Source organism: Petromyzon marinus, chromosome 31 (genome assembly GCF_048934315.1).
Source record: "Petromyzon marinus isolate PM22_M1 ecotype Great Lakes invasive population chromosome 31, UKy_Petmar_22M1.pri1.0, whole genome shotgun sequence".
NCBI lineage: Eukaryota > Metazoa > Chordata > Hyperoartia > Petromyzontiformes > Petromyzontidae > Petromyzon > Petromyzon marinus.
Window position 1 is genome coordinate 13,045,209 of NC_133697.1, and position 144,179 is coordinate 13,189,387.

Sequence of the window (144,179 nt, forward strand, 5' to 3'; positions counted from 1 at the left end):
ATGTTTAAACACCGCACCAGGTAACTCCTTTAAGGCTGAGTCGACCTAGGGGTGGCCCAGGACCGGTTCAGATAATCGTCACTGGTGTTGGCCGTGAGCGGGAATCGAACTCGGGTCGCCGGTTTCGTAGGGTAGCGTAGCGCTAACCGCTGTACCACCGCTCCCCATTAATGGAGCTATACAAATCTGGACACGCGCGCAACACGAGATTATAATTCATACCCCAGCGTTTCATTTAAAATACAGGCATACAAAGTGCGCCTTATAATCCGTAGAATACGGTATTCATGAACGTGTTGTGACTGTGAGCTCATTGTGTTTATAACCGTCAAGGCTATGTTCCCAATCTGGAACAGCAGTGTGTGGATAAAATGTAATAACATCTGAATATTTAAAAAAGGTTGTTTCTCGCGATTAAAATGACTTGAAGGCAAAATCGTACGTCATTATTTCACAGCACCCGGGCTGTGTAAGTTACACACTGTAACGGTACAAAGAAATAAGCACACACATTCGTCATCATCATCGGCCCATGGTCAATCCACTGCTGGATGAAGGTTTCACTGCGGCCGTCTGGAACGCTCTTCCCTTCCGATATTAGGAAGCCGCTGGAGCTATGCGCTTTTAAGTCATCTAGATTGACAAACCCATGTCTTTAGAATGTATTTTTGGTGTGTTTAGTTTGTTGTCCTTCCGCTGCGCCTCCGATTAACGCAGTTGGATACGTACGTTGTGAAAGAAGTTAAACTTACCTCCACCGCCATCTCTCACTGCTCTTCAATGTTGCGCACATTAGAAAGTGGGGAGTATTTTATTTTGAAATATAACCTTAAAGCATCATAGGTCACGTACCTCGCTGGCCTATCTTCTATGTGTTGTGAAGCAGGGCCATTGCCTGAAACGTCGTATATTATATACCTTGTTTTTTTAAGGCAGCGTCATTGATGAATGTGAGTGCTTGCTTTTTTTTGTTGCTAAATGTGCTCATGCACCATTGCCCACGCACCAGCACCACCAAATAATTAGTTTCATGTACAGTAATTATATATGTCTTCACAGGTGATTAATTTAGTTTTGTATTACATCGCCTACACGCCTAACGAACACACACGCGCGCGGATATCATATTGCAGACATTATTGCGCGCCGATCATTAACTCAATAATAATATAAATTTATGAAGCGCCCTCAAACAATAGTTTTTCAATGCGAATTTCATCTTGGGACCTTTGAATCTATTAAAATAACATTCGCCTATTGTTCACAAGACAATAGTCACGAATAGTGCCATTGTTTTCTCGAGACACTCCTGCCAATGCTTTGGACAGTCTCTGTGCTGCATACACCCACGTGCAGGAGCAGAAAGCTCACACGAACTTAACAAGTTATATGTATTTCGACTTTAAAGTTTCGTGACTGCAGGAATTCATATTCTTGGTTCTTTCGGTAAAGTCACGGAAAGAGAAAAACATATTTTCAATGTAAAATTAGAATTTAATTATGTAATTATTTACAAATTTTATTTTTTTATGTGACTTTCCCGAAAGAACCAAGAATATAAGACTACGGGGTGGCCCGTTCTTAAAACGCATACAAAGTTCCCCCCCCCCCCACACCTCCATCTCATGTTGGAACTCGCGACCGTCCGAGCATTGGGAGTGTGGCTCGCTCTGTCTCGTGGCCGGAAGGTCACCAGCGCGTGAGGCCTCGAGCGAGTTGGCTCCCCAACAAGATCACGGATCCGCTTAAGTTTTACATTCCACCGAGGAAGCTTAGATCTGCTCGCTGCGCGTCGACTCCACATCACCATCCACAAAGACCAAACTGTGGTGGTGATGCTGCTGCTGTTGTTGTTCTAGAGGAGACATAGCTTCTCTCCCATTGTGGGATTCCCTTCCTCCTTGCTCCATTATGGAAGTGTTACACACATTTTGTTTTAAACCGCGTCTTGATACTCACCTGGTTTTTAACAAGAGGGCTTTCTCCGTAACTTGAGCATTCATGTAAAGCGCTTCTGAATTGTGCTACAGAAAACCTAGTTTATGATGATGATGGTATAGTGTAGTGTAATGCAATAATCATATTCAGTATTTACCGCTTAAAGTCACGTACGATGAGTTCCAGCACCAATTTTTTTACGAGCTCCCTTTCCTACTTGCGATGTGTTTGTTTGTTTGGACGTGGAAGTAAATCACATCACGTGACAACAAACCTCTCCACGCACGTGGTCCTACAAGAGGGAACGCCATGCCCAAATCCGCAGGTAAGCTGCTTGCCACCAATATCGATACATCTATTATAAAAGGCCGGCGTTCCGTTTGTCCGTTAAATAAATGATAAGAGCCTTTCAGAAGGCGGTCAGAATAAAAAAAAAATACAGGAAGTGGACCCCCCCCCCCCCCCAAGATGTGGGGGTAAAAAGTTGTTCCAACAGGTTTACAACAATTGTCGAACCACCCCCCCCCCCCCAAAAAAAAAGTCAAGGCTCTCCCATCGCTCCACCCCATCGGTCGTTGCGGCTTCGGTAATACGACGGGCGCACCTTGTGCCGTCGATACACAAACGCAAACGTTGGCCGAACACTCGGGTCGCATTCTTCATCCACGCTGTTTTCATACTTTAAACCATGTTCGTCTGGTGATATTACATCGTCAGTGTTGTCCGCGTTATTGATTCCACGTTGAACCCCCTGCGATATAACACGCGCATCAACACGTCGTGTGTGGGTGTTTAAAGAGTAAAACGAAACTCTTGGTATGGACAATGATGCTTTTTCTCTTGATGGGCAAGCCAACTCATGTAACTCGTACCATGTAACTCGTACCAATATTATGACGCATAATTGATACCTTTTGGGGGGGTTAGACCATGCATTCATCCGACCAATATTGTGTCGTTAAGACCCTCCATCACCCGACACAGCCAAACAAGTCAACATCGTTTAACGTGCCAATTATTATTATTGGTCGAGCTCAACGATCTTCACAACCCAATTTGGCATCGATGGGATGTACAATATCTAGACGAATCTAATTGATACTAAATACTAAACTCTTTTTTTATTTTACCAGGTAAGGCCACACTGAGCTGTATATGTATTTTTTTAGAAGAGGCCTGGCCACAAATAATAACTCAACGAAGTGACTATTCACGTGGAAATGTATCGCAGCCACATTCTGTAAACGCACGTTGATTCTAAATGCGGAGGGGGAACACCGGAGGTCCCGGAGAAAAATCGTCGCGACCACGGGGAGAGAGACACGCACGCGGCGTCAGGATCGGGATCGAACCCACGAACCTCCTGTTTACCAGGTGAGATAGTTAACATCTCGCCACCGTGGCGATACAAAATCGGTGTCGACACAAACCGAGTCAGATTATTCAGTTGAGCCAAACCCAACAATCAATGAGGACATAACTCATTGCTGGAGAAATATGGACGCAAGTGCTTTCAATATATACATTTAAACCCTTATTTTAAAAGGTATTTTTTACTGGCATACGTAGACTGCATTTTCGCACTTTGTATCGCTTTGTACTTGCTTGCTTCAGGCTCATTATTCCGCTAAGGGGTTTTTTTTTATCTCTGTAATAACCGTGGGGTACATCCGGTGTGTTTCCAAGGGACACGTGACATGATGTCCTTGCTGTACACAATACAGGCTCTTGCATGACCTTATAAAAGCCATTTAACATCGCATTGCACAAAGGGATGAATCGGTCACCTTTTTTTGTGCGCGAGTATATATATAGACCGTACGTACACCGTTGCTTCAATGGATCTTTGAGACCCGACCACTGGAACTTCGCGCAGTATTTCGGGAACCGCGTCCTCGGGGAATATTTTAGACCGCCGTGCGAGCTGCCGCTGTATTTGCCCGACCTCTCGTCGCAACGCGTGCTGCTTTCACGACGGCGGTCTCATCTGGGCAAAAAAAAAATAAACTAAAAATTACAGGGGACCTTAAGCTCGCGCGGGGCTCTCACCCGCTTTTGCATCGTAAACATTGTTGGGTTTACTCTCCAACACACCGGGGTGCTGAAGTAGTCACTCATTGGCACGTGTTGTTCACGTGACAAACCTTACTAATTGGCCGTGTCGGGCGGCTGGCGGTGGGTCAACGGCACATTTATAATCACGCGATATAACCCAAAAATAACTTTCATTGTTAATTAACTTTTTTTTTATTTAGAAGATGCAAACAAATTGCCCACTGCTACTGCCACTGACCTCGCCCGTGCTGCCTGCCCCCCTCTTCAACTGGCGAATTGCGACTCCCCGCTGGGCTGCGGCGCAAAGCTCAGAGCTCATCCTTCACACCCCCCCCCCACGCCCCTGTGACTCTGGAATTCATTACCCACCTCCGCCTTCCCTCCCCAGCACAATTTCACTCCTGATTACGATGTCGATCGCCTCCCACTCTTCGTCATTTCTGACCCTCAAACGCGTTGTGGGAGCGGCGGTGGCGCAGTGGTTCGCACGCTGCGACACCGACCAGGCAAACCTGAGTTAGATTGCTGGGCATGGCTCTGGGCATGACCTTTGCCAACCCGCACTGACCGGCGTGGCGAAGTATGGTCAAACAACCCCCAGTGATCACGGCGGAACGGGGAGGCCTTCATCCAGGGCAAAGGGCTGTGCATTATTCTAATCAGTCTGGGCCAGGATTCGAATCTAAAAACCCTCTAACATTCCTCGCGTCTTGTAGTAGCAGTCACGTGTGTGGACCACAGAAGCTCGTTGCAAGTTATAACCCACGGCTAAATTATGGACGAGGCTAGATTGGTGCGCCGAGAAAATATGAGCGTTCCCCTCCTAAGGGCAAAGTTTGCTTATCGCTTGTAATGCTTTAAGCATGGTGAAGGGGTGGGGGGGCATTAATGTTTTGGTCCAGGATTTTCAATGACGGGAATGGCACGCAATCACCGCATAACCACGTGGCTGATAACAGCTCAGTCATCTGTCGAGACAAGTCAATTGACGAATGTACAATGCATCTCCTTGTTCGCTCATTGATGAGTGTGTGTGCGTGGTGTCGCTGCGAGTTTATGACAATCTCCCAAGCTTTGCTCGTTTTCTCCAGCATAGTACATTCGGCAACGTTTTAACCTCTATTTAATTCGTTTTCTTTTTTAACAAGTTGGTACGGTGGTTGTTGTTGCGAAACCTGTCTTGCGCATTTGCTCTTCTGAATTTCTCTTTCCCTGGGCGTTACGGTCGAGAGAGCAATCATTCGGCCCACAGTCGAGAAGTCTGCGACATTTTTTTTTTATCATTTGACCAGGTAAGGCCCACTGAGCGATATAGCTCTTTGTCAGAAGTGACCTAGGTATCGCAAATGATAGCTCAACGAAGTGGCTTATATCACGTGGAAATGTATTTAAATGTGGAAGGAAAAACCGGAGGAACCGGAGAGAAATCCACGCCACCACAGGGAGAGAGAGAAAGAGACACGCGCGCAAACTCCAAATATACAGCAGCCGTCAGGGTCGGGATCGAACCCACATTAAAAGGTGAGGTAGTTTACGTCTATCCATCAGGGCACCCCTTTAACTCCTGGCCACGAGACCAACTTATCCCATCACCATTCCCATCATGTCAATATAACGAGTTGCCCTGGCGTGAAGTTAGGCAGTGCTCATTCTACGGGGAGACTTTCCCCTACCATAGGAATGTGGATTTTCCACAGCTGGCTCAATGACTTTCAACATCGCATTGACCGTTTGAGCGGAGACACGTCGTGATTTTTTTAAATGTTCCCAGACATTCCTTTAAAAAGATATAAAACATATATACACCCTAAAAACCCCAAAGGGTTATCACCTGGTTTGTATTAAAACATTTATAAATTTGTCATTATGCATTCATTGGCTAACAAAGCTGATGAGTGTTGATGTGCTGGGCACTTAACAGGATTGTGGCCTTTCATCCAGTCAGCAAGATATTTTCGCCCCCCCAAATAAAAATCACAAATACATTACGCATCAACCTATTTGCTGCAGTTCTGTTTCAGGACTACTTTGTATCTTAGGCAGGGTTGAAGTCGCGCATGCAAGACGACGTCATAATAATACACCACCTTTCCTCTCAAAACTAAGAGACCGAGAACAATTTACAGCCCGTTATCAATCCACTGCTGGATGAAGGCCCCCCCCCCCACGCGGGGGTTGTTTGACCATACTTCACCATGCTCGTTAGTGCAGGGGGCGCCAAGGTGGCCAGGTGTTATCCATCTCGCCTGGTATACAGGAGGTCGTGGGTTCGATACCGACCCTGACGCCTGCTGCTGCTGTATATTTGGAGTGTGAATGTCTCTCTCTCTCTCTCTTATCACGGTGGCGAGATGTTAACTACCTCGCCTGGTATACAGGAGGTCGTGGGTTCGATACCGACCCTGACGCCTGCTGCTGTATATTTGGAGTGTGAATGTTGTTCCCCGTGGTCGCGTGGATTTTTCTCCAGGCTTTCCGGGTTGCTCCCCTTCCACATCTAGAATCAACATCATGCGTTCAGAGTATCTGGCTGCTATAAATGTCCACGCGATAAGCCACTTCGTTGAACTATCATTGGTGGCCAGGTCGCTTCTGAAAAAAAAGAGCTATTCAACTCAGTTGGCGCTTACCTGGTAAAGTAGAAATAGTTTATAGGTTGGGCAAGAGGGTGGGGGGTTGCCATGGACCGGTTCAGACATCACTCACCACCTGATGTTGGCTGTGGCCGAGTAATCGAACTCGGGTCACCAGGTCCTTGCACGGTGTAGCAACCGCCGCGCCACCGCTCCACCCCTCTGACGTGCTGGATTATTGGCACACACCATCAAGACCAGCCCCCCCCCCCCTTCGGGAGTTATGCAGCGGATAGGAATTGAGCAGTAAGCAGTGGCTGAGCACAGCTACAGACAGCGCAGCCTGGGCAGTGTTGGTGCGGCCCCATTGGGAATCCCTAAGCATGAACTATTTGCCCCCCCCTCCCCTCTCAATTTGTAAACTCCTCGTGAGATAACTGCAGAGATATAGACTGAGCGATAGAAATGTGGTGAGATGAGAGAAAAGGCAAGTTAGGCAAGAGCGATATTAAATAGGCTTTAAATGTTAGTTTGTCATTGTATGCGAATTCGGATTTGAATTCCAGCTGATATTTTTGTTGCTTTACCCTTAGTTTTTCGGGACTCCAAGGCCCCTTGAGCTGCTTGAGTCCCTAAGCTTAGCTTAGTTTGCTTGAGCCGAGCACAACGACCGAGTTTCGTTTATGTGCAAGAGACATCACTGGAAGGATATTGGAGGGGGGAACAAATCTTTGATGTCGGTCGTCAGTCATTCCAAAGTCTCCTGTCATCGTAAAGGACTTGGCAATGAATATAATGTTGCTCCGTGTCTTGATCCAGATAACACAACTGTTGTAAATATATATAAAATCCAAGAGCAGCACTGGGCTTTGAGTCTACAAATCCACTCAGGAATCAATAAGAAAAAAAAACCAGGCAAGTCTAGCCTGATTCATACACAGACTGTACTTTGGGAGAGAGAAAAAAATAAATAAATTACAACGCCTGCATAAATATAAATTACAAAATTGGCATAGACCATAGCCGCTAGTTCAAAAATGCAACGGGTTATATTTTCTTAAGAAAAAAGGCAAATAAGCTGTTTCTTTCGCTCTCACACACACACACGCACACAGACAAGAGAGACAAGTCCTCGGTTGAACCCAAATGTACAGAATATATATTTTTTGTCAGAGCAAACGCCTTATTTTTTTTTACACCATCGCACATATATATGAACATATAAACAAACAAAGCTCCATATATTATATATGTGTTCATATATAGTATATAGGCAGGGGTTGTGTAACACGGCAGACGGGGGGAGGAAAGGGGGGATTGAGGGATTCAATGCCAGAAGTAACACAAGATACATTCCGGTCAGCGTAAAGTTTAAATGTAAACAAAGCTGCATTATTTGAAGGTTCTGCCTTTTTTCTGTCTGAATGTGTCTGCACGTGACAAATTGTCTTCCGACAAACATTTTTCTTTTAATTTTACCACTAACAGCGAAACAAACATGTGTTTTTTCTTTTAGTATTAAGCGATAAATTGCTAAACAGCACGCGATAAATAAAGTACAACTTAAAACATTTATATTCTAACTGCCCCCCTCCCTCCCTCCCTGCAACGCTAATGGAACATTCCACTGCAACAGCTATGCGGCAAATGACTAAGACTTCAAGGGCTATACGACTGTGTCATCTTGCAGCGGATAGAAAAGGACGCCGGGCCACAAGGCCAAACACGTACACACCACGTGTCTTTTCACGTGCGTCGTAACGGTCGTGGCCAAATCAACTACGCGTGTGCAAGAGGCTGGGATACTAAATCAAGACTAAAGAGGGTGGATGCATAATATCAAAGTTCATTGAATGTATTCATGGGGGTAGATTAGTATGACCCATCAGCCGATTGTCCCTGTTAAATAAACGAGGAAGGTGGTTGTGGGTAGCTTGTTTGACATCGGACCGCCCAGTAACGTGTATAACGAAACTCATCATAATTGGGCATGATCACTCCACTGCTGGATGAACCCCCCCCCAAAGCTGCTGAAATCCTTCACGAACCCCTTCTAATGCGAGAAGTGAAAAAAACAGCCCAGTTTGCCGCGACTGAACACCACTGGTCTGGAAGTCTCATTAGTTGATGACATTTTTTATTTATTTCATTTTAGTCAGCATTAAAAATAAAATAAAAACCCCTTCCCCTTTCTGTTTGTTCAGTCAAAGGCTTCATGGTCTCGTGGCCGATTCTGTTCTCGCGCCACGACCGAGGGTTAATTTGCCGAAGCGGGACTCTCATCTGTTACACGAGAACAGCACACTGGAAATGTGCAAACCATAGCACAAGGCCGTCTGCTGTCCGTCTCTCTGCCTTCCATTAAGCATCTCTCCTCTGTGCAATAATAATAATTATTTAATCGTACTCAGGAATTCATTTTTGTCAGGATGGTACCGCACTGGGATGTATGTAAAACTCACTGTCACGTGTTTTATTTGCTTATGGTGGTCTTTAACGTGTCGTTGGTGGAGTTCATAAAATTACAATAATCCCCTCCCCCCCCAACCAAAAAAAATGAACTCATCCATATTCACATTCATGTGCATCACAGAGGCACTGATGGTGCTAAATGATAGTGGGCCGTGCCACCAACTGTTTAGGGAGTTTGTGCAACAACGATTCATTATTAAATATAAGCAGCCTGTCGGCGCTTCCCGAGCGTCACATGACGAGGCGCTGCCAGCGTTTGTCCGCTTTGGAATGTTCCATCGAGCATCCGTCTCACGTGGGGGGGGGGGGGGGGGGGGGGCGGCGCGGCCACGCGACGACGCAACGCTCCCCACAAAGGGTTAAATGGTCACTGCAGTTAGAAGTTCCACGTGACAACAGCAATTGCTCAAGTACTGTAGTGATGCCTTCGTTAGTTGTACCGCTCACGCAAACCCCCCTACAGCACAAAGTGATTTTTCTCATTAAAGATAATTAGAGTTTGGAGGGTGGGGGGGGGGGGCAGAAGGCAGATTTATAAATTGTACAGATTTGCGCACAAAATCGATGCTTATTCGTTTAAGCTGATTACGCGGCATTAAGTGTCAGCGATTCTGCAAAGCCCACCGGACGAATCAACAATTCGTCTTTTGCGTTACCCGTCCATTGTTGCGCTCCACGTGTGCATGTGTCCCATCCGGGGAGGTACGCACACTCGCGGTTGACCGCGTTGAAAAGTTGCGGGCACGTGGTAAACGTAACGTTATTTCAGCTCGTTTTGTACTTTTGTCAAAATGCTGTTTGCGCGCAGCGACTGAACGTGGCAAGGACTTCGTGTCTCATCTCAAGCTGCGAATCAAAGTGTAACCTTAATAAACAACATCAACAACAACAAAAAACCCCGATACAAAATATGCTTCACTTTAATGTCATCGTAGCTTGTCTCGTGGTGTTAAAATGTTTTTGGCTGTAGCTATTCGTACGCGGTGCGTTGTGTCATTAAGGGTTCTTGGTCACCTGGATTCGAAGTCGCAGAGACAGCACGAGGGAAGAGACATTCAGACGCAAAGAGTAGTCGGCCCTTGGTGAGGACCGCAATGTTGGAATAAACATAAAACATGTCTAACTTATTTTACCAGGACTCGCTAAAGAGTCCAACAGTTTTTTTTTTTCCGGATTGATTCGTGAAGAAAACGGGCCACAAAATACGTAACCTACCGTACCTGAAAACAATGTACTTGCATGTTACTCCATAAAAAAATAAATCAAAACGACTGACCAGCGTGTCGTTTGGTAGGGGAAGCCCACGAGACACAACAGACGCCAATTTTTCCAAAAGCCACGCAAATTCGCTCACGCCTCGAAAGAGTCCACGGGGCGAGCAGAGGGCGAGATATCCCCCCCCCCCCTCTCCCCCCTCAAAGATAATAACAATCAACAACCAAACAAGCGAAGGGAATAACAACCCCAAAGATTCATTTTGCTACATCGGAAGTGGCACAAGCTGCAGAAGCCCAAAAAGCACAAACATCCCACACGTTTCCCAGGCCGGGCCGAAACGCGTGCCCAGACTTACATCTCGCGATTCATCACTCGTCACACCATTGACCCCTCCCCCCCCCCCACGCCTCCTCCGTCCCTTCAGCCTCAATGTGGCCACGTGTTCTAAGCCAAGAGGGGGCAGCCCTTTCACTGGAGGGGGGCAACTTGTAGAAGGAGCGCTCACCCGGCACCGATCGTGGACACTTTGTTCAACGCCCCTCTTATTCCACTGGCACATCCGAGCCGAGCCAGCACAGCACGGCATCGTTTTCTCTTTCCCCCCTCGCCCCCGACTGGCTATCGACCATGCGCCGAGCCGTGCGATCAAATCTTCGTGATACGCCGAGCTCAAAAACGGCATCAGATCTGGCTCAGGGGGTGGCCAAGCAGGGCCACATTGCTCAATGTGCAGGGTGGGACTTCGGTACGATGGCGTCATCTACGTGCATCTCAACACGTCGCACGCGACATACAGTTGGCACGGTTCTGCTTTCTGCAGTGTGGAAAGAGAAAACAAATCAACCCGTGCCCGGGGACGTGGCTTGGATGCGCCGGTGGGAAAGGCATTTACACGAATGGCTCCACGAGTTCACTTTTAGAATCGTGGGGGACGCAGGACTGCGTGCGGTTCGGATTTGGCGTCGCGGAGGAAAACGGGGGGGGGGCCGCAAGAGCCAAGAATGCGTCGACGGAGGCACATTGGTACGCCTCCAAGCCCACCCGCGACGACCACGCATCGAAGGGTTGCCACCTCTCCAGGTTTTCCGAAGATGGTAATTTTTGTTTGTTTGTTTAAGATAAACGTGCAAGTCCTTCCTGTGCATTGCAAGTCCCGCTTCTCGTCCGTTTTAACGAATGCTACACCGATGAAGACAACGCATCTACGTTTAGTGCTCCCCATCTTCCGTAAATGCGAGACATTCTTACTCTTCCCACGACGTCCCGTTTTTTGTTTATTTTTTTGTTGCCTTCGCACTGCAAAGGTGGCAACCCCACTAAAATCGCATCTCACGCGCTGCGCCAAGAGTAGGAGGATGACTACACCTCCCGAGGTGCCCTCTTCGCAGCACGGGTTAGTGCCCATATATCCTAAATGCCCAATGGTGAGAAAACAAGGGGGGGGGGGGCACAGGCACAGCGAGAACAGCCAGAGCAGCCCAGGCCAGGGAGGACAACAACAACAACAAACATCATGGGGACCCAACCCTCTGACCGGGCCTTGGTGTGAGCGTGTGAAAAAAAATTTCCCCGACGGAGCCGCGGCGACGTAGCCATCAGAAACTTGCGTTGCTGCGTTAGGTTCCCGAGGGGGGGGGGGGGGGGGGGCGAAGACCAGCGTCGGACACCCCCCCCTCCCCCAGATCGACTCGTGCCAAAATACGAGCACCCAATGTGCCGTCAAAGACAAAATTAGCGCCGGTCAAGGTAGCCGGACGGTTCACGGTGCTGTCCAGGTCCAGGGATTTATTTCTCACAATTTTTTTTGTTTGTCCATGTCACCGCACGAAAGCAGCCGCAGCGCGAGGCATGCTGGATGTGGTGTGCCGGGAATTCGGTTCCATTTCCCACATCGCCGACGCAGGCAGACGCAGCTGAAATGAATCCCTGGTTATGGTCCCACTATCCATTAAATGTGCAGTGCCAACTTCAACAGGTGCTCGCAAACAAACAGCGCCCGCCCTCTCACAGTCCACAGAGCAAATATGAATGTTTGTGTTCGTCATTCTTTTGAGCCGGTATCGCGAATGCCTCGTCAACCACGAGTGTGCGTTGGCTTCGGGGCAGGGGTTACGGTGGCTTTAGTTTACAATCATGCCGGCCCTCCGCCTCTGTGGATTTCGATTCAACGGGACCGACAACGCCAGTTAATTGCGTGGGTCGATACGATCACCTCATTCACCACCCCACTATACCTCATCACGCCGATGCTGCGACACAACTGGACCAAACCGAACCTTCTCACGCACGATGAAAATCATGTTTTGTTTAGGAGTCGAAAATGAACCCTCCCACGGTCCCTTCCACAGGCAGTCCTGCCGAGATTCCTGCCTAGAAGGGCTGCACCTTATCGGGGTCGATCACTAGGCCTCGAGCGGGCGGGGTTGGATAGAAGGAATGAACACATGGAGATGAGACATTTGCTTGCTATGCTTGGCCAACAACACTACACAGATGGGTTAACTTTTTTTTTTAACCCGAAACACGGATTTAGTGTCCTTATCCCCACCGCGCTCAGATTAAACGGCGTTAGGGCGAGCGCCGCTCATCATCTTGTTAAATGGAACGCCCCTAATCTGGCCAGATGTCGCCTCGTCCTCTATCGCACGGTGGTGGTGGTGGTGGTGGCCGCAGCTGTTGCTGCTGCCGAGAGACAGCGCGTCCGCCCCCGCGTTCGGCGTACGTGTGTACGAACGTCGATCTTCTTTCGCACCGTACGTGGCCGACTGTGTGCCGTCATGTACGCACGACGTCCAGCAGCGACGTTTGTCCGGCGCGATGAACGCGGTTGCGCGTGCGTGCGTGCGTGCGGATACGCGCGTCATCTTGATCCACCGCATACGTTGCCACGTTTTGAGTCGGCGTTCGAAGCGCGCGTTTAATGCAAGCCTGCGTGGACTCGTCTTACGTGGCGCGTGCACGTTCAGTATATCTGTACGGGTTTGTGTACGTTTGTGCACACGTTTGTGTTTATACGTCCACGAACGTCACGCGTCCTTGGGTGCGAGTGTGCACGTGTGATGAGAGGTGTCGACGCTGTCGGCCCACTGCAGTACGATCCTGGCAACCTTCACAGACAGCCGACCACCTGTAAACGGTCATGGCGCGCGTTCTAGATTTTAAAATATTCTGGGCCTCCCCAAGGATAGGCGGCTCAGCCAAAGATCAGTACCTGCAGCAGTGTGTTAACATCGCCACTGGGGAAACCACCCCCGCTCGTGAGCTGCCGTGGTCGGCGCTCACGATAAGGGTGACCGAGGGATCCGTGCGTTGGTATGTGTCCAGTATGTGTGTGTGGCGCTTTGCATCCGTGTGTACTTTCAAGTGAACACAACGGTTTGTCAAATTTATTTGTGTGTGTGTGTGTGATGTCTTTGGGTGTGTACACACGCACGTTTATACGCCCGTGTGTATGTGCATGTGTGTGTGTATTTAAATTATGCACGCACTTATGTATGTTTACATGTAATGTGTTTATTGTGTGCATGAACGCTTTTGTTTCGGCCGCCCACAATATTGGCCTTGAACGCCGGCCGAAGTCGGCCGACCGCTGTGTTCACAACCCGCCGGGGAGGGCCCCCCCCCCCGCCCACAGCCCCCCACGCAGCGCGAGTGGCACAACTCGATGCCAGCAGCATGGGCCCTGGGCCAGCACGGTCAACGACACGGACAGCGTGGACCCCGTAAAAATCAGAGCCACGCACCCTGCAAGCGCGCGCGCATGCACACGGCATTTAATTTCATTTGTTCGGTCCTTTCTCAATCCGCTGCTGGATAAAGGACCCCCCCCCCCCCCGCCTCCACCTACCCCCCCACGCTGCATTGCGTGTGGGGGGGGGGGGGGGTAGATGGGGGCGGTGCGAGTAGGCCAAGCGAGGCGAAGCTCAGGGGCCGGTTTCGGACCGCATCTCCGCACCACCGATGTTGGCCGTGGCCGCGAATCCGAACTCCGTGCGGCACGGACGGTGCGCCGGTCGCCGCGCCGTCACGTGGGCCTCGGGGTGGGGGGCGAATATATATATGTATATAAATCGACCCAACGAAGAACACGAAACAAAAATAGTGCAAGCGACGTGGCCCCCATTTCTCATCAACTGGTAAACGTCCCATACGGCAGCAACAGACGACGACGACGACGACGAGCGGACGGACGAGCCGGGGAAACGAGCCGTCGGCGCGGCCCGAGTCAGCGCGGCACAGGGCTGAGCGCCGGGCGGAAGGGGTTCTTGAGAAGGCGGTGGTGGCGGAAATCGTAAACGGCCCGGCTCAGGAACACGAGCTCGGGGTCGGTGTTCGGGGGCACGCGGCGGTGGAGGGGCGCCGAGCAGCCCGCCGGGTGCGGTGGAACGGTCGGCGGCGGCGGCGGCAGGAGACCGGTGCCGGAGGCCTCCGTTGTCGGGGCGCCGGCGGCGAGGCCCTCGCGACGACGCTCGATGTCCGCCCAGAATCTGGATAACCGGACGGGGAGGGAACGGACGTCAACGGCGTTGTGCCGGGGCCGGACCCCGCGGCTAACGAGCCGTCCAAACAACGAGGTCCATCCCATCCCTCCACCACACGCGCACCAGCTTGGCTGTCCCACACTGACCGGGGTGGTGAAGTATGGTCTAAACAACCCCAACAACTGACGGCGGCATAACAGGGCCTCCGTCTGGTGGGGGTGGGGTTAAAAAGTTGTGAAATATTTGAATGATTTTCATTTAAGCATGTGTATGAGCTGTGCATGACCTTAAGCACAATTCCCAACAAAGGCCTAATAATGCAACTTCCAAAACACTTTTTTTTTTATTCAGTAAAGGACGATAAAAAGATAAACTTTAAAAAAAAACCCACTAGAAATCACTGGAGAAAAGCAGGAACTAAATAGTAAAAGTAAATAAAATTTATATCAAGCAAAAATACGGAAAATAAACCTAGGGGGGGAAAAAAACAATTCTATTTGGATTTAGAAGCAAAGTCGGAAATGCTCGTGGGATATCCAGTCGGCTGAAGACCTTCACAAATAAATACATGCTCAGCTTCGCTTTGAAGGTGGACAGAGATGCACGTTCCAATGGGGTTCACTTAAGCCAACATTTAAACCTACAATAGATAAACATATTTCCCACAGATGTTCCAGTCAAAGAGAGTGGCGCGGCACTCTTGAGCCAGCAGTGGAAATTCCACATGCCAACGGCGAGGAACAGTTTCTCTATGGGGGCAAAAACTGCCCAGTTCCAACAACGCAGCAGAGAGCTGTATAATAACTCTCCCGTGTGTTGTATGTTATACCGCGTGTGGCACGGTGCCCGACATTCCGCTCCCAGCTGGCTAAAGTTGGCACGTGCAGCGAAATTTCGGACGTCACGCCAGACAACAAGCGACACACGCCCCGGAAAACACATCGGAGAGCTGTAAAACCCCAGCACGATGACGGAGACACGGACAGACCGAGTAGAACCGTGAGACCGGGAATCCAACCTTGCTACCTTCCGATTGCGAAGTCGTGCATCCCGTTGCCGTGCCATCTGGCCGGGACACGAGATGAACGTACATATACCCAAATAAATAGAAGCACCTTTATAGCCCGACGTGCGAGTTTGAACGTTCTCCCATAGGCCTGCTCTTCAGACGTTTCAGACGAGTTTCTCCTCGTACTCCAGTTTTTAACAAGGAAAATGAGTGCGCTACAAGTGGCCAAAAAAACCACACGATGTTTGAGCGGGGCAGGAGGAATCGGGGGAGGGGGGGTGGTGGTGGACCCTTTCCCTTACTCCTGAAAGTCTGTGGGACTCGGTTCAGTCGGTCTTTTTGTTACGTAAAGAAAAAAATTATTACATCCAAGAAAAATGTGCTACGTCGTTTACACGTTGTCGGCAAAGCCAAAAGAGAATCGTTTCAAGAGCTTGCTTTATAAAAGCACGTTTTTTTTATGAAGTACGACTGCAAAACAAAGGCTTTTGCCAAATTAATTCATAAAGAGATTTTTGTTTTTTATCATCCCGCTCGGCGCGTGCTACGAGAAGTCCACCTCGGTTTTACGATCCGTGAAAACACCACGCAGGTGCCTGCTGCCGTCAGTCTCGGAGGGGGACTTTTAATTTGTTTTTTTTTCTATTTGGAATGTTTATCGATGGGACGAGAATGATAAAAAGAAGAAAATGCTACGGAATGTTTTTTTTTATATATATATAGATTTAACATTTTCACCCAATAACTAACTACACAAACCCTCAATTTCAAACTTTTACCGATACACAAGTCTTAAACGGTTAGATTAGTCTTAAAATCACTAAGCGTAGAGACAGCCCTTTTGTCCATCCTCCCCCATGGTGTGCAGATCATGGGGGGTGGTGGGGGGGGGTTATCCGATCATGCTTCACCACGCTGGTCAGTGTGGGTTGTGAAGGACGAGAGAGTAAGGTGTACAACAATGGTGTTTTCTGCGCTACCCCCTGCTGACAACTTCGCCCCCACTGCAGCCTACAGCACCTGTGGAACTGCATGGCAGTCACCCATCCAAGCGCTATCCAGGCTCAAAACCTGCTTGGCTTCCGAATTGATTTAACGGCCTTAAGTGAAAGCGGTTGCAATTCACGCGCTACCAGGAGTGTGCGACGGTACCCCGTGTCACTGGGCGAACCTGAGAAAAAGAGGAGTCACAGTTCCACATTCTTATGGCAGGGGCCGATCTTTCCGGGGGGGGGGGGGGGGGGGGAGGGGGTCACTACTGTTGGCCCAGGAAGGATGATGGGCAGAGTCGGGGATTTGAACTCGCGACCTTCCGATAGCAAACAAAAATCGTCCTCACCCCAGCGCTACGACAACAATGCGTAACGTTCAATTTCATGACACTTTTTTGCTATTCCAAAATAAACCTCAGGACGGTGTCGCTTAATTAACACGGAGATAAAGAAAACACATCGGCAAATAACAATGATAAATTAAAGTACCAAATGGCACACCTGCTTGTGCAACAACAAAAAAACAGCCCATCGATTTAATTTCCACAATGAGGATGATGCGAGATGAAGCACAAGATGAAACACAGGGGGTGCAGGATATTAAGGAAGTTGCTGCAGGTGTACCGCCTAATTAAAACGCATTTAATTAATTAAATATGACTCCATTGATTAAATATGACTCCAATTGCAATCACGAATTTCACGTCCTTTGAGAGTTCCGGCAGCGGGCTGCATTAGAACTGGGGCCCCCGAAGAGGACGTCACAGAAAACTAGTGCTCGAGTGACTTTGACAGTCCTTTTCTCTGCACACCACACGGCCAACACCCTTGCACGGAAATATTCAATCCTCAGAGCTTGAGGACGCACGCAAAAAAACGGAATCTAACCGACAATTTATTTCCGTGCAGTCATTGACATGTTAATTTAAAAAAATTCCAAGAACATTTTCTATCCAATGCTGGATGAAAGCCTCCCCCCCCCATGCCCTGCAAAGTCATGGGGATTGTTTGACCATACTTCACCAGCATGGTCAGTGCAGGTTAAGGACGGGGGAGGGGGGGGTCCAGATTGCAGTTCAGATAACGCTTGCCACTGATGTTAGCCGTGGCCAGGGATCAAATTCAGGCCACTGGGTTCACAGCCCAGTGTGCCAATCACTGCACCGCCTCTCCGCCGCAGTAATTCAGAAGCATCAGAATTTGTATTTTTACTGGAGGAAACCGATGAGCTTTAAAGCGCTTTAGCACAGATGTCCAGGAGGGGTGGGTCACAATGTGACAATAACAATGCAAAAAGATGATAGGAGTGCAAAGCAGAGGAAAGGGAAGTAAATCACAAAAAATACAAAACGAAACTATTTTTATTTTACCAGGTAAAGACCACTGAGAGCTATTAGCTTATTTTTCAGACGCGACCTGGCCACAAACGGTAGCTCATCCAAGTGGCTTATCACGTGGAAATGTGCAGCAGAAAAATAATATACAAAAATCTCCAACGCTTGTTTCATTGCTGCCCGGGTTAAACCCATCACGTGGTTACACTTGAGAATACAGCTTAAATCACGGGGCTAGCTAAACTAAAAGCTGAAACCAGGACCTCGGAGGCTGTGGCTTAGTGCCGACAAGGACACAATGCGATGTTAAGGCACAACCACAACACGGCACAACCCACCCACTCGCCGACTCTCTCACTTCCCTGTTTGCGTTTGAAAACTACGCCTCCGGCGTCATCGCCACCACTGCCTCTCTGACACCTACACAAGTGGCTCAGCCGCCCACCTTGCGTTACACATATCCCCTTCAAGCTGTCCACAGCAATGTCACGCCCCTCCCCCCGCTCATGGCGTAAGAGAATCAGGGGGTGGGGGGGGGGGGAACTTCCTTCAGGAGGCTATTCAGACCCACCCCGCGTCAGCAGGTAAAAGGCGTGCCAAGTAAAATTGAGAAAAACAAATTTCACGAAGGAAAATGTATTCTCGACGATTAAAATCGAGGAAAGCATGGCGATATTGAGAAAGGCAAGATCTTGGAGCTGAAAAAAAATAATAATCCTGCAGTAGAATCTATTAAAAAAAAAACTTCTTGGGTGGCCGAAATGGCCCCGCGCTCAGGCCCGAGTACAGAAGCGAGTCCTGGGTACTGGGGTCCTATCGGGGGAGAGAGGCGGCAGGGGCTGCACCCGAGTGCCCGTCTCAAATCCTTCTCTCTGTCACTCGTGACATCTGGCAATTGCTCGTGTGGTGAATGAGAAAAGTCCCGCGGGGCCGAGACGATGACGAATTAAACAAAAAATTCCCCACCCACACGTCCCCCCACTAATAATAAGACACGAGAGCTGGGGCGTGAATAAAAGCCCGCCTCTTCGTCGGAACTGGGGCTCCGACACTCGTGACGAACGCCACCAAGTGCCCCACGCAATTTCACGGCGACAACGACGACGCGCGGAGACGCTCTGTACCTGCAGTACTCGGCGAAGGTTAGGACGTAGCACTTCTCCTCGATGCACGCCACGCTGTTCACGTCCTGATGCCTCGACGCAAAGATCTCGCTTTGCTGAAAGGCAGCCGCACAGGAGAGCGCGAGCGCGCGTGAGTCAGTGTGCACAACGGCAAGGCGATGGTGGCGACGGCGGTGACGATGGATATTGCGGGATTGCTCGGAGGTCAGGATGATAATCATGATGTAGCTCTTCAATGGCGATGAGAGAGATTATTTATCATGGTAAGACAAGTTCTGGCGGCAGTAATTTAAGCAAAATAAATGATGATGATGATGATGATGATGTCGAGTATGAGAATAGTGGCCAAACATAATGACGAAGCTCTTGACGATGATGGTGCTCGTGAGAAGGAGTTTCCGATGACGATTCAAGTCTTTCTGATGATGAGATTCATGACATTGACAAAACAACATTTATCGACTTGTAGAAAAGACATGTGTGGGGGAGAGGGTAAGTTTAAGCATAGGAGCTCATGGGTGGGGTAGTCCAATAGGGTAGGGAAGGGAGGGGGAGAGACAGGAAGAGAGTGACTGTCGGAAATAAATAATGCATCGTTTCCATGACCAGTTCCAGGCAGACCAGACTGAGTCATGTGAAGTCCGACCTGAAATGTTAGGTTAATAAAACAGTGCTACCAGGAAGGGCTGAGGACAACGATGATGATTATGTTGATGGTGGTGTTTTTTTTGTCTATTTAAACAATGTATATACATTTATAAAACACTGGGTCAAATTACAAAAATAACAAATTCCATTTAAAACACTTTAAAAACTTTCACATTTACACATTTCCCCATGACCACCGCCACCACCGGCCCAGACCTCACCGAGATTCATACCCAGTGAAGGTGGACATTCTCTGGGTTAGACGCGAGGCTGCAGCAGGGAGTGTGGAGGAGGGGTGGTGGAAGGCAACGTGAAGATGAAGGCTGCCACCTGTCCTGGATTTTACAGGATTGTCCTCTTAATGAGGTAGCTGTGCCAGGAAATCTTAAAGTCTTCCGGAAACATTACAAGCCCCGGCTTTTTGTCAGTTGCAGGAAAACACACCAGTCGCTACAATGACATTCTACACGTAGCTCTCCCCTCTTCTGGAATGGCAGGACATTTTCGTCACCTATGAAAATGTCACATTTTCGTTTCGTTCCTTTCGAGGTGGAAACCCCAGTGGGGGGACAAGAGAGGCAAAGGTGGATGGAATTGGCGTGGTACGAGCGCGGAGAAGCGAGGCCCGTTCCGACTCCGGTACAGCTCCAACTACCTCATAAATGGCCATGGACACACGACCGGCTGCGCGGTAAAAATTCAACTTGCGCGGAATTTTCAGCCCGTGTACAGGGGCCGGACCGATTACTGCATTTATCATTACGTCCCAGGATCGCGGAAAGGTGGCGACGGCTTGGGGCGAGGGCTGGGGAGGTGGGGTAGGCCGTCGTCATCCAGCAGTGGATCGAACGTGGCCGTACAACGCGACGACCGTGCCCGTGTGGTGGCGAGGTGGGCCGCTCACCTCGCAGTGCTTGTACGCAGGCCTTCCCCCTTGAGTGTGCTCTGGCCGGTAGTACCAGAAGAGGCTCATGGTCAGCTCACCTGTGAATCAACACAGGAGGACTTGTCAACACACCGTGCCAAGTGCCGTTTTTGTTGCACATTCGTGAAAACCCAAGAGACGGGGCGGGGTGGTGGGGGGGGGTGGAGCATTCGTCTCATTTTGAACGAGTGACCCAGGTTTTGCGAGAGTGGCCTGTTACTCGCAGGAAAGAGAGGCACGCGAACAGCTGCGTGGCCTGGTTAGTTGAGACAGCTTATGTACACACACACACATAAACAGTGTACATTATATATATGAAGCTCACATGTGCTATCGATCCACTGCAATGGGTAGATGCAGAGGGGGGAAAAAAACACAGATGGGACGATTAATTTATTAAGTGAGTTTATCGGTGAAATGTTGCTACCGAGTGCTTTTATTATCGTGGACTTCTTGGACACGCTTACAAATAGGCTGGACGGTTTTCGGCGAGTTATCTGATCAGTCGAGCTATCGAACTGATCATCAGCAGAGGAATCCCACCACTTGCATAAATCGCAGAGACCAATGCAGTTTTTGTTCTAGTCCAATCCAGCGGAAATCGTTTCGCTATGGGTAGAGAGATGCCCCAAACGTCGTGCGTGCCACGGTGGCTCGGAGATGTTAACTACCTCGCCTAGTATACACGAGGTCGTGGGTTGATCCCGACCCCGACACCTGCATATTTGGAGTTCGCATGTTCTCTCCGCGGCCGTGTGGATTTATCTCCGGGTCCTCCGGTTTATCCCTCCACATTTGGAACCAACATCACGGATTCGGAGTATTTGGCTCCTATACATTTCCACACGATGATAAGCCCACTTCGTTGAGCAATCATTTGAAGCGCTACTGAAAAAGAGCTACATATAGCTCAGTGAGCTATAAATGGTAAATAAAAAGGATTTGCAGTAACTAGTAATTTGGTGTCTGCAGCAGCGACGATGCCTTGTGACGACCACACCTGGTTCGCCCAGCTGCAGCATGAGCTCATAGTGAGGTGGTGGTTTGTCATCGCCAACACGCGCTTCCGATTTCAAAACACTAACATTGCAAATAAATATATTTTATTTAAATGTACGTAGAAATTCGTAATCCGATTTGCCAGTGTCATCCTGCAGCAGATTTGCCCGCAATGGGTTTTTTTATGGAAATGTCGGTATTTGCAGCACTTTTCTAGAATGCTGACATTCAAACACACCCCCCATCTACACACCCACACAATCATGCACGACGTATAAATATTATCAACAGCCATTGTGTGTTCACCATGAGGTGTGGCTAACTGCGCACCTGGCTGTCCTTGTGGCCTTCGCATGAAGCTACAAAACGCACCAGGTGCACAAAGCATGCATTTACAGCCGAGTTGACCTAGTTGAGACCCAGGCCAGGTTTATGCAAATATTACCACCAGCCTTGTGCATTGGGCTAGGGATCCGACCGAGACCGTTCAGGCTGACAGACTGCTGTGGCAAGTTCCCATCTAGCGAGCACCTCTTTGAGGACCAGCATGGCACACGAGCGGGGTGGTGCGACTAGCTCCACGTGGATGCAAACTGCACTGCTGATTATTTTACACACACACACACAAACGTCGGGTACGCTATAATTCATGCCGAGTCAACCTTGGGGAATCTGGACGGATTCAAAGAACGTGGAGAGGCCAGGGGTTGAACGCCGGTCACGGAAACCGTAACGGGGCGTTCCAACCGGCCGCGTCACCGTATACATTTCACACACACACCTACAGAAACACGCGAGCAACAACGCAACAAAGTTCATCCGAGCAGCAGCGGCGGTGGCGGCGGCATTCCAATGAGGGAAAAAAACAAGAAACCGGGCCAGGACTTGGACGACTGCCGCAAGCCCACGCTGGGCCCTCGACCGCGCTCCCACAAAGCTCGCACGCGCGCGAAACCAAACAAGGCGACAAAAACGACAACGTGCATCAGCTGTGCGGTTACTCCCCACCACACTCCCCGCCACACTCCCCGCCACACTCCCCGCCACACTCCCCGCCACACTCCCCGCCACACTCCCCGCCACACTCCCCGCCACACTCCCCGCCACACTCCCCACCACCCTCCCCACCACCCTCCCCACCACACTCCCCACCACACTCCCCGCCCGCCCGCCCGACGTGTCGCGCATCATCATTTACGCGGGGAGAGCAGCGCGTACCGCTCTCACGGACGGAAGGGAGCGTCTCGGAGCCGCCACGCTGTAACACCGTTCATCATCCCCACTTTATTTGCTTTGCGGAGAGCCGAAGGGGAAATGGTCGGGGATGGGGACGGGGTGGTGGTGTGGGCCCTGCGAGCTCGCGAAAACCATGACCTCGGTAAATAATACCTTTGATAAGACGGTCCACGACGAGGGCAGGACTTACCGATTCAGTTTGAAGAACATCGCCGTAACCTCTGTCGCAATTAACAGGGCAATTAACTTGACCCCTTGCGTGAAGTGGTGGGTGGGGGGGGAGGGTGGAAATCACTGCAGGCTACTCAAGTTAAACCATTTAATCAGCTAGCGATGAGGAAACACACGCAATTAAATCACTATTAAATGGCACGAGTGCGTGTCTGTGTGCACAACGCAGACTGGTGAACTGCGCTACGATCCCAGGTCGACCTCCGTGACCCGAGGGTTAACTTTTTTGTGCCACGCGCAAGTGGTACGCGAGCCTGGCTTGTGCCTCCCCTAGTTGAACTCGGCCTACAACAATATGCGCCTTGTGTGGCAGCGGGGGTTCATGGGCAGTGGAGTGTTTGACCATCGGTTCCTGTGCTCATTTATGTACGTGGATGCTTGCACGCACGTGGTCGTGAATGCAATTCTATAAAAAGGGAGCGGTGGCGTAGTGGTTAGGACGTTGCGATACGAACCCGGCAAACCCGAGTTATATTTCCCGCTCATGGCCAACACCAGTGACGATTATTTTCCACCGGTCCTGGGCCTCCCCGAGTTTGAATCAGCCTCGAATGAGTACCTGGTGCAGTGTGTAAACATCGCTACGAGGGAGACAAAAGCGGCCCAGGCGTGGTTGCTGGCCACCCACCTCCTCCCCGTGTACAGTTCCAGCCTTTATTAGGTGCTCGCTAACAGCACTTGCCCCAACAGTCTGTTAAGGCTATACGGAGGATCTTTGTCTATTCAAATGCATACGTGTATTAGTGTAAGAGTAAGCATGCAAGCATGTGCACGCGTGTGCTAATGTGCGTACGAAGTGATATAACGTTAAATTCCGTACGGCTCGTTTACAAGCGGCCATAAGTTTGCTCTGCCGAACGCCTTCGCCAGAGAGGAAACATCGATTCATTAAGGAGGACCCATTTATAGGCACCGCTGCGATTTGCTTACTCGTCAGCGGCATTAAAACAAAAAAAATACCCGTGTGTTCCAGCGAGCGCCACCGTACTGCCGAAATGTTTCTGACTTTTACAAGACGCCGGTGTTTGTTTTGGAGGGGTGGGGTGGGGTAGAGGGGTTAAGTGCACAACGCTCGTGGTTACGCCGTCCACAAAAAAATCCTCTGCGGCCACGGCCGACGGCTGACCAAAATCCGTCGGCGAAATTTAAAGCCCCTGTTGCGAGCGAACAGGAAGAAGAGTCTTGATGTCACGTTCACTCGAGGGAACCGAGAAGGACCGGGCTCGCCGGGGAAGGAGAACCAAATATGATGCCGTTGTACCATTCAATTACAAATTAAAATGGCAAAAAATTTAACTCAACGCTAAACAGAACCGAAGTCGGGATAAATCAACGAGGAGGAAGATACATCGGGGTCCGGTTTGCTTCGTTTATCCGGCGACTCGTGGGACGCGACTCCTTTAGTATTGTGGCCCCCCAATTAAGCCCCCCCTCTCCCCCGAGGTTACTCAGGCCACAAGACACAGAAAGATCACACACGTGCACGCCTCTCGCCACCGCGGTGTTCGCAAGGCCTTTGTTTCACGTCGCGCGCTGCGTGCGCGCGTGGTCTCTCCGCCACGTGGCGCCGGCGTTTCCCGTGCACGCACGAGTCCCGAGTTTCCCCTGCACGGTGTCCATGCCGCGACCTGCAAGGCACATCTTATGGCCCGCGGCGAATTGAGAATCGGCAGGGCAGTTCTAAATTATTTTTTTATATTCTCGTTTAAGCTACGTTTGCGTTTTGTTCTTTGGCGGCCCGTACTATTAATACAGGCCACAGTGGGCACCCGCGGTGTGTTTACACGAAGGTTTCACTGGTCACGTAAATTGTGCGTTGCCTTCACCCCACCCCAATCCCATCCTAACCCAACAAACACCCCCATCCATTCTACCGACCGCCAGCTCAATAAAGCCTCACTGTGGCTCCTCCCAGGCCACAAGCCCACCCCCCATACGCAAGCGGACGTAAAAAAAAACACCCGTTCCAAAGCAAACGACAATTAAAGAGAGAAAAAAATTGACGACACGGAGCATTCCGCCCTCCGACCGAGCTTTTACAACCTCGAGCTCGCGAGCTTAACATGTGGCAGCGATTTTCAACGTTATTTTGAAGAAAATAAACGCGGGAGAGGGGAAGCGATGAAGGCGGGGGTGGGGTAGAGGGGGGGGGGGTCCAGAAAGAGTTCTTCTGTTATTTAAAATAAAGACGTAAAAATAGAATGAATACCAAAAGAGAACCGATGTCTTCGCTATCGCCAATGGCAACCCAATCGTGCAGAGCCCGAGATGCGGTAAAGACGCGTGCCTCCTAGGTCATCAGACCATTGCACACCGTTGCAAATGAGATGTTCCACCTCGATCAATTAGCCGGGTGCAGTATTCTAATAAATGAATTAACACGTTTTTTATTTAACTACTTCCGAAGCCACTGCAAGAGGTCTCGCCCACACAACACGCTGGCTAGATGTTAACTACCTCGCTAGGTATACAGGAGGTCGTGGGTTTGATCCCGATTCTGAGGCCTGTATATTTGGATTTTGCATTTTCTCCCCATGGTTGCGTGAATTTTTCCTCCGGGTCCTCCGGTTTTTCCCTCCACATTTAGAATCAACATTAAGCGCTTGGAGTATTTGGCTGTTGCTACAAATGTCCACATGATGATGAGCTACTTCGTTGAGCCATCTGTAACGTGTGACCAAGCCTCTACTGAAAAAGAGCTGGATAAGCTCAGGTGGGCCTTACCTGGTGAAAATCAAAAATAGTTAAAATAGTAAATATCTGTTCCAGGTTCAACTCAGGTTACGAGAGCTTTCCCACCAACGGTGGGTTGAGCGATCCGACACGCTGATGAATACGTTTTGATGTCACGGGGAATTATATATATATTTTTTTCTTCTCCGGATCTCGCTCCAAAGTCGGATTACGCCGGCCACGTTTTGTGAGAGGTTGCAATTTCCATTTCCCACCACCCCCGCGCGCCACGGGATCGAATTGTCAATTAACTATTTAGCACTGTGAGAGATGAGCACACGTTATCACGGGCGGCGGCAGTCGCGAGCAACACCTAGGGGTAGCGTCTCCCACGTAGCCGCCACCAATACCAATAGCCGCCATTCGCCACTCAGTGACATCACCACGGTGCCTGTGCCAGGCCAGGTGCTATTTGAGGCCACGTGAAGTGTCGAAGGCTCGCTGACAGGAAGTCTCGGGACAGACCCTTGGTGCCATGGGTCAGTCGACTGAGATGACCGGTAGATGCACCCAGCTGTACCCCCAACTCTGCTAAACTTGCTGCGTTTTAGCCGCCCGATGCGGTGCTCGTTGTTGTGAGCGTCGCTCCTCTGCCCTCCGTTGTTGCTGGAGGGCGACTGCCTCCAACTGCCCAGTAGCGTCCTTAACGAGCCTCCTCCCATAGCTGCCACCACCGCTACCATCATCAGCAGCATTAGTAAATATTACAGCTACACTGCTGAACGTAGTGGATAGATCACAGCCGATGACGATGATGACCATTTACTGTTCCTTAATACAAATAAGAGTAAAGCAGGTAAGGACAGCCAGCCACTTTGTAACATTATTTATTTAGTAACGTTTCCAAGGGGCGTAATCGTGCCACCGAGTAGCTTTCGTGAAATCGGCATTATCATCCTGAGCAGATAAATAGCTTCTTGTCCTTTAAGAAACAAACCGAGCTAATAATTGAGAGATTAATGAGCAAGATTAGTAATCGTTTCAAGCAGATCGAATCTATAAATCGCATTACAGGACTAGTTCTTTCCTTTAGCCACCGTATGGCTCTGCAAGCATGTACATGTGCTCGTGCGTGCACGTGCATACGTGCACGCACGCGCGCGTGTGTGTGTGTGTGTGTGCGACGTACCAGACCGCGGATCCTCCCAGAGGGCGGAGATTTTGGCGACGAAGGGCAGTGATCGGCGGCGAGCTCCGGAGCGCAGGAGCACGCAGTCGCGCACGCGCACCACGAGACCCGCGCAGCGCACCGCCGAGAAGCAGCGGCGCACCGCCAGCTCCGCCTCGCCCTGAGCACACGCACGCACACGCACGCAGAGACAAAGATCCCACCGTTTAGCCTCGCACTCAGTTGGGGCAAGTGCTGTTAGCGAGCAGCACGTGTAAAGGCGGGCGCGGCACGCGAGCGGCAAACACCACGCGCCCGGCCGCCTTTGTCTCCCCAGTGGCGATGTTTACACACCGCACCAGGTACTGATTCGAGGCCGAGTCGACCTAGGGGAGGGCACAGGACCGGTTCAACTAAAAATCGGGTCGCCAGGTTCGTAGCGCAGCGTGCCAACCGCAACACTACCGCTGACCCTGTACATACGTACGCACGAACACGCCAACCTCTCGCGACATTCAGTCGCGTGAACCGTCAGGCAGTCCAACGGAGCGAGCGCCGGACGGCAACAGGCTGCCGAATAGCCGAACGCGTTCAAGCGTCGGGGGCTGAGCGTGAACGGGGAGGGGGAGGTGGGGTGGCACGGTAACCCTCGTAAAGACGATCGAATAGGAGCAAAACTTTGGTGTCAAGTTGGGCTGCTACGAGGAAACGTAACCTTGAGAAAATCGTCTACGTTGATTAAAGGATTGGTCTGCACCTTGCAGACACAAACCAGCGCAAAGAAAAGCAGGACCACTTGCAAATCTCCAAATATGCATTGTCCCGACACACAAGCCACCCATCAGCTTCCATACTGCGAATTAAAAACACTTCCCAAGACAAACGCACGTTGGAAAAGGTGTTACGGCATTGCGTGCGAACGGATGATTTCTCTTCATCTTTGTTTTAAATATCCATTGGAGAATACAACCCCCACCATCAGCAAAAAAAAAAAAACCACACCAAGGTCACGATAATCAGGTGTGGCAGGGACACGAGCGAGAGCCAGAGGCCGATTCACAGCTCGCGGTGTTAAGGGTACGCGGACGCTTGCGATACGTGGACGTCGGTAACTGTTATTTGGCTCGCGCCGCTTCCAAGTTAACTAGGCCTAGAGCGAGTAACCGGTGACATAGCGTGGGCGACAATCGGCATTGCTGGATGAAGAAGGGGATGTGAATACAATGCTCGTAACTCCGCAGCGAATCACTGAGGGCACTACGAGGTGGGGGACAGGACCAGCGGGTGGGGGACAGGACCAGCGGGTGGGTGCAGGGCAGCACCAATTTACAGCTCGCCGTGTCCTCATCCCCCCCCCCCCCCCACAGTGTCCCCCTGCTGCATCCCCCCCACGGTGTCCCCCACAGTGTCCCCCCACGGTGTCCCTCCTGCTGCATCCCCCCACGGTGTCCCCCATGGTGTCCCCACAATGTCCCCATGGTGTCCCCACGGTGTCCCCACAATGTCCCCACGGTGTCCCCCATGGTGTCCCCACAATGTCCCCCACGGTGTCCCCACAGTGTCCCCCACAGTGTCCCCCATGGTGTCCCCCATGGTGTCCCCACAGTGTCCCCCATGGTGTCCCCCATGGTGTCCCCCACGGTGTTCCCCCTGCTGCATCCCCCCCATGGTGTCCCCCACGGTGTCCCCCGCTGCGTCCTCCCCCGCTGCTTCCCCCCCCCCCCGCTGCGTCCCCCCCCCCCCGCTGCGTCCCCCCCCCTCCCCCCCCGCTGCGTCCCCACGGCATAACCCTCGACGGCTGGTGCCGTAAAAGGGACTGGGATTAAAAATAGCGGCGATAAAGTCGAGGTGAGCGTCACAGGCAGGTGACTCCCAGCGGTCACCCACTCTCTCGCGGGCGAGACAGCGGCTGAGCGAGCGAGCGAGCGAGGGAGCGAGTGAGCGAGGGAGGGAGCGAGCCCCGGTTACTCGACCGAAGCGACACTTTACATGGCGGCAATGTCACGACGACGATGGCGAGTGTGACGGTGTTGTCGGGTTACACCGAGATATCGCCGACGATGTCATCGGGCGATTTCGCTTTTGCGCGGCGGGCGGAAGCGAACGGCCCCGCCAATCCCACGCCGGCGGTGGCTGTGAAAGGTGGGATGGGTGGCGCTGCGGATTGGAGGGCCGTCCGTCGGGAGGTCGAGTCGAGCTTGAACGTCGGTTGTCCTATGGGGAAGGCTGGCTCCTGCTACCGGCTGCCTCAGGGGTTGCTCTGCAACGACCGCGAGCGGGGGTGACGCTTTTGGTCTCCCTGCTCGCTCGCGATTGCCAAACGAGACTTTGTGGGGCTGCAAACCAATTCGACTAAGCGCAAAATCTTGGTTCGTGCGGCACCGACGATGAGCGGATACGTTTTCTCGTTTGTAGATTGGGGGGGGGGGGGGGGGGAATCTAAATATTATCAGAGTTCTTGTTTACTCTGCCTCTGCAAACCTGCAGATGGCTGGCAACCTTGGATAGAGAAACCTTGGCAAGGCCCCCCCCCCACCACCCAGTATAAAAAAAAAAGTCTCGACTCCCCCGAGTCGCAGCAATGGCACCCCGCAGATCGGTGCAACTTGCGAGGGGAGGAATCCGCTCAAGGTCAGGGTGCGGGTGTTTGGGAAGAAACTAAACCATTGTCTATTTTTAAACCAAAAAAACACTTTTAAATCAAGGTAAGTTAAACAAAGCGTGCAGGCGGTGGCACAGGGGTTGGCGCACTGCGCTAGGAACACGACAACTTGAGCTCAATTCTTGGCATCGGTGCCGAGTAACCGATCTTGGGGCCCTCCTGCCGCCACCCTTCACCAACCTACACACTGAACCAGCTTGGCGAAGAATGGTCAAACCCCCGTAACCGGCACGACGCGAGAAGGACATCAATTAGCAGTGGTCTGGCAGAGGGCTGCGAAGCATTTACCGAACGACTTCAAGGTTTTATTGTTCGTCAGTCGAACCGTCGAGGGCAGATTCTGTTCGTGTAAACAGTGCATTTAAATGGAATGGTTGCCACTGTTGTGCACAAGCGTAGCACTCGAATTGCATGCGCAGAGTGTAGCGAGCGAGCGCACGTGCGTGCGTGAACGCGCCCACATGTGAACGCGCCCATGTACCGCGGCGGTTGTGCCACACAGCTCTCGTACCCCCCCCCCCTCCCCCACCGCGCGTTGTTCCGCACGACGTCCGACGTTTCGCTATAGGTGCCGGGAGCATTGAGTTACGGAAGAAGCGCAGTTCCGCATGTGCCCGATGCGCTCCATCCCAGAGATCGCTCACTTGCACAGGTGTCGGTGTTTAGTGCGCAGAAATAAACGTCGAGTCTCGCCAATTTGATTTTTTTTCTGCTGGTACAGTCGGCGCGCGTCGTTGCCATTTGAAAATTGACTCTGCCAAGGTAAAAAAATATATATATAAAACGCTTCGAGAGAATTTTCTTTGAGTTTTTTTTTTTAAGCGGCAGGGGCAATGAACACCAAGCATCCGCTCGCGCGAAAAATAAACCAGGAAATTACGGCCGGTGTTGTCTTTGGAGAACAAAAAACAGCCACGATGCCATTCCCTCTCGTTTGTTTTTAATTACCTGTTGTGACAGACTTTAACTGTAATTTCAATCCGCTCCAGGAGAGCCCCTCCAAGTGGAGGCCCTGTCCGCCGGCCGTGGCATGAGCAAGGAATTGCAGGGTTGCGCCTTTATCTTTTTACTCAGAGCCAACCATCGATGGGTGGATGATGTACCGGCACGTTCAACTTTTAGAAATAGGCAATGAAAGTGTTTTGCTGCTATAAATGTCCAAATGATAAGCCACTTTGCACACCTATCATTTGTGGCCAGGTCGCTTCTGAAAAAGTTAATACCTCAGGTGGGATATGCCTGGTAGGATGGGAATGGTTTAGTTGTATTTGTATGTGTGATTTGTTTAACTTTCTTGTACTCTGCACTACTCTCATGTCTTGTACTGTTTGTTGCTGGAACGTTCTTTCCCGCCCCTACTGGACATCTCTTAAAGAGCTTAATAGCTCATCGGAATTCCTCCAGTATAAATAAATATTCAGATTCTGAACTTGACGCCAACGTTGCTTACACAGCATGGGTAAACATGTCTTCACACTTTGTAGGGGGTTTTCAGTTTCCCCCACTGGGTGATTCTATTTACTATTGGCCATGCCTGGCCGTGGGATCTCTCACACCTCTAAAGGGGCCCCGTGACTAAAAGCGCTGCGCAATGAAATGTCCCACGAAAGCCGCATCAAATAACAATGCCGACTGCGTGCCCAACAATTGTAAAAAGGCAGTTGTGAAGCAACGGGGATTATATTCTTCTAAGAGCTTTGTGGCTCATCAGATTCCCCCAGTATAAATTCTGAGCAGCAATTTGTTTTCGGGTGGGGTATTCCAACCATGATCAAACCACTGCTGGATGTAACCCCCCCCCCCCCCAACCGCAAGCTCTGGACAATGGTTATGTTAACGAACGGAATTCTTAAAAAAAGATTAAAGGTGCAGCCATGTAACCGCTTGCTCGCCCCACTGCTAGTGAAGAGCCCTCTGGCTGAAGGAGATCCCCTGGAGGGTATGTATTCAGAGGCCTTCTCGTCCAACTGGCAGGGAGTAACCCCCACACTTTACCCCACCACTGGCGAACCCAGCCCAACGACTCAATGTGGCATGTACCCATTTTATACCGCGGGGTGGAGAAGAGGCTTGGCGGTGGGGTGGGGGGGGGGATTTAAAAAAAAATCGCTCCATTTGTTTCACAACTGCCTCGCCCGGAGATCTTGATCGAAGCGGCCAAAACGATCGCACCGGCAGCAGCAGCAGCAGCAGCAGATGCAGGCAGTCCGCAGACGCTACGTTTAAGCAAGCGCACGGCCGAGTGCCAATCGATAATTTATTACCGAGATTTCTGTCGACATCAGCACGCAAGACTGTATGATTGTGAAACAGATGACCGTGAAAAAATATGCGCTTGCGAAATTTGGATGACTCAATAACGGTATAAACGGCCATCGCTGCAGGGCCAATAACATCTCCTAAACGTACACGCATGGACACACAGGGACAAAAGCTCCTCTGTATAATCTACAGAGTGATGTGGGGCCAACTGCTGTTAGCGAGCACCCATTAAGGCTGGCACGGTACACGAGGGGTTGGTGCGGTTATCAGCACCACGCCTAGACGAACTTTCTCCCCGGTGCTGCCGTTTACACTACGCACCTTATTTAAGGCCGAGTTGACCTAGGGGAAAACCAGGAATGGCTAAGACATTCGCCACCGATGTTGGCTGCGAGTGGAAATCGAGCTTAGGTCGCCGCGTTCGTAGCGGGTGCGATAAATCCACGACGCTGGCACTCCCCGCGATGCACGCACGCCCAGACGCGCACCAACACACGGGCACATAGGTTCCCCCACTGCCTGCTTTGCCTGGATGAAGCAGCAATGCGAGCGTTGTTAGCAAGCACCTATTCGAGGCTGCCAGGACACACAAGTGCAAGGTGGGGAGGGGGCAAACGCCACTCGCGGCCAGCCGGCCTTGGCCTGCCCAGTGCCAACGGCGGTCGATGCACCGATACATTTCATGAACAACACGCGCGCTCGCATGCACCACGGACACAAGGTCCGTGTGAATCCCTGCTCGCACGGAGCGACAGCATAGACGGCGTTTATCTCCGTTAGTGGCCCTGAGCCAGTGGCGCAAATTTCACATTCCCTGGTTGTCGAACGATAGTCAGCGAGTCTCAAGGACCAATCAGAAGCGGGGGTCGCACAACAACCTGCCTTGTCGCAGTCCCTGCAGCAACAAACACCGCCAACACACCACCACCGTCAGCCCAGAATGGTACGCCAAGTGTCACTGCTGTTCAGAGTGCCGTTGGGTCTGCTTGAAGGCTCGCTCTGCGACCCGTTTAGCTGTGTATGTAATGGGTTGTGTATGTAATGGGTTGTCGCGTGACCAATTGCTTTGTCACGCGCCAAGCGCTTTGAGCGCTCTGGCATGCCAACCATTGCCACAAGTGAACCGAATTCCAGAGTCCATCACTATCGCACTCGACAATACACTTCTGCCAGTGATTATGTAAAAAAAAACGACAAATCAACACAACAACCCCAACTGAGACGACCCTGTGATTTACCAACAAAGGCAACGTTGCACCACATCTCCCCAACGCTTCCTCTACCCTCCCCGCAAGACTCCTGGTGGACGCACACACGCACGCACTCAACCGCCAGGATCCTCACCAACTGCCCTTAAATAAATTGCGGCGGCGATACGAGCAAACCAACGGCAACGCGCCCCCCCCACCCCCGACAGACTCACCACCACGTAGACGGCCTTCTCGAACGCCTTGCCCACGGGGAACCACTTGCTGCCGCTGCCGGTGGCGCGCCGCTGCCCGACCCGGAGCCTGCGGCCCGCGTTCCCCTCCGCCGGCGACGTCAGCTGCGGCGTGCGCGGCGTCCTCGGCGTCGAGCCGTCGTCGGCGACGCCGCAGGCCAGCGCCCACTTCTTGATGACGATCTTGGGCAGGGGCGGCCGCTCGTTGCGGCGCGCCGTCCCGTCGCCGGACGACGGTGGGGAGGGCCGCTCCTCCAGCCTCAGGGGCCGCTCGCCGGGAGGCCCGCAGGCCGCGCCCACGCTCAGCGAGCGGCAGAAGCGTCCGGTCGCGCCGCGCCTCTCCGCGCGGCCCTCCGGCGCGCAGGGGGGCGTGGGTTCGGCCGGGACGGAGCTCGGCTCGCAGGACGAGTCTCGGCGGCGGCTCTGGGCGCCGTCATCTTTGTGGTGGTTCCCGTGGCCGCCGTGGCCGTGCTTGTGCTTGTGCCCGTGGCTGTCGCTGGGACTGTGGCGGTCGCTGTGGTGGTGGCGGCGGTTGTTGTCGTCGACGTCGCCGTGATGGTCCTGGTGGTGGTGGTTGCTCAGTGGCGGAGGCGGCGGCGGCGGTTGGAGGCACGGTGTCGTCGTCGAGTCTCGGTGGAGCGTGTCGGGCGGGAGCTGCGGGGACGATGACGACGATGAAGTGGAGGTGGAGGGGATCCGGTCGAGGTCGAGCTTTGGAATTTTCGGCGGGGGAGGCTGCTCATCCCATCGAGATCCATAGCAGCCAGAACCTTCAACGACAGCAACGGAAAGATAAACATTTGAGGCTCATAAAGGGCACCCGCTTAAAACGCTTCAGCGTCGACTCGAAGCGCCTGGCATCAACATCTCAACCGCGCCGATGCCCTGCTGCCGTTTAGCCAAGGGGACCCACCAGCGGCAGCTGTCCCTGTGTGGGACAAGGTGTAAGGCAGCAGCCTACATCCAAGCATCATTATCACTCTAGCCCTAAGTGGCAGTGCGCTATTGGTGGGTTTAGTACTGAAGACAACACGAGATCACCACAGTTGGTTAATGTAATCAAGTACAACATTACACATCACCATCGGCTATGATCTATCCACTCCTGGTTTATTCATGAAAAACATTTCTAAATACACTACAACCTGCTCTCACGCACCTCTTCAATTCATCACTTAGGTCCCCCGCTGACGTTCAACAGCTGTCCGAGACACCCAACACACCCTCGCTACGCCCTGCTGCATTACCCAGTCGTGTCGTCTCTCCGACAGACGTCTTGGTCAAGTTCCACGTTTGCTTGCACACTTGGTGCGTGGCAGCAATCTGCCACTCAAAAGCGAATCGCTCTCCGCACTTGTTGTCAGCGACTTTTGTTTCGCTCCTATGCATCTCGAACCCGTAAACTTCGTAACCCCTGCTCTCTATTAAAAGTCGAGATTATTTTGACGCGGCAAATTTCCACACGACGAGCCACATCTTAGCGCCGTCATTCGTGGCAGCCAGTGGTCGCCTCTGAAAAAGAAGCCAATAGCTCGGTGTGCCGTACCTGGTAAGACGATAAATAAAACAAAACTATTTCTTTAGGTTTCCTACACTTTGCACTAGCGTGTGTTTGTACTGTTTGTTGTTGTTGTAACGTTCTGACCCGCCCCTACTGGAACATCTGTGAAACAAGAGCTTTGTAAGCTCATCGGATTCCTCCTTAAGTTTAAATAAAGATTCTGATTCTGAAGTTATTCTATCATTTCCGGTGGTTCATTTCCATTGGTGATCGTCATAATGACGATGTCATCAGCAAACCTCCGCGATTGATAGGCTAAATTATAAATAAGTTCGTAGTAAATTACTTTATATTGCAGGTCGCAACTTATGACAACAATCTGGTAGCTAAATAACGGTACGCACGCCGCAAATGTACACGCACGCAGGGTATAACATTTTATAAATAACGTTAACACGCAAACAGCTGAGGCCACTGAAATGCATTAATTTTAATTGTCCCTTGTAATTTAATAAATGTCCTTGTTTACATTTCACGTGCCGCTTCCAGTAGGGCATAATTAGATGAAGCACCATTCATTTCCCTTCCCTCCACCCCCCCCAACCTCCCCTCCCACACACCCACACAAAAAGGACAAAGATCCCCCTGTTTATCCCTATAGACTGCCGGGGGAGCAGAGAGCTGTACGAGAGCACCTATTTAGGTTAGACACAGATAAAAGACGAAGAGATCGCCCCACGCCCCCACTCCCCGTGTAGCTTGAACAGACTGTTGGGGCACCTATTTAGGTTAGACACAGATAAAAGACGAAGAGATCTCCCCACGCCTCCACTCCCCGTATAGCTTGAACAGACTGTTGGGGCACCTATTTAGGTTAGACACAGATAAAAGACGAAGAGATCGCCCCACGCCCCCACTCCCCGTGTAGCTTGAACAGACTGTTGGGGCAAGCGCCGCTAGCGAGCACCGACAAAGGCCGACACGGCACACGAGGGGGGGGGGGTGCTAGGGCAGCCAGCGCCGCGCCCGGCCGCCTTTGTCTCCCGAGTGTCGATGTTCCCACAAACCGCACCAGATACTAATTTGAGGCCGAGTCGACCTAGGGTAGTGACCGGTCCAGATAATCCTCACCGGCGTTGGGCCGTTAGCGGGAAACCAACAACTCGGGTCGCCAGGTTTAGAGGGCAGCGCGCAAACTGCCCCACTACCGCTGCCACCAGAGACGTGTGTGCGGTGTGCGTCAACCGGCCACCTTCCTCCCTTCGGTGCCCGACGTTGTTTAAACGTCACAGGGGTACACTCTTGATTTAAAGCTTTCGTGACTGCAGGGATTCATATTCTTTGGGTCTTTCGGTAAAGCCACGTAGATAGGAAAAAAATAACAAAGATCAAAATCGCGACGTTTCGATCGCAACACAAGCAATCGTCTTCAGGTGAAAAAGAGAGGGACATCTGCTGAGGCAGGCTGTTTATAAAGGTTTAGAGATGGGCGGGGCTGCAGATTTCCCACTTCTTTTTTCACCTGAAGACGATTGCTTGTGGTGCGATCGAAACGCCGTGATTTAGATCGTTATTTTTTCTATCTACGTGGCTTTTCCGAAAGACCCAAAGAATATTTAACGTACACCTTAAAAGGTTGCTCAATAGACTGCTTTCGTGACTGCAGGGATTCATATTCTTGGTTCTTTCGGTAAAGTCACGTAGAAGGGAAACAATAAAATAATAAAAAATATATCTTTATTAAAAGGTGGCTAGGGGCGGCGCTGGCTGCCCTCACCCCCCTCTCGTGTGCCGTGTCGGCCTTTGTCGGTGCTCGCTAGCGGTGCTTGCCCCAACAGTCTGTTCAAGCTAGACGGGGAGTGGGGGCGTGGGGCGATCTCTTCGTCTTTTATCTGTGTCTAACCTAAATAGGTGCTCTCGTACAGCCCTCTGCTCACCCGGCAGTCTATAGGAATAAACAGGGGGATCTTTTAAAAAATATATATTTTTAATTATTTTATTGTTTCCCTTCTACGTGACTTTACCGAGAGAACCAAGAATAAGGGTACACTCATTCAAGGCCGAGTTAACCTAGGGGAAAGGCTGCAAAAAAAGGGTCGCTGGCATCGCGGCGCTACTCTTTAACCCCGTTGTGCCGCCTCTCACACAGATACATACAAAGATCCCCCATGTAGCCTTCAACAGGCTGTCGGGCCAAGTGCTGTTGGCGAGCGCCTATTCAGCCGAGATGGGAGTGCAAGGGGGTGGGGGTATGCCCATAGCCACGCCCGGCCGCCTTTGTCTCCCCGGTAGTGATACCGACTCACTGCACCGGCGACTCGTTTACAAGGCCGAGTTAAATTTCGATTTAAAGCTTTCGTGACTGCAAAGTCTCACGTCGTGAGAATTTTGTTTTATTTTATTATTTTATTCTCATTCTACGTGACTTTACCGAAAGAACCAAAGAAGGCAGAGTTGTCCTAGGGGAGACCCAGGACTGGTTCAAACATCCGTCACCGGCGTCGGCCGCGAATGGGAATCGAACCCTCGGATCCCCAGGTTCACAGCGCGGCACCGCCAACCCCACCGCACTACCGCTCCCTCCACACATAACGCGCACCTCAGATGAGCGGCGGTCGGCTAGGTACGGCGCGAAAGAAGTTGAACAGACATACACACACTCGCGCGCGCACACGCTCCAGCAAAAAACCCTTCTACCCCCCCACACTGCTCAGCCCACCCTTAATATGCGCGGGAATCAACAATCACACCCGCTGCTTTCACAACAGACTTAAAACTGGCCGAGCGCCAGCTGTCCGGCCAGCGTTCACACGAACACGCCTGCCGCAGAGAGGGGCGCGGGGCAGTCGCGACGTCAAATCGCACCCCGCCCCCCCCCCCCCCCTTTAAAAACGCCACTCACAGCACTGGTGATTATCCGGGATAACACCACAATTGTAGCCTCTGCATACACGAAAAGACAAAGATAGCCCCTCCCTCTCCACTGCCTCCAACCTCCCAACAGAGTATCGCCTGCACAGACACCACAGAGGAAAGTCTCCTGTTAAGAGAGCACCTATTAAATTTATGGCACGGCACACAACGAGCAGGGGGTGTAGACTGGTACCACAACCGGCCACCTTTGTCTTCCCGGGCGCCGATGTATGCGCACCGCTACGGTTGCCTCTCTCGTTAAAAGACCGAGTTGGGCACCGGTGTGGATATCGCTTGCCCCCGACGTTAGCCAGTGACTTTTAAGAGCCCTTTGACAATCCACCGCTGGAGGAAGGCCTCCACACACAACGCCACGTTGTGTGTGGGACGCTGCCCGTCCGTACCTTCGCCGCGCCGGGCAGCTGGTGAACGGGAGGAGACCCAGGGCTAAAGGTTCCGGCAAGTTCAGAAATTGGTCGCCACCGATGTTTGCCCCGGCGCAGCGCGCCGACAAAATACGTCACCGCTCCTCAACATGCATATTCTCCGCCACAAGTCGACAAACACAACACACACGTTTGCTTATACACAAAAACACAATTACACTCTCACACAAATAAGCACATACATAAAACGCGCACGCGATGAACAACATTTCAGGCAAATTACAATGAGCGATGGCGACACGATTTGCTGACACGGCAGATCCCACCCCGGAGGCAGCTGGCACCGTTCCACAGGACACTGCGTGCCGGCGGAGTCGCGTTACAGAGTCCCGCACGCGCAGGAACGCGTCTCCTGCGCCCACCGCACCCCCCCCCCCCACCGCACGAGCGCTTGGCGCGGTTACCGGCACCGCGGCCTCCACCGCTACCCCGATCCCGCCGCAGCCCCAACACAATGCCCTCGCTGCAACGCACCACGACTCCAAACTCCGACCGCACCGCCATCCTCGCCGTGACCGCAGTGCTACCCCCGGCCCACATCGCTACCGCACTGTGACCCTCCCACCACTAACCACGGTGGAGAGACGTTAACTACCTCGCCTGGTATGCAGGAGGTGCGTCTCTCTCTCCCCGTGGTGGCGCGATTTTTCCCCCCGCATTTATAATCAATGCGCATTTTGAGTAGCTGGCCGTTATAAATGTCCGTGTGATAAGCCACTTCGTCGAGGTATAATTTGTCATAGCCAGGTCGCTTCTGAAAAGAGCTATATAGCTCAGTGGGCCTTACCTGGTAAAATAAAAAGTTTAGCTTTAGTTTAGTTTTAACCGAGAGCACCGCTACCCCCCTGGCCACACGGCTACTGCACCGCACCGATACCCCACTCCGACGCCATCCTCCGATTAGCACGGTTGGCTACGTACGGTGCGAAAGAAGTTCAACATACATACATACATCCCAATACAACCCCACTGGGCCCAGCTAGGATTCTAGCGCCGTAATAGCCACACTATCCCAGCACCAGAATCTGAATCAGAATCTTTATTTATACTAGGAGGAATTTGACGAGCCATGAAGCTCTTTTTGTTACAGATGTCCAGTAGGGGTGGGTTAGAAAGTTACAAACAATGCAAAACACGAGAGTGCAAAGTATAGGAAAAGTAAGCAAGTTTTACCAGGTGAAGCCCACCGAGCTATTATCTTATTTTTCAGAAGCGACCTGGCTACAAACGGTAGCGCAACGCAGCGACTTATCGCGGTTCCCGGCCCGCACCGGTGTGTGGCCCACGCCGGGGTCGAGCCTAGTGCCCACAGAACACGTACCACCATAATCCCTGCTCCCGCCTTTGCTCTCCCCCTTCCCCACCAATCATCATCTCCGTCGTCATCGGCCACGAGCCATCGACCGCTGGATGAAAGGCCTCCGCAAGCCACCGCCACCTCACGTGACACTGTGATGATCCACCTAGCACATTCATCTCGGCCACCGGCCAACCACCTCATTCCTTTCAGCGAACGCGTCCCACCCAGGCCCATTCACTTTTCTCGACAGTCAAAACGACGGTCGCATTTACCCTGCGCATGCTCTCGGTCTCCAATCCACGTGTTCCTCTCGCTGTCTCTCAAATGTAATTCCAGGGTAATTATCCACACCGCAGAAGGTGCCAGAAGAAGGGGGATGGCTGCCAGGAGGTGTCACCACTGGTTTTGCCCAAGTGGAATTTAAGAACGTAAATCTGAAAAAGACTGAAATGAAATAAAAAGCCTTACGCTGAATCTACAAAGGAAAAGTCATCTGAAACATAAGGAAATCGTACTGCAACAAACAAGACTCATGAGCAGGGTTGTTACAGTGCAGTGGTTAGCGCACTGCACCACAAACAATGTCAACCAGAGTTTGATTCCCGGCCAGGGCTAACATTTTTTGGTAGGTAATGTCCCCTTCACCAACCCGCGCCGAATCGCATTTCTCAGGAAGCGAAGTCAAACAGCCCGCGTGACCGACACAATGTGGGCGATGCCTTAATCCAGCAGTGGATTGACAAGGGGCCGTACATTAGTATGATTAAGAGCAATTGGACTTTTTCAATTCAGTTAAACATCCTTCTAATCCCATGGGAAGCCAGCAGATTATCTTCATTATTGCAGTCTGTGTCCAGCCGGGACTGAGCGCTCAACTCAAAAGCAGAAGGTTGAGAGTTAAAATCCGGTCAAGAGTTGAATCGGCCAATCATCATTACAGGGTCGCTAAAGCGAGTATTACTTTGTGGGGCGGGGGGGGGGTGGAAATCAAATGTTGCCCTTTGCAGATACCGATTCCTGCTACAGTTACGTTGAAGTTTCACCAAAAAAAAGGGAGTTGAGCAAACTGGAGTCCCGTATAAATCAATTGTGTTGATTGATAATTCTGAAAAGTAACTGGAATCGATAGCCAATGGACGAGACTGCCGAAGGAGTGAGAACGCGCCCGAGTGGAGGAGTCGGACGACCGTGAGGATGGAGCGATGAGAATCGGCTCACCGTGCAAGGCAGTGAGATGCACGGCAACCGTGAGGGATGGCGACGGTGCGCGGATTACTTCATCCAGCAGTGGATAAACGATGGCTGATGATGATGCCCATGATAAAGTACAGCCCATTTTTTTTTGTATACAATGTCACAAATTGTGGAAATCTCCCCAAGAGGTGCGATGTTCCGACGGGCTCTTTAAAACGTTAACGTTACAAGCCGGCGGCCCGCCGGTGCGTGTGTGCGTGCGTGCGTGCGCGTGCTTTAGCAATGCGTCGCAGAAATTACCGGAGGGATCCCTGTGGCGGGGGGGGGGGGATTTTCAATCGTTGACTCAGCTGCTTAATCCAATCGCGGTGCGTGCACCTGGTCTCCGTGTGGATTCTTGGGAGCAAGTGCACCGCAATTAACGTGAGTGTTGCCCCCTCCCCCGCCCCGCCCCCTCCCCCGCCCCGCCCCCTCCCAAAAAAAGGCAGAAAACGTTTAAAGACATCACCGCCCCCCCCCCTCATCTCACTCCCACTGGGACACAATTCAAATCCTGCTGATACTTATGACATCACCCTAATGACATCACTACACTCGGTAAATCCCAAAGTGGTTCAAAAAAAATAAATCCTGGGGGAGGTTGTAAAAAAAAAAAAATCACACCCCACTCCCACCACCCCCTCCCCTCCCGAACCAACATTATCATCCCCCTTGTAGGGGCCGCTAAAATGAGTACCACTTTGTGGGAAGTCCCACTTTGGTTGACCATAGATATAATGGCCCCTGCCGTAGGAATGTGGAAATCCCTCCACCGCTAAGGCACCAACAATGGGGATGAGCACTGGTGTGTTTTTTTTTTAATGTCGGGGTTGGAGCGGCAGGACAGTGGTTAGTGACCTGCACCATGGACAGAGTTCCCCCCCCCGAGTTCGCTTCCAGGATATGGTTAAGGGGCGACTGATATCCGAGGCGGTCCGGTGCACGCACGAGCCACCATCGGACCCCGCTTGACCCACACCGACTGGCGTGGTGAAGTATGGTTAAACGAACCCCACCCAAACCACCCCCCCCCCCCGTAAAACGGCTACGATAAAACGCGGAGGGCCTTTGTTCCGGCAGTGGATTGACAAAAGGCTTAACCTATAAACAATCACATAAATCGCCATACGTTAACGTAACGTGTATAACCAAGATGTACCCAAAAAATAAAAAATAAACAAGCGGTTTGGTTTTACACCTCAATTAAAAATCTGGCCCCTCTCCCCGTGTTATGGATCGCAAGCAATACAACAACAACAAAAAGAGTAGGGGCGGGCGGGCGTACGCAGAGGCTTCCGCAGATTTCTAAATGGCTCAGATTAGCGTGGCTCAGTTTGAGAGAGAGCGTCTCTCCCTCTCTCTCAGCCATGAAAGCGGAGGATTAAGACTCGGCAGGATAGGAAGAAGCAGGCGGGCACGAATAAATAAATTAATAACGCCGGTGGCGGTGTTATATTTACACCGTGTGCTAAAGGTCGTCGACACCCATGTAGCTAAGGTAGAGAAAAGCGAACGCCGTCAATTAAGAAATCGACACGTTTTGAACTACGTATTGACACGAAATGCGATATATGTTGAACTTCCTTCGTACCATACGTAAACAAACCGTGTTAATCGGAGATGTGGGATAATGACCCGTATGGAAATCGAATTTCTTTCGCACCATACTTACCCAACCCTTTATAATTGGAGGTGCGGGGGAAGGACAAAACTAAACACAAAACAGTGTATATACATACACACCCACACGGATACGCTCTCTCTCTCTCTAGGCTTGCGAGATTCAACATGCTTCATTATGTGTACTTTAGCAAATTATCTGGTGACACTGCCGCTGCTGCTGCGGTGGCAGTGGTGCACACGCAGAGTTAATAACTGGCACGCGTCAACAATAACACTGCTTTAAGAATTTTTTTTTATATATAATAAGCAACGTTTCAGGTTATGATCCCTATTGATGTTTTCTGTGATCTGAAGAGCCAAGAGCCATTGTTTGAAACGTCACCTTTCTAATATATACATTTCTTAGAAAGCCACGGTGTTATTGATGTTTGGAGTTTTAAAAAATATATATAATTTAACGGCCCTCTGTCAATCAATCAATTGCTGGATGAAGGCCTCCACAAGTCGTGTTGGCACGGTTGGCTACGTACGGTGTGAAATAATTTGAACATGTATACTTCACCACGATAGTCCGTGCGGGTTGAAGGGAGAACAAATTAACAACAACGAAAAATTCCACTTAACATTTGTTTTACAAAGCGGTAATTGTCAGGAGAATATTTTTTTTGCGGATTCAACTACAGCTAATTTTTCAATACTTAAAAAAAAGTGTCAACTGTCATCGTCCGATCACAGAAACCAACAACCACTCTTGAAAATGTGGAATTTCAACCACTGCCTACGAGCTGAAAACCCACAAGCCTTTGGGGCCGATTTTCACCCACCCCCCCCCCCCCTACATTTTCCCGCGTTCAACAACCGCCAAACTACCCCAGGACCAGCAATCGGTTATTGAATTCAAAAGCCACCACTCCAAAAAAAATAAACAGAGACCCCAAAAATGACAAACGCAGGCGCGAGCGTTTTCTTTGCACGTCCTCAAGTTCCTTTTTTTTTTAACGGTGAAAACGGTCGAAGTTCAGAGGTCACGGCAGTAGCCCTCCACGCGCGCATGCACGGCGACGGCGGAGGCAGCGACGTAACAACGGGGCTTAAAAACAGCGCCGCGCAAGCTCGATCGAGATCCACCTTGTTTGAAACAAGCGTACGCACAACCGTGATAAACGACACACTCGCAATACGCGTGCAACTGTCGTATTAACCGCACAACGCATGCACAAACATTACAACCGCGCACGCGCACACACGCGCGCACGTGTAACTGTGGCACGATGTGCACACACACGCGTGCGCTAAGAGGACACAAACACATGGTCAGCCACTATTACCTGCCAATGGCAACTGCTGTCCACCCCCCCCCCCCCCCCCGGCAATGGGTATTAATTGTAGGCCGAGTCAACCTAGGGGAGGCCCTAGGTGTGATTAAAATAGCAATTTTGACCTCGAGTGAACAAAGCGAGGTCAATACACTCACACAAAACACCTACATCAAGCAGTGGAGAGAGACTGGCTCACAACCAAGATGCCCCCTGATATATTTAAGCAAATTCATGAATAGAGAGGGGGGGAGGGGCTTTGTAAAACTACGGAAAAACTGCAACTTAACCTATCCATTATTTACAACAATGCATCTGCAGTAATTGTACATTCGTGTAGCAAGGTGATATTGAATCTCATTTTCCTTTGGGCTCCACGGGGGTTTGGGGGGGGGGGGTAGCTCGGAGATATGCCGCTTAGAAAGGCTTGAACACATTGCCCATCTATTATTACATGGCACGGGGAGGGCTCATCTGTGGCGCGGCGGCTTACGCACTGCACCAACCGTAGCTGCGACAAACCAAGTTGCATCCTCGGCCACGGCTATAACATCGGTAAGCCAGCGCTATCCGAACCGGTTCCGGTCCCTCCGCTTCACCAACCCCGCCCTGGCCAAACAGCCCGCTCTCACCACCGACATGGCACGGGGGGGCGGCCTTCATACAGCAGGTCGATTAACCAATATCCGATTATTATTATTATCCTGACAACACTGCATGCAATAACAATAATAATGTGCTTCACATTCGAATGGCGATTGCTCTTGTCCATAATACTGTGGTCACAAGTGATATTTTGTTTGTTAGGCTATGCCTTGTTGATGACACGCAGTGCAGTCAAAATCAGTGGAAGGTTGCATGGCTACTACCATGGTTACCGATCCATGACCTTTGCTCATCGATGCCTCCGTTAAAGAAAATAAATGCTGCTGAGAAACACTTTAAATGTGGAAGGCAAATGGCTCAATAACAAGTATCTTTCCCTTGCAAATTATTAAACAGACACTTAACTATATCCAATTTTACTACTCCAGTATAAAACAAGAATTTGCTGAAGCGTAAACAAAATTGAGTTGCTTTTACTGGGGCAGCTTGGGTCAGGCGGGGTAAGGCAGCCATACAAGTCAGATGCTGTAAGGTTTAGGAGTAGCTTGCTGGCACTTGTGATATGAGAATAATGGCTTAGACATTCATGCCATGGTGAAGACATTAAAGCCCTCACTGGGCTGTCAGAGCAATCTTTAGCTCAACACACATCACTGCCATCCTGAGACCAGGAATAAAAGGTTAATACATTTTTTTAAATGCAAAAGAAAATAGCATAATTGTTCAACCAAAAACATGCGCTGTCTTAGTCCATTTGCATTTCAGGATCAATATCTTACAGAGAAGCTTAACTCTGTACGCACATGGGAAACTTGAAAGTGGTTTTGACTTCAATAGGACTCACCAGCAGAGTTTAGCTAGTCATACATTTCATTTAATCTGGGAGAAAGCTAATTTTAAGGGTAAAAACATGGGTTTTCTTCAGGAAGAATATTGTTCATGATCAAAGGATCCGTGACACCCTTCAACAACCTTGGGAGTAATAATACAGAAATCCAAGAAATGGATACTAATGCTTACACACACACACGATACTGTACAAATACGCACAAGCATCAAAATGCGTGCGATGCACATTGCACCGCGTGAACACCCTGTCGCCACGAGAGGAGGTAACAACGACGCATCAACGTTGGCATCGTGACAATTCCATCTCTAAATCGTTGGGTGGTGGGGCGAGGGTGAAACCGTCAGAGGCACGACACTGCAAAGATCCCCCCCACCACCCCCTATAGCATACAACAGGGGGGGGGGGGAGGCAAGTGCTGTTAGCGAGTATCTACGAAGGCAGGCATTGGCGGCTGTCAACATCACGCCCAGCCACCTTTATCCCTCGCACCCCCAAGAGCTCATCTTTGCACACCGTAAAAAGAGGCACAGTAATCATGTTTCATGTTTAATGTTTAATGTTGGAGTCGATCTCAGGGAGGGAGGCCCAAGGTCATAATTTATCACTCCAGCAAACTCGTGTCAGCCGCGAGCAGGAATCTAACTCGGCAGACTGAGTGCAATTGCGCGGTGCGCTTACACCCACTGCACCCCCCCCACGTAGCCTTAACAGACTGTTGGGGCAAGTGTTGCCAGCAAGTAGCAGCCCCTATGAAAGCCGGCACGGCCACACGAGGGGGGAGCGGGAGGGGCGGCCAGCACCACGCCCGGCCGCCTTTGCCTCCCCCAGAGGTGATGTTATTTCTACACCGCGCACCAGGTACTCATTTCAGGCCGAGTCGATCTAGGGGAGGCCTAAGTCCGGGTCGGACAATTGTCACCTGGGTCTTTTGTCTCTTTCCCCCTACCCCCAACGCCGATGTTTAAACGATGCACCAGCTACCCATATATATATTCCCGTCGCTGGAGGTCAGCTGCAAGCGGGAGTCAAACTCGGGGGTCGCCGGGTTCGGAGGTCGATGGCGCCAGCGACGAACGCAACAGCTCCCCGGCTCGAGTGACCACAATCGCACGAAGGCGAAGATGCCCCGTAGAGCCTTAGCAAACCTTTGGGGCAAGTGCTGGGTGGGGCAGTAACCATGCACAGCCGCTTTTGTCTCCATCGCGGCGATGTCTTTCTGCACACCGCACTCGGTGCTAATTTGGAGGCCAAGTCGAGCCAGGGGAAAGGCCCAGGAGCGGTTCAGACAAATCGTCACCTGGGTGTTGGTGGCCCGTGAGCTGGAATCGAACTCTGTGTTTCTAACCGCTGCAATTACCGCTCCCCCCCCGCCCCACACGCATCCACCGTATGCGCAGACGCGAGACCGATGGAGCACGTAGCCAAAAAACCAGGGGTCTAGATGCCGTTCGCTCGGGCCCGGTTTGTGTCCGAGCGATAATGCGTGCCTGGAATTTTTCGTCTTGCGTGGTGTTGACATTGAAACGACGAAGGCACTGGCTATTTATTTTAGGCCGAGGAAACGTTTTGGTGCAGGCAGGGGCCCAGCGGCCAGATTCGTTTGCCACCGCTTGTTGTGCATGGCCAGGCATTTCAATTGTGTTGCCAGATACCTTTGCACAGACACGGCCTACGCACGTGTTTTTGAACAAAAGATAACAGACACACACACAGGAAGATAACAATCCCCCCCCCCCAAACCTCCCGACGTATACCCTTACAGGCTGTTGGGGGAGAGTGCTTTTAGCGAGCACCTATTAAGGTCAGCACCACATCTGGCCCGTCGCCTGTCTTCTCATTGCTGATGTTTTCACGTGACACCAAACACTAATTTAAGGCCGAGTCGAGCTAGGGGAGGCCCAGGATCGGTTCAGATATCACTTGCCACTGGACATCTGTGAAAAAGAGCTTCATAGCTCATCGGATTCCTCCAGTATAAAGATATATTCTGATGTTAATCATGGCCGGGAATCAACACCATGTCGCCGGGTTCATAGTGCAGTACACTAACCATGACACGACCACTCCACTCCCCAGACATCACACACACGTAACTCAGCCGTCATGAGCATACTCCAAGCTGTCCTTGCCACCTTTTAGATTCCTTTACAGCACTTGACGTGGGGGTCAGCACACCACACACACACTCACTCTGGCTAACTTGGACAAACACTCTCTCACTTGTATACACACTCGCACCATCACATGGACACTCTCACTTGCGCACACACACAGTTCTAGTTATCCGCGCACACACACACACACTCGTGCTCCCCAATGCTGACAACAATATCCGCCACTGCGCCAGGCTAGGTGGCACTTTGAGGCTAAGTGAAATGTCATAGGCTCGCCGACAGAAATGTTACGGGACAGTCCCGATGTAATGGGTTAAGCGACCGAGACGATTTGCCATTTGCACCACCCTGTGCTCCCCGCTGTTTCCCTACAAGCAAACACAAACACAGGGGGTCTACGCAAATGTGATATATAACGACACATTTCTGCGGTTATGAATGTTTGTCTTAACATTGTTACAATGCTATTGCTGCCTTGCTACGGATGAACGGGAAGGATTTTGAAGAATGCTCATTTGTTACAAACGAGTACAAAACAACATTTAGAATTGAAAAAGTTCACCCAATGTAGAAAAATAACATTCAAAATACCTTAACACGTCTTATTTTTATCCCGACAAGCTAAGTCAACATTCGATTGTTTTTTTATTTCGTTGGCGATTTCTTAACATAATAATAATGAAACACTATGTGCTCATATAATTATGAGTCATGCGATCCCTTTATGCAGGAAATCCAGGTTTTTTTTTTACTCAAGGTTATAAGAATAAAGGCATTAGCTCTTGCAACGGAGGTCACACAAAAACTAGCGCTAAAAGGATTTGCCTCGGTGTCTGCATCCTTGGCGGCCAATTCCATCATTACGAGCGTTATGTCATTCTCGTTGCGCAGCTGAAAACGCAACGACGTTAAATTAGCGAATTAAACGCGCGTCGGGAAAGTGTGAACAGCGTCCGTGCGTACGCGCGATTTTTCTTCCTTGTTTGAGATGAGCGGGGTTTCTCTGCTTAAGATGTTTGGCCAATTTCTTTACAGAGTGTTTGGCAAGTGGGAGGAAATTCTACCTCTCTGGGGAAACTCATGGGGGGGGGGGGGTGTTTCACTCATATGAGGAAGGTCACTCGAATGCATGAGAGGTCAGCTTCCTTTCTTGCTGTACAACATTTTGAAAAGAAACCGTATTGGCAAAAAAAAAAACACGGCTAAAGTCGGCTTGTTTTCATCTTCTTTGCACTCGCCAGCAAGCCAATAAAAAAAAATCTACATGTTACACCAAGCGGGCTATGGGCCGAGAACAATATACACACTACACGAACAATAATAGTAATACTTGAGCCATCCGTATATCCACTGTTGTATGATGGCCCTTCCCAGGTGCTGTGGCGGTCAATCGTGGGGGCTCGTTTGACCACGCTGGTCAGTGCGGTTGGTGGAGGCGAAGTGAGCATGGATTGAGTCAGATCCAGCGATTGCATCGACTGCAAGAAGTTCAAAGTCAAAATTCGATTCAAGACCAGACAGATTCTGTTTTGTCTCCTTTTCACCGTCTCGTTTGTGTTTGAGGCTTATGTTAAAATTTTGTTCGGACAGCTTTGACCACTTAAATCAACCCAGACCTAACACTGGCATCCTTTTTATGTCACGGGCAAACAATCGATCCTCGCTTGCACAATTCGATACGTTTATCGCGAACGTGAGAAATCTATTGCAATCAACGAATCAATTACAAATCGCTACATGCCTAATGTGTAAACAATGTTTTTTTTTAAGTAAAAGTGGACTGCCACATCAAACGAGCATGGGGTGCAGGGGATGGTGGCTCATCGTTTTTCCAAGACTTGACCAGATGTGGAAATTCCACAGTTCTCTGGTCAGGACCGCAAGTATGCGAGTTCATGAACAGATCAACTGCTGCAGATTTCCACGACGGTCGACGAAGGCTCTTATCTGTGTAAAGGCTGCGCACGCTGCGATTTTTCTCTATTATTAATGATTAATGACGGCAACGCGACCTTTCGATCTCTCTATCGCGGCCGGCACATGAATGCGACCCCATAAACGAGCCACCCTCGAGCCAAATGAGCCCTGCGAATGATTAAACGTAGCAGTTTTGCCACAGCGACTCGGCACAGTTGGCCCCACTTTTGAAACAATTACCGTCGCCACCTTTCCCCAACGCAGCGGCACGGCTGGCTTCCCAACAGACCTGCTCCCACACGTGCTGGAACCCGTCATTACGAAGCTCCGTTTGCGACGGCTTACAGAGAAGCACCGACCCCTACTTCAACCGACCGTCCCTCTACGAAGATGAATATCAACACCGTCTGCGAGGGCCTCCTAACGATAATCTGGGAAGGCCGATTACTCGGAGAGTCATTCAAGGAGAAACAATCTTGGGATAGATGGTATTCAGGAAAGCCAAAGTGAAACATGCGCTGAATCAGAGGACAATGTTCGAAAGTTGCTTTCCGAGAAGCCAGGAATGGATCACAGAGAGGTGGAGCTGGAGGAGCGTGGTCACCGGGCTGAGAAAATCAGGTGGCACTAGTGCCAGTGGTGCCAGACCCAGGCCGATTGTAGTGAAGTTCCTCAGGTTCAAGGACAAGCTTGAAAAAGCCTTAAAGGGTCCAACATCTTCATCTACTTACTGCACGTCATCGCCAGTCTCGACTACCTCCTGCTGAATGAAGAGCATGCCGCGTGCTGCACATCGTGACACCGCTCGTTATTCAGAATCAGGATCTTTATTTAGACTGCAGGAGAAATTCGATGAGCTATGAAGCTCTTTGTCGCAGATGTCCAAGTAGGGGTGGGTCCGCAAGTTGCAATAGAAAAACCGATAGGAGTGCAAAAGGAGGCAAAAGAGAAAAAAGCGAGTCACTAAAACAAACAAACCATTATTTGACGGTCAGTCATTTTTTTATCCACTGCTGGATGAAGGTATTGTTGCAAAATGGTTGTTGTGGTCACAGAACCAGACTTTAACCGAGGAGCAGTCGCGTGGTGTGCAGGTTTTGCAATTGCACCAGCGACCAGGCACCGGGCGACGGAAGAGAGAGGGGGGCGGCAGTAGAAAATGGACAGGGAATTCGTTTCACTCGCTTGCATTCGGGTGCCCCATGCCAACTGCGCTAAGGCCACAAGCTTACGAGGTTTGTTCTCGTCCAAATCTTCACTGGGCACATGCAGAACTAGTGGCATCTACACCTACAGGCGATTATACAACTTTTAAATGCATTCCCTGCGTTTAGTGAACATGCTGTACAACACATTTTGGAATCGACAGGAGTTAAGTTGGACTAAATCGACTTTACGAACAGACCTCTGGAACCCGACTCGTTCGTAAGTGGAGGGGGTCCCTGTACCACTATGGGGAAAGGTCAAGCGTGGTCGTCCTACTCAACGGGATTGGCTCGTGTCATGGGAACGTGGAATTTGTACCGATTGTTCAGGACTTGAGGAATTGTCGAGCTTCGGGGGGGGGGGGGGGGGGGTTCGTGATCATGGTTCGGCGTTTTTAGCCGTCTCGTTTAGCAGTTTATTTATTTATTTAACTCCAACTCGGTTGCAGTTTCGTTTGGGCTGCGAGGCATGGATGCAACGTTGAAAGTGATTTGCCCGAACCGTAAATAATCTATTCTTTATGACTCGCAAACAATCGATGCAACAGTCGCTTGTACGTTGCTTATACAAAATCATTGCGTGTTAAGATACATATCACGGAATGGTGTACGGCCAAGGTTACATTGTGTGCCCCTCAATGTTGAGACGCAAATATCCAAACATATCTCCATTTCGACCCTGACAGGCTGGAATATGTAGAGTATGCAATACAGTACCTTACACAAGTTCTTTATTTCTCTTTAGGTTTCCTGTAAGCCTAAGTACAGATGCTGTATCAAGTGCCTTTAGGCGACCTCTATGTCTACGGGGAGTCGTAGCACAGGAGCTGGCACACTGTGCGACAAGCCCCGGAGGCCAGAATTAGATTCCCGCTAATATCGGAACCGGTCCCATTCCTCCCCGAGGTCAACTTCGGCTTTAACGGAGAGGCCGGTGGGATTTGTCTAATCAGCATTTGGGAGACCAAGGCGACCATGCACGGTGCTGGTCATCCACTGCCTTACGCCTCCTTCGGATAGCTACGTCTCCAAATGAAATCCCACATCCCATCAGCCTCACAGCCTTCTGGGAGTGCATAATTTAAACAGCATTTGTTCGACACAAACTCCGGAACGGTTTCCGCATCAAGTGTCTTATCCGCAGTCAGGCTTGCTTGAACCAAATGCTCGTGGAGTTGCCAAAACAGCAAATGGGAACATTGTGAAAGGGGAGGGGAAAAAAAACAGCCAAAGAAAATTTCAGAATTGAATCGTGAAGCCGAATCGTTACAATTCATCAATTTGCTAGGGGGCGAGGAGGGGGGGGGGGTATTACTGTGCTGCATTTGTCGACTGTGCACGCATCCAAACCACTACCATTTTATAATTATTCACAGCCATTTGCGAATCCACTTGCTGGATGACAACATGGCTGCGCCGTTGGTCACGAGGTTTGGTTGACCAGTCACTGCGCTTCACCACACTGGTCATTGCAAGTTGCTGGAGGGCGGCCCAGGCGCTGATCCGTACCGTCACTCGCCGTGGATGTTAGTAGCCGTGGCTCGTGAACCAAATTCGGGTCGCCAGGGGGTTTGTCGTGCAGGAGTAGTAAACTTCCGCAATTGAAACAAATTTTTTTTTTTTACCCCACCGAGCTATATTAGCTCTTTGTCGGGAGCAACCTTGGCACCGCAAATGATAGCTAAACGAAGTGGCTTATCACGTGGATATTTCTAGCAGGCAAATACTTGAAAGACGTGTCGATTCTAACCGTGGGAGGGAAAAACTGGAGGACCCGGAGAAAAAAAAAATCTACGCAACCACCGAGAGAGAGCCATGCAAATTCCAAATATATTAGGCGTCAGGGTCGAGATTGAACCCACAGCCTCCTGTATACCAGGCGAGGTAGTTAACATCTCTCCACCGTGGCGCCCCTCTGGAAGGTATCACGTTTAAATGCCAGTCACCAACAGGAAGGGGGCATTTCCAGCCAATGGCAACCGGAGATGGGAACCTCACCCCATGCTCATCTCAGCGGGCAGATTACTGTAGTGTTTGTACACATTTCCGCATATCTGAAATATTAAAACGTTTGAACAGTGGTCAAGAAGTCTAAAACACACACACAGTGGGGTATGGAGCGACAACACACAGACGACACATGGGGCCGAGTACAGAGAGTTGCTGGGATGGGCAAGCAGCCGTACACACAGCACCGGTTGCGATCGGCTTGGCTGCGACTCCGCTCCACGTAATTTTACCGGCCGACAGTTATTTAGGGACCAACAAAGCGTGGCTACGAGTGTGGGGAAATTACAGTGTACGATTCACTGCGTCGCTTGAGTTTGCCGTTAAGAGTCTATAAAACAGTGGCTCCAAAGGATTTTAAGTACCCCCCCTCCCCCCCCCCGTCAAAAACCCAAGCCATCGCATCCTCCTCCCCCCCACACACAAGGTTATTAAGGCCACAAAAAACGGAGAGATCACATGTCCACGCATCTAGTCACCGCAGCGTTAGTGAGCCATGTGTTTCAAGTTGTGCCTTAGTGTGTTTTGCGTTAGTTAGGCATGTTTCGGATTGTGCGCGAGTGTATTACGGCCGCTGACTTTCTCCTGCACAGTATCCATGCCACTCCCCCTCTGCCGTCACCTCCCCCCGGTAAAGGCAGGTGAGGGACACACCCCAGGAGATGAGAACCGCGGCTTTAAACGGTGTGACAAGCAGCAAGGAGGAGGATGCAATGGGACACAATTTGAAGGCGCTCACGTCTCAAGCCAAAAAAAAAATCGCAAGCGAATCGAATATGTAAAAATCACCTTCCTTTGGCTCATGTAGACCAAGCGCATGTGGGTTGGGGGGGGAGCGGCAGCATGGCGAGATCGCGCACGCACACAGTGTACGTTCTGGTACTTGTCGCTCTCGTCTCCCATGTGTGCCGTTATAGGCGAGGTGGTGCGAGTGGGAGGCCGAGGGAGTGGGAGTGGAGGGAGGGAGAGTGGGGCGTTGCAGGCAAATACAGGTGGTGCGGGAGTCTGTGGGGTGTTGGCGACGGTGGCAAGAACCGCCGAGTGGCTTCACGCGCGAAGATGACGGCGCATCAGCGGCGGGCACCACATCCAGTGGCGGGCACCACTCCGCCCGACGCGCCAAAATAATCCGCCGCGTAATCGGCGTAAAGAGCGCGAGCCGCGCGAGAGATCACATCCCGATGTGAAACATGTTGCCGGCAAAAGGGGTGGGGGAACTCTCCGGGCCATCGCACGAGTCGGCAGTGCGAGTGAAGTGGGTGGTGTCCGAGTGGGCGCTGGCGGTAGGGCGTAAACGTCGCTAACCTCGGGAGACAAAGGTGGCCGGGCGTGACGCTGGCCAGCCACCCCCTCTCGTGTGCCGTTCTGGCCCTTTACTAGGTGCTCACTAACAGCACTTGCCCCAATAGTCTGTCAATGCTATCAGGGGGATCTTTGTCTTCGTAGGTGGTGGAAGTGGAGTGGGCATCGAGACAATGCTCATCTCAAGTTAACAGCACTGGGCCAGTGCTGACATTTCCACATCCCTACGAAATGATGGACATTTGTATTGGCCTATCCTGACGGTGCCAAAAAGTGAGGCAGAAGAGGGGAGGAAAACTTGATCTGCGTATCATTACGCAACTGTCAAACAAACCAAAAAACCCGGGACATTCGATGTCCTGGCAAGACTTCCAGATTGCTCAGGGTGGCAACGTCCTCACACCAGAGGGCAGCAATCGGGAGAGACAGCAGCCCTGTGTGTGCGCTTTGACGTGCAGACTGCAGGGAGCTCATTACTGCCTGGCGCTTCATGGGGAAAAGCGTAATGCTGTTGCCGAAAGCCCCATTAACCCTTTCCCCGCTCCGAGGCGTCCGCAAGTTGGAGGGTGGCTGTCCCGTTCGCCGCCGAATCTCGGAACGCGCGAGCGGTTCAGGGTAAATTTTATTTAGAGGAGGCGTAGCGCCATTGCTTTAAAAAAAAGGGGCATCGTACCCACCGCAGAGAACCGCAGTTGAAGCGACCAAACTCTGCGATGGCTGGCGCCCCGACTGTGCCGCACGACCTCCCGCATGGCCCTGCGGGAGCTTCGGCACGTCTTCAGACCCCAAGACGTACCGATGAAGTTATTTTATTTGACCGTTTCTTCCGATTCCGTGCCGATGACGTACACGCACGTCCATCAGAAGAAAAACTGATGACGTACACACCTACATCAAATCGGAATGGGAAAGGGTTAACCTGTTTGCATGCAATTGCCAGCGTGTAGAACGTGCGCACCACTTGCATACAAGAGGAACGCTTGACAATGGCTCGGGAGACCTAAGTCCACATAACTGTCAACCCCTTATCAGTGCCCTACCTTAATAGACACATTCGGACCGTATTGGTCACCATGTGCACTTATAAATCTCAACGTCCGTCCTACAAAACTCGATTTCCCTGCACAGGAATACGGCTAAACCGAATGGGTTGACAACTACGAGTTCAACTCCTCTCAACGCACAACCATGATCGCGAGTGGCAGTATCCGAGATGGATGGGTGCGGAGCCGACTCAAGCCACAACCTCATTTGTCACTCTGACCCTGATAATAGGCGCTCGCTAACAATGCCCGCTCTCGCAACCATTCGCTCGTGCGCCAGCGTAGTCTCAATAGGTGCTCGCTAACGGCACCTTGCACACCCGCACGGAGTAGATTCTGAAGGCTGAAACGGGCATCTGTGTGTGTGCGGGCGCGCGCGTGTCTCTTTGAACTCGTATAGGACGGTGACTATTGACAGGAACTCGGGATTAGTTTCCTCGCCTTAGAGTGCTGGCGGTCGTGGGTACCGCACGGGAAACGACCCGCATCCAATCTACGTTGAAGTCCGCCGGACTCCGAGTACAAAGCGTTGTAAAAGTCAACATTAGTCGTGCGGAGACCCGAGATGGATGGGTGCGGAGCCGACCAAACCACAACCTCATTTGTCATTCTGACCCTAATAGGCGCTCGCTAACAATGCCCGCTCTAACAGTCTGAAAGCCTTAATGCGGGGGACCTTTGTGTGTTTAAAATGTGTCTGTGCATAAGGCTGGGGTGTGTGCGCGCACTTGGGTCCGGGTCACGAGGGAGTAGGGATCTCGCTCAGAGGCGTGCGCGCGCGAGCGCACACAAAACAAAGGGACAAAGATGCCCTGTTCAGCCTTATAGACTATCGGGGGGGGGGTGGGGAAGTTCTGCTAGTGAGCACCTATTAATGTCGGCGCAGCACAAACAAGAGCGGCGGCGAGGTGCGCGCGGCACCGGCACGCGCACCCAGCCGCCTTTGCATCCCCGGCGCTTACAATTCGAGCGCTGCACACCCGAGAACCAATTCAAGGCCGAAATGACCTGGGAGAAAGCCGATGCCGGATTTGCCCAGTCGTGAGATCGAACCCTGGGTTCGCCGCCACGAGTTCAATCCCCGGCCGCACACAAAGCAGCAGGACGTGGTATTATCTGACCACCCCCTATCCCCCCCCCCCCCGCCTTCCTCCCCTAGATCGACTCAGCCTTGAAACGAGTAACCTGGCGCAGCATGAAAAAATTTCATCAGCGCTGGGGGGGGGGGGGGGGGGGAGGCGTGGCGTTTGCCACACCACCCTCTCGGCGGGCGTAAATGAGTGCTCGCTAACGGCACTCAGCCCAACAGTCTGCAACGGCTACACAGGGGGGGGTCTTTGTGCAGCGAGCGCGCGTGTGCACGTGTGCGTGTCCGTCCGTGCCACTTGGGGATGCGAGTGGGGCTGGGTCGTCGTTACGTTTGGGAATAGGAGGCGATGAGGTCGGGACAGACAGGCGGAGGAGGCTGGTTGGTGGTAGCGTCTGTGTCTAGGGGTAGTGTGGGTGGGTGGGTGTAGGGGAGGAGGAGGTGGGGGGGGTTAGGCGGTGGGAGTGGGCGGAGTGGTGCGGATATACCCGGTTTGAGGCCACGAGGGGCCACCAAAACAAAAAACCAACAAAACTACGACAATGACAGCTGTCAGTTCCCATAGAGGGAGCACCAAAGCTCTCAACAATTCAGCCGCCCCCCCAACCCGCACCCACCCAAAAGCCCCCCCCCCGCCCCAACTCTCCCCGAGTAGGCCACGCCACCCCCTCTCCGCCAGCCTTGCCAGATCCAGGAGGTTTATACCTCTGGATCTGAAGGTTATTGTTCCGGGCGCCTGCCGAGCTTTTCACGAGTGCCGCCCTGCGAGCTCTCCGCCATAAAACGTGGAGCTCCCAGCAGGGACGTGGAATGAAACGTCGGACGTCGTGCCCGATAGGACGCGCGGCACGGCCGGAAAAACGCGTGCGAGAGTTGTTTGCTTTGTTTTCATTAAAAAAAAATGTAAAAGGTGAATATTTTGAATTCAGCTGACGTCTTTTTTTTTACTTTACACTCGCACGTGGACTGCTCTTGCTCATGACGTCACAAGATCTCTAACGTCTACCACGAGGCAGACGGACAACCGTTCTTGGTTAGTAAGCCCGCAGGATTAACCAGGGCGGCCGCTCGGCTCGAACCACAAAACCTTCTAAATCGCCTCCACGACCACCAACAACCACCCAACCACTCCAAACCTCTTCACACCACCAACAGCCACAGCACTGCCACCACTCCTGGCCGCCTTCTCCTCCTCCACCCACCACCACCACCTCCGCTCACGCTTAAAAACAAAAGCCACGAGGCCCGGGTGGGCACTGGGTCGAACGCATCTGCGCAGCCGCCTGCGTTGCCAACTGTCGGCAGGGGTGACACGGGGTGGGTGGGTGGGGGGGAGATCGATACACTCAGCCCTGGGGCCCGCAGCAGTCGGCATCGATAATCGCCACTGCTGAGCACCAATTTTTTTTTTTACGCAGGGCAAAGCACTTAATATCCTTGTTCGGCGACCGCGAAGCACCCTTGTTAAGCGCAGATCGTTAGGATCGCGCACGCACACCGGTTTTACGCCGCGTTTGTCCGTCCGTGGGTACAAGGAGCTGCTGCTGCTGCTGCTGCTGCTACTGCTTTGTTTTATTTGTTGCCGGGTTCCGGAGAGAGGAGGAAGAAAACCGCACACACCCGCTGAAACAAAAGTGCCGAAACTCGCACGGCATCGGGTTGACGGACGCAACGACAAAGCAGGCAGCGCAGGCACGAACGCACCGGAAGACAGGCCGACATAACGAAAAAGAGGCGGACAGACCAAGAGACAAACGGATGATAGACACCGATTGACAGACCAACAGATAGGATTGATAGACGAATTTTCACACAAAGAGATGGAGAGACAAACGGAAAGACTGACAGACAGACCAAGAGACAGGAACGTTACGTACGCTATACAAAACCACAACTGGAGGTGTATTCTGTGATACAGTGCGTTGCATTAATTTGGAAACTCACCATAAATACATTTTGAATGTTTTTTTTTTACTTGGCTGTTCTTTGCGTTTTGCAAGGAACGCCCCCCAGGAGTAGCGCCATTCACGGCTGACCACCTTCGTCTCCCCAGTGATGATGTCTACACACTGCACCCCAGTTGGTCCCTTAAGGCCGAGTCAACCTAGAGAAGGCCCATGACCGGTTCAGATGTCAGATCGCCGATGGTGGCCGTGAGCGGGAATCGAACTTGGGCCGCAGGGTTCGTAGCGCATTAACCGCTGCACTTCCCTCTCCCCAAAGACAAAGACCTCCCCCGCGCCCGTATAGCCTGTAACAGACTGTCGGGGCAAGTGCTGTTAGCGAGCACCTATGAAGGTCGGCAAGGTACACGAGGGGGCGGGTGGCCAGCGCCACGCCCGGGCCGCCTTTGTCCCCCGAGGTGGCGATGTTTACGCATCGAACCGGGTGCTCTTTTGAGGCAGAGTCGACCTAGGGGAGGCCCAGGACCGGTTAGGATGAACGTCATTGATGTTGGCCGTGAGTAATAAATCAAGCCCGCGTCGCCAGGCTAGCTACACTGTCGCTTTAACCCCCCCCCCACACACACACACAATGTACAGCGTACTCGGTATTACCACGAGAGAAACCACCGCACGCTTCCAGGAAACACGCACACGCAGCGCAGTCCGACGACATCACAAAGGATCAGGCGCGCTTGGCTGGGAAATTTACCCGCGACAGAGAGCACCACAACCGACGCAGTCACCCCGGGCGCTGGTTCACCTGCATTGCGAGCATGGAAAATAACTCTCGTGCAAATGTCCACAGGAGGGAGACTTCTTGATTTATTTGTGTTTTAGTTAAATGGTGTAAAAGATTTAAAAGGGCTGTAAAGGACTTTGGGAGGTTTTGCATAGAATGCCATGACAAGTGTATTTACATATCGTAAAATAGGTAAAAGCGAGCTGGTTACTCATTCTTCTGAGGATCATTAAGAGTCTGTTAAAATGATGCGGCGGGCAAGGAGGACAGTTTTCCCTCCACAGATGGAGTGGCTAAGACCTCCACTGCTTAGTTTATCATTTAATCAGAGTATTTATTTACCCTGGAGGAATCTGACGAGCTATAAAAGCTCTTTCGCAGATGTCCAATAGGGGCTGGTCACAACGTTAACAAATACAAAAACACAAACGGGAGTGCAACGCATAGCCAATCACTAAAAAAATATATAGACACATTCAACTAAACTAATTGTATCTTACCAGGTAAAGCCCACTATAGTATTAACTTATTTTTCAGAAGCAACCTGGCCACCTCCCCCCCCCCGCCACCTACAGCCTCCATTTCGCCAACCAACATTACCAGCGTGATGAAGTATGGCAAAAAAAAATAACCCCCTTGATCAACAAAGTATGGGGAAACATTCATCCAGCAGTGGATTGCCACGGGGCCAGTAAATCACTGTACCGTTTAATTGATTAAATGGAAATGACAAATGTCCTCTGTGACTCATTGAGAACTGAACCAAGCAGGCTCGGTCAAATTTAAGCGCAATTAGCGAAAGGCATACAATAACAGTGGCCAGGAATAGAAATACGGGATAAAATTAATGTCCATTTCACCACCCACAACAACAACAGCAGCGACGTTTTGGTCCATCAGTGTTCTGAATCAACATTTACAGCAGCGTGTGTTCAAAAGCAGGCAAAAAAACTCCGTTCTGGCTTCAAATTTCTGAATCCCATCAGCAAAATGCGGCCAAGTTAGTTCATTTTTTTTGTTATGAATTCCCCGAGTGTGGACGGATGAGTTGGAAGCAACCTGAAGGGGGGGGGGGGGGGGATGGGGGCACGGGGGAAGCATGCCCACAAACTCCACAGCTCCCAGCGGTGCTGGCCCGGCACTTTGACCCCGGCCTAGCACCAGCCAGGCATCCAGCCCCCCCCCCCCCCCCCCCGCGAGACTCCGCCGCAGCTGTCTCGCAGGATAAATTTAGCGAGAAAAAGCCGGCGAGCCAGAAGCAAACAAAACAACAACGAAACAACACGAAAGGCGAGCCGCGTTTACCTGGCTCCGCGCGCCACGTAGGCTCGTGCCCTTGTCGATGGCAGGGAAGCAGCGGGGGGCTTGAACCGGGCCCAAAGAAGTACGTTCCCGTGTAGCTCAGGTTCCTTCCGCTGTAGGCCAGAGAAGGGGCCATCGCGTCCGCAAAGCCGTGGGGTGCCCGCGGCTGCAGTAGCCGCAGCCGGGGCGGCTGCGGCGGCCGCGGCACCACCGCAAGCCGAGACGCGAACAAGCGGGGGCCCAGCAGGGAGGGGTGCGTGCGATTGCGCCGGGAGGTCGGCGCCGGCTCCAGGGTCATCCCCGTCCTGAGCGGCCGCGCCCCGGGCCCGAGATCGTACGGCGGGCGCTTGTCGGCCGCGCGCGACCGGTCAGCGCCCGGCCGCTTCATCGACAGGTCCAGCGGGACGTCGTCGTCTACTGCCGACGACGACGCCGCCGACGACGCCGCCGACGACGAGGCCGCCGGCACGAAGTCCACGCCGCCCGCCGTTACCGACGGCTGAAAGCCGACGCCGGTCAGGAAGCATCCCGAGTACGGGACTGAGAAGGAGGGGGGCGGCGGCGCGATACGCCGGCAGTCCAGGGGCTCGGCCGGGGGGTTCCACGGCGCCTGCGGCAGCGTCCCGGCCGTCTGCTGGTAGCCCACGCCCTGCGCCGCCAGGACACCGTCGCCCCCGGACTTGCTCTGCCGCATGGCTCCCGACGCCGCCGACGCCGCCGCCGACGCCGCCGCCGACAGAATGGACGACGCGGCGGAGACGACCACGGGCGGCCGCCTGCCGTCCCGGCTCGCGGCGAAGGGGCACTTGCAGGCGTCGGCGCGCGAGTTGGCGAACGCCTCGGCCTCCGCCCGCTCCACTCCCGGGGCACCGCCGGCGACGGCGGAGGCGGGTGGGTGCAGGGAGGCCGCGTCCGTCTCGGACAGCATGGAGCCCTGCGCCAGCGAGCAGTCCTGGCCCGGCCCGGCCGACGCTGCCAAGCACGGGCTGCGCCTGTTCACCAGTGTGCTGCTGCCCCTCGGCTGCTGCTGCTGCTGCTGCTGTTGTTGCTGCGGCTGCTGCTGCCGCTGCACTCCACTACCACCGCTGCCGCTGGCTGCCGCTCGATGCCTCTCGGGCACTGGCGGCGCCGGCTGCGGAACGCACGGAGCGGCCAGCGCCAGGTCATCGTCGTCACGCTCCAGCAGCAGGTTCACCAGCGCCTCCGCGTTCAGGCTGGCCACCCGGCGCTTCCTCACCGGCTGCCCGTCGTCGGGCGCCTCCCGCAAACCGCGCCACCGGTGGTTCGGCTCGTGCTGCTGCTGCTGCTGCTGCTGGCCGTGGCCGCTGTGATTGCGGCGACGGACGCCCGGCAGGCGGGCGGCCCAGCCGCCGACGTCGTAGCCGTCCTCCTCCTCCTCGTAGTCGTCGTCGTCGTCGTCGTCCGAGCTGGGGGCCCCTCGCCGCTTGTGGCTCCTGCGCACCGCCCCCCGCGGGGGGCCGCACGCGAAGAGCGCGACGGCGGCCTTGCGCTTCCTGGGCGCCACGTCGGCGGCGCTCAGCCCCTTGGCACCGCAGTCTCTCGTCGCGCGCAACGAGCCGCCGCCGTCGCCCTCCTCCGCACACTCGCGCTGCTGCAGCTGCAGCTGGTGCTGCTGGTGCTGCTGGTAGGAAGGCGGCGGGGGTCGCGGCGGCGAGGGCACGAGCCCGCCGTCGCCCTTGGGCGCGTCAGACGACGCTCCGGCCAAGCGGAACGCCGAGAACCGCTTGCGCAGGGGGTAGGTCTTCCACACGCCGCTCGAGTGCGAGGAGTCATCGGCGTCGCCCCTTCTCGCCGCGGTCGCGGCGGCGGCAGAGGCGGCGGCCGCCCTGCTCGCCTGCTGCAGGTCGCTGTCGCAGGGCGGGCCCAGCCACACCTGCAGCAGGGGGCTCTGCATGTGGCTGTGCGCGCGTCCCGCCAGGGCTGACGCCATCGCACCGCCTGCGCCCCTGCGGAGGAGAGGCGTGCACGGTGGCGGGGAGGGGGGGGAGCGGGTTCTGTTAGACTCTTCGGGCACGAGCGCCGGCGATGGCCCTACCTGCTGCTAGAGGCACAGCGCAAGCAGCACACGTACGTACTGACGCCGTCAGAAAATGCGAAAGCCGCCGTTGGGTGATTATTCTTATTACACAAATTTAGAATTTCATTCCTCCAGCACCAGAGTGTATGTGCCGTGTACGAATGCGCAGCCCCTTGCAAGAGCAAGTGGTCAGGTGTGGCCACATCTCTGGGTACTTAAAAACTATAAACTATGTTTTATTTGTACCAGGTAAGGCCCACTGAGCTGTACAACTTTTTTTCAGAGGTGACCTGGTCACACATGATAGCTCAAAGAAGCGGCCAATCGTGTGGAAATGTTTAGCCGCCAAATCCTCCAAAAACGCACGTCGATTCTAAATGTGGAGGGAATAACCAGGGACCCGGATAAACATCCACAACCACGGGGAGAACACGCAAACTCCAAATATACAGGCATCAGGGCGGGGATCGATCCCACGACCTCCTGTGTACCAGGCGAGACAGTTAACATCTCGCCACAGAGATGTTCTCTGTGGTGCATCCTCAGCCAATCAATCATCCAATTTCCTTCCGCTGATTCAGACTCTCCGGGAAAGAAGGGGGCTCATCTTGTTGATAGCCAAGCTTAATTCACTGCCGCACACGTACGCGCACGCACAGACAAAGACCCCCGTATAGCCTCTTCAGGCCGCTGGAGCAAGGGCTGTTAAAAGAGAGCGCATATGGCGAACAGCATGGTGCAAAGGGCGGCGGTGTCGCCAGCACCACGCCTGGCTAACCTTTGTCTTCCCGTTGCCGAGGTTTGCATGCTGCATAAGGTACTCATTTCAGGCCGAGTTGACCGAGGGGAAGAAGCCTTGGACTGGTTCTGATAATCATAACTGGCCTGGAATGAAAGTCGGGTCCACCTGGATCGTAAACGCAGCTAGCTAACCACCGTGTCACCGCATCAACATCACAAACACACCACATAGGCAGACCCCACCACCCCATACAGCCATCAAGACTAAGACAGGGCGAGTGCCGTCACACGCGCACGCAAAGTCTCTATGCAGATGAGACGGCCGGCGTTTGCAATATCCCCGAGAATCCGGTGAGCGAGCGGAACGCAAGCGTGGCTAACGGGCCTGCCGGCATCTGTACCCGGCACGCGCGCGTCACTCGCAGAGGAGGGCGCCGACGGGAGGTGCCAAGAGGAGGGACGGGCGGGCGGCTCGCACAGGTGCCGGGAATTAAGAGCGAAGGAGCATTCCGTTTGTCTTGTAAGGAGACGAGCCAGACGAAACCGCCCGGCTCTGTCAGGACCCATTACTTAGTCCAGTAAGGGGGGGGGGAGGGGGGCGGAGAGAGAGAGGCAGTGTGCGAGAGATAGCGGAACGGAGCGGAGTGGTGGGGGAGTGTTGAGTGAGTGAGTGAGCGTGTGTGGGTGGGTGACCGAGTGCTTTGGCGAGTGGGTGGATTGCCAAGTGACCGCTCGGGCGTGTGGTGAATTGGTGAGTGAGCGAGGGGGTGGATTGGTGAGCGAATGAGTGGATTGATGACGGAGTGAAGTGAGTCGGTGAGTGGATAGGCAAGTGGGTGGACCGGTAAATGAGTGGATGGATGGACTGGTGAGTGAGTGGGTGAGTGGGTGAGTGCGTGAGTGGATAGGGAAGTGGGTGAATTGGCGAATGAGTGGGGGTGGATGGATTGGTGAGCGAGTGTGTGGGTGGATGGTAAGTGGGTGTATCGTGGAGCGAGTGAGGTGATGTTTGAGTGAATGATTGGATTGCTGTCGAACAAGAGTGATTGGATTATTCTTTGAAGGTGTGGGTTGGTATTTGAGGAAGCGAGTGTTTGACAGTGTGACCTAGTTTGTGGATTTGTGAGCGAGATAGTGCGATTGAGAGAGACGGTGTCAGATTTAACGCTTGAGTTAGTGGGTTGGCGTTTTTTCTTTGTTACAGCACTTGAGTCGACGAGTCCATGAGTCACTGGTTTGCACACGTTCTGGTGTTCAGTGGGAGCGAATACTCGCACGAAGCAGTTTGTCAAAATCAGAGCCCTTATTTAGACTGCAGAAGGAATCCGTTGAGCTATGAAGCTCTTTTTCACGGATGTCCAGCGTGTGACCGACTAGCCATGGAGGGGCAGTGACCGTGAGCAGGAAACCAATCAGGGAATCGAGCGAGCGAGCGAACGGACGCCCACTCGCCATGGCGCGATTCAAACAAACATCGCGACCGAGCGTTTCCACGTCACGTTTGAACGCCGAGCGATCAGCCGCCCTGGCCTCACCGACCTAGGGATTTTCCCGGCCAGCTGTGGCCAGCCTCGGCCTCCACGGAGGCGCCGCGAAAGAAGATGACACCCGGAGCGCGTATGGCAGCGAGCGCACACACACAAAGCCAAAAACGTAAAGCTCCCCCTGCTAGGATCGAGTGCTATTAGCGAGCACCTCCAAAGGTCAAAGACAAAGATCCCCTCTACACCCCACCCTCACCCCATAGCCTGCGCAGACTGTTGGAGAGTGCTCTTCGTGAGCACCTGTGTAAGCCGGAACAGCACACTATATTTTCTTTCTTTACGATTTTTATTTTACCAGGTAAGGCCCACACCGAGCTGTACAGCACTTTTTCAGACGCGACATGGCCACACGTGATAGCTCAAAAGAAGTTTATAGCAGCAAAACCCTCTAAAAGCACGTGGATTCTAAATGTGGAGGGAATAACAAGAGGACGCGGAGAAACATCCCTCCAAATATACCAGCGTCAGGGTCTGGATCAAACCCAAGACCTCCTGCATACTAGGCGAGGTAGTTAACATCTCGCCACAATGGTGTCGCTAACACCATGCCCGGCCGCCTTTGTCTCCCCAGCGCTGTCATTTACAAACACCTAATCAGATTCTTGCTCGTTCAGGGCTGTTGAATGCCAAGTCAACCTAGTGGAGGCCGAGCACGGCTTCTGGACACCGTGTGGCAGTGAACCCGGTACATTAACCACCGCGTTTGTTGCTTCTCAACGGACACACGCACGCAGGCAGGCACGCGTACGTGTGCACGCACCCACACAGAGATGGCCCATATAGCCCTGCATGACTATCGGGGTGAGCGCTGTTAGCGAGTAATTATTAAGGGCTGAACGGTACAAAAGTCAGTGGTGCGGTAAGGGTCACGCAGGATTGGGTTTTGGGTCGCCCCAATGCGGTTCCTTTAAACACCGTACCATATACTCGTTTAAGGCCGAGTCGACCTATGGGAGGGCTCGCGACCGGTTCAGATAGGTTCAGATAATTTGCGCTGGTTGTTAGCCGTGTAACTGGGAATTGATTTCGGGTGGCCGGGGGTTTGCAACGCAGTGCGCTAATCACCGTGCTGGCGCGCTCCCCACAGATACACACGCTCACATGTGCACGAAGAAAAAGATCCCCCGTGTGGCCTTAACAGACTGTTGGGGCAAGCGCTGTTCACGAGTGGCACCCATGAAGGCCGGCACGGCACGCGACGGGGTGGGTGGCAAACACCACGCACGACGGCCTTCGTCTCCCTCGTGGCGGTGTTTAACACGCCGCACCAGGTACTCGCATTTGAGGCCGAGTGGACCCGCGCGCACGCACGCACGTGCACACGTTCCAAAGCCTTGCAGAGGGAGGCTCAAGAAAGCACACGGCGGCGGCCCACACGCGCACAGGACGGCAGAACGAGCCGACGGGGAGGGGGTTGGTTTTTGTTTTATGGTCGGCGTGAACATTACATGGCCATGGAGGTGTGCAGGCGGTGCAATAGCACCGCGGTACACGGGCCAAAGGGGCCCAGGCAACCGGGCTACAAAAGGAGGGGTGACGGAGGATGGAGGGTGAGGGACGCAACGCCATTTTACTCGAGGGCTCGTGGCCACGGACGCCACGCCACTGGCTTACACAGAGGCCTACAATCATGCGAGAGAGGCCTGTAGGTCTTACACAGAGATCCAGGGACACGATAACGGTGCTACCGATGGTAACGGTGGCGGGGTGGAGGAGGGCAGGCGCCCGTTCCAACAAGACCTCCACTAAGCGGACGTCTTGTCAAGTCCTATTTAAAATCAGGGCTGCGTGCCGACCCCCCCCCCTCCCCCCCTCCGGCCGCGGCTCTCGCTGCCACTTAACGGCCCCCTTTGCTCTCACCGCCACCGCCTCCTCCCACAGTCAAGGCGCAAAGAAATGCAGGCGGCCTCCCTCCTCCTGCCACTGCTGCTCTTCCTCGAAAAACAGCCGGGCCACGAGTCCAATCAATCAGCGCGCGGCGGGCAAAGCAGAGGGAGTTATCGGGAGGGATGTTACGGCCGCTAAATTGGAGGGGAAGGGATGCTCGGGTTGGGGGTGGGGCCACGTTGGTGAGGTGCAGGGGAGGGACTCGAACACTCGGGGATGGAGAAATCTCTCGGATGCAAATTTTTATTTTGTGATCTGCCCCCAAGTGTCGAGGCCGATCTCCAATGGCCACGCACGAGTGTGGGAAATTGTCCGCCACCCCCCCCCTCGTGCGTGCGTCCGGGTATCACGTACGCGACCCGCTGTCGATTTAGCCAGCCGTCATACTCTAGTTGGTCTTTTATTAGTCCAGTTGAAGACAACCTGGTGGCATTTAAGTCTTTGGGGGTCTATGGATATCATTTTGACATTCACATAGTCCAGTTGGCTAAAGCAGTACAATATTTAGGCTAATCTTCGTGCTGAAGTGTTACCACTGGAAGGTGTGTGTGTGTGGGTCATGTGTAGGCCTCCATAGGTGCTCGCTAACAGCACTTGCCCCTACAGTCTGCTAAGGCTATATGGGGGATCTTGGCCTTTGTGGGTCGTGGGGGATTCTGTACTTCTACCACGCTGGTCAGTGTGGGTTGGCGAAGGCCGGGAGCAGAGCTGTTGGGATTTAGAACTATGGTACCCACAATGCATTGTGCACTACTGCCCCTCCACTATGCCCACCAAATAGCCCCGCAGCCTATAGCGCCCTATTTTGTGTAAGGTCACCCCCACCACCACAACCAGCACTATCCAGTCTCAAAATCCTGCTTGGCTTCGAAAAGTTGGAGAGACTGGGCAAATCCCAGGTGGTTTGATCAAAAGTACTATCCTGCAAATTTCAAACCAAACCGCCTCCACGCATACGGAGGGGGTTGGAGGACGATGCTCGACCCAGCGGTGCAAATTCCACATTACTATTGCAGGGGCCAATCTATCCACCACTCAACCAAAAAGCCAGTGGGGAATATTTTGTGCTCCCGTGCTTTAGGTGAGACGGCGGTTGGATTTGTCGTACGATTGCTTCCCTGAGAATTGCGTTCATTGGAACTGCAGCGGCCCGGGCAACTCCGTTGGGGCCCATTGTGCTCACGTCGGCACATTATCTTCATAATAGAAAGGGGGAAATTGTTTAAAAACGGCACTTTCATGTCATACCCTCCATGTGACCCCCATTAAAAAAAAATATTTGCGGAAGTGGCACAGTCATTATTAAAAAAAAAACATTAATTAGTGCCCAGTTTTAATTGGATGGTTTTTTTTTGTTTTCTTTAGCCAATGGGACAAAAGGAGGGTTGAGGAGTGTGGGAGTGATTTTGGTGTGCGTGGGTAGCAGCGGAGAGTAGCGGCGGGGGCGGTCATGGGGCGGAGAGGTGAGCAAGGTCAACGGTGGCTGCAGGTTATTCGGCGTTTGCCGAGCGGTCCTGCGCGGCAGGTGGAGACGCAGCCAATTAGCAGCGGGCGGGGAGGGGGGAGACTACCAGGTGCACAGACACCGCAGCGGGTCGCGGACCGCAGGAGGAGGAGGGGAGGAGGGGTTACACGTGCGTATCTCGGTGTGGATACGAGCCTCAGGCCCTCCCCGCGGCAGCTCCGTTCGAGGGGCCACGCCGCCGCGGGGTCTTCGACGCGGCCCAGGAGCGCGCATGCAGCTCACCGCTCCAGGGGCCAGCGGAGAGCGTGGGGCGAGCTCTCTACCGCGCGCCGCAGCGGCGGCATCGGCTTGCATTTACAAACGCGTCTAAATGCAAATGCTCCACCTCAATAAACTGCACACAGAGAGGACCGTGGGTGTGTGGGGAGGACAGATGTGAGGAGGTAGGGGGAGGCCGGCAGGAGAGGAGGCGAGGGTGAGGCCGAAGGTGGAGGGGAGGTGGCTGCGTGACGCAGTGAGGAAGTCGGTCGTCGGTCCCACAGTTTTGGACGTCAGATGGAGGCACTTTAAAGATGCCGCCACCGCGTAGGATCTCGCGGTCGTGCCAAAACGCAGCTCTGACAATGTTTTCGGGGCGGACCGCGCGCGTTGTTCGGCGCGGCCATCCACGTCATTCCTGGAACGGACGAGAACGGCTCGCGCTCTCCCTCGACCGCGAAGAGTTGTCGCCGGCTACTGCCGCCGCCGGTTCGCAACGCCTGCGGCGGCAGCAGCAGCAGCAGCAACGGCCTCTTCCAGGTCGTCTGGCCAGCGTAGAAGAGTAGGCCAAATACACACCTGTAGCCTAAGGAGGGGGCTCTCTCTTAGCGCTCCCCCCTTTCGCCAGCAGTAGCATGAGCGAGCAGATGCAGCGCTGCAGCTTTACCACTATTTTAGGGGAGGGACGAGGGTCAATGAATGGATCGCTCCGTATTACCACTCATTCGAGAGCGAGCAAGCGAGCACACAAAGACAAAGATCCCCCCGGCTAGCCTCAGACTGTTTGGGGCAAGTCCTGTTAGAGCACCGATGTAGGCCGGCACGGCACACGAGGGGGTGGGTGGCCAGGACCACGCCCGGCCGCCTTTGTCTCCCCAGTGGCGATGTTTCCACACTTCACCAGGTACTCATTCGAGACAGAGTCGACCTGGGAGACGGCGCAGCACCGGTTCAGATAATCGTCACCGGTGTTGGCAGTGAGCGCGGGAATCGAACTCGGGACACCGGGTCCACAGCGCAGCGCGAACCGCTACACAAACACACACACGCGGTGGGGGCCCCCGCCAATTCATCTAAAACCCAGGTTTGACAATTTACCGTGGAGTGCCTCGCTCTGCATTATGTTTCTACGAGCCCCCCCCTCCCCCCGCCAGGCTCGCGTTGATATTCCAGCCATAAATACTGCATTGCGAGAGAGGGGCCCCGGTGGCGGAAAGACCTGCCCCCTCTGTTTTATGTATGGGCTGCATTTCTCTTAGAAGCGTCGGAGTGCGCCTCTCCACAGGGGCCCTCTGCGCCGGTGCGAAGTGGACACTGCCAAAAGTGATGGTCGGGGCGAGTCAAGAAGGGACTGCAACGATTATGATGGGTGGTGGTGATGATTTTGTAAGTTGGTATGTACAACTGCTTTCGCACCGTATGTAGCCAACCGTGCTAACCGGAGGTGCGGATGAAGGACACGCGACCACGGGGAGAAGATGCAAACTCCAAATATACAACAGGCATCAAAGTTGGGAGCTAACCCACGACCTCCTGTATACGAGGCGAGGCAGTTAACGTCTCGCCACCGTAGCAGTATTGTATTTCTGTTGTTTATTTTATATTTTTTTGCTAACCTTTTCTATACTTTGCACCGCGTTTGTGTTTTTGTGTTGTTAGTTGTTGCAACTTTCTCACCAGCCCCTCCTGGACATCTGTGAAAAAGAGCTTTGTAGCTCATCGGAATTCTCCAGGATAAATAAAAAATCCGATTCTGGTGGTGGAGGTTGTTGGTGGCTGTGCTGAAGCACCTACATAGCCAGGTTCGAAACCTGGGCTATGACCGAAAGAAAAAATGTCATGCTCACGCTCCTTTCGGTGTCGTCTACTTGTTCTGTGGAATTCCAAGCACCGCACGTGATAAGGACAACTTTTATGTAATCCCTTCCATTCACCATGCTCACCGTGGTGGACCAATCACAGTTGAAGGCTCCGTGCGGTTGAAACGTTGGTGCGCAGCCACCGACCGGTTCAATCCCCGTCAAAACTACCGCCAGATCATTTCAACCCCGCGACCTTCGGAAATTGATTATCCATTCTGAAAAACGATTGCGGAAAAATCTATTTATTGACTCGCAATCAAAATATTAACCACTTTAAAATTGGTTCAAGCGGGCATAGGGCAGTGTTTATTTTCATCGGTTAGGCGGAGCCAGGGGTGGAAATTACAGCTTTCTATGACAGGGGAGTCGCTCCAGAGGGAAAAAGTGGTACTCATAGACCACTTGGGATATTTTTATTTTACCGGGTAAGGCCCACAGAGCTATCCAGCTCTTTTTCAAAAGCAACCTGGCCACAAAGGATAGGTCAACGAAGTGGCTTATCACGTGGAAATCTATAGCAGCCAAATACTCTAAACGTATGTCGATTATAAAATATGGGGGGGGGGGGGGGGCAGAGAGATATGCAAACACCAAACATAGAGGTGTCTGGGTGGGAATCGAACCCACGACCTCCTGAATACCAGGCGAGGGAGTTAACATCTCCTAGCCACCGCAGATATAGGGGCTGAGCTACCCCCCCCCCGCCCACTCCAACATGAACTCGAACTCACAACTTCCCAACCGCAGGTCGAGCGTTCTTCCCACATCGAGGCGGAGAGAATATTCTGGATGGATTTATTTAATTAGAAGACGCAGAGGGTGGGGAGGGGGGTGAGAGATTTATGGGTGTGACCAAAAAAAAAGATTTATGTGTGCAACGATTAAAAAAAAAATGCAAAGAGCGACGCACACCCGGGGGGGTATTCAAAACGGCAACGTCTTCTCTCTCGCTTGACGTCAGCTCCCTTTCACTCGAGGAGGAGGCTGCTCAGTGTCCCCTTTGGAGAGAAACACCGAACCCCAACTCCCACACAAAAAAGGTCGTTTTTGGTTTTGGCGAGTGATATCAGAACCGGTCCTGGGGCTCCTCTAGGTCGACTCGGCCTTTCAAACTAATAACTGGCGAATGCCTCGCGCACACAAACAAACCCCTCACCTCCTCAACTCTTCCTTACCTCTGCTACCGGGTTTTCCAATTCACCTCGTCATTCGAGCACGTGGCACAGAATGTGCTGCTCCCTTCCCACATTTTACGAATCGCGTGGAAAACCCTATTTTGATCCGGTCTGTGGACGTAATGAAGTGTCCCTGGCTTAGTAGAGCAGAATTTAAACGGGTTGTTTTGACAGATCTGCTACTTTGCAATCCGTCCAAAAGGGGGGAAAAAATAGAGGAAGGTGTTTACATTATGGAGGAGTTGAATTTCCTTTTTCGTCTTCTTATAATAAAAACGGGTTAAGCCCTTGATAAATCCAGTAACGGATGACGGCCTACCTACGCCATGCTTGCTCATGGGGATATTTTTTGTTTCGTCCATACTTCGCCATGCTGGTCAGCGTGTGTTCGTCAAGGTGGGCAAGACACAAGGCCAGTTCGGACGTCGTTGGACAGCGTTGTTAGCGGTGGCCAGGAAAATCGGAACTCAGGGCACCGGGTTCATAACGCAGCACCATAACCACAGCGCCACCGTTCCCTCAATTTAACGCTCAGGAAGTTCTGGATGACACCGTCACAAGCGCTTAATAACCAACAGCGACCTCAAGAAAATCGCGAAATACAAAGGGTTCTGCGTTCAGGCGTTGGCCCACGCGTTGGTTGGTACGGTTGTCCGACCTTTCAGTTCCTGCAGAAGCTCGCAGCAAACACGTGGGAGCGAAAATCGAACGCGTTCCGGTGGGACCCCCAGGAAAACTCGCCGGAAAGGGAAACATCGACGCGTCGTCCCGAAAAACCCGATTCTGGGCGAGGGCACCTCGAAGCTGCGATTGTCAACGTAACAAAGCCGAACCCAATCGATGGAGCGGATTACAAGCGTAACGAACCCGTTCCGGTCACCACGTATAGTGTTCAAGTCTGAAATAATACCGCGCGGTCACCAAGCTTGGCCGACACCAAAATCCACGGCAACCTGGGCCCCAACCCCCTCCGCGCTCCCTGCCACCGGCGCGACCGCCGTCTTTTTCAGCAGCAGTGCCGAGCGGCCAACACTTAGGCAGGCGTGTTCCCGCTGCACTTCACGGCCCTCCTACAGGCCCCGTGGCTGCCTGTCCACCTGCACACACACCCCCCCCCACCGTCTCTCTCTCTCTCTCTTTCCCACCTCCATTCATCATCGTGTGGCAAATTGCGATTTATTTACCTCCCCCACCCACCCACCACCAGCACCACCACCGGCCTAAGCTCAAATGATTTTGCATATTATCGCAGTTACCCGGGTGAAAATGTTTTTTTTCCCCCCTCAAGTAAAATTAAAAAAAAACTCCTATGCACGCGTAATTTTCCCGCAAAACCGTTTTTCTTCAAACAATTATTCTCTTGAGTTGCTAGGCAATGGACGGCACACACACACACATATATACACAGCACGAACGAAATACAAAACTACCCTTTAGACAGAGGAATGATGATGCTGCTGCAAGCGAGCAATTATTCAAAGGCAGGACAGCACACGCACACACAAAGCAGGTGCTGCTGTCAGCACCACACACACACACACACACGGCCGCCTTTGTCTCTCTCGTGGCACAATGCGCCGCAAGCTCATTTTAGTCCGAGTCAAGCTAGGGAGGTTCCAGGCCGCGTTTAGACAGTTTTTGCCGATTGCTGTTAGGAATCGATCCACAGTTGCCGGGATCCGTCGTGCAGTGCACTAAGTGTTGTTTGCGAGCACCTGTTAAAAGGCCGGCACGGCACACGAGGGGGGGGGGAGTGCTCAGCACCATGGCTAGCCGCCTCCCCCACCGCCTGCTTTGTCTCCCCCCCGTCCCCCCCGCAGAACTAAGATTTTATATATACACACACACACACACGCGCTCGCGCACTCGGGAACAGAGGTGCAAAACTGTCGACTCATCATATCGAGTGGCTGCTGTAATTAAGCCCCACTGCGTGTGGCTGCGCCAAGTGCCACTGGAACCCCCTGACGACACCATGCGCTCGCTCAACGACTCTCTCACTCCCCTCTGGGGGGGGGGAGGGCGGCAGTTAATGAGGGTGAAGCCACCTTGTACCTCTGCACCACCACGGACCGCCAGGTGCATGCCCAACGCTCATCAAGGGACCGGGTTAGACCGGTGTTTATTCGAGTAGATTTTTTTTTGGTAATGCGTCCCAGAGTATGGTGTGCATGTACGTGTGCAGCGGTGATGCAGCGGTTAGCGCGCTGCTGTGCTACGAACCCGGCGACTCGGGTTCGATTCCCGCTCACGGCCAACACCGGTGACGATTAACTGAACCGGTCCTGGGCCTCCCCTAGGTCGACTCAAATGAATGCCTGGTGCCATGTGTAAACATCGCCACTGGGGAGACAAAGGCGGCCGGGGGTGGTGTTGGCCACCCACCCCCTCGTACGCCGTGCCGGCCTTCATAGGTGCTCACTAACAGCACTAGCCCCAACAGTCTAATCAGGCTATATGGGGGATCTTCGTCTTCGTGTGTGTGCGCGCGTGTCGGAAATGAGCTCCCGTGCGCAGGCGCTTGGGCGGATCGTGACGTCCGCACGTGGGGGAACGGCAGCGCCAGCATTTCGCGCGCGCCGCCCTACGAACACGGCGACCCCGAGTTTCGAATCCCGCTCACCACGGGTCGAACCAGCGCCGGACCTTCCACGAGGTCGACTCGACCTTAAGAGAGTACCTGGGTGCGGTGCGCAAACATCGCCACTGTGGGGACAAAAGGTGGTCGTGGGGCGTGGCGCTGGCCACCCCCACCCCCTCTCGCGTGCCGTCCCGGCCTTCACGTGTGCTCGCCTAACAGCACTTGCCCCGACAGCCCTGTTAAAGGCTGGTACACGGGGGAATCTTTGTCTTTTGTGCGTCGTAAATGAGCTCGTGTGCAGCTGCTTGGGCGCATTGGTCACAGCAGCGGTTGGCGAAGTCGCCACGCGCTACAAACCCGGCGAACCGGAGAGTTCGAATCCCGCTCACGGCCGACTTCGCTGACGAAGATCCGAACCAGCGGTGCCGGGACGTTCCCCCCCCCGCCACGACGCCCCGAGGTCGATTCAGCATCAAGCGAGCACCGGGCTGCGGGCGTGTAGAAAATCAGCCCACTCGTGAGACAAACGCGGTGCCCTCTCGAAAAACGCGCAGCAGATGCAGCCAGTTCTGCGGCGATTCGCGACGTCCGTTCATTTCCATCTCCAGCGGCAGCCCCGCGAGCCGCCGTTCAAAAAATCCCCCCGATTCCGTGTGGCAGGCGCCAGCCTCCTCCGTGGGAATTGCGAGCGCAACGCCGGGGCACGTCGGACGCGCCGATGCCATGGTACCCTTTGGCGACAATCGCCACGGCTAAACGCTTAACAATCTATACGAGCCCCAAAATGACTACCATGTCGAATAGATGCTGCGATTATCAGTTTCACGTGTTCCGCGCTGTAATTCCATTACCTGTGGAAATGACCACGAGTGCGTGATAAATGACCAAAGCGCGATAGAAGATACAATTTCCAACGGTAGGTCGCACGCCGACACGCAACCCAAATGCCAAATTTGTAAATTACGCACAACAAAAAAATCGATATAAATAACGCGACGGTTCATCGGTCTGTCCATCCCGTCTCCGGTTGCTTTTTGTTTTTGTCAAGTGGCGGTAAACGAAGTCACGCGGTCTTGGTGGGCATTTTTGACCGCGTGGCCAGAGACGGCGTCCTTTTTGTTGTCGTCTCACTTGAACGAGTTTTTAGAGGTCACCGATCCCGAGGCGGGACTGTGGCGATCCGCGGCGGAGTAGCCCGAGATCTGGGCGAGTTGGTTTAAGTGGAGATGGTGGCGGAGGGGGGGGGCGAACGTCCAACTAAGCCAAGGGGCTGGGAGAGCCTTAGCAGGAATCGCATCAGACGGTGACATTTCACAAAGATGACAACATTTAGAGGATGCCGCCCTCCCCTTTTGTCAAATCATTGCCCAATGGGAAGCCCTAAACTACACGGCGGTCTTATCTTTTTCCTCTTACGCAGATTAATGGAGCGCCTTCATCCAAGGCGCTTTGCAACAATTATAAAATTGTACGCGGAGATGATGGCAATTAAAATAAAAGCGGAGGTTATTCAATGCAGTGATGTACATTATTAATGGTGATGATTATGGAGGAACTGGTGTTTAGAGGAGAGGTTCAGCATCAGAATCTTTAGTTATCCTGGAGAAATCCAAGATCTATGAAGCTCTTTTTCACAGATGTCCAGTTGTGGTGGGCTGGGGTGGGGGGGGGGTTTGACCAAACTCCACCACACTGGTCAGCGTGGGTCTGGTTTACGAGGAATCACTAACAAAATGGTAGTGGCAAAAAAAACAATCAGGCTTGGGTTCAAGGTTTTCATAGCAGCGTGTTATAACCACTGTGCTACCGCTCCACCCTCTGGTCTACATGCTAAGAAAAATACAGAGCTCTGTAATAGTTCCTTTATTTTGTTGAACCAGACCAAAACTCAAGAGACCAGAGGAGTTATTTGTAAGAGTGACCCCCTCGGGGCGATGGTCTGCCAGGATTAAAATCGCCACGTATAATCCCGACTGGGTACATTTTGCCGTGTAATTTTTTTATTTTGGCAAACTTGGGAACCCGACGGCGGCCTGCTCTTGGTGCCAACGACGATTGCAGCACTGCAGTAATGACCAGGGCGGCCGCTAGATTCGAACTGCAGACCTCTGCAACGAGCGCCGAGGCGAGCGCGCTGGGGTTGTTAAAGAAATAGCGCAATACTGCGCCAACACTCGTAACGCGTGAAGGGCATTCGCTCTGCACCCCCCTCCCACCCCACAAAAGACAAACATCCCCCGTATAGCCTTAAATACTGTTGGGGCAAGTGCTGTTAACGAGTAGCACCTAGGAAGGCCAGAACGGCAGCACACAAAGGGGTGGGTGGCCAGCACCACGCCTGGCCACCTTTGTTTAAACATCGCCACTGGGGAGACGCACTGCACCAGGTACTCGGCTGAGGCCGAGTCGACGTTAGGGGAAGTCCCTGGACCGGTTCAGATAACCACCACAGCTGATGGCCATGCGCAAGAAATGAACTCTGGCTGCTGGGTTCGTTGCGCAGCGCGCTAACCGTTCCACCACCGCTCCCCCCTCCACCCCACTGCGTCCGTTACCACTCAGCCACTGCCTTCTCCCCCTCCACACCACCTCCCAACTCTATTAACTCCCCTGCACCGCCCGCCCGTCCGCACCTCGCCCGCTGTCCGCACTTGAACCCCCCTCAAGCGCACGCCGTTCTGGATTGGACAATCAATTCCGGGCAAGACAATAACAGCGGCGCGGCGCACGTAATAGGCTCTCGCTAACAGCATTTGCGCGGGCAATCTAGGCTAGAGGATGGGGTGGGGGGGATAAATAAATGCATCAACAGATTGATGGATACGAGACGCTGCGTGCACGCATCCTGCCCGCCGCCGTGTTCTCATCCTCAAAAATCACGGTTTGCAGAGCACAGGGCACCCCCCCCCACCACCCCAAAATGGCCCGAAACGCCAAGCGGGCAGCAACAAGCAGCACTTTGGATGTGCGATAGACAACGGAGAAGAGTTAAGAGGAGCACGTGCGTGTGTCGTGCACGCGCGCCCCACAGACGGTTTAGCTCTGCACCGTAGTATATACAGGACGAGGGGGTGGGTGGCCAGCACCACGCCAGGCCGCCTTTGTCCCCCCAGTGGCGATGTTCACACACCACACCAGTTACTCGTTTGAGGCCGAGTCGACCTAGGGGAGGCCCGGGACCGGTTAAAATAATCGTCACCGGTGGTGGCCGTGAGCGGAAATCGAACTCGGATCGCCGGGTTCGTAGCGCAGCGTGCTCACCGCTACACTACAATGCGTTACGCTTCCACATGCGCGGGTCACGTGACAGATGACGTCACAGCTCACTTGCCGTGCAAAAAATATATACATTGAGCTCCCCCCCACAAAAAAAAACAAAAGTGTATTTTTATAATTTTTGCATGGTGTACAGTCTGCAAAGTACCCACATGGCAAATTTCAAGTTTGTTGCATGTCGGGAAGTACGCTAAACATTTTGAACAGACGTGCATAATGACAACTTTGCTTTTTATATATATGGAGATATATACTCTCTCAAGACAGGCCATGTCGGCGAGCACCTATTTAGGCCGGGACAGCACACGAGCCAGCAGCGACCCGAGCCCTACTGCCTTTGTCTCTCCAACCGCCCCCCCCCCCCCCCCACTGGATTAGGTGGTAATTTCAGGCCGAGTAAACCTAGGGGAGAATCAATCCCGATTTCAAACGATGTTGCAGCATGGCCATGCAGCACTAGAGTCAGTGTTCATAATCAGAATCAGGATATGTATTCATGCTGGAGGAATCCGACTAGCTATGAAGCTCTTTTTCACAGATGTCCAGTGTTAGTGGGGGTGTGGCACTGCGCGCCAACCAACAATCCAACGCGCACGCACACAGCACAAGACAACGCCACTGCACACGTTTACAACGACATGGTGCGGTACACAACACCCATCGGTTGTACGGTACCGCGATCCTACGCTCCCCCGCGTCTACGCCCCGATCGGCGTGGCCAACCGATGGCCGAGACGACCGCCCCGACGACCCGCACAGCCTGGGTAGGCCCTCGTCATCCAGCAGTGGATTCACGACGGGGCTGCAACCTGCAGCGACAGAGCCCGACTTTGACAGCACCTGCTGAGTTACGATCATGATTGACACAAGAGCTCTCCTGGATAAGCAGAGTCGGTGCAGACACACACCCTGGGTTTCCCCACCCTCCCACCCACCCCCCCCCCAATATCACTTAACATTACTACAGACATAAATTTTGCACGAGCTGTCAAAAAAAAAGGTCAAACTTTACCCACGGATAAACGATAGCTTGCTGGCGCACAAGGTCCACTGACGGTCCACGCCCCTCCCCGCCCCCCCCCCCCCCAAAAAAAAAAGATCAGCATTGGAAATTCCACATTCCCACGACAGGGACCAGTTCGTCCCGAAAACAACCCCCGTTGACCTCTCCGCGCGCAGCGAGACGCAGCATCACCACACGGCGTTCATTTCACCAACCACCGAGACACGACGATGATGATGATGATGACGACGATGGCAGTAACAGGCCCACCCAGCCGCGAAGTCTATCGAGTGTGCAGGCGGTGCAATCGCAGCGGTGCCCACAAGCCGCAGGGGACCCAGGCGTCTGGCAACGAAGGGGGGAGGGGGGGGAGATTGGATGGGTAGGGGGGGGAGATTGGATGGGTGGGTGGGGGCCTACCCCCACCGCACCCTCCCGCCCCCCCCATTTCACTCCTGGCACCATGGTCCACGCCAACCACGTGAAGCCACAAAGTCCATCCTTGTTTGGATTCGAAACAATTAAAACTACATTTTTATTATCATTATTTCACCAGGTAAGGCCCACTGAGCAATATAGTTCTCTTTCAGAAGTGACGTGGCTTTCACAAATTATTGCTCAACGAAGTGGGCTTATCATGGACGTGGAAATTTATAGCAGCCATATACTCTGAACGCATGATGTTGATTCTAAACGGGGAGGGGGGGGAAACGGAACGCCCGGAACCAAAAATTCCACGCAACCACAGGGAGAAGAGCGACATTCAAACTCCAAATACACAGGCGTCAGGATCGGGATCGAACCCACGACCTCCTGTATACCGAGCAAGGGAGTTAACATCTCGCCGCTGTTGCACCCCAAAAACGCGACCCTGGAGGGTTGGAAGCCCGACTGACTGCTCCACCGACAGAGCTGTAATCCAGTTATATTCTACCTTAAACAACACCCGACCGACCATATATACTATACATGTTATAACTTCTGTATGTATATACACACACACAGCGTACCGCTTAGATGTAAAAACCACAACACAAAGTGTGTCCATTTCAACACAAACAAAAACAAAACCACCAGCGCAGTTGGCAGGGAGGGACGCTGGTCTGCGTAATGCTGACGATTCCACAGACTTCAACCGCTACACATTAGTGGCAGTAGTTGCGGCAGCAGTAGTGGAAATCGTAGGAGCAGTAGCGGTCGCAGCAGCAACACCAGTAAGCCAGGTAATGAATTCAGAATTGGTTTGGGCCCAAAACCGTGGGCAGTTCAAGGAATTGGCTGTGGATGATGGGCGGTTGGAGTCCCGGGGCGAAAAAACGCAAAGATGCCTCTTGATGACTCATCAGCTCTCTGGAGCGCACCAGAAAAAACAGGCGCGAGCACACACACTCAATCACACGTACAAAGACAAAGACCCCCTCCCCCCCCTACGGTATAGCCTCAACAGGGCTTTAGGGGCAAGTGCTGTTAGCGAGGAACAACCCATTAAGGCCTGCACGGCCCACGACAGGAGTCCGGGTGGCCAGAACCGCGCCCGGCCGCCTTTGCCTCCCGAGTGACGATGTTTTACACACCCTTGCCACATTACATGACGCGCACACACTCGCGCGCGCGAGCAAATACCCACAAGATGTGCGAGCATGCGCGAATACACACACACACGTTCACTTATACACACACACGTTCACTTATACACACACACGTTCACTTATACACACACACCGATGCGTATACAAAAATAAAACACATGCACGTGCGTGAAAACACACGCATTACCTTGCACACACGCGGACACAAAAACAAAGATCTCCCGTACTGTAGGGGCAAGTGCTGTTAGCAAGCGCCTATAAAGGCCGGCACGGCACACGAGGGGTGGGTGGACAACACCACGCCCGGCCGCCTTTGTCTTCCCGGTGGCGATATTTACACATCACCCCAGATGCTCACTCGATGCCGAGTCGACCTAGGGGAGGCCCAGGACCGGTTCAGATAATCGTCACCGGTGTTGGCCGTGAGCGGGAATCGAACTCGGGGTTGCCAGGTTCGTAGCGCAGCGTAGCGCGCTAACCGCTGCACCACCGCTGACCCAAACACATGACACACACACACTCTGACACACACGCATGCACACCACATCACGAACACACGCACACTGACGCACGTGAACACTTACGCACACACGCACATAGATGCATACGCGTACACACACACTCGCCACAAAACACCGACTAAAAAATATATATAGAGGCACAAGCGTAATCAAATGCATCCACCCAAACACACATGCACACCAACGCCCACACAGACAACAATACACAGACATGCAGACACGTACAGAAATTCTTGCTTGCATGCATGCACGCGCACACACACGTGGCCAGCTTACGTCACACTTACCTGCCAAATACACAACGCAGCTCAACACCAAATGGCATGCAGAACGCTCTCGCACGCAGCCCCAGTGACTACATGTGCAAGCCTTGTGTGTATGTGTGTGCGCGTCTCCAGCGTGAGAGGAGGCTCGTGAAGGACGCTGCTGCTGGGCAGTTTGTGCGAGGGAGTCGCCCTCCAACAACAACTTGAGGGCAGAGGAGCGCCGCTCACAACGAGCAGAGCGCCGGGCGGCTAAAATGCAGCAAGTTGGCACAGTAGGGGGGGTGGGGGGTACAGCCTGTGCGTCTGCCAGTCATCTCAGGTCAGCCAACCCATGGCACCCGGGTCTGTCCCGTGACCTCCTGTCAGCGAGCCTTCAACAATTCACGGGGCTTCGTGGTGCACCTAGCCTGGCACGGGCGCCGTGGTGACGTGACCGTCACTTATAGGTGGCATTTGACGGGTTTCGGTATTCAGCGTACGGGGAGAGAGCATGTTGCCCGCCTTCAACTGGCGCTGCTGCGTGGTCACACAACCCGTGACCGGCATGGTGAGGGGCGCTCATTCAGCAGTGGATTAAAAATAAAGAGCGGCTGTCCACGGGCATTAACATCCACAGACTTTGCTCAACGAACCACCCCCGCACAAACGCAGAGACTCGGTGCTATCACGAGCCACACGGGCAGCAGAGCCGAGCGTTTGTTAGCGAGCACCTATTTAGGCCGGTTCAATTCAGATGCCGGTGGTATGGGACGCACCATCATGCCAGGCCACCTTGGTCTCCCCACACTTGCCAATGGTTTCACCCATTTAAAAGAAGGTTGAGCCGACCTAGGTAAGGCAAGGCCCAGAAAAAAAAACGTTCACAACGCGCAACTTCCCAACGCCGTGGGAACACACCACAAGTCGCCTGGCATCGCGTAACGCCGTGCACCAATCGCCGCACCACTACCACCACCTCCCTCCCCCCGCCACCATTGCGTAAAGCACCGCGGGGGTACACGGAGTGACAATCGACATTTATGAAGTCCGTATGCCAGAGTTTGCTATCTTGCAGCCTCGAGATCACGTGAGGTCTTGCCCAGGCGTGTGGGGACAAGCAAGAGCCACGGGGGGCAATTTCGACTCTCGATCAAAGTTCCCAGGGTCCGGTAACGCGCGCCAACAAGCACCTCCGATTAGGCACGGTCGGCTCTGTACGGTACGAAAGAAGTTAAACGTACGTGCGACGGACTCGCCCCAGAAGAGGGGACGTTAGTGTCACGAGTGGGGGGGGGAGCCAAATGTCCCCCTCCGTACGTTGGGGGGCAGTGGCTACGTCACGGGCTGTGTGAATTGTTGTACCGTGCTTCTATACTCCCGTGTGCCAAGTTTGCCCACGGCATTCAGACTGCCCGCACTGGCCAGCGCCGAGAGGTGTGGTCAAATAACACCCACCCACCCCCACCACGAGTCACATGGCGCAGGAAGGCCCTCATCCAGCAGTGGATTGACAAAATGGTGGGACATTCCACACCCAAAGTGTCCAAGGGTTCTCTCTCCACGAACGGCCAAAGTTAAGACTTAGGCAAAAGGAGCAGCCCTGCAACTGCTCACACCTCTGCTGACAGAAGGGCCTCCGGCCAGAGGGAGCTCTTGAGAGCACCTGGCAGAAGAAAACTTGGCCTACTCTTCCACGGTGACCAGACGTCTTGGAAGGTGGCAGTAACCCACACACTTTACCCAACCGCACCCCAAAGTGGGGTGTGGGATTTAAGGAATTAGTTTCAACTGCCGCGCCAGTTAGATGAGACAACACAGCGGGCCTTTGACCTGCAAGTCCAGGGTGTTGATCATGACAACCACAGCAGCTCCGCAAAGCGGATGCAGATCACGAACGCATCGGTGGTGGACATCTATGGAAAGGTCGGGCGAAGGCGTCTCCTCCCCGCTCAATCCCACGCGACACGGTTGTTCACCTTCGATGGCGGGGCCGAGCCAGGCGGTGCAAATTCCACGTTCCCATGGCAAGCAAGCATCGCGATCTCTCCATTTCTCTCTGTATGGACCACCAACACCGCTGACTTGGCCACGAGGCGGTACTCGTTATATCAACCTCACTTGGGGATGATGGTTCGAGTCGGAGCGGGATTCGAGTTCGGAGCCTTAGCGATTTGCGAGTCAAAGCATTCCTTGGCACGAATGTGGCTTTCCAAACTAATTATAATCAAGGCTCGCATTCCATCGCTGTTATACAACACACGCAAGAGCGCTTAACCACCATCAGCCCCGGCGTGTCGTATACACCGGGCACACACACGGACGACAGAAATGATTGGACGTAACGATCCGATTTGTTGCTGACCACGTGCATCTCAGTAGTCGGTGGAAGCATTAAAAAAATGCATCGATTCAACGTCGAGTTTTTTGGTTTGTTTGTTTAAGCCTGTGATGCACGCATTACAATACAAGGGTCATTTTATTTTCAATTCAGAAATGCGAGTTGTGTTTGTGTGTGGGGGGGGGGGGGGTGTTTCACGTGGCTACCTGCAGTCACGAATGGCCAATCGATTAACCGCAATGATCAAGTGACAATAGATTATTATTGCATGGAATAATTAATCGCTACCATGAATCGTAACAATTAATTTAATTGCTGCGATGAAGGGGCGGGGGGGGGTAAATGATCACGGCTCTGTTAGCCAGATGTCCTTCACTTTCTGCTATCCGCATTCCAAAAAAAAGTATAAATATCGTTCACTCCGATAATCGCCCAATTTCATTAATGTACTGACCTATACATGGGGTGGCGCGATAGAGTAATAATTAACTAAATTAAACTCGGGTGGCATTATTAAAGAGGAATAACAATCATTATTTAACCCCCCCCCCCCCCCAATATAAAAAATAAAATGCGAATTGCACAAACCGCAAGTCCCTCAAAATATGCGCGGTTGAGGTGCGGGAGAGTGAGAGAGAGAGAGAAGTGGAGAGAGCACGAGGGAGTGTCAGAAAGAACGCGAAGGAGAGCGAGAGAGCGAGTGTGAGTAAGAGAGAGTGAGAGCGCGAAAGGGAGAGCGAGAGAGAGGGCGCGCGTTTGGTGGGTGTGGTGGAGGCACCCATAATTGGCCTCCAGGCATCACCACTCACCCTGCATTGGGACAACGATGACCATCACCATCATCATCAGCAGCAGCCATGGTCTAGCGAATGCTGGATGAAGGCATCCCCCCTCAACCCCCCACCCCCAGCACCGTCGCCCCTTCTCACGATCCCGCGACGGATGTGCCACTCCACCGAAGCAACGAGGGCACGAGGAGGCGCTGACCCCCTCGCTCCAGACATCCTCCTCCTGGGACACGTTCCACTCCTTGGCTGCCACTCCGGGCATTATCCGGCCATCATCCCTTCCAGCGACGTGTCCTCTCTCTCTATCCAAGTCCACTTGCTTTAACCGTCTGAATGATGTCATTAAACCTTAAATCTACATTAACAACTCATTTCTTTCTAACTGCTTTTTTGCGTTAAGTTTGTCCCCCCCACCCCCTGCACCTCCGATTAGCACGGTTGGCTACGTACGGTGAAAAATAAGTTCACAATGCATTCATACATGAACCTGAATATAGTCCCGAATCCATCATCTCTCCACAATGTATGAATGCAGCACTTATTTCATACCGTACGCAGACAACCGTGCTAATCCGAGGTGCGGGAAAGAGATAGGTTTGTGGAGGAGGTGGATAAGTAGGTGGTTGCGTGGATTTATAGGGTTAGTAAAAGAACACATTTAGAGACTTCTTGGTGGGCAGTGGGTACGTAGTTGAGTGACAAGGTATGTAGCCAGCGAAGTAACCAGCTGGGTAGACAGATGACAAGGGCGATTTACGCACAAAAGAAAATCCCATTGTTAAAATAATTTCAGAATTCGTCACGTATTTAACGTCAACTCAATTTGGCAAAAAATAATAACGCCTTACAAAACATGATGATTATGATGCAGCTGCAACCTGGACTCACAAATAATATCCTATTCAATTTATCTCCGAGTAATTTTGAATATTGTAACTTCATTAAATATACACTACATTTGTGTTGCCTCCGTAGACAACGCTAGGATGCGCGATCTCAATGCACAAACAGGTTGGCATGGGGATGTGGGAGCTAGGTTGGTTGACAGGTGTAACATAAACCCATTGTTGTACCGTACTTCTACGCACCTCACGTTTACCAACAAGCACCGCACGAGGAGGCACTCATCCAGCAGTGGAGTGGCAAAAGTGCTGTGCGTGAAATCGAGGAGGCACACACCGAATCGCGCAATTAAAACGGACGCAGCGACTCCGCCCATCGCCGCGAGGTGGACTGAACCCTTTAAAGAATCGATACCAACTCACACAGAGCCCCCTCTCCATCAGCGAACCCCTTCACCATGATAAACACCGCGTAGAGGCCACAGGCACACATCTGTATAAAAGGCTCTCTGTGTTGACTGTGGGCCCACAAGGGAGCGCTGTGCCCACCATGACATTATATAACACTTTGGCAGCTTGCACATTTAATATTAGCTTACTCCGAGCTCTTTGATCCACACACAAACACGAACTCGTACAAAGAGAATTGGCGCCTTAACACTGGACTTTATAATACACAAACATAGGAGGCCCATAAAACATTCCCCGAAGTTCCTATAAAATTACTCTCTCTATATCATGTACCTATATACCATCGTAGTATTCCTGGACTCACCAGGTTGTGCTCATTTTATGCACCCTGGAGGAACTAATGTATGCCATGATGATGATAATAATGTTGATAAGACTCATAACAACCCTGCCTTGGTGTTGAACTCATTTCGCTCGTAAAATTCAGCTCTACTCTAAGGCAGAGAGAGAAGCAGCCAACAAATAGCTCCACGTGCGCGAGTGTGCAATAACATTCACATCACAATTCACAATTACACTTTCACGTGCAATAAAACTCTCAATAGGTGTTTTAGGGTTTAGCGCATCACAGCGCGGTAGTGGTAACTTTCTCAAGGATAACCACCCCATGGTTCAGGACTGAAGCTACAAAAAATATATCTAATCACAATACTTTCCTGATGATTCAGAAAAAACTTGGATGGGGGAGCCCTTGAGAGCCTCCTGTAGAGGGGATATTAGTCCTACTGGCTAGGTATCTCGATAACAGTGGACGTACGCACACACTTCACCCCACCAGACGCAAGCTGCTGATCAATGAATTTATGAAGCCATCGTCACTGGTTTCTTTCCCCCATCGTTTCAACTCCCGAGGCCGGGGAGATGGAATCGGGAAAAAAATAAACTTATAAACGTTTTTTTTTATTTTACCAGGTTTAGGCCCACCGAGCTATAGAGCTTGGTTTCAGAAGCGACCTGGCCACAAATGATAACCCAACGAAGTGGCTTATCACGTGGAAATATATAGCAGCCAAACACTCTGAACGTGTGTCGACTCTAAATGTGGAGGGGAAAAACCGGAGGACCCAAAGTTAAATCCACGCGACCATAGGGAAAGAGTGCGACATGCAAACTCCAAATATACAGGCATCAGGGTCGGAATAGAACTCACGATCTCCTGTATAACAGGCGAGATAGTTACCATCTCACCACTGTGGCGTCTTATGACGGATTTCCAAAGTATATTGCATCTCCATGGCCTGATGTGAATATCAGTTAAGTCGGTGTATGATGTACCGTCAACCATCATCAATGAGCAAACATCATCATCATCAGCATCATCGCCGTCGTTAGAGTTAATGTTCTGCAAGGCAGGTGAAGAAAGGGCTCGTAACATTTTGCGTTTGCACTCTTGAGAGACTTGCGAGGGTAATTACCATCTCGCCACCGTGGAGGCGCCCTCTGAATTGCAAGTTCAGTGCGCTAATCAGGATCGAGTTCAGTGCGCTTAACCGCGACAACCACAGCAGTATCCACTTCATCAAGAATGGCAACACAACTTTACATTCGGTATATCTCATTGGCAGCCAAGGGATGGAATGCGTCCCAGAGGACGTCCGTGCGCCGAGGAGATGGAGCGATGAAAGCAGTTTGTGTGCACGTGCCACGTGGGGGGGGGGTTATGACGCTGCAGGATATTGAGAGGTGGGGGCTCTTCATCTAGCGGTGGATTGACCATGGCTGCCGATGATGAACATCAGCCCACCCAGTCAATTACACGTGCCTAATCCCAATCACATAGCCAAGTGTAATATTATTAATATCAGCACAGTAAAGCTGGTCACATCAGAATCAGAAATATTCAATTATACTGGAGGAGTCCGATGAGCTATGAAGCTCTTTTTCACAATGTCCAGTAGAGGCCAAATCAGAGCATTGCAACAAACAGTACCAAAAAAACATGATAGAAGGGCAAAGTACAAGAAAAAAAACCACATGTCGCAGCCTATACTGTCTCGGCGAGTGAGTCACAACCACGTCACAGCCTAAAACACAATCACGTCACAGTCTAAAACAACCACGTCACAGTCTAAAACAACCACGTCATAGCCAATCCGCTTGTCCGAACAGTATCAGCCATCTATTCTCACGCGTAACCTGTCCCCGTCCGTGTTTCATTCATTGATTACATAAGCCCTCTCTCTCTCTCTTCATTAAGCGACTGTACATAATCCGTAATGCGTGAATGGCGGGGAGTGCGAATTACGTCGGGGGTCAAATAACACTTGCTCAAACTATTACAACAACTGCGCTACCGGAGAGTACTGCGACCTGGTTTGGGCCAAGACAAAAACAACATTCCATAAACATATCGAGTGCAGTCGTGCACGAATGATATTTACCCAAACGGAGGTTTTACACGGGTCTCTGGGTTCGTTCGGCAGTCCGAATGGGCTCGGCGCAGTTAGCGTCTCAGCCTTTCGCGTACGGTGGGATAAAGTATCAAAAGTACTCTCTCGCCTCCTCTACGGAGCAATGCGAAAAATACCCTCCAGGGTTTTTGGTCCACGTCGATTCGTCCGCAGTGTGGTGTCGTGGCAGAGCCGCATCTCTACCAAGCTTCAAGCCAACGGAATCAAATGGCATAATCATCGTCACCACCAACTAGCATATGTTTCGCAAGCCTGGATCTGCTGAGGAGACCCACAAGGTCAAAAACCGGTCCAGAGTTTGCTGATATCTCCTTATACACATAATGCTGAATATCAACGCAAGATGAGTTTATGTACCCATCATGTTAGGTCGATATTAAACTATTTAATTCATTGCTCTAGCCAGGTTTAATTGCACCCACGTGAAATTAATTGTAAGACCGGTTGCTCGTGACAAATATATTAGGTCAGAAAATAACCCAGCTTAACATATAAATGTTGTTGACATATCTACGTAAAAAGCATGACGTCAGCAACACTTTTCACGGCCAAAAAAAATAATAACAGATTATTATGCCGTTGTCAGTGTAAACATGTCAAAGAATAAACTCGCCAAAAGTTGCTGTGCAAGCCAAAAAGTTACGACACCGTCTAACAGCAACGTGTGGTTGCTGCTTGGTGTCCAAGGTTGCTGCTGTTGCTGCTATATGAAAAACGTGGTTCTTGTTTGTGTGGTTTGTTGCTGGACGGTATTACCTTCAAAGTTATTGCGGGATGTAAATTATTGCTGTGATATGGAACGTGAAGTTGCGGCTCTGATGTGTTAAGGTCAAGGGTTGGGGTTTTTTCCGTTGCTGTGATACGCAAATGCCAAAAAAAAATCAGGTGTTTGTTGCACTGCACCACGGTTAGACGTCGTCGTAGTATGCGAACAGTGGTTAAGGGTGTGTTAAAAACACGTCACGTTAATTTTGTTTAACCAGATGAGAACTCCAAGAGACCAGGGTAGATAGAGAGCATCTCATTTACAAAAAAAAGTGACCTGGGTCAGCAAAAAGACATCGATGTGTGTCATGTGCCATCCTATTGTTGATGTGATCTGCAAAAGGTGGTTGTTGTTGTTGCTGCTGCTGTATTAAGTCCACCGTTATCGCTGTGATGTGCAGCACGTGCCCGTTTGTGCCGAATATTAAGCCGAGGCGTGCTGCTGTATTGTCAACGAATCAGAATCTCGATCTATCCTGGAGAAATCCGATGAGCTACGAAGCTCTTTGTCACAGGTGCCTGACCGGTAACGATGACAGCGGCAAACAGCAAACGGCAGCCGACTCTGCCCTCTGTCTGCCTGCCGCTGCGTGATGCACCCCCCCCCCCCCCCCCCGTGTTAGTAGTATTCTACTGCGTAGCGTTTTCACCCACCTAGGTGGACCCAACCCACACGCCCATTACAATGTTATACAGCCATCCGGAGCCTCTAGAGAGCTACTCACCGCATGTGTGCGTCTGCCACGACCCGCCTGACAGGGGGAAGGGGGGTGTCGCATCGGCTGGCGCGCTGCACTACGAACCAGCCGCCCGCCAGTTCGATTCCCGCTCGCGGCCAACACCGGTGACGATTCTTTTCACAGGCCCTGGGCCTCCCCGCTAAGTCAATTCAGCCTCAAAATTAGTAGCCGATGGGGAAGACAAAGGCGGCCGGGCGTAGTGTTGGCCACCCACCCACTCGTGTGGCGTTCCGGCACCTTCATAATGCGCTCGCTGACAGCACTTGCCCCAACAGCCTGCCAAAGGCTATACACGCGGGACCTTTGTCAACCCGCCTGAGTTTGATTCCTACCCATGGACACGGATCTCCCCCCCCCCCACCGCACCCCGCAACATCACAACAGCGAGTGCGGGCAAGACTTAGGTGGACTCGGCTTGAACAACAACAACAAAATGCGCAACATTTTGGTTGCAGCGATGCGGTCGAAATGCAAAACGCGTACGAGAAAAACAAAGGCGGTCGGGCGTGGGTGGGGTTGTCCCGGCAACACCACCTTCTGACCATATACACATTTTTAAATAGATTTGCCCATGGGGAGTGGGGGGGGCGAGCATCTCGCTCATAGAAGCACAGTCAATGATTTATACGATGGCACGGCGCAGAGTCCAACTTGACATCCCCACGTGTGGGGTTTGACGCGCGCGTGACGGCGCCAATGATTTACATAGCGCGGAGCAACAACAAAAAATCCATTAGCAATGCAAGAATTCACGCATCTAAAAAAAAACACACACGTTATAACGCAGCTGCTACAAAACATGACATAGGGAATACCTGTTCCACACGCATGACAGTGGCCGACTTAGCGCAACAGCTTGCGGGCGAATTAATAATTATTTTACGGTTCACAATTTTTTTGTTTTTTTAAACTTGCTAATTGTGCGGCAACTTTCACAACGCGGCACTTTGTGTGGCGCGTGAACATTTTCAAACTCGGCAAATTTCTCCTCCAAGAAGATCATATGTATATATTTTTTTTAACGAAACTTTAAGCGTGTTATCGTTTGACAGCTGAGCGCCAAAGTCTTCAGCAGAGAAGCGAATGGCAGGCAGTGGATTATACAAATTGTGTACTGTATTGATCCGCACAGTCAACACGGCGAACGCTGCCTATGATTTGACTAGACAAACAAGACCTCATCGGTAACTTGATATAAACACACACACACAGCGCGGCTTATACACTACATTATCAATAACGTGGTCATGATGTCCTAAACGATCACGGCGTTCTTGACGACGGCGATTGCGAGCGATGTGATAAGTGACGGTAAGCAGTCGTTGCATTTATATTGCGTCGAGAACGAATGGAAACGTCTCGACATGTGATGATGGTACCGATGATGACAGTTGGTGGTGGTGGTGATGATGATGATGGTGGTGATGTCCTTATGCGACGGTGCCTATATGTCGATGATGCCGAAATGTTAATGTGGTCGATCGGTCGGGTGGTGGGTTTGGAGGTGGTGTTGATTAACTCACGGGGTACGCTGGAGCTCGCGAGGATGAGCCCGATGGTGGTGGTGGTGGGGGTTGGTAATGATTCTACTCCGGCATTGGCGAGACGGAAACTTTGACGTCTGTCCCCTTGAATCTTCTAACTCATTCTCAACTCAAGCCAACGCGCGCTCCAGTCTTGCCCCCCCCCCCCCCACACACAACCCTCGGCTGCCCCCCCCCCCCGCCTCTCCTTTGCCTTCCTCGTCGTATCGACCCTTGTGTCTCGTCGTTTGTCCCGTCAACCTCGTCTACCTCGTCTATCTGCTCCGTCCGCTTGTCCTCTGCTGCGTCTCTCGGGCGAAGTCCACGCGACTTGTGATCGCGGTGGGCAGGGTGACGGTGCCTTTTATACCGCTAGCCCAACCCTGCACGCGCGAGTGGAGGCGTGCCTCGCGGAGGCGGTTCCACCAATCGCGATTAATGGGTGTTGCCGCTCGGTTTGGGCGGTGTCCAATGAGAGCTGTAGATTGATAAAGGAAACGCCTCCACCCCCACCTTCCCCCTAGCTCCGCCCACAGAATACGCCCCACCCCCCACGGAGCTGGACCACGCCTCTCCCCCAATGACGCACTTAATGATTGAGTCACAGATGAAGACGCGGTCTCAAGCTTAGAAGTCTCCACATTATTAACTCATTAACTTCAAACTATACTTTTATTTTATTTCACCAGGTAAGGCCCCCACCTGAGCTATGTAGCGCATTTTCGGCAGCGACCTGGCTTTCGCAAATGATACATCAACGAAGTGGCTTATTATCACGTGTAAATGTATACCAGCCAAATACCCTCAACGCACGTGGCGAGGAAAACCAGAGGACCCGGATTCAAAAAAACCTCACGCGGCCACGGGGAGAGAGCGAGAGAGATAGAGTAACGCAAAACTCTAAATATACAGCAAGCGCCAGGGTTGGGATCGAACCCACGTGGGCCTCCTGCATACCCAGCGAGGTAGTTAACATCCTCGCCACCGTGACGCCTGACTATGATGGATTTCCGAAGTATATTGCATCTCACTGGCCTGATGTGAATATCAGTTAAAATCGGTGTACGATGTACCGTCACGATCATCAATCAGCAAACATCAGCATCATCGCCGTCATTACAGTTAATGATGTTCTGCAAGCAGGCGAAAGGGCTTGTAAAATATTTCGTGTTGCACTCTTGACAGACTTGCTCATCCATCGCCGGGATCAGCCATGGTCAATCCACTGCTGGATGAAGGTCTCCTGGAAGCTGGCGCAACCTCTCACGACCCTGCGGTGTCATGATTAATTCACCGCGCACCTGTACAAGAGCTGACGTCAATTGAAATGAGTACAGTATATAGCAATTACTTTATTGTTATGTGTGTATGTTGAACTTCGTTCGCACCCTACGTATCTAACCGTGCGGTGTTATTGTACACCACGGGCGGTGGCGGCAGGGTGACAGTGTAGAGCGGTGGCGCAGTAGCTAGCGCACTGCGCTATAAATCGGATGATCAGAGTTCTATTCGCGGTCACGCCTAAATGGGGACAAGGGCTTTTAACTCGCAGTGAGCAGCGCGCTGAAGCCAGATCGAACAACATCCAGAAACTACTCATACAGCAGTGGATTGATAACGGGCTTTGAATCCTCAACTTCATAATTGCAGCATTTAAATTGCGCTTTAATTTACAAATTTGACTTTCTGGGTCAAAGCACAAAAGTGTCACGAATAATTGTTGGGCAATTATGTCACTACCTCCAATCTCAACGTACACATATAGTTATTATTCGAAATAATTGTGGTCACAAAACTGAAATTGCCGGTTGCTTACAGAAGACACAGAACCGCGTCCTATCACTGTGCAATCTGGCTCTGTGACAACTAAGCTACAGTGCAAGGCTGCCAATCCAGCCCATGAATATTTCAATGCCCTGGGGGTGGCTTTTTGCGAAATCGAGTCACCTCCAACTCCTCCTCCTAGTGTCTCACCGCTCAATCTTGCAGTATCATCTAAGCCCGTGGTGAAGATTACAGCTCCTCGGCTCTCCGACGACTACAGTACTTACTTACATAATCAATCACACTACCGATTACCGGTTCGATTTCCCGACAAAATCGCATCACACGAATGTTAAGACAAAAAAAAACGCGTTTTCACTTCCCTCCCGACCCCAACGCGACCATCAGCCACGTCACGCTGGGGAGTGGGTTTTATAGGGGTTTCTCACCTTCGGGATACATGATGTGGAGAATACCGCCGTCGTTATACGGGGTCCGCCGAATTAGTCGATGATAATGTCCAGTCGATTAGTAGACAATCTTTCTCGGCGTTCCTTTAAACAATACAGTTACTGTATAACGTGGCTTTATGAAGAAAAGTGTCTAAGCGGTGTCGCTGCGTAACGGTGGTTCTGTGAAACTGCCGAACCTGAGATCGATACCTGACCACGGCGAACACCTCACCAGCGCGGTGACATATGGTCAAGCAACCTCGATGAACGAGCGACACGGCGTGTGGACTCCTTCATCCTGCAATGGACTGACGGCGGGATGGAATCACGTTTTTATTATTATTACCGTGTAATCAGTATTATTAAAGCGTCTAAATATAAATTAGGAAAGTGCAATTGAGCAATGTTCTCAAATATAAGCAACGTCATGACCACGAATGCGTGACACATTGAGAGCTGACATTCAACGCCTAAATTAAATTTTTCATCTCAAATTCACATATATATGGCGGACTTCCAATGCCAAGCGTCATGGACACGAAATATATAGGTCGACGTCTCAGAGAGAAAGAGAGGGACAGCAGAAAGATTGACTTATATTGTAGATTACATTTCACACCGTGGGACTTTAAAATAACTGGGAACTGTAATCATTACAAAAAAAAACCCGCAGTGTGATTACAGTAGACTTCTAGAAGAGCCTCTGGCCATATCACCGATGCTGGCAAATCTCGGAGGATAAGCCGAAGAGATGAGCTTGGCGAGTGCTTCGATGGGCGACCACTCTGCACAACAGGTTGTTATAGGCTGCTTCAGGGGGGCTACGTGGAGTGGAGGAGAGGACAGTTGAGCGACATACATTATTGTACTATACTCCTATGCCCCCTACGCCGATGCTCATCGCCTACCGCAAACCCGTATTGACCAGAGTGGTGGAATATAGTAAACACAAACCTCGAAAGCCTCCACGGCGTGGAGAGGCACTCATCCAGCAGTAGATTAACAAGACGCATTATACGCGTGCATTTCTAGAATGACCGCTCCGCAGTCACGACCCTCATAAAACATCCCGGGCCTCTATTGTTGCACATCTGAAATATGCCACTCGATATGTCATCCTCTCGTTCAGCACACGGAATGTCCGTGGAGCTTCTAGAATGTCCCATCAATGCTCGGAATTTCGTTCTCGTTCTAGAATTCCTATTCCACACATGGGCGGTTGACTCGACATATTGTAAGCGATCTTGCAGTGTCTGGAAAGATCACGGCCGCATCTAAAACGCGTGGTTATCGCAACTACGCTAACATCGGTGGTGAGCGATATCCGGGATCGGTCCTTGGACCTCCTCAAATGCCCACAAATCACAAACTCGCCCAGACCACCGCGGCGAAGTATGATCTGACGCGACGTGGGGAAGCCTTCATTTAGCAGTGGATTGACCATGAATGTCGCTCATGATGATGGTGTTTCGTTCCAACTCGCGTTCTATTAAAGGGAACATTCATGCTGCTGTTGTTGTTGTTTGATGTGCAGCATGACAACACGGTAATTACGCGTAACGCCTCATGCCATTCTATACCCCTAACCGTCCACATTTCTAATTTACGCTATACTTTCATTACATGCCAACACTGACTCAGAATTGATCGTTTGCTGCGTCCGTGTGTAATTATACTGCACACCGCGGGCACAATGTGGTCCAGAGCTCAATTACATCCCGAACTGTGCGAGGCTGAGCTCCGGAAAATTATTCAACTCCCCCCCCGCCCCCCGCCACGGCCTTCGGGAGCTGGTCGCGAAGCCCCCCAAGTCGATTTCGTCCGAAGTTTTCGCCTTGAAACAATCCACCGCTGGATGAACGCCGCCTCCGCCGCCTGTCTTCTTCATCATCATCCGACATTAATATCCTCATGTAAGGACTGTATGCTGAACTTCTTTCGCACCGTACGTAGCCAACCGTGCTCATCGGAGGTGCGGAGTAAGGACAGCAAACTAACACGCACAAAAAAAACCAGTTCACACGGCACCTGTGCACGAGCTGATTTTATTGCTCCATCTCCTCGGAAGATAAACTCTTTCTTCTTGATTTGAAGCTTTCGTGACTGCAGGAATTCATACTCTTTGGTTCTTTCAGTAAAGTCACGTAGATAGAAAATAAAAAATAAAATTATAATAATATATCACGACGTTTCGATCGCAACAAACGTCGTGATCTTTTGTATTATTATCTATCTACGTGACTTTAACGAAAGAACCAAAGAGTATAAACTCTTTCTTGTTCGTGAAAACCAACAAATTGGGAACACTGTCAAGACGTTCGTGGTTCAGACACTTCATTATCGAGATATGGCAGTCAGTAATGATGTAGAGCATCTCACCAATCCACTGCTGGATGGAGGCCATCCCCGCGCCGTGTGTGGGTTTGTTTGACTTTCGTCAACCGTGCTACTCAGTGTGGACTTTGATATGCTCATTCATTCGCCACTGATGTCATCCGTGGCCGGTTATCGAAATAGGTTAAGTGCGCAACGCAGCTAGCCACGGCTCCACCACTCTCTCTCGCTCTCAGTTGTGAATTCGTCGATTGGTTGACATCGACTAAGGAGAAAATCCCACTCGATTTCTGAAGTCGATTAACAACAATAATAATCGCAGTGGTATTGGTGTTTGTGGCACAGTACACGGGGAGTTGCATCAGCATCAAATTTCCATTTGTTCAATAAATGAAGAACTCCTCAAGACTCAATCGACCCGGAATGGGCCCAATTCCATCAAATCTCGAAAGCTCAGTCAAGTTTCGAGTCTGGACAGTGCAGCATAAAGGAACGGGTGGGTGAGAGCACGATCAAGTGGATTAGCAGGTCACGTGTGGTGGGGTAAAGCGTGGGTCCCTCCACATGTTCCGAGAGGGTTTGAACATCGTTGTAAGAGTAATGGAAAATACCTTCCAATAGGGGCTCTCTCTTTGAGCTCCCTCTATCTCGAGCGGACGCCCTTCAGTCAGCGGTGGCACGAGCTAAGCAGTTGCAGGGGCTGCACTTTTACCCCCTTACCACGTTGACTTTAACCTTACCGAACAATAACAAAGCACGTGGGTTATGATGGGGTGGATCCGCGTTAGTGGTTGGGATAGGGGCCGGCTCGACGTTCGATTTGTTCTGACTCATTCATTGACGCGTAACTACTGCAGTTGGCTAATCCGAGATGGTTACATCATTCCTTCACTTAATATTCACGCCCCCTCTTTTTTATGTGTTGTTGCACAAAATACGAGAAAAATAAAAATCAATTAATTGGAGGGAACTCGTACGGAGAGATAAAACAAGAGACCGGCTGTAAAGACGAATCAAGACGGCTGTAAAGTTGGGCTCGGGATAAACACGAGCCCAATAGCAAAGGTCGCAAACACGTGTGCAAGAAAAGGGTACAACAATAACTCCAAGGAGATACCTCGTCGCAGAGACGCAGCTGCGAAACGAAGCAGAATCATTTGAGCCCGGGCAGAAGTTTAAAGTGGACCGAAATGATGCCATAGTGAGTCGCGCGTGAGATGGGAGTCCTTTTTGGGAGACAGGGTTCGCGTCGCGGGGACAAAAAGGGTATGCTGACAGGTGGTATGTGTGCGAGGGTGTGGGGGCCTCCCCTAGGTTGACTCAACATGAAATAAATACCTGGTGCGATGTGTAAACATCGTCACTGGGCAGACAAAGGCGTCCCGGCGTGGTGCTGGCCAGCCAACCCATCGTTGTGCCGTGCCGTCCTTCAAAGGTGCTACTCGCGAACAGGACTCGAGCCAACAGTCTATTGAAGCTATACGGGGGATCTTAGTTTCGTATTTTTGAGGTCAATATCCACAATACAGTATATAACATGGGGAGCGGTAGTGTGGCGGTTTGCGCGCTGCGTTACAAACCCGACGAACCGATTAGATCCCGGCTCACGGCCACCAACAACATTGACGATTACCCGAACCAGTCCTGTGCCTCGCCTAGGTCGACTCAGCCTCAAATGAGTACCCGGTGCGATGTGTAAAACATCGTCACTTTGGGAGACAAAAACGGCCGGGCGGGCGTAGTGCAGGCCACCCACCCCATCGTGTGCCGTGCCAGCGTTCATAGGTGACAGCACTTGCCCCAACAATTTGTCTCTGTCGGCAGAGTGTGTGCTAATTGTCCGTTCGCGATGACTGTGTACAGCTATGTGTATGACACGAATGTTACCGTATTCGTGTGTATCGTAGCGGAGCGGTGGCGCTGTGGTTTCCGCAACGCGTTAATTAGTTAATTAGTCATCGGTTCGAGAATCGCGGACTAGCATGAGTGGCGAGTGAGCGATTTGTGGTCCACTCCTCATGGGCGGAGTTTTGGGAGGGGACACGGGGGGAGGCACTGCCTCCCACCCCCCCAGACTGGACAACTTTATTAATTTATTTCAGTAGTTTACATTTAAGATTACAAATTTTTAAAACATTAATTATATGCACCTCGATTCATAATGTGAGGGACAAAGCGAACCCAGGCCCCCAACTCCAAATATAGAAGTTAAACTCCGCATATTCCCCTCTCACTAATTTCCCAAATGACCCGCGCGGTGAAGTATGGGGCCGTCCATAAATGACGTCACGCGATTTTTGACGATTTTTGATCCCCCCCCCCCAAAAAAACATATTTCCATTTTGAAAATAAAACATGCTTCAAATCACTTTAAACTATTGTCATTGTAGTGTGTATTTAATGAGGCGCTGCACTCTGATGTTGTAGGAGAAAACATTTATTAAAAAGTATATTTAATGAAGTAGAACGTGTTGTCTATATTTATTTAAAGTTGCGCATTTTGATGTGACGTCACATTTCTCACACATCGTCACAAATGTCTAAACCCCCCCCCCCCCCTAGGTCCGTGACGTCATTCATGGACGGCCCTTATGGCCCAAGCGACGCTCAAGCAACGGGGCAACGAGGTCTCAACCCAGCGGTGGATTGACCAAAGGGGTCGTCAATTATATCATTTGTACCCCGCACCATCTCTCGTTGATCTGGAGCCGTGGCGGCGATCATAATCATTATGATGGGTATGATGGATTTAAAACGGCAAAATGTTTTTTGTGCACTTTGCGGCGGTGAGTCACGCTGCAGGAATAATTGAATTTTTACCAATTTAGTTTGGGACATTCCCCTCCCACCCCCCCCCCCCCCCCCCGTTAATTACCAGTAATGGGGTGAGGGTCAGAGATTGATGGTGGCCTCTGGAAGGATACGCCCGGACCTACGGACGGGAGAGAGGCTAGCGGAGGCTGGGTGGCTGAGGGTAATGCTAATGAGGCTGCTGTATATTATAAACAATTTTTTTTATTTTCAACTATTTTTCTTTTACCAGGTAAGGCCCACGGAGCTATATAGCAGGGTTTATTTCAAAAGCGACTTGGCTATTAGAAATGATAGCTCGACGAGAGTGGCTTGTCATCATCTTCTGCAGGCATTGCAGACTTTCCAGTACATTAAAAGCATAAATACCGTGATAGCTTCTTTCAGAGTGGGTGGACATTGCGTGCTACTGCACCACGGTGGCTAGGAGATGTTGACTCCCTCGCCTGGTGTACAAGGAGGTCGTGGGTTCGATCCCGACCCTGACGCCTGTTGTATATGTGGAGTTTGCAAGGATTTTTCCGGGTCCTCCGGTTCTTCACCTCCACATTTAGAATCAAGCGTTTAGAGCATTTGGCTGCTTTACATTTCCACGTAAGCCACGACGTTGAGCTATCATTTGCGGCAAAGTCGCTCCTGAAAAAAAGAGTTATATAGCTGAGTGAACCCCTACCGAGTAAATAAAAATGATTCTGAGCTGATTGATGACAATATGTATAGACTGTATATTAAAGGGTATTGTTGCTGCTGGTCATTATACTGTGTAACAAAACAAATGTTGTTCCTGGGTAGTAAGTATTATTTACTAATTGCTTATGCCTCAAAAGTTCAGAAAATGGCTATTATTCCCCACAAACTTTGCTTTTGTGACCAGGACAGTGATATTTATATTTATTTTAAATCGAGATATTTATAAACTTACCTAATTTAAATGAGAAAACGGGCGAATTTGTGTCTTTCGTTCACGTAAAGTCCTGGTCACAAAAGCTAATTTTGTGGGGAATAACATCAATTTTCTATACCTCTTTGACATAAGCAATTAAAATATAACACTTAGTACCCAGGAGCAAAAATTGTGTTACATAGTGTTGTGTATTTGTTTTTATACTGTATATAAAAGTTCCCTTTCTGCTGATGTGTATGTAATACTGTATAATTCCCTGTATATAAATAGCCACGTGTCTGCTGATGATGCTGTCTACCCCATGTTCGCCACATTGCAAATGATGCTAATAATTCGAATACTGTACACAAAAGCCATATCTGCTAATGATGCATGTTCCGTACTGTAAACTAGAGTCCACTGTAAACTAGAGTCACATTCACGATGACGTGTGCACGCATATAATGTATTCATAAGCCACGTTGTGGATGATGAAGCTGATAATGGTGTGTGTGTATATACTGTAGACGAGAGTTGCCTTTCTGATAATCATGGCTATGTATCAACCGCATTTCTGCTGCTGCTGCTGATGATAGTGTTGATACTGATGATGCTGAGTTTTAACACGATATAAAGTTACATTGGTCAGGACTACGCATAGCCCACACACAATACAATGCGTGTGGTTATAACTTTTAAAATTAATTTTTAACTGACAGGCAGATATGTTGTATATTCTGAAGAAAGAAATAGGGCCCGTGAATGACTGCTACGAGTGTGTTACGTGTAAATCCTCGATAGCGATGGCCCAGTCATGTGATTTTTTTTCCCCTTACGATATTTTCATCTCAGATCTGAAACACGATCTAGCAAAATATAATTATACACAGTATCAATCAACGGTGGCGGGGGTTGTCGCCCCTCGCCTTGATGTCCAGAAGGTCGTTGGTTCGATCCCGACCCTGACGCCTGTATATGATGCAGTTTGCATGTTCTCCCCGTGGTCGCGTGGATTTTTCTCCGGGTCCTCCGGTTTTTCCCTTCCACATTTAGAATCACCGTCACGCCTTTAGATTATTTGGCTGCTATAAATGTCCACATGATAAGCCAGTTCGTCAAGCTATCACTTGTGACCTGGTCGCTTCTGAAAAAGATCTGTATGGCTCAGTGGACCTTACCTGGTAAATAAATACGGAGCGGTGGTGCAGCGGTTAGCACACCGTGCTCTGAACCATCCTGACCCACGGCTAACATCAGTGGCGAGCGATATCTGAACCGATCCTGGGTGTCTTCTACCCAGTTGCTACTTCACCCACCCTCGCTGACCAGGGTGGTGAAGTATGGTCAAATAGCCCCCATTCGTAACACGGCTTGGGGGAGACCCCCATCAAGCAGTAGATTAGCAAACGGTTGTTCACGGTTACCGTTGTTCATCTTCAGCAACGTTATCGCACAAAAAAATAAATGCTGATAAGTGCCCGGCAGGAATTACAGGACGAGGGTCAGGAATTGAACTTTCAGCTCGGAGGAAACTGACTCGATGTGTAATAATGCAGTAAGCGAAATCCTACGATATAAGCTTACACACTCAAATCTTTTCAGTCCAATTCCCGGCCACGGCTAACATCACTGCTCATCCTCCACTGGGTGGACACAACCTTTAGACCTCAGCTTAGGGGGACACAAAGGCGGACGGGTATGTTTCTGGCCTTAATAGGTGCTCGCTAACAACACTTGCCGCACTAGTCTTTAATCGGCAACACGGGGGATCCTTATCTGGTGGGGGTGTGTGTGTGGCTTTGATACAGATCAAGGAAGATGGTTCGAAAACATGCAGGACGCCAGTGACAATGTTTATATATACACTACAGCGTGGTCCAGATGTCTTGTGCCCCCCCGCATTGAAATCTCTGAAACGTAATATGATTGTATACCAATGGGTGTCAACACTAAACATGAATCCGTAAAGGGAGAAAAAAACGTGAGGATTCAATTAATATTGGGAGTAACAAGACATTTGGACCGCCCCTGTACAATACCACACACGTGTATAACACATTCCTGCGGACGGAGCTGGTAGGAACGTTGGGTTGCTCGGTCAATGGCCAGGGTCAACGGCGGCACCACGTGGTGTATTCTGCAAATATGCCCGACTGTAAGGGCGGGCACAAGCCGACGTGAGTAGGTTAAACGTTGAGTTTTATAAGGGCACCACGGGGTGACCAGCCCCTCCCCACCCAGCCCCACCCCTCCCACCCCCCAACCAGCCCCACCCTCTCCACCCAGCCCCTCCCCACCCTCCCCTCCCCACCCAGCCCCTCCCCACCCTCCCCTCCCCATCCAGCCCCTCCCTCCCCACCCAGCCCCTCCCCACCCTCCCCTCTCCACCCAGCCCCACCCCTCCCATTTGGATGCACGACGAACGGACGGACACAATAATCCCCTGTGGGCTGGTGTAACCAGGAGGTTCCTACCAGTATAAGTAGCTTTCATAGTTTAGACGAGTGGCGTTATAGAGGGGTCGAATTAGAAGACGCACCACCCCCACCCCCACATTCTGCACCCTATATTTTAAGGCAAAAGTCATATCCCGGTCTGTGTATGCGTGTGTGTTGTGGGGAGCGGTAGTGTAGCGGTTAGCGCGCTGCACTACGAACCTGGCAAGGCTACGCGAGGGATCTGTGTCTTTGTTGCGACCATATTTATATGAAGTCACACGTCTCGGTGTTCCTCTTACTTTCTGGAGCGTCTTATAATCCGGAGAAAGCGGTAACTATGTGTGTAGTTACCTGCAAGTCAAGTCAAGTGTAAACATAACTTCGTATCTTTAGACTAAAACATACACATACCACACTATCGCTTGGGGAAGTTCCCCATAGATAGCACTGTCTTTGTGAATGTACTCTAGTACGTGTATTGACATAAGCGATGATGGTGGTGGTGTCGGTGGTGTGTGATGGTTAGCGACTGAAAATACACTTCTCCCTGATTATTCCCTCACTGAACTTTGAAATTCCCTCCCTCCCTTCCTCCCATCACCTCTTTCCCCTCCAAGCTATTCGTATAACCTTGCTTAATTCAAGGTTACAACGGCGATGGCGATGATTGTTGCTGGCCGCTTGTCGGGAACGGGGGTGCAATAGCGCACTGCACGATCAACTTATTTGAGTCGACGTAGGGGAGGCCCAGGACCGGTTTAGATGATCGTCACTGGTGGTGGCCCTGAACTGGAATCGAACTCGGGTTGCCGGGTTAGTAGCGCAGCGCGCTAACCACTGCACTACCCCTCCCCACAGTGAGACAATATAAAGATCCTTACATAGCCTCACGGACGTTTGGGGCAAGTGCTGTGAGTGAGCAGCATCTATGAAGGCCGGAATTGCACACGAGGGGGTGGGTGGCCAGCACCACACTCAAACAAAGATAAAGAACCCCCGTATAGCCTTCAACAAACTGTTGGGGCAAGTGCTGTTAAGGAGCAATACTTATGAAGGTCGGCACGGGACATGTGGGGGCGGGTGGCCAGCACCACGCCCAACCAAAGACAAAGATCCCCCGTATAGCCTCGATCGCCTTTTTGGGGCAAGTGCTTTTAGCGAACAGTACCTATGAAGGCCGGCACAGGACACGAGGGGGTGGGTGGCCAGCACCATGCCCGGACACACACGCATCTCCCTACACACACACACATCTCCCTACACACACACATCTCCCTACACACACATCTCCCTACACACACACGCATCTCCCTACACACACACATCTCCCTACACACACATATCTCCCTACACACACATATCTCCCTACACACACACGCATCTCCCTACACACACATCTACCTACACACACATCTCCCTACACACACACATCTCCCTACACACACGCATCTCCCTACACACACATCTCCCTACACACACATCTCCCTACACACACACATCTCCCTACACACACACGCATCTCCCTACACACACACATCTTCCTACACACACACATCTCCCTACACACACACATCTTCCTACACACACACATCTTCCTACACACACACACATCTCCCTACACACACACGGACCTTGCACATCGGGTCAGTGACTTTTGGGGCGTACGCTGCATTTATAGCACGCTCAGCAATCCAGTGCTGTATAAGGTTATGTACAGAAGCGATTAAGAGCAAGCCATGCCTATGTAATCATTAACCTGCAGTTGCACTACCCCGCACCCTAAGTTCATGGGAATTTTGTTTCATTGTCACCTACGCATCCTTGGGTCTACAGAGACAAAACGAAAGTTTGTTCGTGAACGTAGCATGAGGTCAGTGCCAAAAAAATGCGTTGCAATTTTGCGCTTAATTTTACCGTTGCTGAGCAAAGTCGCGAAACGCCGAGCGACCAGCAACAAAAAGTCACGTATTTGTTATACGTGGAGAGCACTGGCACAGTGTTTAACGCACGACGCTACGAACGCGGCCACTTCGATTCCCGGACACAGCTGGCATCAGTATGTGGTGGTATTTGTACGGGTCTTAGGCTAAAACGAAACTTAAGTACATTTATTTTCTTGGTTCTTTCGGTAAAGTCACGTAGAAGGGAAACAATACAATAATAAAAATATAAAACAATAACATTCTCACGACGTTTCGATTGCAACAGACCTGATGATGATTGCTTGTGTTGCAGTCGAAACGTCGTGAGAATTTTATTGTTTTATATTTTTATTATTGTATTGTTTCCCTTCTACGTGACTTTAACGAAAGAACCAAAAATACAAGCAATCATTATCAGGTGTGAAAACCACAACAAGAAAATTTGAAAAAAGAACCAAGAATATGAATCCCTGCAGTCACGAAAGCTTTAAATCAAAATTTAAGTACATTTGTTTTACTAAGTAAGGCCCACTGAACTATATCGCTCTTTTTCAGAAGCGACCTGGCCACAAATTATAGCTCAACAAAGTGGTTTATCACGTGGAAGCGTATCGCACCTACATGCTTTAAACGCTTGTTTCCAAATGTTGAGGGGTAAAAAAAAACAGGGGACCCGGAGAAAAATCCACGCGATCACGAGGAGAGAGAGAGACACGCAAACTCCAAATATACAGAAGCAGGCGTCAGGGTCGGGATCGAACCCACGACCTCCTGTATACCAGGTGAGGTAGTTAACATCTCCTAGCCACCGCGGCGCCCACATACAGGCACCGCCTCTCCACAGACCCACCAACGTCTCCATCGTGCAAGCTTGACGTCACCTTGCCCATCACTGTCACACGGCCGGCAAACTCCATATTTCATTCTGGCACATATTACGCACGGGCAGGGAGCGTCGCTCGCAGGGATGATGACCGATGATGAGGAATAACGAATGAGTGGCAGCCTAGGAAAGGAACGCGCACCGCAAGTACGGCCAGCGGAGGGAGATGGAGCGACGAGGCCAGCTCGCGTGTAGGTGGATTGTTGATTCGCGTAGCAGGCGGTGGCGCAGCGCTACGAGCCCGGCGACCTGAGTTCGATGCCCGCTCACGGTCAACGCCGGGTCCTGGGCCAACCCTGGGTCATCGGACTCGGCCTCGAACGAGTGCCTGCTGCGATGTGTAAAGAATATCGCCACTGGGAAGGCAAGAGGCGGCCCGGGGGGTTTGGGCGCTGCCCACCCCACCGCTCGTGCGCTGTGTCGGCCTTTCGCAGTTGGTCGCTTCTCGCGAAACGGCACTCGCCCCAACAGTCCGCTGAAGGCTACACGCGGGGTGGGGGGGGTGAGGACCTTTGTCTTTTGGGAGCTGTTATTGATTTCCCTCCCCGTCTTCAGTTCACGCGACACCCGAGGCACCGCGAAATGAGCGGCGCTCAATACGCACGCCCGACCCACGTGTCTTCGTCACCTACCTGCGGCGGCCTGCGTGGAGAAAAACGTTCGACGGAGCAGGCTGGCGAGACAGACGGGCACGTGACGAGGGCCAGACGGGTGGCGCGCGCCGTGCAAAGCGATCCACGTGGCGTGCGTGTTGTCACGGTGGCTAGGAGATGTTAACTACCTCGCCTGGTGTGCAGGAGGGCGTGGGTTCGATCCCGACCCTGACGCCTTCTGTATATGTGGAGTTTGCGTGTCTCTCTCTCTCTCTCTTTCATCATCATCACGGTGGCTATGAGATGTTAACTACCTCGTCAAAGAAAAAGTACATACTAGGCGACGTACGAGCAATGGCCCTTATTCGCAGCACGTAGGCTAGAGAGGTAGAGCGAGTATTGAGTTTGTTTATGGTGGGCGGGCACGCAGCGGTGACGCAGAGGTCGGAGAAACTGCGCTGCGACCTGAGTTCGATGACCGAATAACATCAGTGGCGACTGATAACCCAACTGATACTGCCACCCGACCTCTCTGCTAACTAGCACTGACCAGTGTGGTGAAGTATGGTCAAACAATCCTCAGTCACCCCACGCGACGTGGTGAGACAATCAACCGCCAGTGGATTAACAGAGGTTTGAAAGTTAAGCTGTGTTGAGATGGGTTTATGTAAATTTATAGATTTAAAAAAAACAGATTTAAAATAAATGTGGATAGATTATATACTGTACAGAAAGAGATGGACAAATAACTTTAATCGTAAATATGTTAGAGTCAAAATCAGGCAAAGTGGATCCATGCCCAAATAAGGTTGGGGCAGTGCTGATCTCCTGTTCAAAGCTCTGACACAGTCGTAGACATTCCACATTCTCATGATGAGGGGAGTGTATCCACAGCTACTTGTTGGCGTCGCACGAACTGGTACCTATTTTAGCGACCCCAGAGGGACGTAAAGGCGCTGCGGTGGCGAGACGATTAACCTGGTAAACAGAAGGTTGTGGGTTCGATCCCGACCTCGACCCTGACGCCTTCTTTATATTTTGAGTTTGCTGTGTCTCTCTTCCTGGTTACTCCGGTTTTCCCCTCCACATGCATTATCAACGTGCGTTTAGAGTATTTGGCTGCTCCCAGAAAAGTCTACGTGATAAGCCACTTCATTGGGCTATCATTTGTGATGACCAGGTTCACTTCTGAAAAACAGCTAAGAGGCTCAGCGGCCCTTACCTGGTAAAATAAAATAAAAAGTTTAAATATTGAAAATAAATCGATCTCAACCATAATTTGGAACTCGAAAGGCGAGCCCCACCCTTGAGTCACTGCTTCACTCCAACCAGAGATATTCCGAATCAGAATATGCGTTTATACTGGAGGAATCCAATGAGCTATGAAGCTCTTTTTCACAGATCTCCACTATTAAGGGTCCTACAAGCCCGACGAACCTTCGGGTCACTCATGCAATGCAGTTTCATTAAAGATGGTATTTTGAAAACAAAATCAAAACAATTCAAGGACCCTCTCTGTGAGGACCCAGATCTAAATAGAGAAGAGGGGCACTTGCTTATAAACATCTGTCAATCCACCAGCATTGGTTCAAGCGAGCCAGGACTCTTCCAATGAGATACTGAAAGTCAAAAACCGGTGCAGAGGTTGCGTTTGAATCGATGCTGCTGTGCTTTTATGCACTTCCATGAGGCCGTTTGGCTGATGGTATGTGCAAGCAAACTCCACGCGAAATTATATTTTCATATAAAGAGGGACAGCGATGGGAAGGAGGCACGTTGTTCCCTTCTTACTTTCTGTTTGTATAGATATGTGTTTGAACACGCGGAGAAGAAAACCCCCCGTGACATCCGCCTTGGGAAAACCAGTTCTTTCGTCCGATAAACCCAAAGCGAGCCCTTTCCCATCTCCGCGTTCCGTAGAAAACTCAACGCGCGAGGCTGGAAACTCCCCAAAGCCAAGCTGAGGGTTTTGATCACTGCGGGCCGAACGAGTACCTTCAACTCGTATTAGCAACCCCTCCCCGCGCGCACACACCCACTGGCGATCTGAAGACCCACGCATCTGCCCCCCCCTCCTCCCACCATCGGGCCAGCCTCCCCAGTGGATCTGGTCTGAGCCAGCTCTGACCGAAAAGCCAGCCTCTTTGCAAGCCCATCCCAATAGGCCTGTTTTATAAGACCACACGCTGGTAAAGGGCACAATGGAAACGAACGTGTACCCAATTGGTGGCGAGACACCCGATTCATTATTACCCCCCCCCCGCCCGCCTGCGTCTGCCCCGTCTCGAATAAAAACGCCGCCGAGATTGAGGGCACCACTCTACAGCACGGGCCGTTTGAAGGGTTCGCAGCACTGCGAGGAGAGTTCGGTCCTGGTGGCCGAAGTGGGATTAATGGGTTCGCCATAATCAGGGATTTACTATTTTGCTGAATGTTTTATTTTTGTAACTTCTTTCTCCAGTTCCGCTACTAGACGACCGTAGCCGAAAAAAACAGAGCGAGGGGTATACTGGGAGTGGTGTGCCGGGCGCGGCTGTATAAGCCCAGGGCATACTGCTGGCGTAACGGTCAGCACACTGGACTTGCAATGCGGTGGTCGCCGGTTGGGTTTGATCGCCCGGCGCGGTCGTTCAAAGAGTGAGCATGTTTCTTGAAACTGTCCGCCCAGTGGTATAAAGGGAGGCACGGTTAAGAGCACAGTCAGCGGACCGGCAGGTCGCGTGCGGTAGGGGTAAAGTGTGGGTACTTCCACATCTTCCAAGGCTATTTGGCTATCGTTGAAGAGCGCTGCAAAATACCTTCCGATGGGGGCTCTCTCTTGGTGCCCCACGTCGATCTGTCGCTCGAGGGCCTCACCAGAGCCGACACCCTCCCGTCAGCAGTGGCACGAGCAAGCAGCTGCAGAGGCTGCACCTTCGTCTCTGCCGTGGCGCGGAGTGACATCCCCCGAATTCGTCTCGGGGTTCGCGCTGCCGCTTGTGATGAGACCGGGCGGACAGTGCACGACGGCTTACTCACACATTTGATGGCGGAGGGTCTCAGCGGTTACTCGAGAAGGCCTTGGCAGCATTGCCGCACAAACTCCAGGGTGGAATTTGGGAATGAGGGGTTGGGGCAGTGGTTTGCGCACTCCGCTGCGACCACTGAGTTTAATTCCTGGCCACGGCGTATACACCAATCGCCCGTGTTCTGGGCCCACGCACCTTCACCAACCCGCCCTAACCAGCGTGGTGATGTTGTGGATCGACAACGTCCGTGGCCGACACAAACGTGGGGAGGATGCCTTCACCCAACAGCGGATTGACGAAGGGCGGTGCAACGGTCAGCGCGCCGCGCTACGAAACCGGCGAACCGAGTTCGATTCCCGCTCACGGCCAACACCCAGTGACGATCCCCTAAACCGGTCCTGGGCCTCCCCTAGATCGACTCAGCCTCAGATGAGTACCTGGTGCGGTGCGTAGGCATTGCCACTGGGGAGACAAAGGCGGTCGGGCGTGGTGCAAGCCACTCACCCCGTCGTTCGCAGGTGCTACTCGCATGCAACAACTTGCCCAAACACTTGGCACAGGGGCCAAGTGTTTAGCGGACTTACCACGAGGCTATGCCGTGTAAGCCAGGAGGGAGACGGAAACAAGTGATATAGCTTAATTTTTGCGTTCAGGGGAAACAGGGAGAGGCTGAAAATGCTGAGTAACGATACATTAGGTCAAAATATTAGGCAAAAAAAACAAGATCTGAAGCAAATAACATCGTCATTAAATCCGTATGCACTTTTGGAATAGATGATGGAAAAAAGAAGAATAAGAGGCTTTATTTACCCTTCTGGCAATAGCAGAGGAGGTGTTAAGGTGTTCAGACACCAAATGGACACCCCTAATACAAGGCATCATCAAGTCTGCATTCACCACACATTATAAAAAGTGAAACGTGCAAACAAATATGCTTTGGTGATGTTTGCATTGTCTTTGAAACTGCTTGGCCTGCACCAGAGACAGCCGGTTTGTGGCTTTGGTTCAGCGGCGCTACAGAGCAAAAAGAACGGCAAAAAGGGTGGACAGTACAAGGGCGATGCAAACGCCGACCCGTTAATAGCTCGGGTTAGGCAATAATGTCTTTGGGTTCCTTTTTTGTGCCAGAATCAAAGTGATGAAGAAGCAAAAATAACAAGCCTTAACCCTATCTGGCAGTCATACAGTCGTCAAGACGCATTCATGACATCAACGAGGTGCGTTGTGACACAGAGCAGGAGTGGTGGCGCATCGGTTAGCACAGGGGGAGTCCTGCCGAAGCGAAAATCGTTCACCGGAATTAGGCTGACAAATCAAGTGAACCGTAACCGTAAACCGAACCACACTGGAAGGAAAAAAACTATGAACAAGATTTAGTTTTCCTAGTTTTAACCGGTTCCTGAGTTCGAATCTACGTGCAAGCACGCATGAGGTGTGTGATGATGATGATTGATGATGATGATCAGGAAACTCGGATGAAAGACCGAGAGAACGTCTTGTCTCACGAGCTTAAACCGATTTAATGCAATGCGTTAAGCAGAACCAAACCATTTGAGTGCATGTCGTGCCCAGATTGAACAGCAACCGTTTCCATTGTTGTGCGTCCATCGGACCCAACGCAGAATAGCAATTCGCGTGACACCCTGTTCAGCAGGGTTCAGCACACGAAGCGTCTTTGAAAAAAAAGAGCTTCATAGCTCATCGGATTTCCCCCCTTCAGTCTAAAACCGTGATTCTGATTCTGCAAGAAGAGAATAAAAACAAAAATAGAGAGATCCCCTCGCCCCCCAGTGTTTATTATCGCTCCTTGTATGCAGGCCACTCGGCACTACTGAGTGTGTACGTACACCGCCGACGCGTTTGAGAGAGAGGTGTGATAAGGATTCCGGGGATCAGTGGGGTCTGGGCGAGGAGGGAGGGTGGGTGCTAGGTGGGTGTGGAATGCAGATGACACGTTTTCAAAACACAATGCCTCCCCCTTCTCCGCGAGCTTCCACAACAAAACTCAGATGACCTTTTCCTCGCGCGGCGGCAGGAGCTGTCCGGCGGTGCGCAAGCGATGCAACTGCACGGGGATCGACGTTGGGGGCCGAAGGGGTAGGGGGAGGGGTCCAGGCGCCAGGCTTTGAGGATGGGGCGGGGAGGAAACTGGATATGCGGTTGAGGGGTAATCATTCACTGCTTCCTTGCATCAGGGCACCGTGCCAACCACGCTAGACCACTCTGCGTGCTACTTGATTTGAGGTGTCTTCTCTGCGACGGAATTAATGGGGTTTTCTCAAGGAACGTGAAATATATTCCACGTGGAAGTAAAAATATATTTGTATCTATGGGAACTCTTTTCCAGCATCCGAACATGATGAAAAATAAGAATAAGTTTTAACATTTCTGGAAATAAAACAGGTGTTAAGATTTTGATTTAAAGCTTTCGTGACTTGCAGGGATTCATATTCTTGGTTCTTTCGGTAAAGTCACGTAGAAGAAAAACAATAAAATATAAAAAAATTCTCACGACGTTTCGACTGCAACACAAGCAATCATTTCACACCTGATGATGATTGCTTGTGTTGCAGTCGAAACGTCTTGAGAATTGTATTGTTTTATATTTTTATTATTTTATTGTTTCCCTTCTACGTGACTTGACCGAAAGAACCAAGAATATAGGTGTTAAGATGTTCAAACACCAAATAGATACATTTTAACAACGCATAAAGTCTGCATTAACCACACGTACTTGTGGCAAAGCATGCAAACAAACATGTTCTGATAACTATACGTGCATTGTATTTGAAACATTGTCCTACACTAGAGACGGTCTTCCTTATGACCTTGACTCACCCACGGAACGACAAAATGCGAGCAGCAGCAAGGCAATGCCCCGTATCACAACACTCATAGCTCGGTCGAGCAGTTAAAGCTATGGGAACTTTTTTTTGCCAGCATCCAAAATGATGAGAAATAAGAATAGGTTTTACCCTTTGACCTTTCTGGCAGTATATTTGAAAACTGGTCAAACATACCAAGCGGGTAATTCCGACAATGAGAGTAGGTTGATGTTTTTTTTCTTCTTCACAGTAAACTAAGGACTGTCATGCCTCCCATTCAAATCATATTCTTAGTATAAAATCTGACCAGGTGGGGAAGTGACTTTCAGGAGTGACTCACAATCAGAACGGTTGCGACTTCAAGTCTGGGCCAGAGGATTGGCTCAACCTAGCATCGTTCTCTCTCTCTCTAAAACGAGTACCGCTTTGTGGGAAGTCAACGTGTCGTGGGACTTAGGAATTTCCGTCACTGGCTCAGGGCCACCGATCGAGATGGGCATTGCCCCCCTCTATACTTCTCGTAGCAAGAAGCAACTTGTACTCAACACTTAGCAGTACCGTAGCCTTCTCTACGTGCAAACTAACTTATCTCGACTCTCTCAGAGAGGCTCACAGACACACACGGACACAGATCCCCCGTGTAGCCTTAACAGACTGTTGGGGCAAGTGCTGTCAGCGAGCACCTATGAAGGCCGGCACGACACGCGAGGGGGTGGGTGACCAACACCTCGCCCGACCGCCTATCTCTCCCCAGTGACGATGTTTACACACCGTACCAGGTACTCATTTGAGGCTGAGCCGACCTAGGGGAGGTCCAGGACCGGTTCAGATAATCGTCACCGGTGTTGACCGTGAGGGGGAATCGAACTCGGTTCGCCGGGTTCGTAGCGCAGCACGCTAACCGCAAACACTCCAGCTCCCCCACACACACACTCAGACGTGCGCACACACACACACAACAGGGCAGAGCAAATGGCGAAAGGAAACACCACGCCATACCGGGAAATGATCTCAAATTAACTACAAGCGCCGTATCTTGGTGCATGCAAGAAAGCATGTTGCCGATCAGCTGCCCTGATAAGATAAGCCATTGTTGTCCTTGTCACGATGATACAGTTTGCGAAGACCTGTCAAATATCCGCGTTGATTCCGCGAGCGACTCAGCGTGAGCCACCCCAAGCGATGAATTCGGGCGCTGGCATTGCATGCAAATCTTTCCGTTTTTTTTTTTTTGGGGGGGGGGGGGGTGTGACGTCGGTATCTCTCGTTCTTCCGCAAAGAGCGGAGGTCGCGAACGATTTTTGTAATTCACTGCGGGGAGCAGAAGGCTGCGCTTGTTTTTTATCTTTATCAGCAGGAACCCACAGTCGCCGTGGCTCGGAGCCAGCAAGCCATGGATGAGTTACGCGATCGGAGGAGCACTGCATTGACAGCGCGGCGCGGAGCGGCTGGGTTCAGTTCTCAGAGCAGGGTTCGGCAACCAAAATAACAAGCAGGGCAACATTTATTTATTTTATCGAATTCGGTGGGAAAAAAAACGAAAACTCGATATTTTATCAAGCGCCGCGATGCACCGTGTGATGAATACGAGACGGTGTGGTCATTAATTAAAAAAAACTGTCACTAAGCAGTCCTTAAAGAGCCACCGCATGCGGCTCCAGAGCCGCAGGAAGCCAACTCCTCCCCATGGTAAACTGGACTTCCATGCTAAACTGGACTTCCATGGTAAACTGGACTTCCATGCTAAACTGGACTTCCATGGTAAACTGGACTTCCATACTAAACTGGACTCCCATGGTAAACTAGACTCACATGGTAAACTGGACTTCCATGGTAAACTGGACTCACATGGTAAACTGGACCCCCATGGTAAACTGACTTCCATGGTAAACTGGACTTCCATGGTAAATTGGACTTCCATGGTACACTGACTTCCATGGTAAACTGACTTCCATGGTAAATTTGACTTCCATGGTAAACTGGACTCCCATGGTAAACTGACTTCAATGGTAAACTGACGTCCATGGTAAACTGGACTTCCATGGTAAATTGGACTTCCATGGTAAACTGGAGTTCCATGGTAAACGGACTTCCATGGTAAACTGGACTCACATGGTAAACTGGACTTCCATGGTAAACTGGACTCACATGCTAAACTGGACTCCCATGGTAAACTGACTTCTATGGTAAACCGGACTTCCATGGTAAACTGACTTCCATGGTAAACTGACTTCCATGGTAAACTGGACTTCCATGGTAAATTGGACTTCCATGGTAAACTGACTTCCATGGTAAACTGGACTTCCATGGTAAACTAGACTCACATGCTAAACTGGACTCCCATGGTAAACTAGACTTCCATGGTAAACTGGACTCCCATGGTAAACTGGAGTTCCATGGTAAACGGACTTCCATGGTAAACTGACTTCCATGGTAAAGTGGACTTCCATGGTAAATTGGACTTCCAGTGTAAACTGGACTCACATGGTAAACTGGACTCACATGCTAAACTGGACTCCCATGGTAAACTGATTTCCATGGTAAACTGACTTCCATGGTAAACTGGAGTTCCATGGTAAACTGACTTCCATGGTAAACTGGACTTCCATGGTAAATTGGACTTCCATGGTAAACTGGACTTCCATGGTAAATTGTGAATTCCATGGTAAACTGGACTCACATGGTAAACTGACTTCCATGGTAAACTGGACTTCCATGGTAAATTGGACTTCCATGGTAAACTGGACTTCCATGGTAAATTGGACTTCCATGGTAAACTGATTTCCATGGTAAACTGACTTCCATGGTAAACTGGACTTCCATGGTAAACTGACTTCCATGGTAAACTGACTTCCATGGTAAACTGGACTTCCATGGTAAATTGGACTTCCATGGTAAACTGGAGTTCCATGGTAAACTGACTTCCATGGTAAACTGGACTCACATGGTAAACTGGACTCACATGCTAAACTGGACTCCCATGGTAAATTGACTTCCATGGTAAACCGGACTTCCATGGTAAACTGACTTCCATGGTAAACTGACTTCCATGGTGAACTGGACTTCCATGGTAAATTGGACTTCCATGGTAAACTGACTTCCATGGTAAACTGGACTTCCATGGTAAACTAGACTCACATGCTAAACTGGACTCCCATGGTAAACTAGACTTCCATGGTAAACTAGACTTCCATGGTAAATTGGACTTCCATGGTAAACTGATTTCCATGGTAAACTGACTTCCATGGTAAACTGGACTCCCATGGTAAACTGATTTCTATGGTAAACTGACTTCCATGGTAAACTGGACTTCCATGGTAAACTGGAGTTCCATGGTAAACTGACTTCCATGGTAAACTGGACTTCCATGGTAAATTGGACTTCCATGGTAAACTGGACTTCCATGGTAAACTGTGAATTCCATGGTAAACTGGACTCACATGGTAAACTTCCATGGTAAACTGGACTTCCATGGTAAATTGGACTTCCATGGTAAACTGGAGTTCCATGGTAAACTGACTTCCATGGTAAACTGGACTTCCATGGTAAATTGGACTTCCATGGTAAACTGCACTTCCATGGTAAATTGGACTTCCATGGTAAACTGATTTCCATGGTAAACTGACTTCTATGGTAAACTGGACTTCCATGGTAAACTAAATTCCATGTAAACTGACTTCCATGGTAAACTGGACTTCCATGGTAAATTGGACTTCCATGGTAAACTGGAGTTCCATGGTAAACTGACTTCCATGGTAAACTGGACTCACATAGTAAACTGGACTTCCATGGTAAACTGGACTCACATGCTAAACTGGACTCCCATGGTAAACTGACTTCCATGGTAAACCGGACTTCCATGGTAAACTGACTTCCATGGTAAACTGACTTCCATGGTAAACTGGACTTCCATGGTAAATTGGACTTCCATGGTAAACTGACTTCCATGCTAAACTGGACTCCCATGGTAAACTAGACTTCCATGGTAAACTGGACTCCCATGGTAAACTGGAGTTCCATGGTAAACTGACTTCCATGGTAAACTGACTTCCATTGTAAACTGGACTCCCATGGTAAACTGACTTCCATGGTAAACTGACGTCCATGGTAAACTGGACTTCCATGGTAAATTGGACTTCCATGGTAAACTGGAGTTCCATGGTAAACTGACTTCCATGGTAAACTGGACTCACATGGTAAACTGGACTTCCATGGTAAACTGGACTCACATGCTAAACTGGACTCCCATGGTAAACTGACTTCCATGGTAAACCGGACTTCCATGGTAAACTGACTTCCATGGTAAACTGACTTCCATGGTAAACTGGACTTCCATGGTAAACTAGACTCACATGCTAAACTGGAATCCCATGGTAAACTAGACTTCCATGGTAAACTGGACTCCCATGGTAAACTGGAGTTCCATGGTAAACTGACTTCCATGGTAAACTGACTTCCATGGTAAACTGGACTTCCATGGTAAACTAGACTCACATGCTAAACTGGAATCCCATGGTAAACTAGACTTCCATGGTAAACTGGACTCCCATGGTAAACTGGAGTTCCATGGTAAACTGACTTCCATGGTAAACTGACTTCCATGGTAAACTGGACTTCCATGGTAAATTGGACTTCCATTGTAAACTGGACTCACATGGTAAACTGGACTCACATGCTAAACTGGACTCCCATGGTAAACTGACTTCCATGGTAAACTGGACTTCCATGGTAAACTGGACTTCCATGGTAAATTGGACTTCCATGGTAAACTGATTTCCTTGATAAACTGACTTCCATGATAAACTGGACTCCCATAGTAAACTTATTTCCATGGTAAACTGACTTCCATGGTAAACTGGACTTCCATGGTAAACTGGAGTTCCATGGTAAACTGACTTCCATGGTAAACTGGACTTCCATGGTAAATTGGACTTCCATGGTAAACTGGAGTTCCATGGTAAACTGACTTCCATGGTAAACTGGACTTCCATGGTAAATTGGACTTCCATGGTAAACTGGACTTCCATGGTAAATTGGACTTCCATGGTAAACTGATTTCCATGGTAAACTGACTTCCATGGTAAACTGGACTTCCATGGTAAATTGGACTTCCATGGTAAACTGGACTTCCATGGTAAACTGGAGTTCCATGGTAAACTGACTTCCATGGTAAATTGGACTTCCATGGTAAACTGATTTCCATGGTAAACTGACTTCCATGGTAAACTGGACTTCCATGGTAAACTGATTTCCATGGTAAACTGACTTCCATGATAAACTGGACTCCCATGGTAAACTGATTTCCATGGTAAACTGACTTCCATGGTAAACTGGACTTCCATGGTAAACTGGAGTTCCATGGTAAACTGACTTCCATGGTAAACTGGACTTCCATGGTAAATTGGACTTCCATGGTAAACTGGAGTTCCATGGTAAACTGACTTCCATGGTAAACTGGACTTCCATGGTAAATTGGACTTCCATGGTAAACTGGACTTCCATGGTAAATTGGACTTCCATGGTAAACTAATTTCCATGGTAAACTGACTTCCATGGTAAACTGACTTCCATGGTAAATTGGACTTCCATGGTAAACTGGACTTCCATGGTAAATTGGACTTCCATGGTAAACTGATTTCCATGGTAAACTGACTTCCATGGTAAACTGGACTTCCATGGTAAACTGACTTCCATGGAAAACTGACTTCCATGGTAAACTGGACTTCCATGGTAAATTGGACTTCCATGGTAAACTGGAGTTCCATGGTAAACTGACTTCCATGGTAAACTGGACTCACATGGTAAACTGGACTTCCATGGTAAACTGGACTCACATGCTAAACTGGACTCCCATAGTAAACTGACTTCCATGGTAAACCGGACTTCCATGGTAAACTGACTTCCATGGTAAACTGACTTCCATGGTAAACTGGACTTCCATGGTAAATTGGACTTCCATGGTAAACTGACTTCCATGGTAAACTGGACTTCCATGGTAAACTAGACTCACATGCTAAACTGGACTCCCATGGTAAACTAGACTTCCATGGTAAACTGGACTCCCATGGTAAACTGGAGTTCCATGGTAAACTGACTTCTATGGTAAATTGGACTTCCATGGTACACTGGACTCCCATGGTAAACTGGACTTCCATGGTAAACTGGACTTTGATGATAAACTGGAGTTCCATGGTAAACTGACTTCCATGGTAAACTGGACTTCCATGGTAAATTGGACTTCCATTGTAAACTGGACTCACATGGTAAACTGGACTCACATGCTAAACTGGACTCCCATGGTAAACTGACTTCCATGGTAAACTTGAATTCCATGGTAAATTGGACTTCCATGGTAAACTGGACTTCCATGGTAAATTGGACTTCCATGGTAAACTGATTTCCATGGTAAACTGACTTCCATGGTAAACTGGACTCCCATGGTAAACTGATTTCCATGGTAAACTGACTTCCATGGTAAACTGGACTTCCATGGTAAACTGGAGTTCCATGGTAAACTGACTTCCATGGTAAACTGGACTTCCATGGTAAATTGAACTTCCATGGTAAACTGGACTTCCATGGTAAACTGTGAATTCCATGGTAAACTGGACTTCCATGGTAAATTGGACTTCCATGGTAAACTGGAGTTCCATGGTAAACTGACTTCCATGGTAAACTGGACTTCCATGGTAAATTGGACTTCCATGGTAAACTGGACTTCCATGGTAAATTGGACTTCCATGGTAAACTGATTTCCATGGTAAACTGACTTCCATGGTAAACTGGACTTCCATGGTAAACTTGAGTTCCATGGTAAACTGGAGTTCCATGGTAAACTGACTTCCATGGTAAATTGGACTTCCATGGTAAACTGACTTCCATGGTAAACTGGACTTCCATGGTAAATTGGACTTCCATGGTAAACTGGAGTTCCATGGTAAACTGACTTCCATGGTAAACTGGACTTCCATGGTATGTTGGACTTCCATGGTACACTGGACTTCCATGGTAAATCGGACTTCCATGGTAAACTGGACTCCCATGGTAAACTGACTTCCATGGTAAACTGGACTTCCATGGTAAACTGGAGTTCCATGGTAAATTGACTTCCATGGTAAACTGGACTTCCATGGTAAATTGGACTTCCATTGTAAACTGGACTCACATGTAAACTGGACTTCCATGGTAAACTGTGAATTCCATGGTAAACTGGACTCACATGGTAAACTGACTTCCATGGTAAACTGGACTTCCATGGTAAATTGGACTTCCATGGTAAACTGGAGTTCCATGGTAAACTGACTTCCATGGTAAACTGGACTTCCATGGTAAACTGGACTTCCATGGTAAATTGGACTTCCATGGTGAACTCATTTCCATGGTAAACTGACTTCCATGGTAAACTGGACTTCCATCGTGAACTTGAGTTCCATGGTAAACTGGAGTTCCATGGTAAACTGACTTCCATGGTAAATTGGACTTCCATGGTAAACTGACTTCCATGGTAAACTGGACTTCCATGGTAAATTGGACTTCCATGGTAAACTGGAGTTCCATGGTAAACTGACTTCCATGGTAAACTGGACTTCCATGGTAAGTTGGACTTCCATGGTACACTGGACTTCCATGGTAAACCGGACTTCCATGGTAAACTGGACTCCCATGGTAAACTGACTTCCATGGTAAACTGGACTTCCATGGTAAACTGTGAATTCCATGGTAAACTGGACTTCCATGGTAAATTGGACTTCCATGGTAAACTGGAGTTCCATGGTAAACTGACTTCCATGGTAAACTGGACTTCCATGGTAAATTGGACTTCCATGGTAAACTGGACTTCCATGGTAAATTGGACTTCCATGGTAAACTGATTTCCATGGTAAACTGACTTCCATGGTAAACTGGACTTCCATGGTAAACTTGAGTTCCATGGTAAACTGGAGTTCCATGGTAAACTGACTTCCATGGTAAATTGGACTTCCATGGTAAACTGACTTCCATGGTAAACTGGACTTCCATGGTAAATTGGACTTCCATGGTAAACTGGAGTTCCATGGTAAACTGACTTCCATGGTAAACTGGACTTCCATGGTATGTTGGACTTCCATGGTACACTGGACTTCCATGGTAAACCGGACTTCCATGGTAAACTGGACTTCCATGGTAAACTGGACTTCCATGGTAAACTGTGAATTCCATGGTAAACTGGACTCACATGGTAAACTGACTTCCATGGTAAACTGGACTTCCATGGTAAATTGGACTTCCATGGTAAACTGGAGTTCCATGGTAAACTGACTTCCATGGTAAACTGGACTTCCATGGTAAATTGGACTTCCATGGTAAACTGGACTTCCATGGTAAATTGGACTTCCATGGTAAACTGATTTCCATGGTAAACTGACTTCCATGGTAAACTGGACTTCCATGGTAAACTTGAGTTCCATGGTAAACTGGAGTTCCATGGTAAACTGACTTCCATGGTAAATTGGACTTCCATGGTAAACTGACTTCCATGGTAAACTGGACTTCCATGGTAAATTGGACTTCCATAGTAAACTGGAGTTCCATGGTAAACTGACTTCCATGGTAAACTGGACTTCCATGGTATGTTGGACTTCCATGGTACACTGGACTTCCATGGTAAACCGGACTTCCATGGTAAACTGGACTCCCATGGTAAACTGACTTCCATGGTAAACTGGACTTCCATGGTAAACTGGAGTTCCATGGTAAACTGACTTCCATGGTAAACTGGACTTCCATGGTAAATTGGACTTCCATTGTAAACTGGACTCACATGTAAACTGGACTTCCATGGTAAACTGTGAATTCCATGGTAAACTGGACTCACATGGTAAACTGACTTCCATGGTAAACTGGACTTCCATGGTAAATTGGACTTCCATGGTAAACTGGAGTTCCATGGTAAACTGACTTCCATGGTAAACTGGAGTTCCATGGTAAACTGACTTCCATGGTAAATTGGACTTCCATGGTAAACTGGAGTTCCATGGTAAACTGACTTCCATGGTAAACTGGACTTCCATGGTAAACTGGACTTCCATGGTAAATTGGACTTCCATGGTGAACTCATTTCCATGGTAAACTGACTTCCATGGTAAACTGGACTTCCATGGTGAACTTGAGTTCCATGGTAAACTGGAGTTCCATGGTAAACTGACTTCCATGGTAAATTGGACTTCCATGGTAAACTGACTTCCATGGTAAACTGGACTTCCATGGTAAATTGGACTTCCATGGTAAACTGGAGTTCCATGGTAAACTGACTTCCATGGTAAACTGGACTTCCATGGTAAGTTGGACTTCCATGGTACACTGGACTTCCATGGTAAACCGGACTTCCATGGTAAACTGGACTCCCATGGTAAACTGACTTCCATGGTAAACTGGACTTCCATGGTAAACTGTGAATTCCATGGTAAACTGGACTTCCATGGTAAATTGGACTTCCATGGTAAACTGGAGTTCCATGGTAAACTGACTTCCATGGTAAACTGGACTTCCATGGTAAATTGGACTTCCATGGTAAACTGGACTTCCATGGTAAATTGGACTTCCATGGTAAACTGATTTCCATGGTAAACTGACTTCCATGGTAAACTGGACTTCCATGGTAAACTTGAGTTCCATGGTAAACTGGAGTTCCATGGTAAACTGACTTCCATGGTAAATTGGACTTCCATGGTAAACTGACTTCCATGGTAAACTGGACTTCCATGGTAAATTGGACTTCCATGGTAAACTGGAGTTCCATGGTAAACTGACTTCCATGGTAAACTGGACTTCCATGGTATGTTGGACTTCCATGGTACACTGGACTTCCATGGTAAACCGGACTTCCATGGTAAACTGGACTTCCATGGTAAACTGGACTTCCATGGTAAACTGTGAATTCCATGGTAAACTGGACTCACATGGTAAACTGACTTCCATGGTAAACTGGACTTCCATGGTAAATTGGACTTCCATGGTAAACTGGAGTTCCATGGTAAACTGACTTCCATGGTAAACTGGACTTCCATGGTAAATTGGACTTCCATGGTAAACTGGACTTCCATGGTAAATTGGACTTCCATGGTAAACTGATTTCCATGGTAAACTGACTTCCATGGTAAACTGGACTTCCATGGTAAACTGGACTTCCATGGTAAATTGGACTTCCATGGTAAACTGACTTCCATGGTAAATTGGACTTCCATGGTAAACTGACTTCCATGGTAAACTGGACTTCCATGGTAAATTGGACTTCCATAGTAAACTGGAGTTCCATGGTAAACTGACTTCCATGGTAAACTGGACTTCCATGGTATGTTGGACTTCCATGGTACACTGGACTTCCATGGTAAACCGGACTTCCATGGTAAACTGGACTCCCATGGTAAACTGACTTCCATGGTAAACTGGACTTCCATGGTAAACTGGAGTTCCATGGTAAACTGACTTCCATGGTAAACTGGACTTCCATGGTAAATTGGACTTCCATTGTAAACTGGACTCACATGTAAACTGGACTTCCATGGTAAACTGTGAATTCCATGGTAAACTGGACTCACATGGTAAACTGACTTCCATGGTAAACTGGACTTCCATGGTAAATTGGACTTCCATGGTAAACTGGAGTTCCATGGTAAACTGACTTCCATGGTAAACTGGACTTCCATGGTAAACTGGACTTCCATGGTAAACTCATTTCCATGGTAAACTGACTTCCATGGTAAACTGGACTTCCATGGTAAACTTGAGTTCCATGGTAAACTGGAGTTCCATGGTAAACTGACTTCCATGGTAAATTGGACTTCCATGGTAAACTGACTTCCATGGTAAACTGGACTTCCATGGTAAACTGGACTTCCATGGTAAACTGTGAATTCCATGGTAAACTGGACTCACATGGTAAACTGACTTCCATGGTAAACTGGACTTCCATGGTAAATTGGACTTCCATGGTAAACTGGAGTTCCATGGTAAACTGACTTCCATGGTAAACTGGACTTCCATGGTAAATTGGACTTCCATTGTAAACTGGACTCACATGTAAACTGGACTTCCATGGTAAACTGTGAATTCCATGGTAAACTGGACTCACATGGTAAACTGACTTCCATGGTAAACTGGACTTCCATGGTAAATTGGACTTCCATGGTAAACTGGAGTTCCATGGTAAACTGACTTCCATGGTAAACTGGACTTCCATGGTAAACTGGACTTCCATGGTAAACTCATTTCCATGGTAAACTGACTTCCATGGTAAACTGGACTTCCATGGTAAACTTGAGTTCCATGGTAAACTGGAGTTCCATGGTAAACTGACTTCCATGGTAAATTGGACTTCCATGGTAAACTGACTTCCATGGTAAACTGGACTTCCATGGTAAACTGGACTTCCATGGTAAACTGTGAATTCCATGGTAAACTGGACTCACATGGTAAACTGACTTCCATGGTAAACTGGACTTCCATGGTAAATTGGACTTCCATGGTAAACTGGAGTTCCATGGTAAACTGACTTCCATGGTAAACTGGACTTCCATGGTAAATTGGACTTCCATGGTAAACTGATTTCCATGGTAAACTGACTTCCATGGTAAACTGGACTTCCATGGTAAACTTGAGTTCCATGGTAAACTGGAGTTCCATGGTAAACTGACTTCCATGGTAAATTGGACTTCCATGGTAAACTGACTTCCATGGTAAACTGGACTTCCATGGTAAATTGGACTTCCATAGTAAACTGGAGTTCCATGGTAAACTGACTTCCATGGTAAACTGGACTTCCATGGTATGTTGGACTTCCATGGTACACTGGACTTCCATGGTAAACCGGACTTCCATGGTAAACTGGACTCCCATGGTAAACTGACTTCCATGGTAAACTGGACTTCCATGGTAAACTGGAGTTCCATGGTAAACTGACTTCCATGGTAAACTGGACTTCCATGGTAAATTGGACTTCCATTGTAAACTGGACTCACATGTAAGCTGGACTTCCATGGTAAACTGTGAATTCCATGGTAAACTGGACTCACATGGTAAACTGACTTCCATGGTAAACTGGACTTCCATGGTAAATTGGACTTCCATGGTAAACTGGAGTTCCATGGTAAACTGACTTCCATGGTAAACTGGACTTCCATGGTAAACTGGACTTCCATGGTAAACTCATTTCCATGGTAAACTGACTTCCATGGTAAACTGGACTTCCATGGTAAACTTGAGTTCCATGGTAAACTGGAGTTCCATGGTAAACTGACTTCCATGGTAAATTGGACTTCCATGGTAAACTGACTTCCATGGTAAACTGGACTTCCATGGTAAATTGGACTTCCATGGTAAACTGGAGTTCCATGGTAAACTGACTTCCATGGTAAACTGGACTTCCATGGTAAGTTGGACTTCCATGGTACACTGGACTTCCATGGTAAACCGGACTTCCATGGTAAACTGGACTCCCATGGTAAACTGACTTCCATGGTAAACTGGACTTCCATGGTAAACTGGAGTTCCATGGTAAACTGACTTCCATGGTAAACTGGACTTCCATGGTAAATTGGACTTCCATTGTAAACTGGACTCACATGTAAACTGGACTTCCATGGTAAACTGGACTCACATGCTGAACTGGACTCCCATGGTAAACTGGACTTCCATGGTAAACTGTGAATTCCATGGTAAACTGGACTGACATGGTAAACTGACTTCCATGGTAAACTGGATTTCCATGGTAAATTGGACTTCCATGGTAAACTGGACTTCCATGGTAAATTGGACTTCCATGGTAAACTGATTTCCATGGTAAATTGGACTTCCATGGTAAACTGACTTCCATGGTAAACTGGACTTCCATGGTAAATTGGACTTCCATGGTAAACTGGAGTTCCATGGTAAACTGACTTCCATGGTAAACTGGACTTCCATGGTAAACTGACTTCCATGGTAAACTGGACTTCCATGGTAAATTGGACTTCCATGGTAAACTGGAGTTCCATGGTAAACTGACTTCCATGGTAAACTGGACTTCCATGGTATGTTGGACTTCCATGGTACACTGGACTTCCATGGTAAACCGGACTTCCATGGTAAACTGGACTTCCATGGTAAACTGGACTTCCATGGTAAACTGGACTCACATGGTAAACTGACTTCCATGGTAAACTGGACTTCCATGGTAAATTGGACTTCCATGGTAAACTGGAGTTCCATGGTAAACTGACTTCCATGGTAAACTGGACTTCCATGGTAAATTGGACTTCCATGGTAAACTGGACTTCCATGGTAAATTGGACTTCCATGGTAAACTGGACTTCCATGGTAAATTGGACTTCCATGGTAAACTGATTTCCATGGTAAACTGACTTCCATGGTAAACTGGACTTCCATGGTAAACTTGAGTTCCATGGTAAACTGGAGTTCCATGGTAAACTGACTTCCATGGTAAATTGGACTTCCATGGTAAACTGACTTCCATGGTAAACTGGACTTCCATGGTAAATTGGACTTCCATGGTAAACTGGAGTTCCATGGTAAACTGACTTCCATGGTAAACTGGACTTCCATGGTATGTTGGACTTCCATGGTACACTGGACTTCCATGGTAAACCGGACTTCCATGGTAAACTGGACTCCCATGGTAAACTGACTTCCATGGTAAACTGGACTTCCATGGTAAACTGGAGTTCCATGGTAAACTGACTTCCATGGTAAACTGGCCTTCCATGGTAAATTGGACTTCCATTGTAAACTGGACTCACATGTAAACTGGACTTCCATGGTAAACTGTGAATTCCATGGTAAACTGGACTCACATGGTAAACTGACTTCCATGGTAAACTGGACTTCCATGGTAAATTGGACTTCCATGGTAAACTGGAGTTCCATGGTAAACTGACTTCCATGGTAAACTGGACTTCCATGGTAAATTGGACTTCCATGGTAAACTGGACTTCCATGGTAAATTGGACTTCCATGGTAAACTCATTTCCATGGTAAACTGACTTCCATGGTAAACTGGACTTCCATGGTAAACTTGAGTTCCATGGTAAACTGGAGTTCCATGGTAAACTGACTTCCATGGTAAATTGGACTTCCATGGTAAACTGACTTCCATGGTAAACTGGACTTCCATGGTAAATTGGACTTCCATGGTAAACTGGAGTTCCATGGTAAACTGACTTCCATGGTAAACTGGACTTCCATGGTAAGTTGGACTTCCATGGTACACTGGACTTCCATGGTAAACCGGACTTCCATGGTAAACTGGACTCCCATGGTAAACTGACTTCCATGGTAAACTGGACTTCCATGGTAAACTGGAGTTCCATGGTAAACTGACTTCCATGGTAAACTGGACTTCCATGGTAAATTGGACTTCCATTGTAAACTGGACTCACATGTAAACTGGACTTCCATGGTAAACTGGACTCACATGCTGAACTGGACTCCCATGGTAAACTGACTTCCATGGTAAACTGGATTTCCATGGTAAATTGGACTTCCATGGTAAACTGGACTTCCATGGTAAATTGAACTTCCATGGTAAACTGATTTCCATGGTAAATTGGACTTCCATAGTAAACTGACTTCCATGGTAAACTGGACTTCCATGGTAAATTGGACTTCCATGGTAAACTGGAGTTCCATGGTAAACTGACTTCCATGGTAAACTGGACTTCCATGGTAAACTGACTTCCATGGTAAACTGGACTTCCATGGTAAATTGGACTTCCATGGTAAACTGGAGTTCCATGGTAAACTGACTTCCATGGTAAACTGGACTTCCATGGTAAGTTGGACTTCCATGGTACACTGGACTTCCATGGTAAACCGGACTTCCATGGTAAACTGGACTCCCATGGTAAACTGACTTCCATGGTAAACTGGACTTCCATGGTAAACTGGAGTTCCATGGTAAACTGACTTCCATGGTAAACTGGACTTCCATGGTAAATTGGACTTCCATTGTAAACTGGACTCACATGTAAACTGGACTTCCATGGTAAACTGGACTCACATGCTAAACTGGACTCCCATGGTAAACTGGACTTCCATGGTAAATTGGACTTCCATGGTAAACTGGACTTCCATGGTAAACTGTGAATTACATGGAAAACTGGACTCACATGGTAAACTGACTTCCATGGTAAACTGGACTTCCATGGTAAATTGGACTTCCATGGTAAACCGGAGTTCCATGGTAAACTGACTTCCATGGTAAACTGGACTTCCATGGTAAACTTGACTTCCATGGTAAACTGGACTTCCATGGTAAATTGGACTTCCATGGTAAACTGGAGTTCCATGGTAAACTGACTTCCATGGTAAACTTGACTTCCATGGTAAACTGGACTTCCATGGTAAGTTGGACTTCCATGGTACACTGGACTTCCATGGTAAACCGGACTTCCATGGTAAACTGGACTCCCATGGTAAACTGACTTCCATGGTAAACTGGACTTCCATGGTAAACTGGAGTTCCATGGTAAACTGACTTCCATGGTAAACTGGACTTCCATGGTAAATTGGACTTCCATTGTAAACTGGACTCACATGTAAACTGGACTTCCATGGTAAACTGGACTCACATGCTAAACTGGACTCCCATGGTAAACTGGACTTCCATGGTAAATTGGACTTCCATGGTAAACTGGACTTCCATGGTAAACTGTGAATTCCATGGAAAACTGGACTCACATGGTAAACTGACTTCCATGGTAAACTGGACTTCCATGGTAAATTGGATTTCCATGGTAAACCGGAGTTCCATGGTAAACTGACTTCCATGGTAAACTGGACTTCCATGGTAAATTGAACTTCCATGGTAAACTGGACTTCCATGGTAAATTGGACTTCCATGGTAAACTGATTTCCATGGTAAACTGATTTCCATGGTAAACTTGAGTTCCATGGTAAACTGGAGTTCCATGGTAAACTGACTTCCATGGTAAATTGGACTTCCATGGTAAACTGACTTCCATGGTAAACTGGACTTCCGTGGTAAATTGGACTTCCATGGTAAACTGGAGTTCCATGGTAAACTGACTTCCATGGTAAACTGGACTTCCATGGTAAATTGGACTTCCATGGTACACTGGACTTCCATGGTAAACCGGACTTCCATGGTAAACTGGACTCCCATGGTAAACTGATTTCCATGGTAAACTGGACTTCCATGGTAAACTGGAGTTCCATGGTAAACTGACTTCCATGGTAAACTGGACTTCCATGGTAAATTGGACTTACATTGTAAACTGGACTCACATGTAAACTGGACTTCCATGGTAAACTGGACTCACATGGTAAACTGGACTCCCATGGTAAACTTGACTTCCATGGTAAACCGGACTTCCATGGTAAACTGGACTCCCATGGTAAATTGGACTTCCATGGTAAACTGGACTTCCATGGTAAACCGGACTTCCATGGTAAACTGACTTCCATGGTAAACTAACTTCCATGGTAAACTGGACTTCCATGGTAAATTGGACTTCCATGGTAAACTGACTTCCATGGTAAACTGACTTCCATGGTAAACTGGACTTCCATGGTAAATTTGACTTCCATGGTAAACTGGAGTTCCATGGTAAACTGACTTCCATGGTAAACTGGACTTCCATGGTAAATTGGACTTCCATTGTAAACTGGAGTTCCATGGTAAACTGGACTCCTATAGTGAACTGGGGTTCTCTGGTCAACTGGACTTATTTTTGGTAGATCTGTAGATAATCTGGCTTCCTCCTCCACAGGAATGTGGAATTTCCACCGCTGTCATTAGAAATGAGCACCTCCCCATTCTTGCTTGAGCAGGAAGATATATGCGTGTACGTGTTTTGGCTTTCCCCCGTAATTTATATTTCGCAACACAATCTAAACTCATTAGTAATTGCTGGAAAATAAGTTCATGAATCTACAGTATTTTATGTAAACCCACAGCTGCTATAGAGGCAATTCACGACGACTCATAGCAGGCTATATATGGAACAGCAGCAGCATTATTTATTTCCTTGCCAAGCTTTTAGTACAGTGGGATGATGCCACAGCAAAGTGATTTTATGCAAATGAAATTCCAGTAAAACACACACACGCGGCCTTCGCCTGAAAGCATGCAGCAGATCTCCCTGCTTTATCATTTTGTTTCAAGTCGAGCTGAGCGCTCATATAATCTAAGTAATCGATTACTCTATCCGATTATCGTTTCCATTACTCGACGAAGCGGATATCACGAAAACACGGGAAACAACAACAACAACAAACACGTCTCATCTCTGTTAGCACGTCGTGTGCCGCTGGACGGGAGGTGACGGCATTGTTAGGTGACGTCATCGGCATCATCAGACGGGGCATACTGGGCGTGGCAAAATGGGCGTGGTCTTCTAAATTCAGGGGGGGGGGGGGTGGCGAGACGTGGGGGGGGACAGCCGTAATATTTAAAGGGGACCCGAGTAACAGACCACTAGAAATGAATCTTTATTTGATATGCCAACATCGCGCCCAATGAAATAGGCAGCAGTGCAACATTACGACGGAATCCATACTCTTTGGTTCTTTCGGTAAGGTCACGTAGGTAGAAAAAAAAAATAGATCATGACGTTTCGATCGCCACACAAGCAACCGTCACCCACCTAAATACCTGAAGACGATTGCTTGAAGACCTGAAGACGGTTGCTTGTGTGGCGATCGAAACGTCGTGGTATATTATTTTTCTACCCACGTGACTTTACCGAAAGAACCAAAGAGCATGGATTCCTGCAGTCACAAAAGCTTCAAATCTCCAGTGTTGAGCGTCCACTCATTCCCTCCTTTAGCTGCCATTCCACCACCAGGCTCGACCATCATCGCCCGTGGTAGATCGAGCGCCAGGGGATCGGCAGCCACAACTAACAAATAGTGGCATTTTGTGTGTGTGTGTCGAACTCGGTAACAAATCTCAATATTTCAAGAGCCGCGACGCTTGTGAATAAATACGTTACGTCACGAAGCAGCAGTCCTTGAAGATCCGCAGGTTGCCGATCCCCTGATCTCGAGGCTCGCAATCGGGGTTCAAATCCTGGTTGGGAGCTAAATTAGTCCATCATCTCTCCGGGGTCGATAAAAACAAGTACTACTTTGTGGGCGAAGTCAAGTAGTTGTCGTATGGGTAGACTCACTCCTGTCTATAGGAATGTGGAATCTCCACCACTGACTCGGGGCTGTAAACGTGAGATGAGCGCCAATGCCTCCATGATTTCTTGAGCAGGAAATAGCCCTTGTGTAAAAAATAAAATAACAATATGTTTTTTTTTGTAATAACAAAAAGCGTGTTCTTTTTTTCGTACACAATTCCAACATCCGCACGGCTTTATGGAGTAGAGTGCATTTACTTATCCAGCAATCGTCGTCATCATCATCATCAGGCTACCGAGCATAGGGATAAACGCCCCTTCACCACTATGAATGGGCGGTGGGATGGGCCCTTCAGGATCAAGAGAGAGAGAGAGTGTGTGTGTGAGTGTGGGGAGCGGTAGGGTAGCGATTAGCGCGGTACGCTATGGACCCGGCGACCCGGGTTCGATTCCCGCTCATGGTCAACACTGGTGACGATTATCTAAACCGCTCCTGGGCCTCCTCCCCTAGGTCGACTCAGCCTCGAATAAGTGCCTGGTGCGGGGTGCGTAAACATCGCCACTAGGTGAGACAAAGGCGGCCGGGGCGTGGTTTGCTGGCCACCCACCCACCCCATCGTCGTGTGGCCCATTGGTGGTTACTTCTCGCGAACAGCACCTTGCCCCCCGGCAAAAAAAAAAAAACCCAAAATAAAACAAAGTTCTGCTGGAGTGTACACGCGGGCACCGCTTTTGTCTTCGTGTCGTGCTAAGACGCACAACCACCCCTCTTGCTCCCACTGCGCCGGACTCTGGCGGCGCGCAGAAGAAAGAGGCGCAAAGAGGCAAACAAAAAAGAGAGTCCCCCCCCCCCCCTTTCATCCCCTTCTCTCCGTGGGCTATTGGGAGGAGGACGCACGCGCCATCTGCTAGCAGCGTGCTGCTGCTGCTGCTGCCGCCCCTCGCCGCTCACACTGCGCGACAATCAACTTGACCGAGCCGTGGTTAGCAGAGAACAACAACAACAAAAAAAACACGCACACAGAAAGAAAAAGACAAAAGTCCACCTCCCCCCCCCCCCATATAGCCTTGACAGGCTGTTTGCGAACACCGATTAATGCCGGCACGGTACAAACGAAAGGGGGGGTGGCTAGCACCCACGCCCGACCGCCTTTGTCTCTCCAGGGGTGATGTTTCTACACATCGCGCCGGCGTACTAATTTGAGGCTGAGTTGACCAAAGGGGAGGCCCGAGACCGGTTCGGACACTGGTGTTAGCCGTGAGCGGGAATCGAACTCCTGTGGGCGGGTTCGTAGCGCAGTGCGACAACCGCTGCGCCACCGCTCCCCACGCGCACGCGCACACACACACAGACGTACACACACACACAGACGTACACACACACACAGACGCGCACACACACACAGACGTACACACACAGACGTACACACACACACAGACGTACACACACACACACAGACGTACACACACACAGACGTACACACACACAGACGCGCACACACACAGACGTACACACACACACACAGACGTATACACACACAGACGTACACACACACAGACGTACGCACACACAGACGTACACACACAGACGTACACACACACACAGACGCGCACACACACAGACGTACACACACACACAGACGTATACACACACAGACGTACACACACACAGACGTACGCACACACAGACGTACACACACAGACGTACACACACACACAGACGTACACACACACAGACGCACGCACAAGGCGCGCAGAGCCAAGCAAGTAGGGAGCTGAGAATGAATGCGATAAGTTGATGATGCTGTTGTGATACCAACCCTGGGCGTGTTTGTAACAGCAAGTTTACAAAGTGTGTGCGGTCATTTAAAGACTGTGCCAACCTGACCGAGCCTTAACATAGCCGGGACAAAGAAACAAACACGACATAAACCAATCAAGTAAGCAAAACCTAATGAAATAAGCTGCTACTGTTGTTGTTGAGAAGTCGACATTTAAACATGTTAAATACACACACGTAATTTGTATAGCCTGACTGTATGGTTGTTCGAGTTTACACTGTCACCCTGATATGTATTCCTGCTGTCTGTCCAACTGATCTGTACATTGTTACAGACTCACTGACAACGTAATGGAGGATTAGCGTGGAGCGCGGCGCACTAAGAACCTGCCCAGCTGGGCCTCTCTCATTCACCGACCCGCGCTGACTAACGTGGTGAAGTATAGTCAACCCCCCCACTTCCCCTATGACCGACACGGTGTCGGGAGACCTTCATCCAGCAGTGGATTGACAAAGGGCTTAAATGTGTTTACTTCTATAACTCCATACGCGTGTTTGCGTTGCAGTGAAATGAAGTGAAATCTGAATCTGCCGAATCGTGTTCAAACCTCATCAACATCAGCCAGAGTCGTCCCCTAGGGGTACGGCGAATCGGAGCGAACGCCCAGGGCCCCGCGCTTGGTGGGGAAGGGGGGCGCATCGACGTCACGGTGTCAGCTCCCCCCCCCCCCCACCCATGGACGGCCCTGTCATCAACCATGGTCTATCCACCGCTAGATGATGGCCTGCCGCGCCCAAATCGTCAGCATTCCTCGCATTCCCGTGATGCCACAAATCCGCTGCTGCCGTGCACGCGAGCGTACCGCCTCGCTCCATCTCCGCAGCGGCCGATTCTCTCTCCCTCTCTCGGGCGCGTTTCTCGCTATTGCATTAAAACTGTGAACACACAACGAGAGCGCGAACGTGTTATGACGGTCTGATAATAATAGCTTGGCTGACTTCAGGCAAACAAAAAGTTCGTGCCCGGGTAATGTCACAATTACAAGCGAGATTTTAATACAAAAACAGCGATGGGCACCGTATTCTCGAGATTATAAGACGCTCCGGATAATAAAAAAAATCGCACGAATCAACGTGGTTGGAATTATGGTTAAACCCCAAACAACCCCAAGGCGAGCGGCTAGGTGTGGTTAGTCTGCGTTCAGCAGGGCACTGCCAAAGAAAGGGCTGTGTGTACACGTTCACACGTGCTTTACCCACCCATGTATAGCAATGTGTGTGTGTATATATATATAAAATCACATTTATAGGTATATTTTTATCCAAGTCTTGAAAGTTGAACTTGCTCATGAAACTTAACAACGTGCCGAGTGAGATTTGTTTTCAATCAGCGCGTAAAGCCAGCTATGTCATGATTTAGAAACGTGATCTTCTGAAGAAGGAAAACAATATATCTATTGGGTATAACTCAGTGGGGCCTTCCCCGTTAAAATAAAAACAATAGTTTAGTTTTAGTTGGGCTTTTTTCTCTTCTGAAAGAACACAACCTGCAGGTGAACTAATGACATCATTCGAACTGTCAAAAGAAGCGAGTTGGCTCGGTTATTGTGGGGCGCGTCACCCCCTGCACGGGATGATTGCTGTGCCGATGGTGAAAGCGTGATAACGGAACGGGCACGAGCGAGCTGGGGATGGTGGGGGAAGTACATCGATGGGAGATGGAGCGATGGAAAATCAACTGGGGTGGAGCAGGTGCGAGGTGGATTATCGCATTTCGCAGGATCGGGAGAGATGTCGCTGTTTGGTGATCGCATTCATTCATCCAGCGGTGGAGTACTGTCCATCGCTGATGATGATGATGGTGGATAGACAAGCCGTATGCCATGTGTGCTAGTTGTGTAACTTATTCAATTGATCCGCGTAAGAGAATATACGGGGAGCGGGTCCGTATGTAAACAAACGGACCGCCTGGGTTATAGGGGTGGAGGGGGGGTTCCTCGCATTAGAATCGAGAGAGAGAGGGAGGGGGAGATCTGTTTTTGTACGAGGCAATTTATTTCATTATTTGTGAGCGAGGACAAAAACACAAGAGGAGCGGCAGCAGCAGCACGGCCGGAGAAGTTTCTCGACATTGTATAGGATTCGGGTGCACGTGTTTGTGTGTGTGTGTCTCTCTGCAGCAGGAGTGCAGCGGTTAGCGCTACGCTGCGCTACGAACCTGGCCACCCGGGTTCGATTCCCGCTCACGGCCAACACCCAGTGACGATTATCTGAAGCGGCCCTGGGCCTCCCCTAGGTCCACTCACCCTAAAATGAGTACCTGGTGCGATGTGTAAACATCGCCACTAGGGAGACAAAGGCGGCCGGGCGTGGTGTTGGCCACCCACCCCCTCGTGTGCCATGCCGGCCTTCATAGGTGCTCGCTAACAGCACTTGCCCCTACAGTCTGTGAAGGCTATACGGGGGATCTTTGTCTTTTATCTGTCTCTCTTGTGGGCAGCGATAGTGCCAGCGGAGAAGCCGGCAGACCGAGTTCGATTCTCGCTCACGGCCGACACCCAGTGAGGATTATCTGAACCGGTTCTGGGCCTCCCCTAGGTCGACTCAGCGTCAACATGAGTACCTGGTGCGATGCGTAAAGAAACAAACATTGCCAATGGGGAGACAAAGGCGGCCGGGGTGTGAGTACTGGCCACTCACCCCCTCCCTCGTGTGCCGTGCCGGCCTGGATAGGCGCTCACTCACAACAAAAACTTGCCCCTACAGTCTGTTAAGACTATCCGGGCTTTCTTTGTCTTTGTCTCTCTCTCTCTCTCTCCACCCCGCAAGCAACAACAGATGGCGTTAAGGCGACGGTGCAGGGGTGGTGGTTGCGGTGGTTGCGGTGGTTGATGTGGCGGTCGATGGGGAGGGGAGGGAGGGGGTCTTTTACTGAGGTCCAAATGTGGCTGTCTGGTGACGGAATAAGACAGAAGAAGCGACAGTCCTTGCCGTGTGTTGTGGCGGATATTGTTGCCGTGTTATTTGATGATGGTAGTGGTGGTGGCATTGTTTTTGTTGTTGTTGCTTCGGACCTTTCGCGCCACGTGTTGCGAACTTCTTCAACAACTGAATCGTAGTTCTTCAACTGCATGATCGTGTTGTGCTCCTGCCATACGTGTCGTTTTGGCGTCATGTCCGACGTTTTTCCACCAATGCTGAGTTTTTTTAATTTCCTCCAGTAGTTCATAATCCCGAATATTCGGTTCCTGAATTCATAATTCCAGATTCACTTCCCGAATTCATAATCCCGATTCGGTTCCTGAAGAGTCTGGCAGCACGTGGAGCGAAACGTCGGGCATCAATCACGTGGAATGACGCGAAACCAAAGCGGAAGTTATAGGCTTGGTGATGGTGATGGTTGTGATGGTGGTGGTTTTAGTGTTTGTGATTGTGGTGGTTATGATGGTGGTGGTGGTTTGTGATTGTGGTGGTGGTGGTGGTGGTTGTGATGGTGGTAGTTGTGGTGTTAGTGATTGTGGTAGTTGTGATGGTGGTGATGGTTGCGGTGATTGTGATGGTAGTGGTTGTGGTGTTTGTGATTGTGGTAGTTGTGATGTTGGTGGTTGTGGTGGTGATTGTGGTGCTTGGGTGCAGGTTGGTGGTTGACGCAGAGATGGAACCCTGTTTGGAATGAGGCCAATGTTACCGGTGACAATGGCTTCAACAGAACAACGCCTTGCTGATGAGGTCGGCTGTAGTCAAAGCCGGTCCAAGGTTATCACACATTAAATAAAAGCTGTCGCAAAAGCCTTTATCCGTGAGACCTGTTGGCCGAGAGATCCGATTAAATTTGTATCGCTCTTGTAGATTAAACAAACCGCCTGTTGCGGTAACTAATATTATTCACCTGTACGGTCTAAACGATGTAGCATAGTAAGTAGGTTATTTACTTTCGTCGTAAGCTATTTACAGAGCGGGGTTGGTCGTTTGTTTGCCCCTCTTGGGAAAGGAGTTTCTCTGGCATTCTGTGGGCGCGTCGTGCCCAGTTCAAAACGTGACTGTGTTCACACGTCTTAGATTACGGGGGACCCTCATTAGTGAGTGAAATATTGAGACTCGCTAAGAAATCATGGGACCGAGTAAGAGGCTGTTTAATCGATTAGTTATCTCGTAAATTTCAGCTTTTCGTTGTTGTTGGAGAACGCTTGCCTGCAACTGTCCCGGAGCGTCCTTCGCGTGCCTCCTCCATCGAGACCGATGTTGACCGGGCTGGCACCAGTCATTAGTAAGTCCACTCGGCTGCACATCCTCTTGTACCACGTCAGCCCATCTCTTCTCCAGCCCGTGCCGCGTCCGTCTAGCCCCCCTCTAATCCGGCCAAACAGAAGCTGCTGTGGGCAACACGATCCAGCCTACGAAGGTGGTGTCGACCTGCAAGAGGAGCCCACTGATGAGACTGCGTACAAAGATCTTTCAAAGATATGTGAGATTACACAATTCAGCCTGGTTAAACCCAGGAGGGGTAGGAGGCACACCGGAATGAAAGTTTCAAACGGGCATATATGTTACTTTAAAGGGTTTCACGTTTTGCATGCGTAAAGAAGGGAGGGCATGACTGTGGCCGAGAATACCCGGGTAGCGTCCACACAGCGTCACCCCAGACGATGAAACGATGATGCTGCTGGATTGATACGGAGAGCTCTGCTGCTAACCTAGAGCTCGGCATGAGCACCCTGGCCAAGTGTGGAAACTCGTCCACCTCCCCACAACTGCCCCGTTACTCACGGAGAGTGGAGGTTGTGGAGTATTCGATGACCGAAAGCTACCCAGGCAGGTGCTTAGGTTTGGTGAGGCCAATGGTATGAGGACCCAACCGCTTAGTGGCACCCTCCAGGTTCAGCACACCAGTCCCAGACTCCTCCTCGGAGTGAATAGCAATTACCTAGATCGGAATACGTGTAGCTTGATTAAACCAGTAGGGAGCCATCCCTTGACCGCACCCGGGCATCAATCAGCCTCCCATTGTATCTGTACCAGATGGAAATTCCTCCGGTACAGCCATGGGGAACTTCTCGCACTACGCGGTCCAAGAACAATGTTAACTGGAGTCGTGAACAGAGGAGTACCTTGACACACCCTAAGGTGAACAGGAAATAACCACCTAGGTCCCTAAAGGATAGTCAGCAGAGGGTCAAGGACCCCTCAAACGCAAAGGGTAACCCTGAGCATTGGTCTCTTTATGGTATCATCCGCCTTGACCAGGTCAATAAATCAGATGTATGCCCTTAACACATAACACACACAGACATACATTAACACACACTCTTACATATACACTTACACAGCGATCCCACGTGTAGCCTGAACAGACCGTTGGGGCAAGTGCTGTTGGCTAGCACCTATGAAGGCCGGCACGGCACACGAGGGAGTGGGTGGCCAGCACCACGCCAGACCGCCTTTGTCTCCCCGGTGGCAATGTCTACACAGCGCACCGGGTACTCATTTGAGGCTGAGTCGACCTATGGGAGGCCCAGGACCGGTTCCAATAATCGTCACTGGTGTTGACCGTGAGCGTGAATCCACTTCGCGTCGCCGGGTTCGTAGCGCAACGCGCTAACTGCTACGCCACCGCTCCCCCCAACTCTACACACACACGAATACACACAGACACAGACACACTCCAAACTGGTACACGGGAGTGCACACGCATGGTGAACTATATACACTCACAGAAGCCGCATTAAAACCTAATTACGTAAATCTGCCGGTTTAATCCGGATACGTGGTGGGTGAGGGGGAGGAGGTGAGGGGGAGGAGGTCGGAGGGGGGGGGGTGCAAATGAGACCATGCGCTCTGCTCACACGCAAACATTACCAGGTCAGAGGTGGGTTTTTTTGTTTGTTGTTGTAACTTCGATGTATGTACGTTGAACTTCTTTCGCACCGTACGCAGCCAGCCGGTAAGTCTGGTCACAAGGCAAGTCGGGGTCGACTCGAATTCTTGGGCACTCACTGAGCACCGTAACTCCTGTACCACCCTCAACAACACCATCGCCATCATCGGTCATGCTCGATCCACTGCTGGACGAAGACACCCCCAAGCCGCCGCTGTCCCACACGATTCCGCGATGCAAACGGTCCGTCCCAGCCAATTTCCTCGCTCCGTCTCCGCGGCGCATGTGCGCCGTCATGCACGCGCGGTGCCAAACTTGGCTGGCACTCCGAAATTAGTCTCGACCGCCGGCCACCACCACCACCATCATCATCATCGCTTCTAGCCACGAGGCGGCCTGGCGTGGTGGCTGGCCACCCACCACCTCGTGTGCCGTGCCGGCCTTCATGGGTGCTCGCTAGCAGCACTTGCCCCAACACGTCTGTTCAGGCTATACGGGGGATCTTTGATACGTAGCTGTGTGGGTCAGGTGGCTGAGTGTGTGTGTGTGGCTGCGTGCGGATAGCTGGTCCTGGCTCGGATAATGGTGGCATGGATATACTCTAGGGGATGGGTCGGATAATAATAATAAGAATAAGGGGACGGTTTACGCTTAGGCAGAGCTCGTTTCAACAAATGAAGGGCGATTGGACAGAGTAACCCTAACATGTAAAGCACACTCACAGAGTGGCGCTGTGGTTAGAGCAATCGACTCTCTCGTGCAAAAGGGTGTGGGTTCTAATCCTGGATTGCGCGAGGCGTATGTCTGCACGTTGAACTTATTTCGCACCGTACATAGCGAAACGTGCTAATCGGAGGTGCTGGTCCAGATGTCTTGTGACACCCCCCCCCCCTCCATTTCATTTTCAAAAACTTCATATATTTATTTCGAAGTAAAGTTTATTTAAAACAGAAATAAATATGCAGAAGGGATTTTCAAAAAAACACGTGAGGTCAATTAATTGTGGGGGGGGGGGGGGGGGGGGGGGGTCACAAGACATATGGACCGCCCTGTAGAAAGCACTCGTTCCCACTACTGCATTCACAATGTTAACGCGGCTGATGGATCGGCATTGTCTGGGCTTCATTTCTCAGGGTTAACCCCTCCTCCGAAAAACATCTCCCCAGCCCGGGAAAAAAAAATTTTGTAGCTCAGCCCCGGATAGCTCCGGCTGAAACGAATCCCCGGATATGGATATTGTCATTAGCTGGAGTGGATGGGGAAACGCGCGCCTCCGCACAGCGAGAGAGGGGCTATCGCTTCGTGTTCCGCGGGGCACTTAGATGCTCGTCTGGTCGGGACACAATTTAATCCACGCGATGATAAGAGACGGTGGGGGTGGGGGTTTATATATCCCACCCCGCCCGCCCCCCTGGTCGCTATTACACTGTAGACGATCATTACCGCACAGTGACGATAAGAGGTCGTATACACGCAAGTTCAATGGCATCTCTGGCTATAAACACCCACCACAGACAACCACAAAGGATCACCGCTATAGCCTTTGACGGACTCTTGTCGCAAGTGCTGTTCGCGAGTGGTAGCAGAGATGAAGGGCGGCACGGCACACGAGGAGTGCACAGGAGGTCGTGGGTTCGATCCCGACCCTGACGCCTGCTTCTGTATATTTGGAGTTTGCGTGTCTCTCTCTCTCTCATCATCACGGTGGCAATATGTTAACTACCTCGCCTGGTATACAGGAGGTCGTGGGTTCAATCCCGACCCTGACGCCTGCTGCTGCTGTATATTTGGAGTTTGCGTGTCTCTCCCTCTCTCATCATCACGGTGGCGATATGTTAACTACCTCGCCTGGTATACAGGAGGTCGTGGGTTCGATCCCGACCCCAACGCCTGCTTCTGTATATTTGGAGTTTGCGTGTCTCTCCCTCTCTCATCATCACGGTGGCGATATGTTAACTACCTCGCCTGGTATACAGGAGGTCGTGGGTTCGATCCCGACCCTGACGCCTGCTGCTGCTGTATATTTGGAGTTTGCGTGTCTCTCCCTCTCTCATCATCACGGTGACGAGATGTAAACTACATCGCCTGGTATACAAGAGTACGTGGGTTCGATCCCGACCCTGACGCCTGCTGCTGTATATTTGGAGTTTGCGTGTCTCTCTCTCTCTCTCTCCCCGTGGTCGCGTAGATTGCTTTCCTCCGGGCCCTTCCGATTTTTCCCTCCACATTTAGAATCAACATCACGCGTTTGGAGTATTTGGCTGCAATACATGTCCACGTGATAAACCGCCAACTTTGTTGAGATATCCCTCGTGGTCACGTTGCTACGAATAAAGGAGCTATATAGCTCCCTGCACTTTTCCTGCTAACATACAAATTGTTAAGTGATTGCTTAGTTATACTGCGCATGATTCTTAAACCACGCGTCCCTCTATCTGTCTCCACGTGCAAACGCCTCTATGTAAGGAACGAAACAGGTGGACTTTTTCACGAATCTGGCTGTCGCCTGATGAAGCTGGTTGTAATTACTGTCGAAACGTCGTACTCAGATTGTAAATGTCGGGGCTTGACTCTCCAACACACCGGTGTGCTGTACTAGTACACTACACTATACACTACACTATACACTACACTATACACTACAATAAACGACACTATACACTACACGCTAGTGCTGTACTAGTGACTAATCGTCATGTTCTGTTTACGTGGCAGCCCTTACTAGTTGCCTGTGTCGGGTGGTGTCGGGTTTTAACGACACATTTATACATTTACGCGATCGAACCCCCCCCAAAAAAAACATCTATTATGGATGTTAAGACCGAACTTACATCCCCAATACTTCTATGCGCATTCACTTGACTTGAATATATTTCCAGTCTGTTTCATAGACGTGCACACACATACACACAATTACGCAAACACAAATTGACCAGCAGCTGCCGTACACTGAACACACAAATACAGTATGAGGACTCCCACAGTAATCGCAATCGCCTTTGCAAACATACGGACAGACCTCGCCCCCTGTAAGCTTTGTTCGGGCAAGTGCTTTTAGCAAACATCTCTTAACACACAGGCCCAGTGGCATGGACACACCTCACGTACGCATTCATGAACGGACGCAACCAACATGCACGCACCATAAAATATCACCGAGACAGAGACACGCACACGCGGACACACGGATACAAAAGCACAACAGGTAAAGGCACAGATAACCCCATTTCTTGCGTGGGGCAAGAGGCCGTCCATAAATGACGTCACGCGATTTTGGACGATTTTTTACCCCCCCCCCTCGTCACACGGCGTCACAAAAATTCAGACCCCCCCCTCAAATATAACGTCACAAAGCTCTGCCCCCCCCCGAAAAAACAAATAAAACATGCTTCAAATCGCTTTAAACTATTGTCATTGTAGTGCGTATTTAATGTGACGCTGCACTCTGATGTTGTAGGAGAAAACATTTATTTAAAAGTAAGTTAATTAAGTGGAACGTGTTGTCTATATTTATTTAAAGTTGCGCATTTTGATGTGACGTCACATTTCTCAACCCCCCCCCCCCCCCTCGTCAAACATCGTCACAAATGTCTGACCCCCCCAGGTGCGTGACGTCATTTATGGACGGCCCCAAGGGCTCTTTGATGGGTATCTACGAAGGCTGACACGGCGCACGATGGCACGGATGGTGCGGTTGGCACCACGCCCGGCCGCCTTTGTCTCCCAGTGCTGATGTATGCACACGTCTGCATCAAGCACACTACTCATTTCAGGCTGAGTTGGCAGAGCGGAGGCTCGGAACCTGATTGGTATGGAAGTGCGCTACTAACCACTGCGCCACCGCTCCTCTAACACACACACACACACACACTTTCACACATACCCGGTGATATCCACACTGATACACGTGTTCGCGAACAAAGGATGCTGACACATGCAAGCACACAGATGCTATTTCACCCACACACTCAGGCGCATACGTATGCACGACGCTACAAAGGTCACCCGTACAGCCTACACGGACCATTGGCGCAAGTGCTGTTCTCGACCACTTATTCATAAAGACAAAGCTCCCCCAGTATAACCTTAACAGCCTGTTGGGGCAAGTGCTGTTAGCGAGCACCTGTGAAGGCCGGAACGGCACACGAGGGTATGATGTGGCCAGCACCACGCCCGGCCGCCTTTGTCTCCCGAAGTGGCAATGTTTACACACCGCACCAGGTACTCATTTGAGGCTGAATCAACCTAGGGGAGGCCCAGGACCGGTTCAGATAACCGTCACCGGTGTTGGCCGTGAGCGGGAATCGAACTCGAGCAGCCGGGTTCGTAGTGCAGAGGAGCGCTAACCGCTGCACCACCGCTCCCCTGTCACGACACACGGCTCACGCGCGCTTAGGCTGGTGTCACTTACAGCGGCACACGAGGGGGTGGGTGACCAGCACCACGCCCGGCCGCCTTTGTCTCCCGAGCAACGACTCTCTGAACCGGTCCTAGGCCTCGTCCCAGAGGTCGACTCAGCCTCAATTGAGTACTATTGCACAGTCACACACACACACATGTAAAACCATGTAGACACACCTAAGTAATTGGTTGCTGAACCTCTCCAAGGTCTCTCTCTTGGGTGTACTCGGCGTAAAATGAGTAAATGGTGCTGTATGTCGACATCAAGGCCGGGGAGACAAAGGCGGCCGAGTGCGTGTGTGAGATTGCTACCCTATTCCCCATCACCTCCTCGTGTTCCTTGTCAACATTGATTAATAGGTGCTCGCTAACAGCACTTGCACCAACAGTGTATCTCGGGTTCAAGTAGGGCTGGGTGATAAAGTAGCTGAGCGTAGTGTGTGTGTGTGAACCTGAGTGTGCATGTGTGTGTGTAAATGTGTGTGTGTGTAAACGTATGTGTGCATTTGTGGAGAGCGGTAGTGTAGTGGTCAGCGCTCACGGCCAACAGCAGTGACGATTATCTAAACCGGTCCTCGGCCTCCCCTAGGTTGACTCAGCCTCAAATAAGTACCTGGTGCAGTGTACAAAACATCGCCACTGGGGAGACAAATGCGGTCGGGCATGGTGCTGGCCACCCACCCCCTCGTATGCCGTGCCGGCCTTTATAGGTGCTCGCTCACACCACTTGCCCAAACAGTCTGTTAAAGTCTACACGGGGAATTGTCATGATTGTCTCTTGCACCGTCTCAACGTGTCTCGCGTGTTTCAGAACCACTCCCGACCGCTTTTGTTTCCCCATTGCTTACGTCTATACAATGCACCGGGTAGTCTTGCTGTTGTTGTTGTTGAAGCTGAGTCGACCTAGGTAGGGGCAGGAACCGTTTAAACATCACTCACTACTGATGGTATCTGTGGCTGACAATCGAGTCGTGCGTGTGCGTGTGTGCGCGCGCGCGTTCGGAACACCGGGTTGAGAGGACAACGCGCTAATGGCTGCGCCACTGCTCACCCCGAAGAGACCCACATTTGTGCCCAAAGACTTCTCGCCCTTTCAGGAACACGAAAGGAATTGACATCGCTCATTCGCCATCGTCCGTGTGGCTTCGACGACAACGTTTGAGAACAAAAAAAACAAGTTCCCCACTTGATATTTCGCTATATTCAGCGCTCTTCAACACACCGGTGGGATAAGGTAGTGAACTATTTGTCTTTTGTCAACGTGACACTTTTTTGCTGATTGGCCGTGTCGGGTGGTGGAGGGTTACGACACATTTATAAATAACGCGATCTAACCCAAAAAACCTTTATTATGAACACATTGTGTTCGCGAGCACCGATTTGAGGTCAGGGTGCGACATGTCTTTGCAGTTAATAAACATCGTTTCGGGCTGAGTCAACCCAAGGGAGGCCCTGACCAAATTCATCAACAGAATAACGGTGGCACCTCTCTCCGCCAAACATGATTACTGTACTTTTTTAATTACATCTCGTGGGCTACGCCTAAGTTTACTCGGCCAAAAGTTAATACCTGAAGCATGACGCTTGACACACACACAGACACGCGCTCACAATTGTGTGTGCATGCAATAATTACTCTGTACCGCACACTCGCCAGTATCGTCATCATCATCGTCCATGGTCACTCCACTGCTGGATTGAAGGCCTCCCCAAGCCGCTGCTGCCGCCTTTCACGATCCTGATATGTAGCGATCCACCTATAGCGGCTGGAGCCGATTCCATCGCTCCATCTCCTCAGCCGACGTGTTCCACTCACCGTTTTTTTGTAATCGCTCTATGCGGTTAGTAGCCTTATGCTACAGTCGAGTGTTTGGATATGTCCATTATTTATTTATTTTAAACCACCCACACAATTCGTAGTCATATGACAACGACCTGACCTCGACAAAGGTAATTTGAAGAAATGCGTCAACCTTTTGGTGAATGCTGCTATTTCATTATTCCAGTTCAAGATAGACACACCAGCCACGCAAATCCTGGAGGGGAGAAGTTTCTAAATGTGTGTTTTTCTTCTTTCTCTCTCTCTCCTGCACGCATGAATTATTCATGTTGATTCGCAGCCAGGTTCATGCTGGTTCATGCTGCCAAAATTATGATTATTATTGCACTCTAAGTCTGACGGTAGCAGATTAAAAGGTCCATTCAACACGTGCAGCAAAGGTAAAAAGGTAAAGGCGCAGGCCCTGCAAATTGCTCGCTCACATGATTGCTGGCAGAAGGGCCTCCGCGAGCGGGAGCTCTACAGAGCCTCGTCTCCAGGAGAGTTTGGCCTGCTCTTCCTTGCTGGTCAGTTTCGGGTGTTGGGGGTAGCTAGATGTTGGCTACCTCTCCCTGGTATACAGGAGGCCGTGAGTTCGATCCCGACCCTAACACCTTCTGTGTATTTGAAGTTTGCGTCTCCCTCTCTCTCTCTCTCCCCGTGGTTGCATGGATTTTTCTCCGGGCCCACCGGTTTTTCCCTCCACATTTCTAATTAACATCAGGCGTTTAAAGTATTTGGGCTGCTATACATTTCCACGTGATAAGCCGCTTCGTGGGGCTATCATTTGTGACAGCACAGTCACTTCTGGAGAAAAAAATATATGCAGCTGAGTGGGCCTTACCTGATCAAATAAAATAGTTCATAATCTAGTTTCAAACGATGGGAGTACCCACACTTCACCCCACCACACAGGACCAGCTGATCAACTGGGTTGTGTCCATTTATACCGCTGCGAGAATAGAGGTGGAGGAGGGGGGGGGGGTTAAGAAGCCCACTCATTGTTTCAAATGCCGCGCCGAGAGATCGAATCGGCGACCCCGGTAATGATTACCGCATTATTACTTACCTATATATTATTGATTACTGAATTATTACTTGACTATATATTACCGTAACATGCCACAGTTACCAAACTAAGGTTCCTGGAACTCGTTCAGGGCAGAATTAAGATGAATTTGCGGCTTGCAGCGTGTGTCCACGAGTTAATAAGGAATACAATCCAAGCTTTTGAAATAATACGTATCAGAGTAGAGCATGCGCATGCATGTATGCTGAACTTATTTCGCACCTGTGGCAGGTATTTAAGGCGGACCGGGATGAAAACGAAGAGATGGAGAAGACAGGCAAGGGCAGGTTGTGGTGGGTCTTTTGGGGTGAAATCGAACTTAATAATTGATGAATCGATCGATGTATCCTTTAATTTGTAATGCACGGACCTATTCAGCAAACAGCTGAGACTGAAGCGTGGACGGCGCTGGGAGAATTTCAAACAAAATTAAACTCGACAGGAGAGAAAAGAAATAGTTTTAGTTTGTTCTTAAAGGCACCGAAAATGATCACGGCCGAGCGGACTTGCTGTCCTGCTGTCCCAAGCTGAGTGGATCTCACAGCAGTAGCAGGTCCACAGCGGATGAGCGTAGGGATCGTGATGGTACCTGTGGGCGGATGCTAGGTCGATTGACCGGTTATCTCTGCTAGGTCGGTTGACCGGTTATCTCTGCTAGGTTGGTTAACTAGTTATCTTTGCTAGGTTGGTTAACTGGTTATCTCTGCTAGGTCGGTTAGCCGGTTATCTCTGCTAGGTTGGTTGAGCGGTTATCTTTGCTAGGTCGGTTAACCGGTTATCTTTGCTAGGTTGGTTGACCGGTTATCGTTTCTAGGTTGGTTAACCGGTTATCTTTGCTAGGTCGGTTGACCGGTTATCTTTGCTAGGTTGGTTGACCGGTTATCTTTGCTAGATTGGTTGACTGGTTATCTTTGCTAGATTGGTTGACCGGTTATCTCTGCTATGTTGGTTGACCGGTTATCTTTGCTAGATTGGTTGACTGGTTATCTTTGCTAGATTGGTTGACTGGTTATCTTTGCTAGATTGGTTGACCGGTTATTTTTGCTAGGTTGGTTGACCAGTTCTCTTTGCTAGGTTGGTTGACCGGTTATCTTTGCTAGATTGGTTGACCGGTTATCTTTGCTAGATTGGTTGACCAGTTCTCTTTGCTAGGTTGGTTGACCGGTTATCTTTGCAGGATTGGTTGACCGGTTATCTCTGCTAGGTCGGTTGATCGGTTATCTCTGCTAGGTCGGTTGACCGGTTATCT

At 50.6% G+C, this 144,179-nt stretch overlaps 1 protein-coding gene across 2 annotated transcripts; it reads right to left on the minus strand.

The window, feature by feature from the left end:
- Nucleotides 1–7,702: 7,702 nt before the first annotated feature.
- LOC116947871 (uncharacterized) lies at nucleotides 7,703–90,312 on the minus strand. Of its 2 annotated transcripts, none has more exons than XM_032964104.2 (7): nucleotides 89,955–90,312; nucleotides 59,895–61,858; nucleotides 33,424–34,211; nucleotides 27,098–27,257; nucleotides 20,749–20,828; nucleotides 19,197–19,291; nucleotides 7,703–14,743 (listed from the first exon to the last, which is right to left on the minus strand). In XM_032964104.2, the coding sequence occupies exons 2-7, from the start codon at nucleotides 61,840–61,842 to the stop codon at nucleotides 14,482–14,484; spliced, it is 3,333 nt and encodes a 1,110-aa protein (XP_032819995.2). In that variant the 5' UTR covers nucleotides 61,843–61,858; nucleotides 89,955–90,312; the 3' UTR covers nucleotides 7,703–14,481. The 2 variants fall into 2 exon arrangements, with proteins under 2 accessions (XP_032819995.2, XP_075927224.1); XM_076071109.1 differs by having other exon boundaries at nucleotides 90,225–90,303.
- Between the last annotated feature and the right edge of the window lie 53,867 nt (nucleotides 90,313–144,179).

Coding starts and splice junctions, on each gene's coding strand:
- LOC116947871 (XM_032964104.2), bottom strand. CDS start 61,842: ATGGCGTCAGCCCTGGCGGGACGCGCGCACAGCCACATGCAGAGCCCC. Junction 20,829..27,097: donor CTGGGAGGATCCGCGGTCTG/GTACGTCGCACA, acceptor GTTGATTCACAG/GTGAGCTGACCATGAGCCTC. Junction 14,744..19,196: donor ACCTTCGCCGAGTACTGCAG/GTACAGAGCGTC, acceptor CCGGTTATCCAG/ATTCTGGGCGGACATCGAGC.